Below are 128,672 nucleotides of genomic sequence, written 5' to 3' on the forward strand. Positions count from 1 at the left end.
TCCTGCTAATGCAACAGGGCTTTTCTTCTCCTCCTCCTGTCCACGCATTTCCCCAAATTCACTTGGGAGAGTCAGGAGAACCCTCAGCACAGCATGCAGGAGAGGAGAGAGGAAGTTGTTCCTCTTGGCAAACAGAAATGCTTGCGCCAAATGATTAGAAGATGGTGATGCTGAATTTCTCCCATTACCTTTAACTTTTATCTGCATTTTCCTGGGTCTTTCACCTATCAGCTGACTTACATCAAGCAATTATAGGCTTGCGTTGGGAGATAGGGTTATTGCTGCCCAGCCCCTGTAACCTTTGCTGGAAATGCTGTGTAATAGAGAAGGAATGGAACTCTCTGAACTAAAGATAACAAGATTTTTCTTTCTTTCTTTAAAGGCCAGGCCAGCAATTCTTTCTTTCCTCTGGCAAGAAACTGCTCTTGTTAATGAGTGGGTATGTAATGGTCTTCAGAATTCATGTTGTTTGTGTGCTTGCCAAGAGCAGAAGGAGAGATGAGGGTTCAAGCAGACAGAAGCTTTTGCTGCCTCACTTGTAAGGACGGCCAGGATTCCAGCAAGCGGAGAGGAGGTGCAAATGTTAACAGGAACCACACTTTGGAGATTGTAACATGTCAAGCAAGTTAACGCACTCTATACAATATCCTATAATTTCTACGGGTAGCATATACAAGAAGTTGAACACAACTTGTTTAAACACATAACAGTATATTTCTTGGAGAAAGGTCATAGTACACTAAGGTACCTGTGTAGACTCACTGGCCTTCCATTTTCACTTACAAAAAAGTGAATTTAAGCAAGGTTTTCCAGACCTTGCTTTAATTATGAAAATGGAGGCCAGTAGGTCTACATAAGTACCTTAGTGGGCTATGGCCTTTCTCCAAGAAATATACTGTAACGTGCATTTGCATGTAATATGCATTCTGCTGTTTCTGAACAGCTGGATTTGGCAGATGGTCTTAGATGAGTGACTTCACTTAAATACAAAGAGAGGACAAAATCCTCAGGACAACAGTCTGCTTACAAATGAAGACCAAAGATTTTAAGCTCTAATATACTGTATATATTTACAGTGGTACCTTGGGATGCGAACGGGATCCTTTCCAGAGCCTCGTTCGCATTCTGAAGCGAACACAACCCGTGTTTGTGCGAGTCGTGATTCACTGCTTCCTCGCATGCGCGTGACGTCATTTTGAGCGTCTGTGCATGCGCGAGTGGCGAAACCCAGAAGTAACGCATTCTGTTACTTCTGGGTCGCTGCGGAGCGCAACCCGAAAACGCTCAACCCGAAGCTACTTCAACCCGAGGTATGACTGTATTCAATGAAAGTAGAATGATTCTAGAGAGAGAGAGAGTATAAGATGTGTTATAGAAATTCTAAGGTCTCAGATATAGAATAAATGTTGATAATTGCACAAGGTAAATACACATACATAAGTATATAAACCACACATCTAAAATTGTACAGGAGAGCAATCCAAAAGCCATCTTGGATCTCCTGAAGACTCTAAATATTTCCTCTGCCTCCTAAATCCCCCTTGCCTGCGAACAGGTAGGCAGACAACAATCCTCTCCTATATCTATGAACCTCCATTGTATTAATTGTCATTATTTTCCCAGATGCTCTGCACTGAGGGATGTCTGATGGGCATCCTGATCATCTTATCAAATGCTAATGTTTTGTGTAAACTGTGTCTGGAACTATGTAAAACTTGCTAAATCCTCAGGAATATCACACCTTGGCCTGTCTGAGCCACAGTAACCTCACCTTGTGTGTGATATAATTTCTGAATGTTTGTAGAGGGGATGTGCTTCTTCTCCGTGGCAAAATGCAAACCCTTAAAAGAGATGTTTCTTCTTGGTTCTGGGTCTCTCTTGCCTCCTTGCAAGGAGTGGAGGGAACTCTGTTGCAACAGAAAAATAAAGATCTGTCTTGCTTTCACTTTATCCTGCCTCGATTCATCCATTCATCTCTCACTGATCATGGACTTCGGGGACTCAGTCCCTCGGGGAATTGGGCAGCAAAAGCCAACCACCCCTATTTTTTCTATATCAGTGCAGGTTTCAACAGCAGCACTCCACCCTTTTCAAAAGGAATCTCCCTTAATGTGAAGAAACTTATCCTAAGGGCACTTTACACATAAAAGATCTTAAGCGTACACTTAAAAACTGTAAAGGAGCTAATTGCATATTATGCACAAATATGTGTTAGCACTAATGTCTTTTTTTAAAAAGCAAATCTAGACATGTAGACATTCCCATTTCCAGGAAGGAGGGCTGGGTCAAACCTGGAAAAAAGTGTCCATGAAGAAGCAGACATAAACATGATCTATAGGGAGACCTCCCAAGTTATTTAGAGCAGGAACCAAAGCCTTTCATATTATGCTGCCTAATCACTATACCTTTAAAGCACAATAGAAGCACATTCTTTCCCCCAAGAGCCCTGCACTTTACTCCTCACGGAATTATAATTCCCAGCAACCCTTAACAAACTACAGCACCCAGAATTCACGTGTGTGTTTCAGATGTGTTTTAAAAGTGCAATGAGTACACAGCAACTGCATGACTTGTTTCCACAAGTTGACATAACCAAAGCAATGTTTATGTTGCTCTTGGTGCGACTAACAAATGTTAATTATGGTAGAAGTCTTGCCCAAACTGTTGGCAACAGAAAAATATGTACAGTGGTGCCCCGCAAGACGAATGCCTCGCAAGACGGAAAACTCGCTAGACGAAAGGGTTTTCCGTTTTATGAGCTGCTTCGCAAGACAAATTTCCCTATGGGCTTGCTTCGCAAGACGAAAACGTCTTGCAAGTTTGTTTCCTTTTTCTTAACACCGTTAATACAGTTGCGACTTGACTTCAAGGAGCAACTCATAGAACGCAGTGTACATAGTAGCCTTTTTTGAGGTTTTTAAAGACTTTGGTGATTTTTGAAGCTTTTCCAAAACTTCTTTTGCAGCCATTTGGTAAGTTAAGCTTTTAAAACTTTTTTTTGGGGGGGGGGTTGGATTTTGGGTTGGGGTGTTTTGAATTCAAGGACTTGGTGTTGGGGAGGGGTTTGCAAGAATCTGGAAGCTTGTGTTTTTTTCTGCATTTTTATGATTTTCTGTGACCATTGGGGCACTCTGCTGTTTTTTTAAAAAAATTCTGGATTTGAATTTCTGTGGGCTGGGTGGCTGGGGGAACAGTTGGGGAGGGGTTTGCAAGAATCTGGAAGCTTGTGGGTTTTTTCTGCATTTTTATGATTTTCTGTGACCATTGGGCCACTCTGCTTTTTTTAAAAAAATTCTGGATTTGAATTTCTGTGTGCTGGGTGGCTGGGGGAACAGTTGGGGAGGGGTTTGCAAGAATCTGGAAGCTTGTTTCCCCCCCCTGCATTTTTATGATTTTCTGTGACCATTGGGCCACTCTGCTGTTTTTTAAAAAAATTCTGGGTTTGAATTTTGAAATGCTCTTTACAGTATGTGTGACTTTAAAGAGCACTTAATAAACTCTTGTTGTACCAAATTTGGCTTTGTTTGGACTTTTTTTGACCATAGGAACGCATTAATTAATTTTCAATGCATTCCTATGGGATTTCATGCTTCGCAAGACGAAAAATTCGCTAGACGAAAAAATTCGCGGAACGAATTAATTTCGTCTTGCGAGGCACCACTGTACAAGTAGGATGCAGTTCCTAGCCTCAGCGCAGGCTGTGTCTCTTTCTAGTCAGCTAAACTGATTTTCTTTAATGTAAATCACTGTTGCCCTTTTTAAATAACCTGCAAACAACTTGTAAAGATAAAATACTTTGCTGTGAAAGAAAAATTGACAGCAGGTTGAATGTGGCTTGAGATAAATGGGATGGTATGGAGGAGGTGAAAAGATAATGGAAGGCCAGACTATGGGAGGAAAGGCTTTTCATTAGGGGAGGCAAAACCTCATTAGCCATGTATTTTTATTGATTTTTGGGGGGAAGCTGCCCTTCCCTGTCCCCCCTTGACTATGCCCATGGGCCAGACCCTCCTGGCTGCAACTCAAGAGGAGCAAAGAAAAGGCCAAGAGGCTGCGATGCCCCACACCTCAACAGGTCTAGAAAGGATTACATATTTTACACAGAGACAACAAATCAATGCCTGATATAATAGATTGTAAGACTTGATCAGTTGCTAACAGATCAACAATGGGAAAATTAAAGCAGTTTTAAATACAAAAACTATGGTACAAAATAATGGAGAATACCATCACCGGGACAGAGCAATGAGAAGGAGATTAACTTATAAGTTGACTGAGCCTGGCTTGCTCCTTGCCTGATCGTTTTGTGAGTGCGCAAAAATGATCTTTCTGATGTACAAAATGAAACAGGTAAGAACAAAACACCGCAAGAAGATCCTGCAGAAATAGGCCACTGGCTCATCTCGTCCACGTCCTCTTCTCACAGTGGCCAGCCATTTGCCTGTGGGAAACTAGCCAGCAGGACCCAAGCACACTAGCAATCTCCCCTCCTATGGCTTCCAGCAACTAGTATTGAGATGCATTACTGCCTCCAGCTGCAAAGGCAGAGCATAGTCATCATAGCTAGTAGCCATTGATAGCCTTATCCTCCATGGAGGTATAGAAAGGCCTTTTAAAATCAGCTTTGCCAGTTCTAGTAGTAGCCGTCAAAGATGTTATCTTTTCCCCCATGTAGTAGATCGGCCATATCACGAAGAGCTGAAAATGTAACTTTCCACTCCCTTGAGATAGCCAACAGCATGTCATGATCAAACTATACTTGAGAAGCCTCCAGGTCAGTGCTGCAAAAGCTTAAAATGTATGGGTTGTATTCAGCCAACTTTTACTCAGGGTAGACCCATTGAAATTGCCATAACTAACATAGGTCAATTAATTTCAATGTGACTATGGGTAAACATAAGGTGAATATAACTCTCATCCTCTCCAATGGCAGATGTTTTGTTTTTGGTCATGTGTTGGCACACATCTGAGGAAAAGTGATTTTTTTATTTCTTCGTGTCTTTGAAAGCATTTGGCTGGCCACTGCCAGAAACAGGATACTGCGCAGGTGAACCTAATCTCTAGATTAGGAATACCTGTATATTCCTGAAATCATTTATTACCCATGTTCCATTATTGCGAGCAGTGCATCAAAACAAAGTGCTTTAGAAGAACATTGACAATTATTGACTCTTAAATATTTAATGTCTTAAATTTTTAATATGAATATAATGAAATACTATAATACTTCTATATATGGCTTCCAATGGCTTTGTTCTTTCAATTAAGCCATTTTCAAAGAACAGGCAGAATACAGATTGATTTCATATCATTTGCTGACATTTCAAAGAGGAATGATCCTGTCATCAATGCTGATTAGTGCAAATCAGAATTTGTAGAATTTGTGGGCAAATCATTTAATCAGGATTTTCAGGAGAAAGCTAATTATGTATGTGGAATTAGGCATGTACTTTGGCATTAAAATATTCTGAGCCTATAAGCCGATTCAGGGGGGAGGAGGATTAGCTAAGCATTCCTAAGTCTGAGAGCTGTGGGTAAAAAAATTAAAGGCCTAAGTGCGTGAAAGAGTTCTGTCTTGGGTACTTTTTATTATAAAAATCTCACCCTTTTCTCCAAGGAGTTTAAGGTGGCATACATAGTTCTTCATCTCTCCATGTTTTGCCTTAAAATTAAACCTATTGGGTAAACTAGGCTGAAAGATGGTGACTCAAAATGGTCACCTACTGAGCATCATGGCTGAATGGGTCTCCCTGGCTCTAGGCAGGGTATAAATGTAACAAACAAGCAAAATAATTGTTATTCAGCAGCATATCACAATGAAGCTCATATCATGAAATGGGACCTGATTCGGTTTGTTGGTATGCCTGATAAACACTTCCCCGTGGAGACTTCTATTCAGGCTCCTACTTTGTGTTGAGGATGTGATGGGGGTGAAGAGCTGGGGGTTGCAAAACCTGCTGAGTTACCTGCCCTCACCTCCCTGCAGGTGAATACTTTAGCTGGCGTGGGACTGGGTTAAAGATGTGAGGTCTCTATGGTTGCCTGTAAGGGTGAACCATATGAAGGGATGCTTGTTGGAGAGACTAGCACCAATGGGACTAAACATTTCTAGTTACCTTGCCCCACAACGTGCCTGAAGCCTGCTGCTGGAGGGCACAACTGGGCATTTGATGGAGAGAGGCTGACTAAATATCAAAACTGTAAAGGAATATTAGAGTTGAAGAAAGAAGAACACTTTACCTCCCTGATGGGAATGAACTGAGAGAAGAAGAGATGGTGGTGAGAGCTGGGAGGAAGGCTACCCCTAGTGAGTGTAAAGCCCAACCTTAAACAAACTGCTAAAATGTTGTTGTTGTTGCATTTACATCCCACCTTTTTCACCAAGGAGGTCAAGGTGGCGTACGTGGTTCTCCCTCTCATCAGTTAATCCCCACAACAACCCTTTGTGGTAGTTACAGATAGGTAGCCGTGTTGGTCTGCCATAGTCAAAACAAAATAAAAAAAAACTCCTTCCAGTAGCACCTTAAAGACCAACTAAATTAGTTCTTGGTATGAGCTTTTGTGTGCATGCACACTTCTTCAGATATGGTATCTGAAGAAGTGTGCATGCACACGAAAGCTCATACCAAGAACTAACTTACTTGGTCTTTAAGGTCCTTTGTGGTAGGTTAGGCTTGTGAGGCAGTGACAGGCCCAAGGTCATCCAGTGAGCTTCATGGGGATTTGAACCCTGGTCTTTCCCAGGTACTAGTCTGATAATCTAACCACTATTCTGCCGCATTGCCTTTCTTCTGTGGAGGGGTGGGCTGGGAGTTCAGAACAGCATATTTATTGAATACAGTTCAGAAAATCAAAAGAGCTCTTATTCACACACTGCAGGGATATCAAGAATAGGTTCTCTAGCTGCGAGGAGTTCAGAATGAGGAGTAAGGAGCAGGGCTGTAGCGCCAGATGTGCCATACTCCAAGTGGATGCAAAATTCTTGCCCCAAAGATGCTGTTTTCTGCCTAGGCTTTGTACTATTTTCTCCCCATCCATCTTGCAATCAGTTGCTCAAGCCTTCTCCTTTCATATTCTTTCTTATCTTGACTGCCGGCTGTCAGCAGCACGTGGTCAGAGAGATGTTAGTCCTATAGCACCAGTGATTGGGTATGTGTTGATCTTGGGGTTTTCTTCTGGACTGAGGTCACATTCACAAGGCCCGGCTGGGTTTTGTTCCTTGTAGTTCTGAAGAGCTTAGGCATTCCAGGCTTTGACATGCATCCCTGACCCATTTTGTCTGGCAGTGTTGTCATACCAAGCTTTGTGATGAAGCTAACATTGCCTGTTGCTTATCTAAGCTAAAACCTTCATTGTCACTGGCATTAATCACAGTGGATTCATATTACACTGAGGAACAAGACTGTAGAAATGTAAAGGCAGTTTACGAAGAAAGGATACAGATTATATCATTAGAAGGTTGATTGGATGCATTAAAAGGTCCCTTATAAAGGAAGAACATACACAAGACCATTACCTGCCATATGAAAACATGCACGAGTGCCAGCTTGGCCTCGTGATTGTGGGTGCCCAGGGCTATGGGTGCCATGCAGCATGCAGGCCCTGGCACCAAAATTTGTGGGTGCCTGGCCACTTCAGGGGAATTTTATGGCCCCAGGGAGTTGGCACCTATGAATGCATGCATCTTAAAATGTACCAAGAAGCATAAATCAAGTTAATTGTGGCAAACCTTTGTGCCTGACTACATGATTCAATGCCTCAGAAAGCAGATAGGGCCTACTAAAGCTCAGAGCAAGGTTTATATCAACTCCCCTCTGGTTTTTTCCCCTTCCAGCAAACAGGATGATGTGCTTATGAAAAAGGGGGTGTAGTTCATCTAGTGGATTAGTCTTCCCCTTTCTGGATTACAGTCCTTTGTCACTCCTAAAACATGTGCTTAATTTGTTTGCAGAAGAAGAATCAGCTGTTGAAGAGGCCCAAACAGATGGCTTTTCTCCCCAATTAAGAACATGTTGCAATCTCATAATTCGCCACTCTCACACATACCTGTGCAATAAATACAGGGATCTTTTCTAAGTAGTAAAGCCTAGCATCTCAGAGTCCTTGCAAAGCTACATAAAGAATCCTGGAGGAGTTTAAGAAAGCCTATCCTCCTTGAATCAGTCCAGGTATAGAGAGACACAATCTGGGTAGCTGTCCCTTTGCTGTATTTAAAGGACGTGCAGTGTAGTAGCCGTTTCCCTCCAAGGCTTTTTCTCAAGGAAATATTCCAACTTTAGAGCCAAGTCCTAAGGCAGCTCTAGACATAATGGACACTTTCACAAGAGATGAATCATGGTGGAATCGCAGTTTTGTAACAGTAGACCACCTGCCTCCACCCAAGGCTTTACATCTCCTTTTGGGAATGTATTTATCGCTTGCAGCGCTGTGTGGGAAAAGCCGTAACCAAAAGAACAAGCAGCAGTTTTTTAATCTCCACTTGCAACATATGCTCACACTATGCAAATATGTTTTCTGCTGGAGGGAATAGCATGAAGGGACATGGTTTATTAAGGTGGTGCTATGGATTATTCTGGCGTGTTGTTTCTTTCTTACTCTCAGGATGTTAATTGGTAATGGAGCTGCCATACTAACAGTTTTCTACCATTGACCCTGGAAGGTTCTCCTTCAGAAAATGTTGAGCCCTGTTCACACTTCCCCATATACCATAGGATTTTAAGAGTTTAAAAAGCATATCAGAGGTCATCTACTTCAACGCCCTGTTCTATTCAAGATCTTGAATGCAAGATGCAACTATAGCATTCTTGGCAGATGGCCACAGAACCTTAGCTTGGCTGCTTGTACTTCTAAACGAGCTCTTGCAGTTTGTAGTTTTACCCAGGATTCAGCTTAGGGTATGTGTATATGGTGAGGGGAGGTAGAGGTGGTGTCTTGCCAAAGGAGTGTGAATGTGATTGCACATAGATGAGAATGAGAAAGGGGCATTGAGTGCTGGTTGGAATTCACCCTCCACAAATTTTACTCAATGTATTGCCATGCATGTATCATTTGAAATAACAGTGATTAAATACAAGGTAGACTGATAGATAGATAGATAGATAGATAGATAGATAGATGATAGATAGATAGATAGATAGATAGATAGATAGATAGATAGATGATAGATAGATAGATATAGATAGATAGATAGATAGATAGATAGATAGATAGATGATAGATAGATAGATAGATAGATAGATAGATAGATAGATAGATGATAGACAGACTGACTGATAGGGATGCAGGTGGTGCTGTGGGTTAAACCACAGAGCCTAGGACTTGCCGATCAGAAGGTCAGCGGTCCGAGTGAGCTCCCCTTGCTCAGTCCCTGCTCCTGCCAACCTAGCAGTTCGAAAGCACGTCAAAGTGCAAGTAGATAAACAGGTACTGCTCCGGCGGGAAGGTAAACGGCATTTCCGTGTGCTGCTCTGGTTCACTAGAAGTGGCTTAGTCATGCTGGCCACATGACCCGGAAGCTGTACGCCAGCTCCCTCGACCAATAAAGCGAGATGAGCACCGCAACCCCAGAGTCGGCCATGACTGGACCTAATGGTCAGGGGTCCCTTTACCCTTTACTAGACTGATAGATAGTAGAGAATATAACCTGATGTCAATGAAACAACACTACGTTGCCAAACATGTTCCAACCATATGGCCTTCAGTGGCAAATGTTAACAGGGAGATTAGCTGCTTCATAGTGGCTCCACACTATTTCACATGCTTGCATTTATATGTGCACTGCAAATGTGAGGCATCCAACCTCCAGGCAAAGTTTTAGGGACTCTGGGGAAAGGAGCTAAAGCCTCCAGGATGTCAGCACTAGGAATTCTCACCGAAAACAAAAATTAACTTGGCATCCCCAAAAGGCAATATGGACTGTTTCTGGTACAGAAGCTTCACAGACTTATAGATATGCATATGCTATCAATGAATGAAAATGTTTGCTGATTAACTATTCAGTCCTATGAACACCCTAGTAGAAGCCAGAACCATTGGATTCAGTGGGGCCTACATCAAGGAAAGTGTGAATAATGAAAGAGTTTAAGCATGGAATCATGCGTCCTCCACTTCCCTTCTCCAAACAGTTTCTCGTTGATTCGTTTTTCCTTTGTCAAGCCCAAGTCTGGGCAGGAATTACCTTAAGGCAAACCGACAGTAATACTCCTATTCCCAGAAAATCTATTTACTGACATCAATATTTAGATTCTACTTCCTGGAACAAATAGAGGTTATGTCTGAGTAGGCATATATGGGATTTTTTTTTACCTTTTACCTTATATAGGATTACATTGTCCTAAGAGACACCTGGGGCCCTTTATCTTTGGAGCAAGCTAGAGTGAGCTGTATACCCAGGAAAAACTGGAGGGAAGCCCAAATGCAAGTTTTCCTGTCAGCTTCACAAATGTCCAGGGGCCTTCCTTGCTTACAGTTTTTATTGACATTAAAAGGGAGGTCTACTCTTATAAATTCCTCATTCACTAGTGGAAAATCTGATCCTTGGATGAGTGGAAATTGCTAGTGTAATGTTTGCCTTTCTAAATATACTCTCACTCTAGGGAACGGAGTTGCCATTTGCCTATTTAAATAAATTAAGTCAGAAAAACTTGGATTGTTGAATCACAGATTGTTGGATCACAGATCCTGAATGCAGAGCTTCTGAGTGAAACTCAGAAATGGAGAGAGCTCATGAGGGCAAAGACAGTATCATTTGGGACAGATCCATTAGTTCCTCCACTCCCTCAACTCATTATTAGTTTCTAAAGATTAATATTTTATAAATGTTCCATTTATTTGTTTCTCAGTTCTGCTTATGGCTTCTTCAGTGAAGGTCAGGGAGTGGAGCAGTGGGGTTTAGGTATATTCATGGAGATATTCTATATTTGAATCAAAATTGTATCTGTAATTCAGAGGTGGGGAATGTTGCTAGACTGCAGCTCCTACTTTCCCAGGTTGTTGGGGCTGATTGGGGCACACCTGGAGGTTCCCCTCCACTGGTGTAAACCAAAAGCTGTGTTTAATGACAGATTTTTTTAACAGTGTGTGCCATTCATTTCAGCCAACATAAACTGATGTTTTAGTGTGCAATACTGATTGATGTAGGCAGAGATTATCCATATTAAATCTTGCAAAAGTGATTATCACTAGGGTCCTGTTGAATTATAGGAATGTCCTGGAATTCACAAATCTGTTGGTTTCATGCCAAGGAGCCCAGATGGAAAAGGAGGGCAGGGCACCTACACCTCGAATCGCTGTATAGGTGAAGACATTTCAGCAGATGCTGAAATTCCTTCTTTTGTATAACAGTTAAAGAGGCCGAGGCCCTGCCCTACTATTCTCCTGGCCACCCTATTTCATTCTGAGACCACAAGTTGGAGAAGCATAACAACTTGTTCAGAGAAGTCCAGCAACGTATATCAGATGGTACACCCAAGCAGAAAGTGGTGCTTCACATTGTACTCGTGCTAAGAATGTTACATGAAGGAGTTTATCCAGGAGTTGATTCACTCACAATATGTGTGTATGTCAGGAGTGTGCGGTCATTTGACTAAGGGGACTAGACTAGTCCCCTAAATGTTCCCCTGGTGCCCAGGAAGCTTCTGCCTGGCTTAGGGAGGGAGGTGCGAGGCTTAGATGGGTCCAAGATCTGTCCTGCCGTCTTCACAAAGCCCATCCGGCTTTTGAAGGAGGCAGGAGAGTTGCAGCATTCTGTCAGAGCCCTGGCACCTCCTTCACAAAGCCTGGGAAGCTTCTGCCCAGCTTAGGGAGGGAGGTGCGATGCTCAGGTGCACAACGTTAGGACGTCACATGGGTTATGTCAACAGCCCCCTGCACACCCCTCACCCTAACTGTTCCCCTATGAAAAAATTCACTGCACGCCACTGGTGTACGTGTTCATATGCCTATGCTGATATCCACCGTATACAACAGCAGATTGTGCAAACAGAACAGACCTCGCAACTCTGCATGACCTACTTTAGGAAGAAACAGAATGATAGAATCATAGAAGTTCCAGAGGTAGAACACTTACCCTGATTGAGTTTGCTATGGAAGGAGGTTATTGGAGGCTTATGGTGTGCTGTTATATTTTAGTTTATAAATCTACAGGTTGAGCATAGATATGCCTCTGACTATCATCTAGGCCTGGGGGCCTCTCTACTTGCAGCTTACCTAACAATTGATGTGTCTCCTAACTTGGCTTTCTAACCAATTAGAAATATTTGCATGCTCCCCCCTCCCCCCCCCTCACACATAGCAAACATTCATTTATTACAGTGATTCCTTTTTTGCACCAAGGGGGAAAGACGGCAATACAATTAACACAGAATATGCTTGTGTTGCAACTTGCTGATGAGTAAAAGCCATGTAGGTATCAAGCCATGGAGAGCCACCAGAGGGCGCCCAGTCCCCACTAGATCTACAGAAAAAAGCAGGCGTGTCAGCATAACAAATACACTCTCAAAGAGACCACCAAAAGGTTCTCGTGTAACAATATTTATCTGAGTTACTTTTTTAAAAAATTAACAGCTGACTGTTTCCCCTCCATTACAGAGTGAGCATAAAGTAGGAAAAAACAGCCCCAACAGAACAAGAAATCTGTTTGTCCTGCTAGATGCTTTAGAGCAGGCAAGTCCAACAGGTAGATTGTGAACTACCGGTAGATTACTGGACGTCTTTGGTAGATCACTGGTAGATCACTGGCTCCCCCCAAAGAAGCTCAACAAGTTTGGGTTCCCTAAAAAAAGCTCAACAACCACCCCTGCTCTAGAGAACAGGGATGGGGAACCTGTGGCCCCCATATATGTTATTAGACTACAACTTCCATAATCCCTGCTATGCTGCTTGGGGCTGATGGGAGGTGGAATTCAGCAACATCTGGAGGGCCACAGGCTCCTCACCCTGCTCTAGACCTCACTGCCTCATAGACGGTTGGGGCTCATATCTTTTTTCTGCTTGATACTGATGTATTGCCATCGTGGGAATCCCAATCCTTTCCTGGGTCTCGCCTGTTCCTGCTTTCTTCTAACTGAGCTGGTCCAGCTTATTTGAAGCAATTACTGTAACTGTACTATTGCTGATTATGTGAATTGGCAGGTTTTGCCAATGTGGTGCCCTTCAGATTTTGTTGGACTAAAACTCCCATCAGCCCTGGCCATCATAACAAATCTAGACCACTCTCCTTCTCCCCCTTTTCTTCCTCCATGGCCTGGATCTGCGGAGGGGAGGTGTTATATGCCGGTGTGGTTGCTCGAGAGCAAACATGCAAGACTCCAACCTGTCTTTTTCAGGCTTTATTAACTGTACAAAACTATTTACAGTGCAGAGCGTCGCAAGTCCATGTCTGCTCAGTCGCTAGCAGAATCTGGGAGTGGGCGGTCCTTATACCTTCCCCAGCATAACAGTCGTGTGACCCCCATCCTTCTCCCCTCTCTGCGTGCAAACCGACTGTGCAGAGTGGGCGTTGGCAAAGGGGGACTTGCCTCCCCTCTGCTTTGCTCAGGCTTGGTGTTGAGGCTCTCCCTAGCTACATTAGATCCCTGCGTCCCTTCTCACTGGAGGTGGGGCTTCCCTCCTTGCCGGAGGAAGAACTGCTTCGCAAGATCTTTGGAGGCTCCCTGTAACACAACTACCCTTCCACCTCTCGCCTCTGAGCTGACGGCAGTTCCCTGACAGGAGGCATTTTGACACAAGCAGCAAAAAGTCCTGGGCTAGCCCTGGGCTACAACTCCCATAAGCCACAACCAGCATAGTCAGTGGTGAGGGATGATGGGAACTGTAGTCCAGCAATATCTGGAGCATGGTAGTTCAGTACGTGGCCTGAGGGCCACATGTAGCCCTCAAGGACCTTTTTGGTGGCTGTTGGCACTGCCTTTCCAAGTGAGGCACTGGGCTTTGGGAGGAAGAGTGAAGGCTTTGACAGGGACCTAGAGTCCTCCACCCTCCTAGTTGGCACATTCCCAGCTTTAGGAAGGTGGTGGGAGAGCTTTAGGACCGTGCCAGAGTCTTGTGCCTCATTCCCAAAGCCCAGCACCTCACTTAGCTGGATTTCGGAAGGTAGTGTGAGGGCTGGTGTGTGTGTGTGTGAAATTTTGGCTTCACTCCCCCACCCCAATGTAATAACATAGTGTTCAGCCTGTGGGTTCCATGTTGAAAGACTCTTGCAGCCCACTTGGTATGAAAAGTTGGGCTGCTCTGATCTGGAGGTTTGCAAGTTTCCAGCCCTTCCTGTAGTCAAAGTGATATACTCCCATGACTGCTTCACATTTAAAACAAAAAATCAGGAGCCTGTTCAGCTTATCTCTCGTGTAACATCTAGTTTGGCCTGTAGACCTGAGGAAACCCAGGTTCAAATTCCTGCACAGCCATGAAACCCATTTGGTATGCCACTATCTCTTCATGCCACCCCTCAATCATAGCCTCTTCTTTAAAAAGTCTGTAGAAAATTACACACACAGGACTATAGAACACAGGACATAGTTTGTTCCTTGGATCATGACTAAAAAGTATACCTCCATAACTTTATTTGCCCCAGGCTAAGACTCTCTTAATTGAAATGTTCACTTGAGGCTGCAATCACAAACCCATGATCCTGGAAGTAAGCTCTATTGTGGGACTTACTTCGGAGCATGTATGCATAGGCTTTCACTGTTGGAGTAATTTGAAAACCGCAAACATCTGATTTCAGGAAACCTATTTCATGTGAGACTGAAAGTGAAACGCAGGACACTCCCACCACTTGGCCCAGCAACAAAAGTCCATTTATTGCACAGGATCAAAACATCGTCCATTCATGGCAGAATTTTTGTTCTAGGAATATCTCATTTCCCCAGCAAACAGCTATATATTTCTGCTGAGAAAATAGAATCCTTTGCTCAGCAAGCCGTTTGGAGTGTTGACTGGAGTATAGTTGCGCAAAAGGCATGACCTCCTGATATTTCTGAAGCCACAGTACTCCCATCACCCAATGCTTGCCCTGTGTTGTCACCCTAACACCAAGGCTGAGCCTGCAGGGAGGGGATCTGCATAGGGGAGATAGAACTGATTTGTATCCAGGCCAAAAAAAGTAAGGAAGCAAAGGCCTTTGTTGTTTATCAACCCTATCTCCTGCCAAGCACCCAGTTTTCAGTGAAGGGTGTAACTTCAGAATTGTGACATGTGATGCTGCTGGAGCAAGAACTAGTCATCATGCCCTGACTAGTAAGGGGATGGTGGGCCCATTATTATTTTTTTGAGTTTGTTGTTTGTTGTTGTTTAGTCGTGTCCGACTCTTCGTGACCCCATGGACCAGAGTATGCCAGGCACTCGTGTCTTCCACTGCCTCCCACAGTTTGGGACCTACAAATCATAAAACCACCCAAGCCCAAGTCTTTAGCTGCAGAAGAGACACCAAGGTTACAGTCCTATGACTAATTATTTGGGAGTAAGCCAGTGAATACAGCAGGGTTTACTTCTGAGTAAACATGATAGGATTGCTGCTAGTGCAGTCCTAGCCATGTTTACTGAGAAGTAAGTCCAGCTAGGTTCATCAGGGCTTACTCCCGAGGTAGTACATGTAGAATTCCAGCCTATGCATGTGATCACACTTCTTGGTAAATTTAACAATATGTTGTTGCAAAAGAGAGAGAGAGAGAGTGATTTTTAATGTTTGTTGGGCAGCTGCATTGAGGAGGCAATTATTTCTAATTGAATAGAACAGTCAAAGCCATGTTACCTTGGTACATTGTCTGCATAGCCCACCCCAAAGAATGGTTATGATGTAATATAAATGGAATGGGATGAACTAGTCTAGTTCAATAAAATCACAAAGGCTGTTAAGCATTTTCATTCCATCCTTATCAGAATGTCTTTCATCTCAGTTCCTATCAGGATAGAGGCACAGTGTGTGATCTGATCTCAGTGCCAAGTGACCTTGCAATTATTTTCAAAAGATCTCAGCTTTTGTAATGGAGGACTTACATTTTCAGAAGAGGTTAGAATCCCGCTTTTAATCCTGCCCGCTGACTTTGGGATGTCTGAATTATTGTGTGCCTATGAAAACATGACAAAAGCATACTGGGCTGGCTTCCAGAGGTGCTGAGCCTCCAGAGCTGAAGTTTATGTAAGTTAGCCAAATCCTGCTTCAATGGCAGATCCAGGAAAACCTGCCCTTGACTCCTGTGGAGTTACACTGCGTCATTGCTAGTATAGTAGGAAAACCATGCTTGGTGTACAGCTTATTATGAGATGTAAGATTGGACTTGGTACAGCAAAGCCTGATTTAAGATAGCTTTTGAAATCTATTATCTGGTATTGAACTTGGAGAATAGCCTAAAAGGCATGTCATGTTATTACTGCAGTTGAAGCTAAGTGGGTCTCATGCTCACCTTGTAAGTTGTTCAGATGGGAGAGTGTCTAGGAACAAATCGCTGCCGCCCTTAGCTTTTGAAAGGGAAAGGGGGGTTCCAACAAAACAAACTCAGAGTCATCCCAAGAAAAATCTCATCCCTCCCTGCTGCTTGCATTCTGAAGCTTTGGTGATGTCTGCACTACCTGACTGTTCCCCAAAGAGTGCTTTTCTTCCCAAGAAAAGATATTGCACCTGTTTCTGCTTATAGGCTGGGGAAACTCAGCCAGATGGGTGGGGTATAAAAAACTCATTATTTATATTTATTTATTTATCTATCATCTATCTATCTATCTATCTATCTATCTATCTATCTATCTATATCTATCTATATCTATCTATCTATCTATCTATCTATCTATCTATCTATCTAACAAGAGGAAGAATACTTTGAGATTCAGAGCATTCAGGAAATGCTCAGGTCATATCTAATTTTTTTGTGTGTCCCTGAACTTCTGTTACAGTCCTAGATTTGCAGACTAAACTAATGAGGCCCTGGAAAGGTTTGCACCCATTTAGAGAAACATTGTCTGTCTCACTGAAATTGCAGCACCATGAATTTCATCACAGTGAACGTATTTTCATGGCTTTTTGAATCTGATTTCAAGGCACAGCTCAGCAGTAACAAAATGGGGTTTTATGCTGCATCTTAGACACTCTGGAATACTACTTCCCTTGTTGATTCAAACGTGGCATAGTGTGATATGTAGGTTTCTGAGAGCCTTACCAACCCGCAGTTCTTACCTCAGTCTTCTCTGATAAATATCTTGAGTCAGGGATTATTATTATTATTTTTAAAAAGAAAACCTTATAGCTGAGATATGTTGGCTTAGAAAAGACCTATCAGCCAGAAACCCCCTATCATCATACTCTCTGGGCACACAGAGTGGAATTCAATGTCACACTATGTTGCATGTTCAGTATGCCCAACATTTTGGCTTGTCAGATGCATTGATCCTCCTCCCCTTGTTCTTTTTCTGGGAGTTTTCATGACACCCCCCCCCCCAAGTCATGTAGATACACCATAAAAAGGGATTTGACACAAGCCCTCTTCAGGCAATTGCTGAGAAAAGTGTAGAGGGCAGCAAGGCAGCATGTCAGAGTTTGTTGCTCAATGCCTAGGAAGGTCTGAAGATGGACTCTTACTTGTATTTGAACATACTTGGATTATTCTGCACAACTGCAAATCCTGAGAACACACAGTTCCTTCTCTCAGCTGAGAATCCCACTTCAAGTTCAGATCTGAACTGAACTGAAGGGTTCAGCCAGTCTGCTTATATAGAGCTCCACTAGAACGCAACAGTAACCACTTTCTGTAACTATGCAATCACTGAACATCACTTTCAATCCCTTATTTGCATATGTGGACCTGAGTGAAAACTATCTACAGTATCCCCCTGCTGGCCCAGGGTGAGAACTTCAGTACATAACAGTTCTCTAAGTGGTTATGAGCAAAGACAATCTTTGTTATGTCTACTGAAAAGATATGCAGGAAGGCTTTGTCAGTATTCCATAACAATTGTGTCCCTTTTTTATTTTTAGCCCTGATATTCTTTTAAAATAAAACAGCAAGAGGGATCATTTTGCATTATTTTAGCATAGAGCCATGCTCCCACTTACCGGTATCTTTCGTTATCATCTGTCAACTAAGGATAATAATAATAATAATAATAATAATAATAATAATAATAATAATAAAATAAATTTTATTTATATACCGCCCTCCCCAGCCGAAGCCGGGCTCAGGGCGGCTAACAACACTAAAAGGATGGCACCAGCAGTTTATTTGAATAGGAATGAAACAGTCTCAGTCTTGTTCGTGCCTCAATGTGGCAGGCATCCAACAAGAGAAAAAGTTAAAACAATTTTTTAAGAAAAGGAATCAGAAAGGGATGGACATTGAGCTCTGGGCTTTGTTATGTAGGAAACTTTTAATGATTAATGGAAAAATGTAAACAATTAAGAAGTGTTTACTCCGTCGATCCCCACTCCCCTGCCAGCTCAATTAGTACAATACATCAACATCTCGGTTTTGAAAGACTTCCTATACACAATATAGCTCTGAAATACAAAGCACTTGTACTACAAAGTTATAAAGCCTGTTCATATTCCAGGTGGGGAAATGGATTGCTGACTTTCTGCAACTGTGCTTCAGGCACACAGATCATGCAGATCCATGCAATACGTAATTTAAAAGTGGAAGTCCTTGAAATCCGTCCAGTCACATTATGTCATCTTGGTCTTGGGCTGATATACAAATGTTTACTCCTGGGAAAGAGATTTGGAAAGGGATATTTCAGGGTTTATAGATTCAGCATTAGAAAAGCCCTGGAGAGAGAACCTTCCACGATGGAACAGGTAATTTGCTGGCTTACAGAATTGACCAGGGAAAGCGTAGAGTCAGGATAGAAAACAAAATGTACTGTGTGCGCCTCTGTGCATCTTCGCACGATAGCAAATTGCAACCTACCCCCTTTTTTTAGAAAGCCTTTAATCTATTTATATTGCAGACCTGCCCCATTCAAGAAATCAGAATCAGGGAATCTAAACCTTTAAAAAGGAAGAATATATATGGTGAAAGGCAGAGGATCAGATTTCGGCTCTTGCTATAATTAGGTTTCGTCCAGAATTAAAACAGTTTACACAGCTGGAGTTTTAACTTAGGCCATTCTGTACCATGGTTACAGCCTTTACAGGGGAAGGGTGTTTTAGTACACATTTCTTCCATTTTGTTGTGTTTTGAAATGGTGACAATTGACTCCAGGTGAGCTGGGCTCAGCAGTGGTATAAACAGCCAGCTAAATTAAAACCACACTCCAATAGCCTCTACCAAAATTGGCTGGACAGTGTATTTTGGGATGGTGGACACACCCTTCCTGATGTTCCATGTCATCAGAAAGTAAAGAACTTTCCACAAAACTAATTATATTTTTTGTAATACATACATATGTGGAAAATGTCTTGAAGTTCTTTGATCGTATTATGAGTTTGGGGGAGGTTAAGGAATTGGCCAAGCAGGTTCCTTTGTAGATGAAGACCAGATGGTCACTTTTAGTGCTCTGCTTCACTCTAAAGGGGGTAGATTGGGTTTCAGTTTGTATCATCTAGGTGACAAAGAAGCAACAAGCAGGGCTGGAAAGTATTGCTGTGTAAATGGAGGAGGGGAGGAGACACTGTGAAGCTGAGGATGGAGAGATATGGTTAGCTCTGTGCTGCTCTGTGCTGGAATTTGGGGCTTGCTGGCAACAGAGTGAGGAAGCAAGATCTGGTGAGGTGTTAATGCTATGAGCCCCTCCATCCTATGCACAGTTTGTATATAAGTGTAAATAAAGCCATACAGTGGTACCTTGGGTTAAGTACTTAATTCGTTCCGGAGGTCCGTTCTTAACCTGAAACTGTTCTTAACCTGAAGCACCACTTTAGCTAATGGGGCCTCCTGCTGCCGCTGCTCCGCCAGAACCCGATTTCTGTTCTTATCCTGAAGCAAAGTTCTTAACCTGAGGCACTATTTCTGGGTTAGTGGAGTGTGTAACCTGAAGCGTCTGTAACCTGAAGTGTATGTAACCCGAGGTACCACTGTATATCCTAAGGACATCGCAGTCTCCATTGACCTCATTCCAAGGACACGGGAACCCCTGGATTCTCTCACTGCTCAGAGATGGGCAGTGGATTCCAACAATACAATAAGACTTGCTTGTTAATATTTTACTACTTTGGGTAAGGAGCTTAAATCAGTGTTGAACCTTACAATATTGAGGATGCTTCCAGATGGGTGTTTATTCTCATGCACAAAGGTTTCGCCTCCGCCGTGTCCGCATGATGTTATTGCAATCAAAATGCCAGCCTGTCTTCTCATTTAATCCAGATTTAATGCTGGTATGTGGAAACTGGGATTGGCCACCTCAAAGTGGCTGTGGCTCAGTTCAGCTGCATTGCCAAGCCAGGCTTCATTACTATGGCAGCCTTCACCAATCTAGCACCTTACAGATATTTTGAACCACAACTCCCATGCTGGCTGATGGAAGTTGGAGTACAAAACATCTGGAAGGCACCTGGAAGGCAAAGGCTGCATTATGGGAGCAAATGTTGTGCTCACACGTTCTCTCAGCCCCCTCCTTTGGCATACTTCTAGCTACTTCTGATTCAGTACAAAGCACAATTTTTCCATTCCCTCCATAGCAGCAACCTAGGCTTGTAATTTTCCTCCAAAGTACAATTGCAAGCCATGCAAAGCTAGTTAGCCATCCTGGTTTGTAGGACTGGCATAGCTTCAGACATAACAGCAGCAGAGGAAGTAACAAACTGAGTATACAAGGGGAAGAAGAAGAGAAATGAGGAGCACATGAGCAGAAGGCTATTTCTCACCCAGCTATCGGCTCTGAGCTGGCCACATGTGTTTTAATGTATGTTCCATATGAAATCCAGCACTTTCCCCATCATAATATACTGATGTGAGAGATATCCACATTTGGGGGGGGGGGGAATCACCCTCAATCTATAGTCCAACTAAGATGGCTACACAACGCTTCTGTTACAAGACTAGCCCAATATATTTGCTTTTGGTTCAAAGTATTTGTCCATTAAAGGTGGCAAGTTGCATTACTCATGAGATACACACACTGGCTTTGCAGCAGCTTTCTACTGTCATTGATTTCCCCATGCCACCCTCTTCAAAGTTGCTTCTATGGGTTGGCTCCTCCAGAACTGTATGGGACAAGGCACAAAGGTCTGCGGTAGGCAAGGGAGGATCCTTTTTTTATGAGAATCAGTGTTTTCTACTGCTTCAAAGCAGTATATATATAATCCATTTATTTTTGAAGTATAGGAATTGCTATGATTTCAAAGTACACTCAGCTTGGAGCTGCTCGGCATGATTTTCTGATAAGCGTCACTGTTTGATACTGTATAATGTCCCTGTTTGTTTGATCACATTCACATTTTACATTTTCACCTGCACCCAAAAACCCTTAGGTGGACATTAAGCAATGTTAGGTGCACAGCTGGCCCACAAGCTGTATTTACTGTCCTAAACATCCCAGCTGCAGGGCTACAAGTTTTTTTGACCTTGTGACAGGTAATTGATTCTTAAATCTATTGCAGTAACATGAAACTACACTGATGGCTGAACTCTAAAACTACTTTCCAAGTATTAGCTAATACAAAAATAGTGATTTATCAGTGTAAGAAAATGTTTCTTTATCACAACCAGGTTTCCCCAGGTCCCCAGCCCCGCCTTTCTAAGTAATACCCTCATTTATAACTAGGAACAACTTGGGATGGGCCTAACGTTTTGCAACATTAGTGTTTCAAAACAAAATGTGCCTTTCAGTTGCCCTGATACCCTTGGAAACATTTCATTTTAATGACTTGAAATATTGTAGTAGTCTCATAAAGACTTACTGCTGCAAATGCCTTGAGTATATAATTGGACACAGGGGAGAGTCCTATTCACTTCACTGAAATTTTACTACACAGCTTAATCCTATGCAGGTTTGCTTGGAAGTCCTACTGAGCTTAGTATGGCCAAAGTAAGTGCATGTAAGATTGCATCCTGGCTGATACATTATGTGACTGGTGTGTGTCCACATTGATTAGCTCATAATGCCTCAACATCAGGACTTTTTTTCAGCCAGAACTCACCAGAACTCAGTTCTGGCACCTCTCAGACAGGCGCCATTGCCATTCTAAGAAAACGAGAGAGGTCTCTATGGTGAGTTTTGGCATCTTTTTCTAGAAAAATAGCACAACATATTTCTCACTGCATGCTCAGTGGAACTGACAGCGCAGATCCAACTAACCTATGAGAAAAATTTGCAGCATATATTGGGTGGAATTAAATGATGTCCTCTTCCAGTCATTCCATTTGTACAATTATTTCAGTTTGTCCCCCCACTCTCCTCTCCTTGCATGCTGTTCTGGAGGTTCTCCTGACCCCTCCCCTCGCGACCCAATTTTGGGGTGTGTTGGGATGGGGGATGGGGGAAAGCATCGTTTCACAAGTGGAGGTCCTTGCACAGGGCTTCCACTGTTGGGGCTGGTTAGGTGAATACACCCCAAAGGCTTTTAAAATATTTCCTGAATCCAACAGCAGGCGCAGGTTTCAATTTTACTTATTTACAGGGCCATGAGTGTTCATTGCACTTACAAGTACAAAGAGGACGGGGCCCTGCTCTGAAAACTTTGCAAACTAAAATTTGGCATGTTAAGTTGTGGGTTGACATAGCAGACGACACAGCGATTTCTCCAAAGCAGCTCTTTATTTTGTAAGCTGGAACAGAACTAAACTGAGGAGCTCAGTCTGCCTGCTTATATAGAGCTACAGAACAATTGTAACTGTTGCAACGTTCTAAAACTATCCAATCACTGAACGTCACTTTTCGATCCTTCATTTGCATAACTATCTACAGTATCCCCCTGCTGGCCCAGGGTGAGAACTTCAGTACATAACATGGCATCTGGGAAACAAGAGAGGAAGGGAGCAGGGCTGTCTTAAGCATATCCAGCGCCGTGGTGCAAAGCTCCCTCCGGTGCGCCCCCACCCTATTTCCCAGAGTTGTCAACCTTTTTTAAGGCAGGACAGTGCTGCTGGCGGGGCTGGAGGAGGCAGGCAGTGGCTGGAGGGTGGCTCCTCTGGCAGGGAAGAGGAGAGGACTGGACTCCCAGCTCAGCTGGCCGCTTCATGCCGTGGTGGCCACGGCAGACAAAGGCTCTGGGTGTGGTGCTGAGCTGCTTCAGCGCAGCATGGTGGAGACGGGCAAGGGCGGCGAGCTGATGCTGGGAGGCGCCATGTCCAGCCTCTGCCTCTTCCCTGGCGCCCTCCAGAACCTGGTGCCCTGGTGCCCTGGTGCCCTGCGCCACTAGCCTCTATGGCTAAGACGCCCCTGGAAGGGAGGAATGGCTGGCTTGGGGGTGAGGGCAGAGACTGTTGCTCTCCTGCTTCTGAACACCTGCACCACTGCTGCTTACCACAAGAGGAGGCGTTGGAGAGAGCAGCCAGTGTGAGTGCAGCAGCAGTCAATCAAATCGGACGTTCCTGCTGCTGCACCTGCACTGTGATGACCTCCCTGCTGACGTCATAGTAAGAAGTAGTGAGCTGCAGTGTTCTGAAACCAGTTGAGCAATGCAGCACCCCCCATGCTGCTCCACAGGGAGCAATACAAAATTGTTTTAGCGTACTTGGGAAGGGGAGAGAATTATCATTGGGGATAATGGTGGCGGAGGCTGCACAGTTACCTAGCACACTGCAGATCTTCACAGCATCAGGTCATAAGAACATCACCCCCCTCAAAATAAAAAGCTGGTCCCTGGCATCTGCCTCACCCTGCCAGATATTGACACTGGCCCTGTCAGGCTGAGTTGCATCAGGGCATGGGAACTAGGGCGTTGTGCCAAAGGTTTTACAGAAAAGGTGGGTTTTCAGAAAACATGACTGCATAACACAGGAAACTGCACCAAGAAACATTTCACTGAAAAGGGGTTATTGGGTTGTTGTAGCTTTTCTTTTGATTATGTATTCTGTGGTTTTAGATTTTGATTTTATTCTGAGACCTGCAGGTATAGGGCGGTATAGAAATTCAATAAATAAATAAACAAATAAAATTAAGTCGAAAAGACATTTCTCACCATCATGAATGCAAATGTTGTGGTCCTAAGGACGTTGCATGGATGTAAGTGTGCTGGTGGTTGTGACCTTTACTATAAAATTTCCCTTTCATATTACAGCTAACTATAAATGAAGGAACTAATCCCAAGGAGAAGAATTTTGTGCTTATGTCCTGCTTATGGGCTTCTTATAGGTAACCGTGAGAGCAAAATGCTGAACGAGAAGGACCTCTGGAGTAATCCAGCAGGGTTCTCTAGATATCGTTCGCCTTCCTTTCCAGTTACAGAAAGGGGTAAGAAAAGGATATACTGTATACTACATTGTCTTTGTTAAAGAAAAGATGACCCTAGCTTCCTGCATAAGGGAAGCAACATTTTAAAATAATGTAAAATATTTGCAAATGGTCCTTATAGAAAAATGACAGCCCTGGCCTTATATATCTTATGAAAATAAACATGATAAGTGAAAATTATAAGGAGAGCAGAAAATGAAACACCCTTTAAAGAATGAAAGTGGTAGAGATGGGCAAGCAGACAATCAGCACACATGAATGGCTTCTCTTGCTTTCTTAATTCTTTCCATCCCTTGTCAGTTATGTTAAGGCATTGTTGGCAGAGGAAGAAACATGTCACGTGGAAGTCCACATAGCTGAAATTATTCTGAATCTGCTCGGAGCCAAGTTCATAGCATGTGGCATTACATGTGGAAAACTCTCCCTTTGGGCTAAAGGATGCCAGCTGTAATTAAGACCAATGGATGGTGCATCTTCTGATGACTTTTACAGTAACCTACCCAGAATAATTTAGAAAATATTTGAAAATACTACATAACCTCTTCAGGCACTTAGTCTGGTGATGAGATGGGCTGATGGGCTAAGTGTGCGTAGGGAGGGCTGGCTCCATCTCCTCCAACAAAATTTGAGAATTTAGCACAAAGGTCTAAAGAGGGCTGTTAACCACGTCCAGCTGGTTGTGGTTAGAAGGCTCTGTTTGATCTAGAAACAGCTGAACATGTCCAGAAGCCATCTTCAGATCTTAGTGCTACACACACAAAAATTGGTGTGTGTGGACATGTCCAGCATGCAGAAGGCATCGAGGGCAGGGCCATCATGCTCAGAGTTGCCCCCCTGCACACCTTGATCACTCCCATGACCAGACTGAATGCCTGAATAGGGCTGTTAGAGCACCCATGTTAACTCCTGACACCTGACAGGTGCTGCAGCTGTGAGTACAAACACCCTCTCACAGTACTGGCTACGAATTGACAAATCATTAGAGGACTGGGCCAGGCATAGGCAAACTCGGCCCTCCAGATGTTTTGGGACTACAACTCCTATCATCCCTGACCACTGGTCCTGTTAGGGATGGTGGGAGCTGTAGTCCCAAAACATCTGGAAGGTCCAGATATAGATCTGGACTAGGCTGTTGATGGCTACCAGCTATGAGGGCTGTGCTCTCTCTCGGAGGCAGTATGCCTCTGAAAACCAGTTGTTGGAAATTGTGACTGGGGAGAGCAGAGCACTGTGGCAGTCAGGTGCATCCCACAGACAACTGGTTGGCCATGTGAGAGCAGGATGCTAGACTAGGTGGGTCGTTGACCTGATCCATCAGCCAAGCTCTTTTTTGTTCTTCTGGGTGACACCCTTTGGTGGACAGAACATAATCCATAGAACATCAATAAACTTTTATATAGCTGGTCTAGCATTTCGTTGATGAAAGGGACTCTGCTGATCCTACAGCTCACTAAGTTGGAGATGGAGATCCTTGATTGCCTTTTCCAAAGCAGAAGTGTCCCCAGATGGAAATCATTACAAGCCCAAGTCCTTTATTAAAGTTGAAAGCAAAAGGGCCCTGCTCAACACAAAGCTGCTTAGTTTTCAAAGCCCCTTTCCTCTAGTGCATCTGCCTCTCCTATCTGCTCATATTTCTTTGTACATTTTCCTCAGTGGAACCCAGATTACACAGTATGAAGACCAATAATAAAAGCCTCTCCATTTAATTCCTGAGCTTCAGGTTTAAATTTAGAGCATGTTATCATAGAAGATTGGTTTGGGATATATGATGTGCTCCAGTGACTGAACGAGAAGGGTGACTTCATGCTTTTTGAGAAAGATTTTTACAGATGTGGTCAAAGGAAAATATTCTTCAGAAAAGCCAGCAACATCTGCAGATAGCATGCTGATTATGTCACTGCGGCTGCTCTATAATCTGAGCGAGAGTCTCTGTCCTACACAAAGCAACTGCAGGAGCTGATGGGGCAGGCAAAAGAAAGTACATGCATGTTTTCACTTTTCTGGTGCTTATTTTCAACTTATTCTTTGGTGTGCATCAGAAGAACAGAAGGCTGGAGGTCTGCTATCTCTTTGGGAGGAACCCGTTTTTCTAAGGCAGGGGAAGGGAGCCTCAGGCCCAGCGCTGAATGAGGCCCTCCAGGCCTCTCTGCCTGGCCCTCTGAACTCTTTCCAGGCCACACCTTTCACTGACACTACATTGTAGCCTCAGTAGAGGGATGCGGACGCGCTGTGGTCTAAACCACGGAGCCTCTTGGGCTTGCTGATCAGAAGGTTGGCAGTTTGAATCCATGTGACGGGGTGAGCTCCTGTTGCTCTGTCCCAGCTCCTGCCAGCCTAGAAGATGGAAAGCATGCCAGTGTGAGTAGATAAATAGATACCACTGCAGTGGGAAGGTAAACGGCATTTCCGTACACTCTGGTTTCTGTCACAGTGTTCCATTGCACCAGAAGCAGTTTAGGCATACTGGCCACATGAGCAGGAAAGCTGTGTGCGGGCAAACGCCAACTCCCTCAGCCTGAAAGTGAGATGAGTGCTGCACCCCATAGGCCCCTTTGACTCGACTTAACCGTCCAGGGGTCCTTTACTGTTACCTTTACCTTTACCTTACCCTGAGTGTTTTTGCCAGGATGGAATGTGTCCTTGAACCCTGTTACTGACTTGAGTGGAGAATAAAGAAAGGTGTGTGTGTGTGTAAGTGTAAACCTCTTCTTGGGAGATAACACAAACCTGTATTTCAGACATCTCATTGGTCAGTTACTGCTGGGAGCAAGGTATTGGAAATTTCTGGAAGCAGCATCCGTTGCCACATGGTGAAAGAAAGCATGGCAGTTAACTTGGGTAGAAAAATTACTAACCAATTAAATCTTGCAACGGGTTTGATACAAAAGGACACATTTACAATGGTTTGCTACACCTTTATTATGTATAAAGCTAAAGAAGATGCAGTGGAACTTTCCTCATGCTACAAAATTTTCTGGCTAGTGTAATTCTATAATTTGTTTATTCATTTGGATAAGTAACTGGAATTGTGTTTTTCTAATGGTTGCTGGCTTCACGGTAATCTAGTAATTTCATTTCCTGGGGAGGGCGAGGGAAGGATAGCTTTGTTTGTTTTACTGTTCTTTGATAATTTGTAACAGAAAAGAATCGTAATTTTTAAAAACCACAAACTGATTTTTTTAAAAAACAAAACAAAAACAAAACCCCACAATTCCAAATCTCTCAAATAGTTGAGTAAACCTTAGTCTCCCTCTGTGTGTGTGTGTATTTCACTGACTGCACATGAGTCCACTTGAACATTAAACCATGTATTTTACATTTCAGCCATTACTCTTTCACACTGGATGAACAGTTTTAAAAAAATCAATGGTAGGAGGAGAATAGATGTAGCATCCAGTAGTTGCAGTAACTGTTGTCTGTGGCATATAAATACCAGTTTATATCAAATATCAGATGGAAGACCAATATTAAGTATATATGCTGCAAATGGGTGGAACTGCTATGGACACCTCAGGATTTGCATTGTCACTATTCCTTGTGTTGTTACTGCTGTTTAGATGTTTTAAACTGTGTTAACTTCTTGTACATTACCAGCAGTAAAGTATGGAAGTGAGAGCTGGACCATAAAGAAGGCTGATCACCGAAGAATTGATGCTTTTGAATTATGGTGCTGGAGGAGACTCTTGAGAGTCCCATGGACTGCAAGAAGATCAAACCTATCCATTCTGAAGGAAATCAGCCCTGAGTGCTCACTGGAAGGACAGGTCCTGAAGCTGAGGGTCCAGTACTTTGGCCATCTCATGAGAAGACTCCCTGGAAAAGACCCTGATGTTGGGAAAGATTGAGGGCACAAGGAGAAGGGGACGACAGAGGATGAGATGGTTGGACAGTGTCCTCGAAGCTACCAGCATGATCTTGACCAAACTGCAGGAGGCAGTGGAAGACAGGAGTGCCTGGCGTGCTCTGGTCCATGGGGTCACGAAGAGTCAGACACGACTAAACAACAACAAAAACAACAACTTCTTGTTTTATTTTTGTTGTGCTGTGCCTCGGGTTGTTATGTAGAAGGTAGTATATAGGTACATAAATATATAAAGGGTTGAATCCAACAAAGTCATGGTGCAACATAACTTCCTCTCCATCTCCTCTCCCTGCACATCCCTCCTTTATACAAAACTTCTCCAGAGAGATGTGGGGAAGAAATGCAGAGCAGATTTGGGGGCATGGCAGGGAGAGCAGTTTCATTGCATAAGTTCTGTTCTGCTCCTGCAGTGACTTAGTTGGACATGGCCCATCATTTATTCCACAGCCATTCTCCCCAACCTCCAAATTCATTTTGACTCCTCTCTCTCTTTGTGAATTCAAGGGTAGGAGAGGAAGGGCTGCTGCCAAAACAGAAATCTATGAAAGCCCTTTAGCTGTGTACCTATAACAGGCTCTTGCTGGATCCCTCCCCACATGTTTCTCTCTCCCCCTGGAGCCTAGTGGTTTTCTGGTGAGAGATGAAACACAGGCTATTCTGTTCCTACTCACTGTTAGCAGTAATCAAAGTCCGGCCAAATGACTGGCAGGTGCGTGAGACTCTTTGGAGAAACTTGTCTAAAAATGTTAGGAAAGAGAAAGAGCTAACATTTCCAAGTTCCAGATGCTCTTCGCTATGCGTGACCTAGCATGATTTGTACTTGTTTATACTCTTTGGACCACCTATCTTGTTAATAGCTCCTCTGCACAATGTCCCGTCCTCTGCTCTTTGCAGACCGTGTTTGTGGTTTTCGGAATGCTTATTTCGGTTATGGCAACATGCGGAAGAAACAGAAGCTAGCAGGTCGCATCTGGCCTTCTTTTGTTCTTTATTGCCACGAAAAATGGAAACACATATTTTGAAGGCATGCACAAATAATGCTTATCTAATTCCAGCTAAAACAAATGCCCTCATCCAGCATCAGGCTATCGGCTCATGTAAGCAGGCCTCTACGGGGTTATCATCTGCTATGCATCAGATGCTGTAAATCTGATGTGTGCTCAAATATGCATCACACGGTACATCTGAGTCCAAGTGCCATCTATCCATTATCCCGGTGGTGTCCAAACTTTTTCCAAAGAGGGCCAGATTTGATGAAGTGGAGGGCTGTGAGGGCTGACCAAAGTTGTTGACCCTTTTAAAGGATTTTTGAGCTATTTTTAGGATTGAAGTTGTTGAGGTTTTTTTAAGGATTTTACCCTAGGAAATAAACTGCCACAGGGACCAGATTAAACCGACCAGCGGGCCAGATTAAGTCCCTGAAATGGACTTTGGACATGCCTGCACTATCCCATTAACATTACTACCATCTGGAATGCACAGTCTAATGCAACTAGTCATGGAAATACCTTTCTAAGCATGATTCAAACTGAATCACGGTTACTAGCATTAAATACAAAATCTGGCACCATATTTGACTAATATCATATTAGCTGTTACAATCCATTTGTGCTGTGTAAGGGACAATACAGTTGAGAAAAGAACTGGGTGAAATGGAAACCCCCAGGGTGGATATTCTCCACACAGTCTCTGCAGGATCACTTCTTCTCAGGATATTTGTTACTGGTTTATGACAACCAGTTTTTCTCTTTGATCACCCCCATCACGCTCCTTCTGTTCACTCTATATGGTTGCTTTGAATTTCCAGTCCCAAATACTGCCACCTCCAATTCACCCGAGGTCACAGCAAAGTTTAATTTCCCCAGGCCCAAATCCAGCATTTAACTGAAGGCAGAAGCCTCACGCTCGATTGAATGGCACGCAGATGCATTTCATTTTTTAATGAAAACTCATAAAGTGCATTTCCCATACAAAATCGGAATAAAAGTTTTGCATCAACGGCAAATGTTTTGCATGATATGCAGACCAGGCCACCCAGTTCTGAGGTCCTGGAATGTGGCAAAACTCTGCACTGGTTGCTCAAATCCATATCAGGCCCGGTCAGTTCAGTGAACTCAAACTCTTTTGCTGGAGCAATCTGGCTGTGAGGCCGAATGGAAACCCCCTTATCCCTTAGGCTTGAATTTTCTCCCAAGAGAAGCAGTGCGTAGTCTAACCTTTTAATACCCCCTCCCTTTCTTGGCATCCTGTGCTGGCTGGCCTCGGATGTTGTCCCACATTCCTCTTAGTCAGAAACAATTAAAGAAAGAAGTAAACTGGCAGGAATAGAGACCGAGGCAGCACAGTGTAGTCAAACATGAAGCGGTGGAAGGGCCTCTGAGAAACCCAGCCAGTTTTATGTAAGGCAAGCCTGGTCATCAAGGAGCTGCTGTGATCATTTACTCGGTGTGCGCAGAATGAGAGTGGGGTTAGGGTGGAAGAGAAAGCACAGAAGCATATCTGGTATGCCTTACCTTGAGGCCCTGGGAAAAAGATACTGCAAACAATCCCGAGCGGAAAATGCAACTATCGTGGCCCAGCAAGTAGCCATGAAGTGCCAAGTGTGACTGATCCCCTTTGAAAGCTTATTAGTTGCATCAGGAAATTGCTTTGAGGGAAACAATAGCTTGTCCTTTCCCAGCAAAATCAGGGGGGGAAGCAAGTCAGGACTGTTTCTGTGGGCTAAACTCACCAGTCTGTACCAGGCCTTGGCGCTCAGTCCTGGCATGGTAAAAAGTGGCAAAGAGCCAGTCTTGTGTCGCTGCTCCCAGCTGCCAGTTGCTATGTGGAGTTTATGAACTTGTTCCAGTGTCTGTAACAGGGGCTTATTATATAATAATAATAATAATAATAATAATAATAATAATAATAATAATTTATTATTTGTACCCTGCCCATCTGGCTGGGTTTCCCCAGCCACTCTGGGCGGCTTCCAACAAAGATGAAAAATACACTAAAATGTCACATATTAAAAACTTCCCTGAACAGGGCTGCCTTCAGGTGTCTTCTGAATGTCAGACCCTGTTACAGACACTGAATGTCAGGTAGCTGTTTATCGCTTTGACATCTGATGGGAGGGTGTTCCACAGGGCGGGCGCCACTACTGTGAAGGCCCTCTGCCTGGTTCCCTGTAACTTGGCCTCTCGCAGTGAGGGAACTGCCAGAAGGCCCTCAGAGCTGGACCTCAGTGTCCAGGCAGAATGACGGGGGAGGAGACGCTCCTTCAGATCTACTGGACCGAGGCCGTTTAGGGCTTTAAAGATCAGCACCGACACTTTGAATTGTGCTTGGAAACGTACTGGGAGCCAATGTAGGTCTTTCAAGACCGGTGTTATATGGTCTTGGCGGCCGCTCCCAGTCACCAGTCTAGCTGCCACGTTCTGGATTAGTTGTAGTTTCCGGGTCACCTTCAAAGGTAGCCCCACGTAGAGCGCATTGCAGTAGTCCAAGCGGGAGATAACCAGAGCATGTACCACTCTGGCGAGACAGTTTGCAGGCAGATAGGGTCTCAGCCTACGTACCAGATGGAGCTGGTAAACAGCTGCCCTGGACACAGATTTGACCTGTGCCTCCATGGACAGCTGTGAGTCCAAAATGACTCCCAGGCTGTGCACCTGGCCCTTCAGGGGCACAGTTACCCCATTCAGGACCAGGGAATCCTCCACACCTGCCCGCCTCCTGTCCCCCCAAAACAGTACTTCTGTCTTGTCAGGATTCAACCTCAATCTGTTAGCCGCCATCCATCCTCCAACCGCCTCCAGACACTCACACAGGACCTTCACCGCCTTCACTGGTTCTGATTTAAAAGAGAGGTAGAGCTGGGTATCATCCGCATGCTGATGAATATTAGGGAGACAGCTCATTAAATCAAAGGGCATTTTCACATGAGTGGCTGATGTGCTTTTGGGGCAGCCGCCTTCTGTAATGGAATTGGAAAAACCTATGTCGGTGGGAGTATACAACCATGCTATCTTCTGCCTTCGCTACCGTTGCACATGGCACAGATACCATGTGAAAAGCTCCAGTTCACACAGGCGAAAATGGCCCCCAATCTTCTTTAAAGTCCCTCAGCATGCTTAGCAATTTACTTTTTCCATTTTAATATGTATTTAGCTGTGGACCTAATGAGTTCTGTTTGGTTGCTATGCTACATGTGTGCATTATCTAGAAACAAACAAATAAATCTTCCCTTTAATAGAAAAAAGACATCTAAGTGAATCATTTATTAAAACTCATTAACATCTCTTTACTTGAGTGATAGCCCTGCTTAATTAGCACACAAATTCTTCTTGCATAGGGCATATGAGACGTCGTGTGGCAGGTACACCCACACTCGGAACATTATGTACAGCTCTTGCCTCACTGCATTTGTTAAATCGATTGGACACATCACACTTCTCCTATGCTATTTCTCAGTTGGCAGATAAATTGGCCCAGATTAGAGCATAGAGGACTTGTCTGAACCACATTTGGGGTTCCTACACCTGTAATCATAGAGTTGGAAGTCCATGTAGTTCAGTCACCTGCTGGTGAATGAAATCCACTGCTCTAGCATCACTGATATGCCCTGCAGCCTCTCCTTGAAAACTCCGAGGATAATCTTCTTTTGACAATATTCACAAAGAGAGACAGGAGGGGATAGGCTCTACTATTCTTAATTTTGAGAGCTCAGATTTTGGCGAGATGTACTGTTCTGAAATTTTCTCCACAACGGGCCAAAATTAGGCAAGGGCTACGTAGCAAATGCCGTGTATGGCTGAACATTTATCGCCACATCCAATATGAAGAGACTTTTTGGACAACAACAAGCCGCCCTCTTGAATGGGGATGTATTGTGCAGGAAGATAATCTGTACATGGGTGGCTGAGACCAAGGTAGCAATGCAGCACAAATGCTATCTGCCTCAAGCCCATTTGGAGGACTGTCTTGGTGGGGGGTTATATTGATTTCAAGTATAAAAGCTGCATTTGGTGGCAAATCCTCTTTACCCTGTGATTTCTGCTCCTCTGCAACATGCAAATATGTTGGAAGATGGTCACCCCTGACTTTCAAAATATATTTTGTCACAGTGTGGACATTTGTATGAGCAGTGAACGAGATACATAGCATAAAGAAGTTTGTGGAAGGGGCTGCAATGGAGATCATTATGTATGTTCACCTGGAAGCCTTATGTTGAACTCTGCTGTAGCTCCCACACTCCTGTAATCTGTGCAGTTTCAAAAGCTCAACCCATAACCCATTTTAGGAGTTTTTCCAGACCATCGGTTTATAGTACAATAAATCTACAACTATCATTCCAAAGATCCCGAAATCTTCCCTCAAGATAGCGGCTCTGCCAGTTACAGTGTTTCTTTCAGCCCAGAAGGAGCTCAGAAACTGACAATTTCTCCCAAACTAGAATGCCTTTTGCTGTCTGAAATAATGATTTGGTGAATTTTGTGGTTCCCCTAACACATCAGGTTTCTTTCCTCCTGCTAATGGTGGATGGGGGCATCTCAATATACTGCTGGTTACACACAAAAGCTGTGTACACATTCCCAGGATATTGCAGCCTAAATCAGCTTCTTCCTGTCCACACTTACCTGGCAGTAAATTCCATGGGTCCACAAACAGGAAACACACTGCAACTTAAAGGGAACCCTGCCCATTAGGTCCAGTCGTGACCAACTCTGGGGTTGCGTGCTTATCTCGCTCTATAGGGAGCCGGCATTTGTCCGGAGACAGCTTCCGGGTCATGTGGCCAGCATGACTAAGCCGCTTCTGGCGAACCAGAGCAGCACACGGAAACACCGTTTACCTTCCCGCCAGAGCAGAACCTATTTATCTACTTGCACATGACGTGCTTTCGAACTGCTAGGTTGGCAGGAGCAGGGACCGAGCAACGGGAGCTCACCCCGTCACGGGGATTCGAACCGCCAACCTTCTGATCGGCAAGTCCTAGGCTCTGTGGTTTAACCCACAGCGCCACCCGCATCCCACACTGCAACTTACTTTTAAGTAAATATGCATGGGATTGTCCTACACATCTTGAGTATGTTAGGTTAGCTGCACTTTGGTTGGTCTCGTTGAATATATGGTGACACTGTGATTCAGTATTAGTGTTCATTGGAGCTTCTGAACTCCTGTAGTCTGCATGTTCATAGGTGGAGTTTAGCCCAGACATGAAATGTAGCAATAAGAGAGAGTTGCATTTCAAAGACCTACTTAAGCCTTGCCCTTGCCTGTTTTCCTGCTACCCTAACACAACCGGGGATTCCAACCTCATGGTTTTTATTTTGCTAAGTCTGCTGCTTTCAGGAGCATATATAAACCATTGTCTTCGTTTCATGATGCCAAGTCTAGTTGTTCCTGTTTCTTCCACTCATAGACATGCTGCAGCAGCAGGTTTGTACAGTGCTACCTTGGTTCTCAAAGGCGTTGGTTCTCAAACTCTGAAAACCCAGAAGCAAGTGTTCCAGTTTTTGAACGATTTTTGGAAGCCGAACGTCCGATGTGGTTGTTGGCTCTTCTTTCTGGAGTGCCTGCACCAATCAGAAGCTGCAGCTTGGCTTTCAAACATTTCGGAAGTCAAACAGACTTCCAGAACGGATTACATTTGCCGTTTTTGTTTTTGAGGCTTTTTCAGTTAATATGTTAACTGAAACTTATTTCAGTTATGTGGAACCCAGTTCAGCTATTGATTGATTGATTGATTGTGTGACTGCGGAAATGGATACCCCCCCCCCCCAATCCAAACAATGACGATCATCAGTGCAGGGAAGAAGAAAAAAATTAATTTTCATTTTTATCATCTACAATACTGTCTTATTTATTTTATAGTACAGTACATTGATTATTGCTTTCATTTTGTGGATCAATGGTCTCGTTAGATAGTAAAATGCATGTTAATTTGATGTTTTAGGCATCGTTTTTAAAAGTCTGGAATGGATTAATTCGTTTTGCATTACTTTCTGTGGGAAAGTCTGGCTTGGTTTTGGAACAGACTTCCGGAACAGATTAAGTTTGAGAACCAAGGTACTACTGTATGTACTGCGCCATGGACATGGCCTTTATGCCCATTTCCTTCCTGATCTTTCCCCGTACATATGATTGAATGTAATATGGGCACTTGCCTGTTAACATCTGGATGAAGACCAGTGGCGCATTCAGTGCTTCAGAACAGCTGCCTGCTGCAAAACCCTAACAGTTATTAAGAATCAGTTAATTGTGTTAAAAAGGTATATATACATTAGATAGTAAGCTGAATTATATATTCAGAATGTTTTAGGTTTGTTTACATGTTTTTATTTGCTTTTCTATTATTCAAGAGGAATTCCTGTTATAGAAGTTAAATATATGTTCAGAATCAAAGAAAAATAGATTAATAGTCGTGGCAAGGCCCAGGTGGACTGGAATGTAAGTACCACATGCAGCATTCCTCAGTGTACAAATATAAAATTATATGATATACTGTTGAAAGATTGTTATGGCCTCTGCAGTTGTGATAAAGTTAATTGCCCATTCACAATTAATTTGATAGCCCAAAGGACTAGTAATACATTTAAAGCCTATTATGAACTGTCTCCCTAAAAATGATTTGCTGCATTACTAAGCAGCCACTTAACAATATTAAAAAAAGATTCTTTTTCAGTTGTGCTGGCAGAGGTTTGTAAAGCTGCATTCTCATTTTTGTAATTTGCGACAAGTTCAACACAGCACAAGAAAATACACCTAGAAAGAAGCCAGTTAGCTACAGGATGTTACTGGGCAAGGCGGCTCTCTTGATGTGCCTTGGGAATATCTGGTGAGTTGTCAACTCATTAAAAAAAACACAACACGTAGCCAGGAGAAAAATGTGTGGAAATTCTGATTCCTAAAAGAATGTGTGTTCAGATGGGAGCCCAGGAATGTTTTGTTTCTTTGCCAGTGTTGTTATTTGTAAGAAGTCTGAAAAAGATCGCCAAAGAATACCTACACGAACAGGTTTTTGTGATTTATAATCTCTGGATTCAGGGGTAATGGAACCACTTATGAATTTCTAAGATGGGTACATATTTTAGTACTATTGTAACACATGTGAGGTAGACGGTGGAACCTACTGGGTGAAAAATGGCCTTAGAAATGGAGTTGAATAGGAAACAAAAGGCACTGGTCTGACATGTCAAAAATGTAGGTCTCACATTATGTGAGAAAAAGCTGGTTGCATGAGGCTTGTGACACATTCTCTGACCGAGATGTAGGTGGATTCGTTTGTTTACAAACTTCTACTATTTCCTATTTTCTGTCAAGCAACCATATGATTATTATTACACATGCATTAGATGGGGGCCTTTTAGCGCTCATGTTCTCTTGCTGCAAATAGCTGAATAATGAGAAAATAAGTCCGATGAAAATGAGATATACGATTGGCGTTTGTAGCTTTTAAACAGATAATAAACATATGTAAGAAGGAGAAGGAGAAACAGGGTCTTCATAGTCCGAGCAAACATGGTGAAACATATGGTTGTGTCTTTTTATTGTATGGGACCATGCTGTGAATTCCTGAAAGAAAGAATTGTTTCAAGTGAGAGGAAGGGACTCGAGGTCTGGTGAAAGAGAAGCAGATTTGATTAAAAAGAAAACTGCATTTCTGTAAAAGATTATAGCAAGGCATATGGGTGGCAGGGCCTCCCATCAACTCCTGTAAAATCATGTTATTGCCATCATAGGGAGAATGCCACAAGTCGATGTTGCTAAAAGTTTGCCAGAGGCAGTCACTCAGTAGAATTCCAGGATTACAACTGAAGGCAAAGTCCTAGCTGTACGAATGAGAGCTTTGATATTATTGTCATGGGTTTGCAGGGGGCAAGGATCGCCTAAAGTTCCTGGGTGCCAGACCTTAGATTTAAAATGCACGCTAAACACGGAAATCACCTGGGGACAAGGGCCATCAATGGAAAATGGCCAGTCATTGACCCTCTGCCTGAGCTCTGGGTAAATAGCAAAGATGGGAGGGAGAGGTTACACAGGAAAAATGCATCCTTTTGAAATGTAGAGGTTGGGGAAGAAGGGAGAGGACTCCATGAGCTGCTGTGAAGGCAGAGCCATCTTGGCAGGCTGGGACAGAGGCATGGAGATGGAGGTCAGAACAAGCTCCTCTTGAGATGTAATGCTCTGAACTCTCTCCAAAGTAGACCCACGGGTAAATATGGGTACAATAAAGTCTCCGCTGTGCCTTGATTTCCCATTTGAAACACAACCCTGGGTTAGTGCCTAGAACATGGGTAGGCAACCTAAGGCCCGGGGGCTGGATCTGGTCCAATCACCTTCTAAATCCGGCCTGCGGACAGTCCGGGAATCAGCGTGTTTTTACATGAGTAGAATGTGCCCTTTTATTTAAAACGCATTTCTGGGTTAGTTGTGGGGCATAGGAATTCGTTCTTTTTCCCCCTTCAAAATATAGTCTGGCCTCCCACAAGATCTGAGGGACAGTGGAGCGGCCCCCTGCTGAAGGTTTGCTGACCTCTGGCCTAGAACCACCTGGAATCTTGCTACCACTCAGCAGAGATTGGGGGGTGGCACGCAACCTTTGTAACATTAATTTCAATGAATTTTCCCCAATATATTCTAGCTCCTACAATACAAGATTAATGAGCTTACTTTCTCATGGCAATGAGTGAAAGATGGAAGATAAACTTTAAGGACAGGTTTGTTTAGCCATATGAATGATCAGTTACCTCGTAAAGGGAATATACTGTGTATTTGTTATTGAAAAGAATAACAAGATTCATAAGATGCATTTTCCAGTGCTAGTTAATATAGAAACCCACAAAAAAATAGCCTGGGTCCTTGAGGACCAACAATGTTAATAAACAAAATTAAAACGAATGTTCATGACTATCTCAAAGAAACATGTTTCTGTTAGCAACCAGTAAATAAAACAGCAACGATATTTTTATGCTATTAATAAATGATAAACATTTATAATTTTTCAGTTCAGACAACCATATGTCAGGAGTGCTCTGATGGTGTTTCCTGCTTGGCAGGGGGTTGGACTCGATGGCCCTTGTGGTCTCTTCCAACTCTATGATTCTATGATTCTATGATTCTATGAGTTCATTTGTACTGATACGGATCCATCATCATCAACAACAAAAAACCCCTAGACCAGCAAACTTAAACTTCATTGGTGGCAAAGCTGCCTTCAATGTGTTTTCAAAAATTTCAAAGTAGAATTTCAAAGATCACCTGACGTTAGATTTGCTCAGACATAATGTGAAAATATTAATGGTTCCAATGCTTAGTAAATCAGTTAGATTAATCGACAAAAATGTTGACCGACTAAAAAGGAATCACCAATTAATGGGTCAAAAGAATTTTAAAAACTGAAATTATTTTTAATAGAAGCACTGTATAACAACTGCAGATGACAAGTTTCACCATAAGAGGAGTCCCTTTTGGGAGAAAGAATGACTTCTTCTTTGAAAATTATCCCTGTTGTGGCAGATGTATACACTATCCAAAGGCATTGATGGTATGCTTTTTTAAATCTAATATTTTGCATATACTGTACAACTTCGTGCATATTTAATCAATCAATTAATGAGTTGAATCTCATCTGTTTAATTAGCTAAGGTAACTGGGTAGAAAACACAGAACTGTATTCACTGTAAAGAGCAATATGGATTAACTAACAGCAAATTATTTTTTAGCTTGTTGCCACGTTTCTCTCTTAATTAAGTTATATTATACCTGTTCACACAGAGCAACGTGGATTCACACTTGTTCTACTAGCAATGGTGTTTGTGAAATGGATAAGCAATACTGTTTCTAGGCGAAGTACATGTGTTTCCCTTTGGTGTAGGAGTTTATAGTTCCTAAAACAAATGGAACCGTTCTGCACAAAACCTTAATTGCTTATTATTATTATTTTAAATTTATACTTGCAGGCCACATAGTGGAACCCTTGGATAATAATGCTGTAAGTGTTGCCTTTCTCTACCCTGAGTTCTGTTGATGTTCCACTGTCATAAATCTAGTATGGCAAACAGTGAACTCTTCCATCATTCCCATCTTGGGGCGGGGGAGGGGGATTTAAGCAGTCCTAGTTGAATTTCTTATATGTCTGTGTTTTGAGAAAAGCCTATGCCCCCTCAAAGAGCCAAACAACATCGCTGATACAAAGCTTGATGGATCATTCTTTATATTTTTGGGTATTGCATGTGCCTAGCACTTGACTAGGAATTGAGCTCATAGCATTACTTGTGCAGAGCCTTCCACTGAACAGAATATGCCAATGGTTTCATTAGAGATTTACATTTCTATGCCACCTTTCCTTCAAGGAGCTCAAGGTGTTCTGCACGGTTTACTCCATTCCCACTTTATCCTCATGACAACCCTGTAAGGTCGGTTAGGCTGAGAGACTGCGACTGTCTCATGGTCACAGAGCAAGCTGCATGGCTGAGTGGGGATTTTAATCCTGGCTTCCCAACTCTGAACCACTACATCATACTGGATCCGCTTCCATAAAGTGACCATATTGCCTAAGATGTAATGCATTCTGTCTTTTAAAAAAATGGTGTATAAGCTGTTGCCAAAATGCACTTGAGGCTTAAACATTTAGACATAGAAAGTCCCCCCCCCCTTTACACTTAGGATTAGCAGTTTGGCTGTCCAGGACAATCACTGTTTCGGAGAGCACAAGGGCCACTGAGCACTCCACCCTCATTTTCACATCTGGATTGTTTATACTTGAGTTCAGGAGTTGACTTCTGTAAGGTCTCAGTCATATCCTTCTATTCAAAAACTGCAGGGGTTCCCTCCCCCAACAGCTCTGTAATCAGGATTGGTGATGACATAATTCCTCTCAAGAAATGAACAATTTGTGTCTATCATGACAATTTCAAATGTAACAAATGAATAACAAATGTGCAATTGTTGTGCTACACAATGATTGTCTTGAAAGCTCCTAAATGTCTATGATATTTAGGTCTGATGCCTTGCCCTAAGAACAGAATCTGGAATGAATTATTTTTCTTTTCATCCTAGGCTGGATTTAGATGTTCTGCACATAGTGTTGACCAGGTCAACTTCATTGTATCTGAAAGCAGTTTTAAGTAAAGTGTTTATGGCTGGCGTGTAAAGCCCTTTGTTCAAAGTTTTATTTTAAAAAAGAAAAAGAAAGAATAAATGCAGGTGCCTAGATGATTCAGTAACCAAGAATATCTGCAAAAGAAGCCATGCTTTCTCAAAGATGAGAGAGAGAAAACCACATGTACAATATATATGTGAAATCTTTCTTAAACATTTTTATGCAGGGCACAACAGTGGTTTACACAGTTATAGTTTGGTGCCACAATGGAAATTATATTAGGGTCCCCTTGATCTGGAAAGACCTGAGGAAACTTAACAGGGTCTCCAGCCTGTTCATTACTACCAGTCAACGGGGGACCATTCCCAGGATATTTTCTCTGGTATAACAAGAAAGGCAGTATTGGAGCACAAGCCCCAGTGGATAGCGCTAGCTGCTGCTGACAGATATCACCAGAATGATAAATGTTAATGATTAGTCTTACATGTAATAAATAGTATTGTTTGGAAATGGCAACCAGGACATTACTTTATATATATATATATCTGTGTTCTTACGAGTCCTTTACCTGTTCATTCCCACAATTCTTGGTGAAACTCATGCAGCCAGCTTCATATTTAAAATTCTCATTACACGTGGCCTCAGTTTTCTATCACTCTGAAAGCCACAAAGCTATCTTTGTGGCATATCTCTATTACTGACAAAAGTAAATGTGATGCAACGCTTTAAAATGTAAAATGTCAATTCTTAAAGTGCCTTCTTTTCATGGAGCTTTCATGCAGTCTTCTTTATATTTTATAATGAGACAGAGGCTGGATTTAGACACATCAAAGAAGCGTTTCAGTTTAAAAACGTAAATTTAAACAGGGAAAACAGATAGAGAAAAACTAGACTCCACCTCGCCACCTGGTGACACAATGTTATATCGCACATACAACACATATAAATCGCTTTTTCTTTACCAGTTGAGCTGAGTCCAGAATAAAAGAAATACTGGTTTTATATGAAACAGTGTTTTAAAAAGCACCCATATTTACACAGGTTTTGGACTGGGGTATGATGGAAACTATGTGCAGTGAAAAATGAAACAAAACAGAACCCACCCAAACAGCAACACAGCAACCCAAAAGCAAGTGTCAAAAGGAGAGAGAAATCCTTTTCAGAGGCCTTTCAGCACTATCCCCTTGGGATTCCAAGTGCAAACCATTTTATCTCTGAAAAGACATTTTACTGAGACTTGAATAATCAGAGTTGATTACAGCCATGCTTTAAAACAGCGCCTGTGCCTGTGGGTGGGTGTGCCACCTCTTGACCTCTCCAGGAAATAAGAGTATCTATTTAGACAAGTTCAACTTTAGCATTGGGATAAACAGCAACCACATCATATCCTTCTGGCGGCTTAACCCTTTCCTTGGCATGCATTTCACAGTACAGCTGTTCCTCAATGAAGAAGTAGCCCCTTTGCTTCAAGTTGAGGCCGCAGTCATCACACATGAAACATTCTGGATGGTAGAGCTTGTCACGGGCTTTCACTATTGTGCCACTGTCGCAGGAAAGAAGATAAGATTAGAATGCAAACATTTCAAACGATTACTATTCATTTCAGGTTTTTATTAGTGGCTTGCCTTTTATGGTTCCCACAGAAGGGGCTGTTTACACAAATCTCTCCCCATTTGCAACACAGTATTGTTTCTCCTGTATTGTATAACCTGCCTTAAAGGAATCTGGTGCAGATTTTATATACAGTGTGTGTGTGTGTGTGTGTGTGTGTGTGTGTGTGTGTGTATGAGCTGTTCCATTCTGAATGCCGTAAAATGCTGTGTGTGAAGCACTGCCAGACATGTAAGCGAGCAGGACAGTTCTTTCTTGTATGTAGCTTCCATGTGCACTTTGGAGCAACCAAGTGGCTTTGGATCAAGAGGATAACATTTATTAATATTAAAAACTCTTTGTAACATGCAGCACAAATGCCATGTTACATGTGTATGTCTCTCCCCCACCCCCTTCAAGTAACATTGCCTTATGGAATTACATTATAACAAGATTTCACAGTTAAGCTGGTGATGTGTTCCTTATTTAGAGTTTACCAAAAAGTACCGTACTTTTCCATGTATAAGACGCCCCTATTTTGGGGGACTCAAAATATAGAAAATGCAGGGAGATTGCCCAGAGTTCTTGAGCTTTTTTGCGGGGGAGGATTGCCCAGAGTTGTTGAGCTTCTTATGGGGGGGGGGGGAATTGCTGAAAATCACTCACCTGCCTGAACAATGCTTCCTATCGCACACGACGCAAAAAAAAACAGCAAATGTTCGACCGCTTGCCTCCAGCAGCAGCCCATCAATGCAAGCCCATGTCGCAGCCATCAATCACTCGCACAGTCACCACTGACAATCTCCTGCTCGCGGCAGCAACCATTCCCCCGTCCCAACACCCATGTATAAGACAACCCCAATTTTTACTCATTAATTCAACTTTAACCCCCCCTTGTCTTATAGATGGAAAAGTATGGTATATTAAACGTCAAGGCTCTTGGGGAGATTCATGTACTTACACAATTCCATTGCCACATCTGGTGCACTCGGGGAGCATCTGTAAGCCAGGCATGGCTCCACCCAATTTGGATACTGGAGATTTAACATGTCTTGGACTCGTCAGCCTGTCATGTTTTTCACCTGCCAAGAATTTAAGACGGCGTTTTTGGAGTTATCTGTTTAAGGGATGTGGAATGTTGCTAACACACAAGCTTCTCAACTGAAGGGGTGATTTATGCTTAAACTCTGACAAAGGATGCACTCCACAGTATCATTACCTGGAAATAAATTTTCTTGGAATCAGTGAGATTTATTTCTGAGTGAGCATGGTTAGGCTGGGGCTGTAAGTGCTCTGATCCTAGTAGTGTTAGGTAAGCAGGCTCCATATGCTAACAACAGTACTTGAAAAAAATGAAATGATGGAATGACCATAAGAATAATAAAAAGCCATGCAAACATATGAGCTCTGATTTAAATGGATAAACCAGAGATTGACCTTTCAATGGGAAGTATGCCAAGGAAAAAGAATGAGAGCTGGTACAAAAGAGGCACATACATGAAACCATAGAAGAACAAAAGACATTGTCTAACTTAGTAAGATTTTGATATATGCTCAACCCCATGGAAAAAAGCTTAAAACCTTTTGCTGTGCAAGGGGGAAAAAGCCCAGCAATAACACTGCTAAAGTGCACTTTTACTACTTGAGAGATTTATTTGTTTTATTGAATGTCATGACTCAGGAAGACCTTTAAGAGTCTGTAACAAAAGTAAGGCAGCATTTAGACGCTGGCTCTTTTCTTGGCCTTCGGTTTTGCTTCATATGTGTTCAAAAACAACCAGAAAAAGGGAAGCAATGAAATCTTTATGTACAAAGGGGTATGTTGGCAAGCTATTAATGCATCCTGTAATGCTCATGTATATATTTACACAAGTGCGTATATTTGGAAACTCACTGCAGTGCTTTTTTAAAAAGGGAATTTTCACTGGTAGGGAATAAACTCAAAATAGGACACTTACATTAAACTTTCATTTAAAAAGAAATAATGATGCAGCACTATGATAGCTGCATTGTAACATTAAATATGGTTTAAAGAAATGTAGCCCTCCAGCTGTTGTTGAACCACAACTCCCTTCATGACTATTAGCCGTGCAGGCTAGGACTGATGGGACTCCAACATCTGCCACACGATCCCTGCTGCCTCCTTTTTTGAAGTAAATTCACTCAACTAATTTGCTTTAGGTGACTATAGCTTCTTGATACATTTACTGCAAAGATTCCCAGAAGCTCTAGTCAATGATAAACAGTGGCGTAGCATGGGTTGTCAGCACCCGGGGCAAGGCAAGTAATTTGCGCCCCCTAACCCGTGGATTTGCACCCCCCAAACAGGTGGATTTGTGCACCCTAACCCCCAGATGTTGCGCCCGGTGCGGCCAGCCCCCCCTGCACCCCCACGCTACGCCACTGATGATAAAGGCTTCAAAATGGCAGGCAATTTACAGAGCACTTAGAGAAAAGTCTCTTCACCAGCTTAGGGAGTGAGGAAAGAGTTTAAAAGTAATGCTGGCTGTTTTTCTCCTTTGTTTCTGCATGCCCACGCTTCTCGCCCCCAAATTTATGTCCCTCAACTTCTCAACTAGGCAGCTACAAAACTCTGTAAAAAGTGATCGAACAACCCCAAACATTATTTTCTCTGCTTTGTGGTTTGAGGGCTCATCTTTCACGGCTGAGGGGCACCTACCAAGGTAACTGTTATGTTGCCTTACAAATCCTGTCTGATTCCCTGCAGGAAACATTTCTTATTAGAGACACAGTGTGTTGCTGCTCATTAAAAAAAAGAAAAGAAAAGACCCTAGAGCTCCTGGGAGAGAAAAATAACATTCTAAGGAGTTTCTTAACTTCTTTGGGATTGCGCATAGGTACTTCATAAGTGGCTTTGCATCAGAGAGGTTAGACGAATGGAAGATTTAGTTTTAAAGCAACAGAAATGGAAATCCATGTAAGAAAATTGATAAATTAAAACTGAATAATTTAAGTACAAACAATGCATGGGGTGTCATCATTCCAGAAAGAGTCCCTTCCATCGTATTTATAAAGCAGATGGAACCCTCTCCCAAGGGAGACTTGGCTGTCCTGCACATTGGTTTCATTCAGGTGTCAGCTAAAAACTCATTTATTTATGCAGACCTTCAGAACATAGTGGCTCTATTTGCCTATTTTATCAATGACTGTTGCATTGCATTTTAATGTGTATTTGTGACTTTAACAGTGTTGCATTTGTTGAATTATTGATACTATTAGTTTCCCTGAGGTTTTTTGTGAGAGTAATTTTCTGTCTCTCTCATAAAAATTTAAAAATCTTCTTTTTAATCAGTTCAGCACAATTTGAAACTGCTTGTAGGACTTGTAAGACACATTCAAAAATACACTGGCAGTATAGAAAGGGCAACAGAAGAGCAAAGTCTAAATATGTGTCTGATCACATTCACCTTTTCTTTCCTTGTCTCTCTCCTCCATCCCATTTGCTTTTAGCTGTGCCCCAAACAAAGAGCAGCCATGGAATCTTATCCACTTAATAATAAGTAGTAGTAGTAGTAGTAGTAGTAGTAATAGTAAAATATTATTTGTACCCCACTCATCTGGCTGGGTTTCCCCAGCCACTCTGGGTGGCTTACAGCACATAAAAATTGTAAAATATTAGCCATTAAAAATTTCCTGATACAGGGTTGCCTTCATATGTCTTCTAAAAGTCAGATAGTTGTTTATTTCCTAGACATGTGATGCGAGGGTGTTCTACAGAGAGGGTGCCACCACCAAGAAGGTCCTCTGCCTGGTTCCCTGTAACCTTATTTCTCGCAGGGAGGGAACCGCCAGAAGGCCCTCAGAGCTGGACCTCAGTGTCTAGGCTGAATGATGGAGGTGCAGACACTCCTTCAGATATACTGGGCCGAGGTCAAATTTAGGGCTTTTTTAAAAAAAGATTTTTATTAAAGATTTTATTAATACAGTAAAAAAGATAACAGAAAAAACAGAAAACAAAACAAGAAAAAAAATAGAATTAACATCTTTTAGTAACCATACTTTCTTCGCTTTTTGGACTTCCTCACATCTCTCGCTCCTGCGTTCCAAATTTATACAATTTTAACCAGCAATTTATCACCTTGTTTCAATTCTTATTCTGTAAGTTTCCAGTATTATGTCCCTAGCTTTGAATACTTTTATCTAAGTCTTAAGTCCCTGATTTGGGCATAATATTTATTCAAAATTTATCTTTCTCTTAAAATTCACTCATTCTCATATTCTTATCAACTAGCTTAATGGTGCCATGATATTTTCAGTCTCGCATCCTTCTTAGCACTCATACAATTTGCAATGTTTTTGTAAATAGTCCTTAGGGCTTTAAAGGTCAGCACCAACACTTTGAATTGTGCTCGGAAACATACTGGGAGCCAGTGAAGATCATTTAGGACTGGTGTTATTTGGTCCCAGCAGTCGCTCCCAGTCACCAGTCTAGTTGCCGCATTCTGGATTAGTTGTAGTTTCCAGGTCACCTTCAAAGGTAGCCCCACGTAGACCGCATTGCAGTAGTCCAAGCGGGAGATAACTAGAGCATGTACCACTCTGGTGAGACAGCCTGCAGGCGGGTAGGGTCTCAGCCTGCATACCAGATGGAGCTGGTAAACAGCTGCCCTGGGCAGCTGCCCATGTGCCAGGCTGTGCACCTGGTCCTTCATGGGCACAGTTACTCCTTGTAAGCACCTTTGAAATTTAAAATAAAGTATGGGGGGGGGGATATTAAACATTTTTTTTTTTTAAATGAAGATGTTGTGTTCCTTACCATTTTCCCCTGCTTCCAACATGCCTTGCAGATATCGGAAAGATCCTGACTGCTTGGGTTCCGAAACTGGTCTTTCATAATCCTGCAGCATTTTGTACACATCTGAGTCCATGTCAATTCCATTTCTGCTTCTTGGTAGGGACCTCAAAGGGTCAGCACTATTTAAATACAAAATGAAGGTCAAAGGATTGTTGTACACTAGAGAAATAAAATCAGTTCTTTAGGGAAAAAAAGTTAATCCCTTGTGAACTGTGAGGGGTTATTTAAACAAAATTTTCTAGTGCTTCTTGCATCACAAGGCAACAGCACAAGGCAACAGGTCACCCATAAGCAAACCCTATGCTTATTTTAATGGGGATTTAGTTAACAATGCTTCCTTTTCCTGAACTAGCTTTTTATTAATGTAGAGATCATTGTAGAGACTATGAAGGACAAACTTTGTAGCCATACTCTACTTGCCCCTGTGCAGTGCGGTTTGAGTGACCTGTGAACATATGCACCACAGACAGGCCAGCTGCTGCTATTCATTGTGAATTACTATGCCACACATGGATCTTTTTTTTTTTAATGCATTAAATTAAATTACTGAAGAACCTGGAAGCCACCCAACCATTGAAAAATATCTGGCAGTTAGGGCATTATGTGTTTTTTTTTGCCAAACATGGTCTCAAGGGTACTTTTTAAAAAATCTTAGAATACTTCCTTGTAGCACATTTCCTCTTGGATTAGTCCACATTTTCTAAAGTACCCATAATATATATTTATTAAAAAGCCTCAAGATTTAAACAATGCTAAAATACCAGGGGTGGGATTTACGTAACCTCTCCTTCCCCTCCAGGCCCCCTGAAATTGGCTTGTGTGGGTCGGGAGAACTCCCAGAACTGTGTGCAGGGGAGGAGAGGGGGGTCATTCCAATGTATGTGTTCTGCCATCTCTGAACAGCTTCCTGTGCTCATTCTTAAAATGTACAAAGCAGCCTTAGGGCAAATTTGCTTTGAAGGCCCCTAAACATGAGATTTAGCACTTTTATTGGCAATCCTACTTTATGTTGATTCTTTAGTTAATGCATTTGTCTTTCCAGTGTGAATTTCATCTATTTGTCCCTACGCAGCCTTTTTTAAAAAAATGTTTTTAAATTCCATTTTTAACAGTATGTTCTAGCAAATTAAACAAGCTGTTTTCTTCCAATGAAATGGGTATGTTTTTGCATGAATGGGTCCCTTTTGTGGCAGTGTTTTGGTCCTAATAATCTGATATATTTATACTGTATAAGCATGTCAACCTCTTTGTTGCTCCACATGTTTTTCAGTTGAAGCAAATAGCAGCTTTGGGGTGGCTGCATGCAATTTTCACTGAAAGAATAGTTGAAGAAAAGGGATTAACCTCCCTCCTGCCACAGTGTAGCCCTCTCTCCACCCACAGCAACTATTCATAAAAATAATCTTCATCACAATGTCTTGTTTGACTCTCATACCTGTGGGGAGATGTGATATGCAGACTACTCATCTGTGATGGTAAACCTGAATCTGCATTGTTGTTTGTATATAGCCGTGTGGCGTTATTGTACTGCACATTTGATATCTGTTTGTTGTCTGTTGGACTTCCTCCAGGCGAAAATGTCGCTGGTCTTCTATTTGGAACAGGTCCATTATCCTAAACAGGGAAAGAAGCAGAGGTTTTGTAACACTAGTTGTCATTGCCAATATTAAGCAACCTCTTCTGCTAAATGCCACGCCTGTCTGCAACAGTAGTTTGTGCGTAGAGCCTCTCAACTGCTAACAATACTGCTTTAGTATTATGCAGCCTGCTATTGGTAGATAAAGAATATACAGTGAGAAAAGAGGGGGAAATAAATGTTTGTTGCATTTAGTAGCTCTTGTGGAATGACTGCTGCTGTTTTTGTTGAGGTATTGCATTTAGTTAGGCTTTGGCCCAATACTCAAGTTTTAACAGCAAGTTTGTATCTGAAGAAGTGTCTTGGTCCTTGATTAATGTGAGCAGACCCATGTGGGATTAGCTGAGCTTCATAAACACTGGGAAGCCAACACAAGCCATTGTTGATGTGGGACATTAAGTATGTATATGAGAGACAATTTTATCTTACTATATTTTGAGGAAACATTGTGTTCTTGAACAGTGCTAGCTAGTGCCTGTCAGATTTTATGGGTAGAGTGTAGAGAAATTCTTCAATTCATCACTCCCATCCTAACATACCTCCCCCTTGAATCTCCCAATTCCCTCTCTTCCTTCTACTCCACTCAGTTTCAGAGGCCAGTTCTCCACACCCATCCCTCTGCACCAACTTCTAAGGCCTGTTAATGCATCGAAGAAAAAATACCAGAAGCAAAAGATAAACAGCAAAAGGGATAACAGAGTGGGCATTGCTTATGGGTGTTTATGGTTGCAATCAGAACTTAGAACACAAGCTTTAAAAATACTTTGTTAACTATAGCTTATTAAACAGAGTGGCTGTGTTTTCAGCCATTCTTGAAAGTACCCAATCAGGACCAGTGCGAGGAGGTTGGATACTGAGGCACTTTTTCAAGGCCTGCACCCCAACAGGGAACCCACTGCAGACTCCCAGAGCCTCCTGACTCTCTTTCTCTTCCTTGCTGTTGCTACTTGTTGACCTGATCTCTCCCAGTGTAAGTGGTGAAAGGCAGGAGGAGGAGCCAGCATTAGGCTTCCCCTTTTCACCAGAGCAGTGCTGCTGACTGGGGTCAGAGGGAGAGGGAATGTAGGGCAATGGTGGTGACAGAGGCAAAGAGGTGGCTTTACTCATGTTAGGGGTGGTGGTGGTCACTGATAGCATCATGCCCAAAGGAGCCCAACACTGCACAATAATAGAACAGACATGGTTACAGAAAACTGCTGAATTATTATTATTTTTACAGCTGATGTACATACAGCATTTCCTCACATTAAAACTAATCTGACAAACCTCCATACCTTCTGGAGGAATAAAGAAACCCCACAATTGATCCTCATCCATTTTTACATTTTCATTTGCCTCCCAACCACACAGCTTTTTCTTTCAATGAGATTTTACTTTTTAAAAAACCTTGCAATGACATTAAACTAAAATAAATTGTGTTGTAAATAATCCAGAGAGTCACATTCTCTGTGGTTAACTTTAATTCTAGGCATTTTGTAAACCACCTAGTATTAAACAAAATGAGTTCTGAATCCACACTGAACAACTACAAAACTATAATTATTGCCTCTATTTTTTTCCAGATGGCATAAAACTTCACTGATATGCACAAGGATGCTAAGATCAGTGTTTTTTTTCTGGGGGGACGCAGGGGGTACACATACCCCTAAACATTTGTGAATCCTTTGTACTTTTGTCCATTTACTGTATTTATTTTCCCTGATTTGAACTATAAAATGGTGATTTTCTTGAGTCAAAATGAACATACCCCTAAACATTTTTTTTTAGAAAAAAAGCACTGGCTAAGATTATTTTGGAGTTTTGCTCAAATATGCTACACTGTGCAAATTAAAAAAAAATATCTGTAAAGAAATACCAGGTCTTTTTATACACCTTTACAAGGGATGACTTCACCAGTTGTAGGCTTTTTTTGTGGCCAGACAACAGCAAATCAGGATCATTTGAACATGAAAAACAACCTTTTAAACTTTGTGTCACTTCCAATCCCAGAGTCCTACTATAAATAGCAATGGAGCATTTCATCTCAGCAGGCATGGTTAGCAATTTCACATAATTCCCTATTTCAGGACTGGGGCGCCTGTGGTCTTACAGATGTTGTGGGACTCAAAATTCTATCAGCTCCACCCAGTGGTCATGGATGATGGGAGTGATCATTCAACATCTGGAAGGCCACTGGTTCCCCTGCCCTATTTGATGCCTCAAAATATCTATTCTCTCTTGTAAAAGTAGCACAGTGTGGTATCACACAATTCCTCTGTTTCTTGAAGCGTACCCTGCTCTTTGCGAAACTATGAAAAAGGAAGATTGGACCTTTCTTGTCCATTTGTTTGGGGCTCAGCTGAAAGAGCTTTGTCTGCCACAGAGACCTTCAGGACCAACAGCAGCAAGCAAAGGGAAGTATTATCATTGCCACCTCTTTAAATAAGTTATTTAAAGACAATGTGCAGTTTGTAAAGTCACAAACCACTGGATACATAAGTTTGTATGGTTTAATGATTTGTTATTATGTTTATTGATCTTATGTGAGCCTCTCTGGGAGCCTTGTTGGCTGAAGAGCAGGATTTATTATTTTCAGATTAATAAATTAATTTTGTTCCCACTACCAAATAGCCATCATAAGCAATCACATAAAAGATCTTAGTTTTACTACTACTGTTTGCTCAACGGTACTAACTTTGTAGAAAGGTGGTGGCAAAAGCAACTATGAGAACTGGTTTATGAGAAGTGATATGATTTCATATTTATCTGCCAGACTTGGAGCTATTGGTTTCAATATCAGCTTTTGTCCCTTCCATTGGAAGTGTCCAGTTTCTTCATGTTTTCTCCCCCATGTGTTCCAGCTTCCAAACCCATTGAGATTTTCCCACTCCCTGTGGCTCTCTTTCGACTTAACTTTGTCTGCATATATTTCCTGTTCTTTGCCCCTGTAATATAGCAGAGGAACAGGGAAGGCAAATGGAAAGAGGCAGAAAATATGGCTTTTGGCCATGCCTAAATACAAAGCTTTGTACAAGAAAGACCAACTAAGAAATCTATGTTTTTAAAATGTTTGGGATATCACGTTTGGTACATGGCAATTTGCCTAGGAGTCTAGACTGGTTAGCCCTTACCCCTCATTATATTGGTTACCAAAGTAGACTTCATGAGTCTCTTTTATGATTCATTTTGTCTTCACTGACCATTATAAACTAGATTTATTCCCCCAGAAGAAAACCTTTCTTATGTTTTATCGTATTTCCTGCTGAGTCATGTCAACTAGTACGCAGCACTTTTATAACTGTAATAGCTTTGCCAGATACTTGGCTTCTCAAGTGAAAGTTAACATTTCTTGACTACACAGCCAAAATTCAGCATCTTTGTTTCAAGTTTTTCTTTGCCATCATCATAAGCAAAAACCCTTTTGGTGAGAGTCCCTGATAATCCAAGGTTTGGGATTAATTTAACTTTAAAATAAATTTATTTAATTGTATTAGTATTAGTACGGTAAGCTGTTTTAAATTTTTTTTAATGCTGTCACCCACCCTGGGACCTTAATAGTGAAGGATGGGCAATAAATAAATGGCAGGCACCTGATAATAAGAAAACAATGGCTTTCGAAATATCCAGGGAACCATGTTTCAGAAATAGGATGCCCTGCAGGTTTTCTTATCCATGCCTTTTGCCTATTCTCCTTCCTGACTTCCTTCTTGGATTGTGGTCCCTTTGCCCCCTCCCATGAAGTAGCTGCAACATATTGAGATGTATTCTTCTCTTGCTTTCAAAGTTTAAAATTACAGACATTTCCTCAGTCTGGAGACTAACTGATCTGACTTGTATAAAATTTCTGGTGCATTTTCCTTTTCCCTTTCCTTTAAAAATGAAAAATATCTTTTTTAAAAAAGGAGTTTGTGCCTTGATTTATTTTGTTTTTATGCTTTTGAGAAGAAACTTAGCAATGACATTCTTCAAATTAAAATTAATCTTTTTGCACACAGAAAGGTCAACCCACCACACCCAGCTAGAGAAATGTGTGTGTTTGTCACACACAGGAGTGCTGAGGAGCTCAGGTAATACACTTTCCAGGAACAATAATACAGTGGTACCTCGGGTTAAGTACTTAATTCGTTCCGGAGGTCCATTCTTAACCTGAAGCACCACTTTAGCTAATGGGGCCTCCCACTGCTGCTGTGCCGCTGCCGCGTGCTTCTGTTCTCATCCTGAAACAAAGTTCTTAACCCAAGGTACTATTTCTGGGTTAGTTCTGGGTTAGAGGAGTCTGTAACCTGAAGCGTTTGTAACTTGAAGCCTATGTAACCCGAGGTACCACTGTACTTGAGCAGTACCTTACATATGTATTACTGCTGTGGTAAAAGCAAGCTATAGTCAGGAGATCTACTAAGGCCTTGTTCACATTTAACCTCAAAAGGGATGGACATCTTATAACACACACATATTTAATGAAGCTACTGAATGCTTCATTCACACATGGGAACCAATGCTCTTAAAAGTATTAATATGTCATGGTATTGGCTGTTTGCTTTCAGGATCCAAGTTGCCATGCTAGTCACCCTCTGACCTGGAGGAGCTGTTGCTGAATGCCAAGCCTGTCTGCAATAAATCAAAATTCATCGAAAAAAAATTAATGATAAAGAGGTGGACTTGGTGTTCCACATGGAGACCTGGGCTGGTGGAAAAGTTAATCTGACCTCCACTGTTGCCCTTTGGGGTATTCATTACAGCATCAGCATTGCCCAGAGGGCTGGGGCAGGGGAAGAGTTGCTGTTGTCCATAAGCATTCAATCACCCTTTCTAGAAGGCACGTTTGCCTTGGATATGGGTCAGAGGTTCTGTGCCTCTGGTTAATACCATCTTTGAATGACACCAGAGGACCTGTGACCTGCCAGAAGTTCTTCTCTGCAGTTGGGTCCCACCCAGTTGGGGAAAGGCTGGCACCCAATTTCTCCACCTGTCAGTGTCATCTGAAAATCTTCCTCTCCCGTCAGACATATGAAGTGGAAAGTCTGCACTGGGACAAAGGTGTGAGATTCTGGCAGTTTTATCTCTCTATGAATGAATGAAAATGAAATGGTAGTTATCTGTACTAAAAGGTAAACTTACTGCAGAATCAAGAGTTAGAAGTTGTGGTTTCAAATGCAATGTTCCTGAAGTAGTGAAGTTTCCCGTATGAATGCAACAAGCAATTGTTATTTCATAGTGTTTCAAATGAATTAAATGAACACTACTAGCTCTCATGTTTCACTAGACAGCTCTAGGCTAACCCTTTACATATCATTTTTGTCTCCCCATTGTTTGAGAAACAGTCACATACTTCTTTACCTCCAAAGGTATAAACTATTCTGTGTAGGAAGACAAACAAAGACACTGAGAATGTTTATAGGAAAACAGATTCCTCCACATCAGTTTATGGGTAGATTGTGCCAGTTTCCCAAACTAACTGTTCCAGAGCAACCAAAACATTTTTTTTTAAAGAAATCAATTTTACCACTGCTGTTTACAGCTCAAGTCCCACATAGTGTATAGTCATTGTTTTCTCCTTAAGCAACGTTTAAACTTGTTCACAGTTTTCTTTTTTAAGATGCATGCTGTGATTTATTACTCACTCACCATATAAGTTTGCATTCAGGTGATAAACCCTGTGTATCCTGGAGGTGTTTTGTTTTTTAAAAAAGTTTTGTTAAAAGTTATAGAAAGCAGGGACTACCAAAAATGTGCATCTGCTGTTTTTGGCTGTGCACGAAGTACAGTGATACCTTGGGTTACATACACTTCAGGTTACATACGCTTCAGGTTACAGACTCCACTAACCCAGAAATAGTACCTCGGGTTAAGAACTTTGCTTCAGGATGAGAACAGAAATCACGCGGCAGCGGCGTGACAGCAGCGGGAGGCCCCATTAGCTAAAGTGGTGCTTCAGGTTAGGAACAGTTTCAGGTTAAGAACGGACCTCTGGAATGAATTAAGTACGTAACCAGAGGTACCACTGTATATGCATTTTATAGTAATAGCAACACTAGCAGCAAGCAGGTACTGTACTTGTATCACAGGCTGACCTAAGTGGTGTCTCTGGAGTGGTACTGTATTGCCTGGTGCATTCAAAGCTACTGGATTTCCTTCCAATAAATCCATTCATTAAGGTCTATGTTCTGCACATTTTACACATGTTCAGCAGCCTCTTACTTGAAAGTGTGGTAGGCTTCCAAAAGGGGGGGGGGGCTCATGATTACTTGGCCTCATTTCTGTTTGAACTGAAAAAGGCTTTGGGTGTATACCTGCAATTTCCTTTCCTATTAGAGTTAGTGAGGTCATCCGACATCATATTACAAAAACCTTCAGGAAAGAAAGAAAACAATGAATCAATTGTTTTCACTCAATCAAATTTAATGCAGGGGATGTTTCAAAAGGTTCAAAAATATGGGTGAATGCAAGAAGCCTCTTCTTTGTGGCTTTGGGCAGCAATTCGATGCTCACTTACATTTAGTTGGACTTAGGCCATTTCCAGACAGTCACTATTTGTGGGTACGATTCAATTGCATACCAGCGAATTTAGGATGCACCACTAAAGTGAATTTGGTGCTTTTGCACAACGAACGAATTAAAAACAAACAAACCGAAAAGGGACAGGAAGCTGTACTGGAATGTATGGGATAGCAACAATGTCAAGCAATGTCCAGTAACCTCCCTGCAAACAAATCAGAATGAATGCTCAACAAACAGCAATGCTGTATAAACTATACACAAAGTTTTGTGTAAACGAGTCAGAATGAATGTTCAATTATTTGAAAAGGCTATTCATTCTGTGTCGACATGCATAGGATTGAGCTACACCAGTAAAACCTTTAATTCTGCAGAAGTAATTTGCGAGTGAAAGAGAATATACTAAATATATATGTGTATTTATATTGCATATAAACAAATAAATAGATCAAGACTACTTCTTAGTAGTCTTTCAGCAGCAGTTTCTGCAGGTGTATATAACATCAACTGAAATGCCATTCATTGTGTTGATTACTCGTTAAAAGGTCAGCTGAATCAAACCAGTTTAGCTAGTAAATGTAAGAGCAAACAAAGGCTTTGGAAGCTTCTTTCAGTAATCTAGCACATATGAGATGAGTTAACCACATATAAAAGGCAAATCAGATTATACAGGAGGTGGCTCGGAATTCTGCTCTGTTCAGTGTTTATAGTCATGGAATCTCCCTCCTCTCTCAACTCCCCACCCCAACAAGAAGAAACACACCCTCTGAAAAGCACACAGATCCAGCCCAGATGGCAATTCTGGAGAGTCAGTCTCTCATTCTGTGTGGTATCTCGTGTGCAGACATTCACAAAAAGAACAACTATAAGGGCAGCTGTGTCTCTCAGAATTTTTAGAATCTAAAGCTTGAATAATGTGTATTCAAAATGTGTTTTTGCAGATGATCAATGGAAAAATCAAATAACCAGAAAGGAACTTTGGCTCTAGTAGCAGCATTTAGTCTCAAGAATTTTATTTGTTAACATAAAGCTTTCTCAAATGGTGGCTCAACAAAAAAAAATACCTCATTTCTGAATCAAATGGAAAGTCTCAAATGAAGAGACAGTGTTGCTGTACAAGTGCTCAGAATGGTCTTATTTTACTTTTCAGAGAGTTTGACATATTTTTATGTTCTGAATTTTAAAATTAGCCACAGACACAGTTGAACTTTACTATTACTCTTGTACTATTTTGTAAGTATTCAACTTCAGCACTCTGCTTAGGTGCCAATGCTGTTCACTCATAGCATCTTCATAGTCATCCATTTTAGCAGAAGGGATAGGCCAAGTAATAGAGAAATATACCAGAATAATTAAGTGGGGCAGGAGAGGGTTAAAATGCCCAATGAGAGAATATAATCTGACTCTTATTACATTTTGAAACACACATCCAAGAGGAATGTGTGTTCAGCTTTTTATTAGACTATTTAAGGTTTTACAATGACCTCTGACCTAGCTGAATGAATGAAGCAAATATATATTTAATAATCCCTATGATTCCTAATTAACATATGAAATCCAATCTTTAAGCAAAGCATTTGCATCAAGCGGAACAGTTTTAATATCAATATCTGGGTCCCATAATTGGGGGGGGGGGTCATCAGCAAGGAATTTGGAAAAGGAGTAGAAAAGTATTCTCTCATACACATTTTGAGAATGGAGTACTTGTCATGTTTTATAGACTTATTTATGTGGAATGAACACAAATATAAAACATATTAAGGTTTAAAAATATCTGACATCGAGAGCCTGAGACCGAAAGACTGTCTGCCTAGGGGGAATCCTGCTGGATTCAAAATTTCAAAAGATCTTAAGTCAGGGATTTGCATTTGAAATCCTTTTCTTGGCAATCAGAGCTACTCTGTCTTCCTAGTTAAATTACTAACAATGAGATGTGGAGGGTGCCAGCATTGTATCTCACCATGTTCATGAACTATTTCGGTGCTATTTGGCATGTGTTCTCCTTGCTTGGAAGGCTTTTTAATCAGATAACTTTTTCTAAAATATTTGGAATAAGTAGCACTTTGCTTTTTTGCCCTCCTAAATCTCTATCAGTACACATATAGCTAGCAGATGGGATAGTCTTTTGAAGGCCTTGTCTGTTACTTCTTTCATAGAGCTTACACTTCCCTGCTACCCCCCCCCCCCGCCACCTTGTTTGGCAGGTCAAGCCATCCTCAATGGGACTAGGGGTCATTGCACTGGAAAAACTTAACCTGGGGCCCAGCTGGTTCCTGCCTGTCAGGGCAGAAGATGTGGGTTGGGGTTGGTTGTTGGCCATCCATTTTTGCTGCACTAGCTCATGTGTCACGTCCCTTAGGATCCTGCATGTCTAAAGCTTCCAGTGCCCTCCAAAGGCCCATTCTAGACTTTCTGCTATCTGCCCCTGGTGGGAGGACATTTGGCAGTCGCTTGCTTGGGTAGAGATGAGATCTGATGAGGATCCAAACTTAGCTACTGTACTTGGTGGTGTGACTATACCATTGTAGACCTTGCACAAATGGTGTGCACATTCCATTCTTTTTGCCCACTGACCCACCTGCATTCTTGCTTTAAGCATCGGCCTCCATTCTACCTTCCCTTGAGTTCCCTGTCAGATATAACTCATCCTGCGGCCATGTTGCTAACGTGTGTCTTAAGCAGACATTATACCAAGGCTGGAGAACCTCCAAACTTAGTCTGCTTGGCCGCCCCATTGTGCCAGCATGCAGGACCTCCTGATCATAAATTGAGCGCACAGTTGTTTCTTTGATGTAGCAAGACATGTTCCCACCACCCATCAGCCAATGGGCAGTGCTTAGAAACTGCTTCTCCCTCCCAGGGTTGCTCCTTGAACCTCTGGTTTTGAGCAGTTTTGAATAGCGGTACTTGAAATCAGCTCCAAAACCCTAGCTCATAAAGACTTAGTGCAATTTAATTCTCCTGCAGGGAATTAACTGTGTATATTCTGTTCAGGAAAAATAAATCCTTATAAGAGACAAAACTTGGGAAAGGAAACTACGATGATGTGAGCAGGGACTGAAATGATATACACTCCCCCATGCTTCTGCACTGATGAATTGAAACCTTACAAGCTTTCCCTCAGGCACAGACAAAACGAAAAATGCCCCCAAATTGCAGCAATGTTTGATTCCTAAAACAGAAAGGAAAAAGTAACCAAGAGAAAAGCAATTTCTATATGGTTTAGAGAACTTTTTCTTCTTGCCTTTTGAAATAAATGTGCTTCAGCTGTAGGATTTTTCAAAAGGAAATAAATCCAAAACAGCTGAAATGTAAATAGGTAAAAAGCAACTTTACCCAGAAGGCAAAGCTTAAACTGAGTTGTTCTAAAACTTAATCTTCTAATATGGAGGCTGTTCTGAAGTCTTGGCTTTCTCTCTATATCAGGGGTAGGGAACCTGTGGCCCTCCAAATATTGCTGGACTACCATCACCCCGACCTTTGCCCATGGCAGCTAGGGCTGGTGGGAGTTAGAATTCAGAATCTTATGTTTTATGTTCGAGCTGGATCAGTGTAATATCATTTTCCTTTACCCTATCATACTTCTTTACTATATGCTACTGTGCATATTCAAGTGCAATGTAACAAATCCAGTAATACAAAATGAAGCTTGGCTTCCTTTTCCCACCTATACTTCCTATCAGACTTCAATATTCTATTCTAAAGGTAATGATAGCCATAAACTTTAAAAGAGGATGAAATCATTTTATGGAGAATGAGGCTCATAGCTGTCAACGTTTCCATTTTTTAAAGGGAAATTCCCTTATTCCGAATAGGATTCCTCGCAAGAAAAGGGAAAAGTTGACAGCTATGATGAGGCTATCTATGGTTATTAGTCATGGTGGCGGTGTACTGTCACCAGTAGTAGAGGCAGTGTGCTTCTGAATACCAGCTGGTAGCAAACACAGGTCGGGAGAGAAACAAAATTTTAATGGCCTGGCCATCAGTGAACATTACTCCATCAGAATTGTTTAGCTGTTCCCAGCCTAATGAATTCTGAAAAGAAAAAGAAAATTGATGGCCTGAACATCAGAAAAGGTTCAGTTTTTCCATATGACAGGTTATAGGAGAAAAAAAATGTTCACAGACCATCTAAAAATATTATTGTTAAAATAAGCTGATGGGGTTAGGAAGGATGCTGTTATACCAGCCCTGCCATTAGGAAGAGTGAGGCAACTGATTTTTCATGAAAGGGCTACTTATTTTATTTATTATTATTGTGCTTCTGCTGCCAGGGAAAGGGGGGAAAAAACACTCCTGGGATGTTTAGCCTCCGATGTTAAAATAACTTGATTTGCCTTGGCAACTCTGCACCTTGAGTTTTGTGGGGGTGGGAAGCAATTTACCGATCTGCCTCAGGCAGCAAAATGTATTGGGCTATTGGAGGTGGGGGGACATGGAAAACTGAACTGCTCCAGATATATCCACATCAAACATTCATAGCTGAAAGAGCTTCAAAATACATTTATAGGACCTTGAACGGCAAAGCCAGATGCATCAGGCTTACATTTTGTAATAAGAATATATAAACAGAGTGAGTTAAGTCCTGGCTGAAGAATTTGGTCTGGGATGCTGGGATTTCCCTGTTTAGGCTGGTGTGAAAGTTATGAAATACATTTTTCAGTGATCTGTGGTTTCACCCATGAAACTGAAATCTGCAATGCAATCCTTATGTGTGTTGTTCAGCAGCTTGATTATAACAAAAGTGGTTTCTGCATACTTGCATGTTAGCAGAATATTAGCAGGTCAAGTAAAAGTTTGAGAGGAAGCTGTGTCAGGAGATCAGTCTTCATATACATTATGAAAGTGGAAGCATAATGAAACTAGCTAATCTCAATTCCCCCCACCCCCCAAAAAGATGCTGTGCTTTACATAAATAAGGACTGTCTTCACTTTTGCTTAAGTTGAGATACTGCCTGTTCTGATAATTACATTCACTATGTGATTTTCTTCCTTGTTCAGATTGTGGCAAGGTAGCCCACATGCACACTGCTGCCCTGCATGGAACGGAGCATGAGTTGGCCCTCGGCCTGCCAGCACAAGCGTAATGAAATGTGTGTGGTGGCATGACAAAAGCTGGTCTGGATTGAATTCAGCATCTTGCAAACACATGTATGCAATTGTCTTGTCATGGGTAGGTGAAACTGGAATTCCACTGGTGCTGAACTCCCCCTCCCCATAATTTCCATATGTTGAAATGGTCGTGGCAACACAGTATGCCCATATATTTTCAATAACTTTGAAGCTGCTACAATGTATGAAACATCTGGGTGTGAATTGTATGTGATAAATCAGTCTTATTTTGAATGCACTTTCTGGTAGAAAAATAATTATTCACAAGAGTTGCCTGCACCTTTCATGCAACTTTTGTAAACATTTTTGGCTGCCATACTTGATAGGAACATCGACAAAACCTTTGAAAGATGACCAAGGAAACTAATACTTTGGAAACAAAGAACCAGATAGTGATGTTTACAGTCTGAATCCCTGTAACAACTGGAATAATCTTTCATCTTTAACAAAAGCTGAAAATACTTATATTAATGTTGTTGTAAATTGAAATAACAATAATAATAATTTTATTATTTATATGCCGCCCATCTGACCAAGTTGCCCAGCCACTCTGGGCAGCTCCCACGAAAATAGTAAAAACACAATAAATCAGGAACCATTAAAAACCTCCCTGTACAGGGCTTCAGATGTCTTCTAAAAGTCATATAGTTATTTATCTGTTTGACATCTGATGGGAGTTCCACAGGGCAGGCACCACTACCGAGAAGGCCCCTACAACTTCTTCATGTTGTCTACAGGAAAATTCTGTGGCTGAAAAATTGTAAGATGCTAACAGTAGAAAACATTGGTCATTATTTCCCATTGTTACCAAGTTTCCCACTGTTATCCACTGTGTGTAGTACTGGGAATAATCTCAGCTGAACTATTTGGAAGACCATTCCAGAACTCACTTGGCAGAGCTACCTCTATACTGACATAATGCAAATGATTGTCCATTTGGATTCTTCAATGTATATATGAACTAGGCTCTTATACAGCAAAGAGAAAAGGAATTACAGTAACACCTTTTCTCAAACAACTTCATTGCACCAACTCATTTCTGGAAGCATTCAAAGTTTTTGAACTGAATAAGCACTTATTCAGATGCAAGCATTCACAGTAAAACAAAATGGACCAAATTATGACATGTTAGGCTGTTGGCACCTTGGGTGCTAGAAGAATATGCCTGGCATGTTTTCAAATAACTGTAACACAGTACACAGTGTTTTATTTAGGCTAACTTTTTTGCCCTGTATGCTTGCAATGCTTTCAAACACATATTTGATCCAGCACAAGAAAAAATTTTAGTGGTGTCTCTCTACACCCTTGAAAAGCATAATTAACAAAGAATTTTTCCATTCCATTCCAATAGATGTATGGAATGGAACAACCAAAGTCAGCTCATAGGCTTTTCAATGAATATATATAATCCTTTTCTTCCTAAAACATGTTTGAAGATACTAGTATATACAGTTCATTCCCCACCCCCCATGAAGTTGAAAAGCAACCAATAATTTCTCCTATTTGCTGTGCTCTCCTTTTGTTTCTGACAGAAAGCCAACCTTTGCCTTGCACCACTAATAACAAAAGTCTTTTTTATTCTGTTATTTGCCTAGTACTTTATTTTTTTTTTTTTACAAATCTGTGCCGCATCTCTAGTGAAAGAATGGCCTCGAAAGAAAAGTCATTCTTCTTTGCTTAAACAATCGTGCTCTGTAACTGTGCCTCATATATCTTCAGTACTCAAATTCCTGCTGAGAAAACTCCAGTACTATCGTAACATGGGATACAAATCTACCAAATGCTGCCTAACCATCCTTAACTTCAGTAGGGCTTGTGTGGTTGTAATGCTTAATGAACTGTGATTTAAAAAGGCAAAATAGGTTTCACAAGTTTTGAAGTGGGATGGTGGATGATTGGAAGATTTAGACTGATAGCCTTTTTATTAAAAAATATTTATTAAAATAAACTGCATTAAAATATTTCACAAACAAGTTGTAGTAACATTCATATTATATTTTTCTATTTTGTACATCCCAGTGATTAAAATTATTTTTGATATGCAATATTTCTTTTTCAAGGAATAAAACAGTTGGAAAATAAGTTTAGAATGATTTTAGAATAAACCTAGATGGTAATTGTAAAGGGTATCTTTCTATGGATAAAATTATGGTACTATTCACCCCAAATCTACAATCTTTACAGAACAATACATCTTATGTCCAAAGATAACTATTAATTATCTTTGAATTAATAAATACCGCAAATAATGTAAACGTTTGCTCTAAATAGTTTTGCAGAACATGTTCTATGGAAGAGAATGAAGGCTGTCCCATCCCTTTAATCACTGACTGGAATCCAAAAATGGTAAGAATCATGATAGTAATTCAAGATTGCTTAGGTTCTGCAACCATGCTGAATAAGAGAATATCCCTCCTACTCAACTCCAGGTACTCAGTGATATCAGGAATACAAAACACCATGCATAAGGTTCTCACTTCATTTGGCTCTTAAATCTAGCATATATCACTTCTAAAGCAAAATGCTGCCATTTGGATCAATGTTACAGAATCCAAGCAAGCAGGCCTGCACTCATATGTAAGTTTCCAAATGCACAGAGTTGTGCCAAATACTGCATTCCTTGCAAGCATTGCTCTGGATGTGGTCTGGTTATCCTCTGCAAGATGGGACATGACATGCCAAGTCACACCGAAGACACCAAACAAACAAAACAGTAACTTTTCCAATGCTGTACTTTCAACATTTATTTACTAACAGAACATTTAATCTTGGGTGCAACTTTCATGTCACCGGGATGCTTCAGAGGTTTGTTCCTGCATTGAAATGGTTCTAACAACAATCAGCCCATAGACGGCAAGAGCTACTTATATAAGAGTTTTAGGAGGAGATGAAGGCAGTGGTGATCTAGGCCTAACCTCCACTCCCATTGAAGACTTGCAGAACATTCTGCTGCCACCTACAGTCACTGCCTTCCCCACGTACATGTAATGCATTTATATTGACCAACTGCCTCTGTATTGTCAGGTGATCAAAGCCAGCCCACCAATGAGGCAGGGCAAAGCACCCACCTCAGACAGGGGAAGTGCAAGCGGTAGTAGCCAGCAGCAGCACCTTTCCGACCACTGCCAGAGCACCGCTCTCACTGGTGAGAGGAAGGTGTTCTGGTATGCTGTGTTGCCTCTCGTCTTCCCCTTCCCAGGGTGGGGAAGAGAAGCAGCAACACCTTGCAGGTTCAGTGAAAAGGGGTGGCATTACAGTGGGGGCAGAAGTGGTGGGGTGAGGCAGTGTGGGGGACAAGAGAACATATTTCCATTACATCTCAGGTGGTGAAGCACCCTGTAGGTGGGATTCCTCTGAGGTTCAAATTAGGCCATTAAGCCTTTAGTTACTGGTTCCTATATATGGCATCACATCACCAATGTCAGTGCCTGGTTCTAGATATTTAATTTTCAGTTTTATAAGGACTTTTCTATTCCATTTCTGTTCAACTGTTTTCATTCTACTTGTACTTCACTGAGTATATATCATTGAGTATATATTTAAACACAAGCACTTTCTATTGTCCATCTGGATCTACCAGTTTACTAACATAAAAAAATTCTGATAACTGCTAGACTGAAATGGCTGAGTTACAAAGATCATTTGTGGCCCTGTTTGTTTGAGGGCCCGATGGTCAGTTCCTAAGAGATAATAAATCCTGTAGTCATATTAAATGAAACTGAATATAGCATTAATTTCTTAAAATCTGCATGTTCATCTTTTGCTGAAAAAGTTGTTTTGATTATATTTTTTCTTCCTTTATCAAGATTGCATGGAATACCATAGCCAACAAGCAGTTTTTATTCAGAATTCAACTATGAATCTGGAATAATGAAATATCTCTATATTCATATTGATAAAGTTTTAAAATTATGGTGTGAGGAACCTAAAGTTCTAAACTAGATTGTGTCAAACAGTCAGAGAAGATAATATAGTGGCCTAAATGTTAGCTTTCAAGTTTGTATATGATCCTGTTTTAAAAATAAACCACCTCTGTTTTTACTAGACATTTATTTGCATTTTCCTAGGTCCATGACATATATTATACTAATGTTTTATTTCAAGTGACTCTGACTCCAGGTGGTGGTAGTTGTTGTTTTTTTAAAGTCTTAAAATACATTAATTAAAATGTAGCCCATGAACATATGGTAACCTTAATGATTGGATATTTGAAATAATAATTTAAAATGCATATCTAGTAAATAATCATATGATTTGTACGTAGAGTCTACTGTGAGAAACAACTTTTCTTATCTGGGACACAGGACAAATTACCCTTTTATATTATTATGAAAAACAGAATTTTCCAAATGATTCAGCGCCACATTAAAAAGGGGAAGGGGAAAAAAATCGCAGATTTCCCCCCCCCCCCCCTGAAGAACAACCAAAGTATTGCACTGTGATCAGAATTATTTACCTACAATATTGGTTGCTTGGTTACAAATGGAGCTGTATGAAAATGGTAACAAATGACTACACAGTGCTTAATTCACAGGAAGTGACTATGTGGAAAACAGAGAAACATTATTAACCAAGGCCTTCATTATGTCTCCCATGGGCTTTGGCCACATACCGGTAGGTAAAGCACAGCAAAACTAAGGAGCTGAACTTTACACAACTGTAGCAATTTTAGCAACAGAAAGCATACGAAACTCTTCTCCCCAAATCTATTTGCAAGCAGCACGTTTGCCTACAATTCTAGGCCAGTAATACTTGATGAAGTGGCACAGCCAGGACCACATCCACAGCCCTGCCTACTAATTGCAGCCAGGGCAGGAGGTATGGAAGCCAGGAAAAAGAACTGACTATGAAGACATTTCAGCTGGAAACAAGTCTTTCCTGATCTAAATGCTGCATTTTTAACATATACTGTAATTATTTGGCATTAAGATGGTTGATTTGAGAGAAACTGTTGTATAGATATCAGTTGTAGCAGATTAAAAATGGCTTAAGTGACAGCTTATACAAATTCACTGTAATGTAACTGAAAATCTAACGTTCATGAGATTCAGCCACTCCAGATTTTGCTTATCTGGGGATAGTTATGGTTAAATAAGATGGAAAAACTTGTGATGGTCAACCCCACTGGACCGGGTCTGAAAATAATATAGCGTTGCTATATGAAGAATATCCTATATATTATGAAGCGTTGCTGTATGAAGAATATGCTATATATTATGAAGAATATCCATGGGTGTAGCCAGGATTTTTGTTAAGAGGAACAGGCCTTTTGTTAGGGGGGCAGAACCTCAGTTAGCTATATTTTTTATTGATTTTTACTGATTTAGGGGAGCAACTGTCCCCCCCCCTTGGCTACGCTCATGAGAATATCTGCTGAAACTCTGGAAATCCTCTAGGAGATATGTATTATTCTAGGACTAGACACCTGAGGTGCCAACCATGTTAATAATGACAATGACAAACATCAGTTTGCGAGGGCCAGCAAACCATTGCTATTGATGCTACTGCTGTAACCCACGGAGTAGTTCAGTGCTCACTCAACCCCTCTTATTTGTGATCATGGTGGCAGCAGCTGCATTTTAACCCAAGAAATGTAAACCCAAGAACTCCCCCAAATTTTCACGTTGAACCCAACAATCTGCTTTTGGGTTTTCCCCCCATTTATTTTAGCAACATTCCTACTTATGGTATGTGCTGGTAACAATAGCCATGTGCAGGCATTAAATCAGGGGGAAGGGCAGGGGTGGGCACACAAACCCCATTCCCCACAACCCGCAGCAGACCAGCTGCTCTTGGGATCTTTGAGTGATTAGCAAAAAGGTCTGAAGATAGCTTTCAAGCACATTTACTTGAATGCACTTAGAAATGCTCCCTTCGATGGCTGTGCTCTTGTAGGAGGTGCCCTACTGACTTTCATTCAACAGAGAGCATGCCTTAAGGCCCCAAAGAACCAGGTTCCTCAGGAGTAAGAGTCATCCTTGGGAGAAAAGGACTCATTGGAAGCAAGGAACCTGGAAGTCTGAGATAACCAGTTGCAGCTGGGCCTGAGTAGGGTCTGGGTGACCACAGCTGCAGACTTGTTAGCTGCTGGATCAGTGCAGGACCTTAGCTCTGTGCACCCCAGCTTCTTGCTTCTGATGCCTGTCCTAACTGATCCTGTGCTACTGACCTCTGCTAACACCTTGCTCTTGGAATCTTTACTGCACCTCGGGCTGCTGTGCTATGTTTGGCATTGTCTCACAACCCTGCTGTTACATCGTGCCCACTTTTAAACTGTTTCACTCTACTTGGCTTTGGCTTCTTCTTAAGGCCCTCTGTTTCTGGGTTGCCCTGATACTGGACTGCTTCCTCAATCCTCTGGAGTTGGCTATCCACCTGTACAGTATGTGGATATCTAGCTTCCCCCTGGATATCTAGCTTCCCCCTTGACTCCTGCCAGAGACCAAAACAAGACTAAACCAAGGAATTCAGCTCAACTCACTTAAAAACTCTCTTGCAGCTTGAGGAAGTTGGGGGGATTACATACCCCTGTCCATTTCCCTATTTAACCCTTCATGACTCATATGATGCTCAAATATAGCAAAACAATGGGATGCGGGTCATGATGCAAAAGCTGAATAGCCTAGTTGGTTAGACTAGTGTAGTGGGGATAATGCCACGATTGCAGATTTGATCCCCATTTGGGACACCTGCATATTCCTATATTGTAGGGAGTTGGGCTAGACTAGATGATCCTCGGGGTCTCTTCTAACACTATAGTTCTATGATTTTATTGAAATTACACAAATAAAACTTTCCTAATAGTGTTGACAGGCTAAACTATATAACAGATTAATTTAGTGGTCTTGCCAGTACTAGCAAGAACATCATGATATTATACTATTTATCCTGCTTTGATGCAATATTTAATATGCTTTGCCACCTTTATGAAGAAGCAAAAATCTGTTAATCTTTTTTGTTGCCATTTTTTCACTCTAGCAATTTGATCTGAAGGAATTAGTTGTCTCCAAAAGAGTAATGCCATTGAATGGTTGTGGTATTGGGGTGGGGGGTGGGGGAGAGAACTCTGTACAAATTCCTTCCATTCATGGTTGATTTGAATAACAGTAGCTGTAATGCTTCTGCATGTTTCTACCATTAAATCAGCCCTCAGTCAAGCCTGCAGTTCCCGTGTGATTGGGAATCTAGGACTGTGCCAGGGTATTATCTCATATTTTGTTTTCTCAAAAGTATGAAAACTATTTTTTTCTCTTTGGTGATGCATTTAACTGAATTCATTTGGAGATTTTATGCAGTATATGCTGTTTTTGTTTGATACTGTATGATTCCCCAAAAGATTCATATAAAATACTACACCCCCCCACCCCAGCTTGTATCTTATAGGAAGGTCACTATAACTAAGAAAACTATATTTGCCCAGAGGATGGTACAATTAATATCTCAATTCATGCTGGCAATAATATTGTTTCCTAATTCCTGAAGTGCTGAAGAGACTTGGGGCCAGTGCTTCAGGGCACAGTTTCCTTGGAATGGGACAGCACTTAAGACTTACATTATCTTCATTATTGTATTTACAATTATATAGGTAGAATGTAGTAGAAATGAATGGACACTTATAACACGTAGCACATCCACGGATCCTGCCTTTGATTTCCAGAGAGGTAACTCCAACTAAAAATTATTATTTATTAGAGCTATATACCACCCTTTACCAAAATATCCCAGGGAGGTGTACAACATTAAGAACACATTTTACAGAGCATAAATAATGAAAACAAATAAAAACCATTCTTCTGTGTTTAGCCAGTCCATGTCACCAAGCCATTCCAAGGTGGCTCTGTTGAAATCTCTTTAAATATAAATTCCTTTTCCTTACTGTCTCCCACTGTCATATCTAGTTGTTGAGTGAGTTTTCACAGGGTCCCGAAGCACCCTAAAATCCCCTAAAGTTGTTAGAAGTGGTAGCAGCAGCAGCATATTCAGTAAGTTGCCTGTCACTTCCTTATTGACAAGGGCTTCTGCAGCACTTGGAAACCTCAGTATGTTGTTTTTCCTGCTGCTTCATGCATTGGCTCCCCTTAGGAACAATCAGGAGAGATCATATCTCTCCATCAGCAACTGGAGACAGCTGATGCCAACCAAAGGAGAGAACAAGCATTCAGAGGCACCCAAAGGGACACTGAACAGCAACTTTTAAATAGCACAATTTAAGGTCACTGCTTTGTAAAGTGAAATGAGTAAACAGGCCAGTGCTTTGTGAAATGAATTTAATTATGTGGGTGGGGGAGGTACAGGGTGCTTATAGCTCAGAAGTAAATTGAAATGAAATTAATTGTGTGAGTGAGTAAGAGGGAAGGCAGCTTCCAGCTATGAAGTGGAATTAAAATAATTATTTGTTTGGGGACGCTCTTAGTTTAGTGGTTAGTGCTTTCTTAATAAATTGTTGAATTTAATATTTAATGTTAGTAATGAATAATGAACAAAGTGTATCCTGTGAAGCCTTATGGTTGCAAAGAAATTATGGATGGTATTCAGTGCCACGCCTAGTCAGAGTAGACCCATTGAAGTTAGTGGGCACAAATGACTTACGGTAGGTTTATTGACCTAACGTCAACATTCTCCAACTGTTAGTGCAAAAGTTGTTGCGCTAGCCTAGCATAAGGACAAAAAGAAAGGTTGCACAATATGAAATGCAATGCACTGGTTGTGCTAGTGGAGGTTTGTTGTGTGACGTTTTGCTCAACAGAAAGTATCGGTTGTTCAGTCAGACACAAGGACCATGCTGACTTCTTGTGCCTTTTCTTCCACAAGCCATTCTGCTGGTGCAAGCCATTCCAGCGTAAATAGTACACTGCTAAGTGACTTTAATTAGTGTGCTGTTGAATTCCTCCAATTAAGTTTAATGGGTCTACTCCGAGTAGGACTTAGTTGAATACAACCTATATAGTGCAGGGCTGGAATTATAAACAACCACCATCTACTACTCAGTGGACTGAAAATTTCATAGTCCTTTCTATGTTTATAGTCACCAATCCTGTTTAGATATCTTTCTGGACATATGGACTGTTTATACATTTAAGTTACCACTGGTGGAATATTCTTATTGTCAATGTCAGCTGGCAATGATTTTTTTAAATCTCCCCTCTCTCCTATTATAGTTGCAAAATAGGTGAGGAATAAGAAGAATGCGTCAGTGGTTGAAATTAAGTCCATTTTTTTTAAAAAAAATGGCTATGGCCATGCATACTTATATATGGGCCCTAGAGAGCTGGCCTGAGGTCTACATAGCTCTTGGGTTGAAAAAGGTTAGCTGCTCCTAGTGTACACACTAGTTAGGCAGTCCTGTCACCTATGATGGCCCACATATTATGTAGTGCAGTTGCGAGGTTGGCGTAACCCACCCAGGGGGACCATTCACATAACAAAAACTACATAGAGATATCAACATTTTCAAAAGTAGGGGTAGGCTTAGCTTTTGAAAAACAAGGGTACTTAGCTGATTGGGAGCCACTGATGTAGTGTTATGAGCTTAGGCAGGGGAAAATAGGCTGTATACCAAGACCCTTCTAAGCCCTGGATCCAGCAGGAGTTAAAATACATGCTACACTAGCTTCCTGGTAAGGCAATCACCTGGGTGATGGGCTATTAAGAGGAACAAAGGGGCTCTGTGTGAGATGGCAATTGAGTGGAGCCCCTCTCCCAACTTGCAAATAGGTAGAAAGACAAAGGCAGAGTTGAGACCAGAGTCTGGATAGGAACTAGAGGAAAAGCAAGCTGGAGAAAGTGTAGGAAAAATGTTTGATTTGTGTTTGAATCCAAGACTATGGGAGAAACAAGACTCTTTGGACTGTTAATGCTGTGAACTCCTCCATTGTAGGGTCAGGTTGTATATATGTATAAATACGGTAAATAAAGCATATATCATAAAGATGCCACAGTCTCTACTATTCCTCATTCCAAAGGAAACACAAACCCCTGGAACTCCTGGAATCTCACACCACTCGGAGATTGGGGTGGCCGGCACACTATGTTACTTGAATTTGACTCTGTGGGATCTTCTCTATACCACCACTATAAAGTATATCCCCAAAGGGACCACCACCACTTCCATATCATGGGATCATTTCCACATCAGCTAATACTGGAAGGTTGCCAGAACAGAACACTCCATACAGATGGGACATTCTCATTCCAATTGTCAGCTAATAAGGGAAATCTGTTCCAAAGCTCCTTAGTCAAGACATGTGGATGACAATCACAATTAACCTCTATGCCTTACTCCAAATTAACTGCAATGAAAATTATGAAAAGTCTGCTATCACTGGGAAGTAAGAGAACAGAAAGAATAACCAAGGAAGCAATCCTAAGTAAAAGTCCATTCACATAATCATATGGGCACATGGTGACCACTTGGAATTGCTGTGCCCACTGATTCTGTGCAGTAACCATCAAGGACAGGAACCCAGTTTTAGCACACAGCTACTCGTACCCCAGGATGGAATTTTAACTCAAGACAAAGGCAGGCCCCAAATAAGTGGGGGGACCATGGTTCCCCACCCTGAATTCCATCCCATCTAAATATGGATTTAGGGTGGTTTTTCCAATGTCATGCAGAAAATCTGGTCCCACGTGTGTGGCACCTGCAAAGAACTGGGGCATTAGTGTGAACTGAAATAAACCAAATATGCATTGCAGCTTCAAGTGGTAAAGGAAATCATCCCTAAGGTTCTATGATAAATTCTTTAAAACCAGCTATGTTTTAAAGCCTTGCTTTCAAAATACATCTACTACATATGCAACCAATTACAGTTAGCACAGCAGAATGAAACATACGTTAGATGTAGTATTGTAAGTGCTTGTTTTCATATGAAATGCAGGGATAATTAGGCTTGCTCAATTTTCATGAGTGAAGCAGGAATTTGTTTTCAAAATGGTTTAGTGGCGTCTTCCAACCTGCCATTTATTTCAGAAACGTCATGGCTCATTTATAGCTCTCTCTTTTTTACTCTATGTTAAGAATAACAACTGAAAACATGCTTTAAGTATTATCTCTAAATGAAACATTATCTTCTTTGTCTGTCCAGGAGGAGAAACTGGAGCTACATCTATTAAAAAATAATTAATATTTAACTCATTGTTTCATGGTGCTTCCATTAAGAGAATTCTGTTCCATAGGAAATAAACACAGCCAAGTGGCATGTTAGACTAGTAGAATGACACTAATGCTATAACTATTGTCCTGTAGGACTTCAAAAGGTCAAATGAAAAGACACTTATGTGGGTGGTATGACTGGCCCAACAAAAAGTAGCTGTTTATTTCACCGGAAGCCAAGAGTGATGTGTACTTTAAGCAAACAAATCTGGGCTCTGTGTACTGCTTTTGAGACCCCAAGGCCTTTCTGATAAAGCTGTAATCAAGAGGAACGGATAGTTAAATACCAGGTTCCATTGGCTGGCTAACTTTTTTATTATTACTATCAGGGATCTTTGACCACAGGCACCCAAGACTAAATTCACCAAAACCTTTTGATCACTTTTATTTTGGACTGGAAACGAACCAGTGTCTGTGCAGTGAAAGGCTCTGCAATGTATTGCCAAACCCTTTGTTTCCTTGTTCCCCTTTCAGCCTTGTGAATTTCCACAAAGCTAATGCCCATTTTTCAGCAATCTCCCCCCTCCCCACTTCTCCCTAATGACCAGGAATCAGCAACTACTGTCAATTAACAAGAACAGAGTCTGACCTCACAGTTTGAAACATGAGTTTTCAATCTCTGTTATGCCAGCAAGCTGTCAAATCCGGCACTATGCAAGTGGTCAAGAAAGCAAACAACCCATTCTTTTATTAGCACCATGTGGGTGTATTTTGACTAAAAAAAATCTATAAGAGACAAAGCACAGAAGAGTTTATACTAATGATTTCCTTTCCTCAGTGGCACAGGCATTCTTTCTATTTTAGAGGAGAAAAATGGTTGTGTTCGGGTACAGAGATAGGTGTTGTAGTTTTTAAAGGATAGTTGTTATGGTTACATTCGTATTCCACATTTCCTCCCTATTTTATCCACACACCACCCTAGAAGGTAGGTAATGGCTGAGAGACAGCAACGGACTCAGGGTCACCCAGTAAGCTTCAGGGCAGAGCAAAATGGGGATTTGAATCCTGGTCTCTCAGGACCTAGCCCAACACTCTAGCCACTACACCACACTAGGAGCATTTATATACAGTGGTACCTCTGGTTAAGAACTTAATTCGTTCTGGAGGTCCATTCTTAACCTGAAACTGTTCTTAACCTGAAGCACCACTTTAGCTAATGGGGCCTCTTGCTGCCGCCGCACCTCCGGAACACGATTTCTGTTCTCACCCTGAAGCAAAGTTCTTAACCCGAGGTACTATTTCTGGGTTAGCAGAGCCTGTAACCTGAAGCGTATGTAACCTGAAGCGTATGTAACCCAAGGTACCACTGTATAGTGCTTTAGAATTCTGAAAGCACTTTATACACATGATTACAACAACCCTGCAGGATAGGTCAGTATGATCATCTCGGTATTGCAGAATATGGAGGTTGGGAATAGTGGCTGACAGTATAGTGGCTCAGTGGCATAGCGTGGGGGGTGCAGGGGGGCCGGCCGCACCGGGCGCAACATCTGGGGGTTAGGGTTAGGGGGCGCAAATCCACGGGTTAGGGGGTGCAAATTACTTGCCTTGCCCCGGGTGCTGACAACCCACGCTACGCCACTGTAGTGGCTTTCCTAAATCCATAGCAGAAGCAACAAACTCCCTGGTTTACAACTGAGTCTGTTATGGCACAATCCTGTGCATGTCTGTTCAGAACAAAGTGTCGCTGAGTTCAGGCAGATCACCTAATATTCTTCAGTAGGAATTCTTGAGGGATTTGATGCTTACAAGTTTCTATCTGGAAAGACCTGATCCGCACCTCTTGTATCCTGGGAACTTTTTTTTTTAGATTGTTAAAAATAATGCAGAAATTGAATGCAGTTATGGGTAAAAATGCGATAAGGACCAGAAGTGGACAGACTTTCATGTTCCTGCTTTATAACCAGCCTTTCTTCCCCCCACCCTAGGGTGTTACTCCAATCTGTCTGATGGATTAACTCCCATAAATCCAGAGATTTACAGTCCTCACCATCTCTGCTGTTCCCCTCCCCCTTCCTCATTTCAGATTGTGCTGGCTCCACATACGAAGTCACTGTACATATCACCAAAAATACTAAGAGGAAAATGTAAACTGAAAAGCAAGGAATGTAATGACTTAAAGCACCCCCCCCAATGTACGCAACATCATTCAACACCTTGTACATAATGGCCATCTGATTGAGTGACTAACCCTCTCTCTCTGTTGAGTCCCTTGCGCATTTGGTCAGCAGGAGCTCATTTAACTGAGTGGCAAAATATTATGTTAAAAGGTTGTTTGTGCACTTGGGCTTTTGGTATTCTACTGAAGCTCTGTTCAGGCAGAAGTGTTGAGCTGCTTTGGCTGAAGTGTCACTGAAACTGAACTTCCTACTCAGTCTAATTTGCTATCAGACATTCATAGCAATTAGCACAAGATGCACTCAGAACCCCATTTTGGCACTAGCAGTCAAATTCTCCAGTAATCCAGGAACTACAGTGAAAAAGTGAAAACTGTTAAAGAACAAAGCATTTCTTATCACCACCATTTCCTGTGCAGGTAGTAGGTGGATTAATTTCAGCTGTTACTCTAGCTACCACAACATCTTTAAATGCCACTTTGCTTCTCATGTTAAATCACCAGAGAAGCAAACCTGATGAAGAACAAAAGATTTGACTTTGTATGTGTGTGCGTGCACCCCAGTGGTGCTGAAAAAGTGAACTGATAGTATGCCAGACAAGTTTGTCTTGGGCAGAACTACAAAGACAAGGTGCCACAATGGAAAAGCCCCTGCCTCCCCTTGCTGCCCACCTCACTTCAGCCAGAGGCTTGGAGGAGAGCCTCATAGAACAATGTACCATTAGTCACTGAACTGATTGTGTGTTGTGACATGTGCTTGAGAGAACCACAAATTGATTCCAGTCACACATCCTGAGAAAAGCAAGATTTTTAGCTCAGTGTGGCATGGTAGCTAAGCCAAGGCTTGTAGTAAACATGAATGAAATACAGTAAATGTTTTCAACTCCCTTGCCCTGTTAGGGCAAGGATTTCTGCTTGTGCAAGAGGACTCCCCCCTCCTACTGCACACTCCCCAATTTGCTCCAGAGGGTTGGAGGAATCCAGAACAGAACCCAGAGCGGGGGGGGGGGGGGAAGAGTCCTGTTGCATAAGTAGAAACCCTTGTGCTGATGAACAGTCACTTGGCACTACAGTGGTACCTCAGGTTACAGACACTTCAGATTACAGACGCTTCAGGTTACAGACTCTGTTAACCCAGAAATAGTACCTCAGGTTAAGAACTTTGCTTCAGGATGAGAACAGAAATCGTGCAGTGGCAATGAGAGGCCCCATTAGCTAAAGTGGTACCTCAGGTTAAGAACAATTTCAGGTTAAGAACGTGCCTCCGGAACGAATTAAGTTCTTAACCCGAGGTACCACTATATATGGGATACGAGTGAAAGCACTTTGTACATTAAAAATGTTATCTTTTAAAATTTCATCTCATTTGTTGATCAGCTAATTGGTGAAAGGAAGTAGTCTCCTGCTTTATCTTATAAAATGGCACAGATAGTATAGTGTCAAAGGGTCACATACCTGTGGCTCTGGTTCTACATTGACTCGATAAGCTTGTGCTTTTCCATCTTCTAAAATATTAGGGGGCCAAGCCTTGCTTTCAGCTCTGCAATAAGAAATACAAAGTCATATATTTATATCACTTATATATTTATATAACATTATAGCTTGTTACTTTGCAGTAAACTTGAACTTGAGCAGAGTTAAGATATTGGTGTTCTTCTAATGAAAATATATACACATTCAAGAGTCAAATCAATAGCCTGGAGGAGACTGGCCCAGTTTACATGCTGTGGTAAGCCACAGAATGGTTTACTGTGAATGTGAGGATACCTCCTGCTTCATTTCCCCCCTAGTGTGAGCAGGAATTGAAATACCCAGAACAGAACCATAATACAACATACACCAATCACATAGATGTATGATCATGGGCAGCAGCCCTTTTCCCCCATCCAGGCTGCTACCTACGGAACTCTAGCTTTTGCTGAGAAACTGATACAAAGGGTTGGTGAACCCCTGAAAAGAACATGGGAAGGGGTCTGTGGCAGGGGATGGAGAGAGGGATTAACAGAAATTGCCTGGATTTTGAGATCTTTGGGGGAGGCCCTTCTCGGTCCTGCCATCCTCACAGGCAAGCTTGGTAGGGATGCAGGAGAAGGCCTTCTTGGTGGCAGCTCCCAGACTTTGGAATTCCCTGTAATGAAAGGGCTGGTGCCATGCTGTTTGTATTGTAAATACTTGTATGGTTTTACTGGGCTTTTATATGTATATGGTTTTAATTCTATCAGTGTTTAATTTTTAGCGGTTCTTGTCTTTATCTGTAAGCCATCTTGACTCCTGGGGGGGGAGGAAAGCAGGGTATAAATATATATGTAATATTATTATTAATAATAATACTGTAATAATTGTCTCCTTTCCCATTCTGCTGATGGAAGTCACCGCTGGATCAAAGAGCTTTATCTCAGACTTCTGCCAACATACCCCCCCCAAGACTTTCCTGAATTCAGGGTAGGCTAAGGAGAAAGGGGGATGAGTAGGAAATGGGGAACATTGAAAACTGGGTTGAGGCACCTCCTGTGAGTAGCTCCCACCCACCTCCTTCCATTGGCACTTGTCTGGATCCAAGCCTCTGTATTTCTCATTTTGGCCATGAAAGTGAATCTAGGGAAAAACTGGAATCTTTCTGTGTATAACGTGTAACTTTCCATTCAGCCTTAGGAGACCTATGCATGTCACTTTGGAAAATATGGATCTTCTTGTTCCTGGTAGGTACAGCTTTACTGTTGTAGCCCATAATCTTTTATTTAGATTTCAGTCCCAATCTGCCCAACACTACAGTTGTATTTAGCATGAATTGATGGCATTTATTAAGCAGAAAGGTTGTAGGACACATGTGCAACTTAAGCAAGGAAATTTTCCCGAGGGGCTTCTATTTCAAAACTAATGTGATTTTTGCTTTAACTTCAGAACTCTGAAAAATGCTGAGTCTAATAGAAGAGCCACTGAAACCCATGCGAAGGGTTCTGATGCTTTAAGCTCCTCTTGAGTGAAGCCTAACACAGTTGAATTTTCATTTATGTATCTTATTGAACAGAAACCGCCCAAGTGCATTATCATTGTTGGCATCTAAAACTGAAATAATCAGTTGCAAGTTGCTGTTTTGGTTTTAGCCAGCATTTGCAAAAAGAAAGTATCCTTGTAGGTGTACGTAAGCAATTGTGTCTGTGTAACTTTCTCATTTTAGACTGGCAGTGTGTATATATTTCCATCCATCCATTTGATCTGGCTCAAATGTAATGCTAAACTATGGTTCAGTGTCATATGTACAACCCTTGGTCTAGTGCCCTCCTCCCTCTCTGGTGCGGCCATGAGGAGGTAAGAAGCTTTCACTTCCATTTTCAATTATTTGTGATTTATAGTTAGGCATGAACCTGAAGACATGATTAACCTTAACTATGGTGTGCTCTGGTCCATGGGGTCACAAAGAGTCGGACACGACTAAACGACAACAACAAATGGTTTAGAAATGCAAACCAGGATCATAAACCATGATTTGAAGTCGGCTTGTTTCCCTAAACCATAGCTAAAACTAACCAGTTTGTCTAGAATGTGGAACACAGAAACTCAAAGCTTGTTTACCCCCAAATAAAGTTCATGGTTTCAGGCTACATCAGAATGAGCCCAATTAGTTTAATTTGCTTGTGGCAAGAATCAGTGTTTGTGTTCTGATTGCAATCAAACGGCAAGTAAGTGGTTTTTTAAATAATCAAAATCCTTAAATAAATCTTGCTAGTAAGCAGAACAGGAAATAGACACAATGAAAGATACAATGAAACACACAAATAAACTCTTCCACAGCTGCATGAAGAATTTATGCCCACAACTGAGTTCTAAACAGACATACAGTATTTGGAAGCAAGTTCTACTGTGATCAAGGAGAACTTCAAATAAATGTAGTCAGTAAATGTATTCAGAATTAGGTTTAAAGCCAGAACAGCAGAGACATTACGGGTATTATAGAAATTTAGATTTTGGGCTTGCAAAGAATCTGTATAGCTGTGAATGTTGCTGCCAGGGCCAAAGCTGACACATTTTCTCCCCATCAAAATTTCTACTTAGAAGCACTGGAAAACAATCTGATTCAGTGGTATACAAAAATGCTCAAGGAAAGCAAGGACAATGCTTCTGAGTTTCATTACAGCTGTCTGAAACAAACTACAGTGAGACAATTCTTCATCTCAGTTTGATTGTAAAGTTCTTGGTAAAAATATTACTGATTTACAACACTGTGAAAAAAGCACTGGAGAACAACCATGAAAGTTCTTCCAACCAGACACTTCTGAATCACCAGACAAATGCATTACTTCAGCTTAATTCTATTCCACCATGAGATCTGGCTATTGGCAACTGCACATCATTGGGGCTGGACATGGAGATCCTTTCTGCCCACTTTAGCAGCCCTGGAAAAATTGGGGGGGGGGGCATACATCTGCAACGCTGTACCTTCACATATGGGGTTTCCAACTCACAAACCCTAAGTCTTGGTCTAGTATAAAATGGGATGCAAATTGGTCACATCATAACTTAGTCCTCATCAGAGAAGAACCACATGTATATGGGAGAGTTCCTTCATGCTAAAAAGAATACACAGAACTATTGAGATTGCTTGTCCAAATCTGCTTACTATTGGAAATGCCCACCAACTTTTTAGAAGGTAGTATCTCTTTTTCTCCTAATAATAGGTTTTAATTAAAATGGTTGATTGATAGCTGCCTATATTGCCCTTGGACCATTAGTTGCATACTTTTAACACACACACACACACACACACACACACACACACACACATTTATTTGAGGAGTTACAAGAAGAAAATTGTGTGATTCACTTTTTCAGTGGCACCTTCTTTGGAAACTTGAGACTGTCATGCATAGTAACACTTTCCATACTTGGCACAGAACGAACATATATAGGGCATCCCTGTCAAAGGAGCCTTGCTTTATACCCAAATGTGCTGCAAACACACTGCCTAAATTAATGGATTGGGCCTGTGGTTTTCAGCTGCCATGAAGTAGAATTGGCTCCTGCCTCCTGTGCTCCTTCTGCCAGGAAGTGGGCTGGCAAGGGCACACAGCACAGAGTGCGGCATTCCCTCTACTCATCCCAATGACAAATCACTGCCCTCACATACTGCACCCCTTCTGTGCACTACACATCATTATTATGTGACCACTGTGCTCAGTAGTACCCTTCAGAGTTTCAGCCTAAGGAAACTTGGAAGGTCAATTCCTAAACCCATATTGTTTCAATTCTCTGCATTATATCATGCATTCTTTACTGGTTTGGAATGCTTTTCTTTACTTACTGAAGAAAACAGCTTCAGTTGTCCATAAAGCTGACATGCAAGAAGAATTATTAAAGAAAATGTTTTCTTAAAGTCCCCTGAATGCATCATTAACAGCTAAACAGCAAATACCTTTACATCACATTTCTGTGAACCAGAATTCATAGAGAATCGTGTTAGAAAACTTTCCTTAAACATCTGCTATAAACTTGATATTTTAGTCTCTTTTGGCCACATCAGAGTAATAAATGAAACCATGATCTACGCTGGCTCAAAGAAGACACAGAAGCAAATAAGTTGATTTATAGTCTAAATTGCTCTGCTAAAACTTCAACTACCCCCATCACTTACTTTCTCCCACATAAAATGGTTGATGTGTGCTATTCCTAGCTCACCTTACTACTGTATTGCCTTGACGTTTTGCCCCTGCGTCTAAAAGGACTTTAGACCTACCATCTGCTAGCTTTCATGGTGATGTCTAGGTAATTCCTCATCTATGTCAGTTACCACAAATGAATCACTTCCATAAGCTGGGTGTGTTTGGAACTGGTCAGAATTTTCTACTGCCTCATATCTGAACAAATGGGCTACTGTCTTACCCTTATTCAGTCAACACAGTAGTCTCACATATCTATGGCTTAATCCTTATGCTTTGAAGTCAGTGGGTGTTCTACCTGTGGCCGCTTCACACATTCAGATGTACACCAAGGATGCTTTTAAGTGTACACCTTTAAATATAATGTATGAATACAGCAGGTCTCTGAGATTTGTCAGTCTGACGTCTGTTTAATGCTTGCATTGTCCCTGCAGTGCTGTTCTCATTATTCCTAACTTTAATGTTTATAGTTTCATTGTTTATAGTTTCATTTACACATAAATGAATGTGTGTTTGGGTGGAGAGAGAGAGAGAGAGAGAGCTTCTCTGAGAATCCTTGAAGAGCAGAATATATGAATAAATACAACTGAATTTTATTATATGAAAATATATCAAAATGATAACTAAGGCACACTTCTGAAATTAGAACAATGATTCTGGTGTCTAACTCAGCCACTGTTCAAAACTAAAATCCTTATTTTACTGGTAACATGGAAATATTCTGTCACTTTGCTATTTTCCTACTGAACTTTCCAATGGGAGTGAAAGGGCATTGGCTGAACATAGTATGAAGAGGGGCTGCTGGAGGGGCGATTCTTACATATCACAATGGGAATAATTCATTTAATGAAGGATAGTGGATGGAAAAACAATTGCCAGAGGATGAAAGATGTTCATTGAGACATGTCCTTTCTCTTGACACAACCATTAATCACATGGCCATAGCTGGGTATCCATGGAACCTTATTTGGCAAAGAGTGAGCAGCAACAAATTCCATGAGGATTCACTCAGCATATATAAAGAGAAACAAAATCATAAACAACTAGGCTATTTGAATTGGTCTACAGAAGTCCCCCCAGCGCTTTTTCTTAACTCTCACTAAATGGAAAATAAGTAAAGTGGGTTTTATTATTATTATTTCACTTCTTTTCTCCCTTCCTCCCTCCCTTCTGTCTGGTAGAAAATAAATTAAGAAAATAAAGTAGAACATGTCAAGGACACAAACAGGAAAGCAGAAACATAATTCATTGATAGGAATGCATGTGTGTGAAAACACAGTGTCTCAAAACTACAGGAACTACTTATCCAAACTATTAAGAACAGCCAGCCTCCCTGTCTGTGTTTTCTTAGAAGTTTAGCTTGAATCCAAACCTAAAGGGTACATATGCAATCAGTGAAAATCTTAGTACCAACTAAGCTATCCTAATACATGCCAGCTGAGAATTTGGCCTACAGGACTGGCCTTTTTAAAAAATATAAAAATATAATCATCCTTCCAACCTGAAGGAAAACCAAAGCATCATACTTCCAATTGGCATGGGAACTTAATATCTCAAATCTCATTGAAGTCCCTGAAGTCTGTCAAGGTAAGAAATAACAGAATTTAAAAAATATAAAATGAGAAGCTATGATATCTGTTTTGTGAAGTACTAAGAAGAACAATGTGCTTCATTAAGAGGCATCCACTAGGTTCCAGAAGGCTATTATATTAAAACATAAACAGGAATCCTTCAAAAATCATTTTTTGAATCACAGAATATAAATGACAGCTAACTGTTAATGCTCTTAAAACAGTAGCCCCCAGTTTATAAGCTGTGGAATGTGTATCACTGAACTCTTAAGTACTTGCAAGTTTTATTCCTTTCAGTGAGGTCCAAACTGAATAGAGTTTCTGAAGACTGGGCCTTAAATTATTTTTTTACAATGATGCAGCCAAGGCTGAAGTCCAATTGAACTCAACAGGACTTACTTTGGAGGGAAATGCAAGGTATTTGTAGGTTACGTCAGTTCCTAACAATAAGCTGAACATTTCTCCTAATTATCTAACAAGTGAAAGTCAGCTCAGTGTAAATGCTAAATCAGTTTTATGTAATAGAATGCAATATTTTTTCTGAAAGTAGGAAAATGAAAGCAAATGCATTCTGTGCTTCTGATGTCTGAACATCACAATGCAGGAATTTTGTGGACATAAAACACATATGTATATATTTTTTTTGTAAGGAATGGATGTTAAACATGCTGATTTTATAGAAGTATTTGGATATGGGAGGTCTAGATTAATTATCAGAAGGGTAGCTTCCCATTTCTTTTGAGAAGCGTTGCTATGCAAGGATGACTCATTCTCAGTGACAAAATAGACCTGGATGTGGCTTGAATAGTGACTAACTTTTATTGGCCAGACAGAATGGTTAGGAATTCAACAAATTGCTAAATGCTGAGTGGAGAAATAAAAAAACCCACGTTACCCCTATGTTTAATTTGGTCCAGTCTAAAAACAGAATCAATAAAAATGTTACTGTAGTGCTTTAGCTGAAGCACAAAATAAACAAATTGAGTTTCCCCATTAGGAAAGACTTTGCTTTTTACAAAGAGGCAGTTGTTCAGTTTTGGAGGCCAATATATTTTAGATTTAAATTCTTTATAAAGCATTCATAAATGCAGCAATGATCTGACATGGAGAAGTGAAAGGAACAAAAGAAACCCCAACTGCTGTATCATCCAGCAATGTTAGTAGGTCCTGGACAGTAATCAAATCCTTACAAGAAAGAGCAGAGTACAATGGTGAGGAACTGCGGAAAAGTAACAGCTCTATTCTCCAACAGATTGGAGCATTACAGAACAAAAGATTTGTAATCAAAATTAGAGCTATATTGAATTTTCATTCTCACACATTTTTGAGAATGTGTGCATTCCCCCAAATTCTATTTTCCAGTTTTAATTATGTTTACAGTCATTGTTCTTTGGTTGCTTTGGCACTTTAAAAAAAATACTTTAACTGGGCTTTGTCTTCCTAAATACGTAAGAATCTGCTGGATCAGGCCAGTGGCCCATGAAGTACAGCATGCTGTTCTCACAGTGGCCAACTAGATGCCTATGAAAAGCTCCAAAGGAGGACCTGAGCACAACAGCACTCTCCCCACTCATGATTCCTAGCAACTGGCTTTCAGAGGCATACCGCCTCCAAGAGTGGAGGCAGAACATAGCCATCTTGGCTAGTAGCCATTGATAGGCTTGTCCTCCATGAATTTCTCCTTCAATAATTTATAAAATTTTCAGAGACCATGCAATTATTGTGATGACTTCTTGGGGCCATAGAGCCAACCTGATTTAGCTACTCAGTGGCATCTGGTCAGTGCAAATGCAGGAGGCACTGGGTAGCAAAAATGTCAGATGTTCTGGTTACCAATCGGCTGGAGGTCTCCTAGAAAACGTGGCTGCGTAAACAGCTAGATTTTAATTCCTCACAGGCCAAGACTTTCTCACTGGTTCTGAAGGCAGATGGAGCAAAGATGTTAGAAGCTGCCCTCCCAGTTCTCAGATATTGCAAGGCTTATTCCTCCCCCAGGGCAAATGCTTTGATATCCTTTCTAGGGTGGTGGTGTTGGGATGAAGCCAAAATGGGAGGCAGTTTCTGAGGGGTGCACAAATGTTTACAAAACTCATTTCCCTGGTTCAGCTAAGCTTTTATCAAAAGGGCAGAAATCTACTTTAGCCACAATAGAGTTTATTTCGGTGCAGAAATATGCTAGTTAGTTATGTGAAAACACATGTGGTGTTGAAAGCATTACATCATGTTGTCTCTGAACAATGTGGTCTCATTCAATCACAGTTATTGGAGACCTGCTGCACTAGAGATAAACACCCCCACATAGCTCATTGTCTTACAATATGAGAATGATAGCAAGAAACAGGGCCCCAGATATCATCTGGCGTATCTGTAGACTTGCAGTACTCAAATTCACTGAAACGGATGATAATTCAGTTTGCATTTTAAAGCTTCTCTACTGAGTATGTTCTATTGCTAAGCTATCATTAGAGTTGAGACACTTCCCTATAATATCCTCTGTCTACTACCGCTCTGATCTTTTCTACATTTCTACAGAGCCAGACCTACCAAGAGGCAGAGTGAGGTAGATGCCTCAGGTGGCAAATATTTAAGGGCAGCAAGTGGAGATCTGTGTGTGTGTGTGTGTGTGTGTGTGTGTGTGTACACACACACACACACACACACACGCTATGCAACCCATCCTGCACCCATTAAACTAAGCCACTGCCTCTGGGGTGCAGCGGAGGATGGTTTCCCTTGAACTTGACGAATTGAGTGCTATACACACCACCATGGAATATATCAGGTAGGATGACATGGAGCTCAGGAGAAGTACCTATCTTCAGGAGGGTTGTTGCTTTAAAAGACTTGGAGCAGATCCACACTGTACATTTAAAGCACATTCAACATACATTTAAAACACATGGCATCCCCCAAAGAATTCTGGCAAGTGTAGTTTCCCCCTCACAGAGCTACAGTTCATATCATCCTTAAAAGACTACATTTTCCAGGGCTTTTTTTCAGCTGGAACTCAACAGAACTGAGTTCCAGCACCTCTTAGGTGCGTTCCAGCAGCCCTTTAGGGTTGTGGCTGTGCAGTGTGACAATTGGGTTGCTGCGGTGATCGTGTTGGCACAGTGATTGTAATTGTGGCTGCATGCTGGAGGCGGAAGTCAGCAGCAGGGTTGCCAAAAGTGGCTGTTCCCCCTAAAAAAAAAAAAAAAAGCCCAGCAGCTTTGTGTGGGTGCTCAGCAAGTTCCAACACCTCTTTCTAGGAAAAAAAAGCCCTGACAGTTCCCATGATTCTTTGCTAGAATTCATGCACTTTAAAATGTGAATTGAATGTGCTTTAAATGTGTGGTGTGGATCTGCTCTAGTTCTCCAAAGGTGGGAAGAGTCTAGGAGGCAGAGGCTCAAAAGGCCTCAGCTTCACTTCCAACCCTTGTTGGGGCAGGTTGCTCACTTGCCCTGAGGGCTACTCCTCGGGGTGAGAGGACAGGTTGCACTTGAAAATGTAGTGTGATAAAAATCCATTTTACAACCCACAAGTGTGTATCGTGAACATTAGGTAGGAAATGACCGACTGATTGTGCTTTGTCAGTTGCTTCATACATTCTGATATGTCTATGCACACATCCCTATGCATGCTGACTTTTTAAAAAGGGTCATCTTTACTCCTAGAAAGTAAAAAGTTGAACATTTTGAGAGAATGGGCAATATTCAACTAAGTCTTACTCAGAGTGGACCTATTAAAATTAATGGGCCTATCATGTTCATTTATTTTAATGGGTCTACTCTTGAGTAAAACCTGCTTGAATACCATTCAATGGATATAGGAATGTACCCTCCAACATTTAGGATACTACACATGGCACATTTGTGAGTGAGGTGCAAACAGATGCATAATTCCACTGTCCAGCCACAGGTTCAGTACATACATTTTGGTGAATGTGCACAGGCATAGCGCGTCAGCATGAAGAGGCAAGCAGAGATAGTTTACCTGTTCACAGATAGGGTCAGCTGATCCAGGCAAGCTTTGATCTTGTTTTGTGCTTCTAGATGTGTCATGTTTTCTGTGCTCTCGCCATTAATTGACAAGATGACATCACCTGGGCAAAGGCTGGCAAGGGCGGCTTTACTTCCAGGATTAATCTGCATGAGAGAAAGAAAAGTTTAATTACTATGAAGTTTTAATAGCGAGCAACTCAGATTTGTTCCTCAACATAAACTGCATGTGGAGAAAAAGCAGATGCAGGAAATTTATTGACTTTTATTCTTGTTGGGGTTGTGAGAGTGAAGAAAGCAGTGTAGAAACTGGTAGCACACTGTTTTCCCTGAGCAAGCAGCTTTGAACTGAGAGAGCCAGCAGAAAAGAACAGAGAAACCCACAGGAAAACTGCTGATCCATTACAAACAGCCAAAGTCTCTCTGCAATGATTTCCAGCTCATAAGGATTGTAACTAAGGTTAAAATGTATGGGATTATTTCTTTCTCTTTAGAGTGGCATATGTTATGTGGCCAGCATCATGCCTATTTCGAGTTAAACAGCTCGGTGAACTTAGTCTCCATTGACAATATTTCAGGTTAGATGCTTGAAACCCAGGCCATGATTGTATGGCCAAGTATCACTGGAGAATCACTGGAGTCAATAAAGAGTGTTAAGGATGCTTATGGAATCTGCATCTGCTGGATTTTTGAGATTTTACTCTACTGAATTAGGTTTCATCCAACAATGTTCTCATGCTCTTTGATCCTGTAGAGACTTCCAGCACCATGTATTCATGCTCCTTGTTTGCGAGCACATCCGGTGGTTGCCATACAAGAGTCCACCAGTGCAGCATTTCTACTCCCACACAGTTCCATGGCCTGGTGAATAAGGACCATAGAATAGTGGGAAGTCAATGCTGCATTATGGGGGAGGTGTGTACTAGCAGAGGGGTGATAAAGCATATTTTCTGTCCAATATGTAGCTGAAGACAGAGTATGTAGATGTTCAAGTTGGGCATTCCAGCACCAGAATGGGATAACTTGCACCTTGCTAACTTATTAGTGATATTCTGGGGGGAAATGTTACAATTGAGACTCATTCAGAAGCTAGATAAATCCAAGCTGAATCTTATACTGTGAGCAGACTTCAAATGCATTTGGCCCTTGGAAACCCCCGTTTTTATTACCAAGGTTCACTGTTTTGTCACATGCTTTGGATCAGCTCATTCAGTTCAAGGGACAAATGAGAAATTGTTTCTGTAATTGAAAGAAACAGTCAACATGGTGGCAACTATTCTAATAGCCTTCTGCCAGGGTGTTATCTTCCACAACAACTTTCCCTGACTGCTGTTCAGATTACCTGTCACTTTCCAGTCATGCATGAAATATCATGCTGTTTATTAAATCTTTATCGCTTCCCCTCCTGCTGTTTTTGTATTAATGCCAAAATCTTGCAAAGCTTGTAACTCCCTTTGAGGGAGGCTAATGACACATCCTGTAGTTTGAATTTGTAGTTTGAATTTGAAAGAAAAATGGGGAGTGGATTCTATACTCCAAAATGAAACAAAGTTTTCCTTGAACCACTGGGTATCAGAACAAATAGTCTTCATGCACAAGATTAATCTATTATGATATAATGGAAGTAGATCAGTGGCCAATGAATTTGTGAATAATTTAACTCCATGTTTACCCTCTAGCTTTCTCCACAGTCATTCACAGCATCTGTTATTGCTTCCAAGCACAATTGCCATGAAAAGCTAGACTCCTATGGTAATAATAATAATAATAATAATAATAATAATAATAATAATTTTATTATTTCTACCCTACCCATCTGGCTGGGTTTCCCCAGTGTTAGCTAATGACACATTTCTCTGGAGTTTTGGTTAATTATATCTTGCTGCGTTAACAGATCATTCTTATTGCAATGACCATAATTCTGTTTCCTCAAGAGATGTGTAACTTCTTTTAAATAAGCTGAGAATGATTTTCTTACAAATAAATAAGCACTTGCTGCTTAATATGGATCATGGATCAAACCTTTCACTACAGTCGTTTTTAGTTAATAGCTTACTGTAACTATATACGACTTTTCTGTTCATTCACAGAAAGCCAGTAATAATTTAAAGTAACAGAACAAATAAACAACAAACAACAATAAAAGAGCAGAATTCTCTGAAGCAGGCTTTTCAGAAACAAATTGCATAGCACATGAATGATGAAAGATGGGAAACCTGTTTTCTTTAGGTTAGATGAGTGTTTTTTATATACAAATGATTGAGGGTGCCATCACAAAACAAAATTAAGTATAAAACAGAGGTAGGGTCCGAGCCACAAAACAAAAACCCAGCGTTTTCTGTTTGAATTTAGCAAACCCCTCAATCCACAGAAGGCAAGCATCTTCCTTGTCTTTCAGGCCATTCCCCTCATCTCTCTTTCTTCCCCTCCCCCATTAACATCAGCACCCAAACATTGGCACTGCAGAATTGTCAATTGGAACTGTGTCAGGTTAGGACTATAATCCTGCCCAAGATTAAAAAGCCTTTCTATCCATACCTTCAGGTACTCCTAAGGTGACAATACTCTACAGGTCCTTTTCTGTGATGGCCCACCACCTCTGGAACTTTCCCCTCTTGAATAGCTCCCTCACTCCTTACATTTAAAAGGTAAAGGGACCCCTGACCATTAGGTCCAGTCGTGGCCGACTCTGGGGTTGTGGCGCTCATCTCGCTTTATTGTCCAAGGGATCCGGCGTACAGCTTCCAGGTCATGTGGCCAGCATGACTAAGCCGCTTCTGGCGAACCAGAGCAGCACACGGAAACACCGTTTACCTTCCCGCCGGAGCAGTACCTATTTATCTACTTGCACTTTGACATGCTTTTGAACTGCTAGGTTGGCAGGAGCAGGGACCAAGCAACGGGAGCTCACCCTGTTGCGGGGATTCAAACCGCCAACCTTCTGATCGGCAAGTCCTAACCTCTGTGGTTTAACCCACAGCGCCACCTGTGTCCCATTCCTTATATTTAGGAAGGCACTTAAAGCTTTTTTTTTTTTTTAATCAGGCTTTGGAACTCCCCTAGCTACAGTATTTTGGCTGCTATCTAATCTGCTATGGTTTGGGGTTGTCTGTTATATTCCTACTTTATATACACCTCAGCAGCTGTATAAGAAGCATTTTATTCAGCTTCTCAAGCTTTCTATTTCATAAAAAACACTCTCATGCAGCAACCCTGGAAGTATGTACTGACAGAGTCACTTTTCTATTCAGATGATGTACTACATAACTTAACAATATTGCATAGATGCTGTGTCATGAAATCTAAACATTGTCTGACCCTTCTAGCCATTGCCTTTTATTAAACCCCTTATAGGCCCATTTCTTTCAGAACTGAGATGATGGCAACAGGAAGTTGAATAAATAGCTTATTGCTGACTTTTAAAGGACTAGATTTTTTAAAAGCATAAAAAGAACACCTGCATAGCAACATATTTTTATTAACCAAAGCACAAACACTAAAATGTTCCATAAAAAGGTTTAAGTTTAGAATTGTCCCTAACTAGCAGTTCCTTAAGATGGAGACCAGACAAAGACTGTATTAAAATAAGCATATGCTTTTAACAAGATTCATTAACTGGGTTCCATTAAAACAACACAGAAGAGTTTGTTTTAGTGGATTGCAAATATCACTGACTGTTATTGATTACAATTGCCTATCAACACCACAGGCAGTTTTGGCAAGAAGCAGATGAGTTGCAACTGACAGTCATGCAAGTTTAACCCTCTTGGTATGGGGGTGGAAAACGTATGCAAGCCAAAGGAAGACTTAAGATGAACTTACATAATTCTGAATGAAGTGAGTCAGTGCACGACAGACACCTTCCTTTAGATGTTTCAGTTTGTTATTTGTTTTGTCTAGACTAGAAAAGTTTCTGAACTTGAAAGTTCTCTATTGTATTTTGTAGAGAGCCAAGCAAAGCAGGGCTATTTAACAGACAAAGGTACCTTCATTTCTGCTTTCATTGCAGGACTGAAAGGGATGCCAGGCATCCTCCAGCCTAGTTCCTTGCTTTTCATCTGTTTGCGTGATTACTACGGTTGGGTTGACACATGAGGGAAATGAAGTCATGACCTCCGAAGGTAAGATATATTGTTTGCATTTTCTCTGGTTTAGCATAGTGTTAGAGACTGAACTATGAATCAGAAAGAGTTTACTGCCTGGCAGTTAGCAGACCCAGGGTACCCAATCTGGATTGTAACCACAATGAGGGGCAAAAGGTTAGAGCCACCTACTATCCCTTTAGGGTCCCAGCATAGATCAAACCCTCCTACACATGCTATTTACTGTTAAAAAGCCCTTCAACAATTGCTAGTTTTGAGAATGGTACTGCATCTAGTTTGGCTGTCAATGATAATACAATTTTCTGTGCTAATTATTGCTGTAATTTTTCTCCTTGCTTTTTTTTTTGCAAAATATAGAAAAGAGTCCTGAGTAAATCATATTTCAGTACAATGCATGGCTGGTATTTTATACTGGTTTGTTAGCAAACACCCTATGCTGTTCCAAAGGGTCCCTCAACTCCCAAGAATGTCTTTTTTGCAGGGTGCATGAGGGTACAATGGTGGAAGGAGCTAGGAAAGCCTTACTGCATGAGTGGAGTTCTGCTTGCTCTTCTTTGAATCCAACCCAATGAGTGGCAAAGGAACACTAAATATTTCCAGTTAATTGTGCGAGCTTAGTAAAGGAAAGGCAAGAGTTAGGGTTGTGTTTTTGATTTTTTTAATAAGGTCTTGTAATCCCATTATCCCTCCAACCTTGTGAACGCTACTACCCACACTTCTCTTCTAGCCATGAATGTGGGAGAAAAGGATCAATGACTGCCTTTGTGAGGGCTGCTTCCATCTGCTGATGTGTGGAGTGCTCAGCTCTGTCCCCTGGAGACTGACACATTTCCTTCACATTCACAGTATAAAGCTATCCCTCTCCAGAGATTGCAAGAGCCTGCTGCTAAAATGTATGGTTTTAGTTATGAATCTTGTTGCCAGCCAAGAAGAGCTGAGTTATCTCACGAGTGAGGAAAAGGGAAGCAGAGCACCACAGTGCTTGGCTTCCCCCATCCATGTCAACTTCTAATGGTAGAATTATATGTTTCGGTTACAGGAATCATATGGCTGTTGCCAAAAGCAGCAACCTTACAGCTCTTTCTCCCTCCTCCCCCGCAAACATTTAACAGTACAAAGCATATAATGTGCCAATCCCAACCCTCGAAAGCCAAGGGAATCAACTGGAGAATGGATAAAGAGACTCTCAGCTCAGTGACATCATGTCACACATTTTGTACCAAAGGTTATGGGAAAGATAGGAAGTGGAGACATAGGGCTGGTGTTTTTGAGGGCTAGTGGCAAGTATGAGGGCTGTAACCAGGGCTGGCCCAAGACATTTCAGCACCTCAGGCAACCCCAGAATAGAGCTACCCCTCTCCCTGCCAGTGAAGAAGGAGTGAGTGAAGGTCAACATTAGGAACGGATTGGGGGAAAAAGAGGAAGATCAACATTGGGATCTACTGGCCCTGGGTACCTTGCCACCTGAGACAATCGCATCCGCATTGGCCACCCCTGACTGTTAGGGAATGCACAAATGTGGAGCATTTTCCTTTCTCAGTGGGCCTTCTCCTATTCAAGGATGAGACCTAGTGGGCCTATCTGGTGACTGTGACAACAGACAACAACGGCACCAGGAGTGCTTTATCTGTTCTAATCAGCACAAAGTGTCCTGGCTCCCCCCCCCAACTCAACCACAGATGCTCACACTTTCAAGTAAGGAGGTGACCTTTAGTAAAGCAGAGTAACAGTACAGACTCAGCAGAAGCAAAGTTGCTAATGCAGCCCAAGAGCTCCCACAAGACAAAGGGTACAAATGAGCCTAGCAGGAATGAGTCTGTTCTAGGAGCAAAAAGATCATGAACCAAGGGGACCAGGAGTTCAATGTAGCTGAGAACTTGTTACAAGAACTTTTCAAACCCATCTGCCATGCTCAAAAGCCAAAGCAGGGGACCCTTACTTACAGGAATCTCTATTCCTATTGGAGTGTCTACCCTTTGTCAAGGTGGGTGCATGACGTAGCCACCCAGTGCTGAAAAAATATTTTTTAAAGAGAGCCCAAGAGGTACCACATGCACCCAGCCCAATAAAGCCATTGTGCTTATCTAATTAAAATAAACAAATCTCTCTCATTTGTGAATCATAAAATTAGGACCTCTTGATGCACTCACTCAGATATCTCTAACAATATAAATATATTTATATTCTTTGTGTATCAATTTATCACTGGCAATAATATATATATATTTTATCTCTTAGTGCAATTTCTGTAATTCAGTTCACTGCCCTCTGTTTATTCCCTTTTAGAGCTTTTGCACAACAAATGGTTGAGTATGAAAACAATCCTTTTAAAACTGGATGTTGTCGTTTTTGCTTCTTTTGAATAAATATAAGCACAATAGCTGGACTGATCTGATTACTATACCAAGCTATAAAATTTACATATTGTAAATATACTTATATGTTAGCATATAACATATGCTATAAACTGTTATAACCTGGGAACCTGATCCTATTCCCATTTTATTTCAGGTACAAGGTTTGGACTCAGTGACACTTTCTATTTTAAAATGTTTTTGGTTGTTTTTCTGTTGAAAATGTCAAATCATGACAGTCTACTTGAGAAATGGATGAAATGGTTTCAGGCCTTGGTTCAAAGTGGGAACCTTGATGTTTGCATATTATTTCCACAGAAACTTGGAGCACCTGCGTCAGGAGAACAATAGTTTAAACTTTGTTTTTAAAATACTGATGTCATTACACTAACATTGTCAAAGTTCTGTAAATCCCCTCCATTAGGCTGAATGTGTTTTGTTTTGTCCAGCTTGGCAAAGGCTGAAAATGTTTAGGGTGTGTGAGGTTTATTTTGTTAAGCTTCCACCAAGGTCAGACCTTGAAGGAATGGAACAACATGAATCATTCCTTCCGTCTGATTTCCTATCCCAGATTATCAGTGGGGCTGATTAATTAAAGTAATTCATTTTATGCACAAAGTCAAGATTATCTGTGGGGGGGAAGCACTATTAAGTGCATACGGTAAGGGTAGTTCATAATGATGTTCAAAAGCAGGGAAATTTAAAACTGAGCCATAAAGACCCGCACATTGCTACTTAAGAAATAGAACTGAATTTTCGACAGTAAATCCCAAACCTAGTAATTTATCAGGAGCCAACCACTGTTAAATAGAGGAAATAATAACCATTAATGCAGCTACACCGTTTTTGTTGAGAAACACCACCCATGCTGTATTGCATGATTAAATTATACACATGGATTACATGATAGTGCACAAGTAGATCTATAAGCATATTCCAGCTATAAGACACAAAGGCTTCTTTTGTAGTCTCTACAACCATAGCAGGCGCTGTAACTCTCCAACAGTTTGACTTCACCCCTGAAAGGGCACTTTTCCATTGTCTCTCAAGACAGATGGATGTCAGCCAACCAATATTTTCCTTGCTTCAAATTAACACTCAAAAGCTAGATTTACTCTAATGTATATATCTGTAACGTTTTATGACATTGATAGTTGTTGGCACATGTTCCCAACCTAAACACAAATGACTGTGATATTCATGAGCTGAAAACATCTCCCTTTAGCACAGGGGTTGCCACTGTGGTGCTCATGGGCATCAGTGTGCCCACCAATACCTCCTATGATACCCATGAAAGGTTTCAATAAATATTCCATCAAAAATCCACATGAGAGACTGCTTGGAGTTCCTGCTCAGCTACTGTTTGCATTAGTTCAGCTCCCTTAAACATGATCACATTTCATGGATGCCAGGATTGGACATTCATCCTACCATCTCCTCTGGCAGTGGCTGATGTCCACGCATTTCCCCCATTGATGGCAAAGGGACAAACCTGCATTATTTTATGGTTCTATCTCTTTTTGTGCTTTCTTTGATGAAGCAGCCATTACACTATGCTGCCATGAGAGCCATGTTTGTGCAATGTCATGTAGTGGGGGGTGGGGCCAAGGAGACCATGGCTCCAGGCGCAAATTTATGAGGGGGCGCAACCAGGCACCTCCACAACAGGCTCTCATCTTGAGCCCAGAGCTGTAGGGAGGCAAGCCACACCTGGGCCAGGCCTTTGGTGCTGGGCAGTGGCAGTGCCTCCTCATGGCTGGCAGAGGGACAGCTGAACTTGTGCCACCACCACCCACAGAAGAGGCAAGGAGGAAGAGGAAGGCGGGAAAGCAATGCCAGAGCCACCTGTGTTGCCCAGAGCGCCTAGCTGCAAGGGCAGGAGGTCAAGGCGACACAGCAGTGTTATTGGCTTCACGTTTCTCTGCCTTATTTCGGCTCCCAGGTTGGGGCTAGTTTGTAAGGAGAGACTCCCTTGTTTAGATGCTGGCCAGCGAATGGGCTGATTGCTGCCCAGTCCACCAGGGTGTCAGGGAGCCGACAGGGAGAGCAGGTTGTTTGTAAATCAGAGAAAGAGAGAGAAACACTTGAGCAATGAGCACACAGAGGGCAATCCTGTCTTAATGAAGCAGTTGTTCAGTGGGGCACAGCAAGCTGTCAGTGGAGAAACTGCCAGAGTGGCCTTGAGGGAGAACTGCAGGTTCTATCTTCCCTCTGTCATCACTATCAGCACCTACATCGAAACTGGGAACCTCCTCACCCTGTCCTGTCTCTTTGCTATCCCTCAAGCACCCTGCTTCTAGCAGATCCCTGCCTGTCCTCTCCTCTGAGGTGAGACCAGAGTCCCACCACTAGTCCGCAGGCTCAAAATCCTCTTCCTCTGTGCCTTCCCTGAGGGGCTCTTGGTTGAGTGGATTCCACCACTCTTCCTCATCCAGCCAGTTCCTAACACAGGGGGATGTAACACTTGCCCCATCCCAGGCTCCAGCTACCCGTTCTACACCCCTGACACCATGCCCCGATGGCAGCTACTTTGTGACTAGCCCTTTGTCCAAATTCCAGATGTGCCCACTGGCCCAAAATTTTCACAGTGCCTGGTTAGTGGGGCTTAATTCTGAGCAAACATTTATAGGATTGCTCTGTAAGGCTGTGGTCCAATGCACATTTGTTGGGGAATAAACCTCACAACACAGTGAGACTAATTTCTGAGTGAACCTGAACAGGATCACACTTAAAACCGCTTAAGAATAGGTTATCTGGTGGTTCTCTGGATATGATAAATTCCATTAAGACCAAAGGGTGGCAAGGAGAATGGCAGAGAGCTAGCAAACATTTTTTAAATAAACAAAAAGTGTTGATGCCTAGAGACCAATTGCTTTCCCTCTGGGCATATCTATTATGTGCTGGTTTAACAGATGTCTGTATTATTTTACTCACTCCTCATCAGTACCTTGTCACATGTTCCTTGCCTGCTACTACTCAAGGTCTGTGTTATTAAAATCCCCCCATTAAAATAATGGGATTTGGGGAAAACCTATCTAAATTAAGAATATATAGAGTTTTGCAGCCAAATATATTCAAATTGACTCTAACAATTACAAATAGAATAGTTTTGAAAAGTTATTCATTTGCCTGTCTTTGACATTTTGTTTTAGGATTGCTGGATGTGATTCCCATTTACTGCAGCGACTTCTTCCAGACTGAATGCAGCTAAAGGGAATGAATTTTGCAGGCTGCATGGGGGGAAACACCTTTTAGCAGCTGTTTCTCCTTGCAATGTATGTGACAGCTTTATGAGCCATTATGTATACCTATCCCAAACACAAAATGGCTACAAAAGTGATATGAAAAAGGCAAGTTATCTATTTGGTTTCAAAGAGAAATGTTCAGTCCTTTAAGACACTCCCAAGATTCAAAGTTCACAAACTTTTGCAATGAAAAGACAAAGGAGGTCAGTATTTTTGACACAACAAATACTCAAAATGGAATGGTCTAAATAGTATGTCTAAGTACCATGTTTGCTAACTCATTTACCAAGTTCTGTATTTTTGTGATAAAATACTGTTTTAGTACTAAAAAAAAATTCCTCGCTGCTTTGTAATATACATAAGACTTTTACGTATCCATTTTTCAAGGCAGCCTGAAGAAGAAATGGGTAACAACTTATTGTAGGATTACTTTATATTTCAATTTGAGATTAAATGTTCCCTATGTCTCTGGGACACTAGCTGATTCAAAGTTGATTTTTATTAACTACTAAAATGGTCATAATCCCAGATGAAGTTGCTTCAAAAGGCCTCTCTGAAAGGCAAAATGCAGCCCTACTCTTTAATTACTAACCATTGGGTTAAATCATAGCAAGGTTAACTTTGTATTAACAAGCCTGTACCACACAATGTGCCAAATTCTGCACTGTCTCCTCTCCCTGAAACTCAGTTTATGAAAACAAGATTTCAAAAGTGTTGCTGCAGGCGGAATCTAGTGCGACACTGGAAAGCTGCTGGCCAGGTGGTCACATGTCATGTGCTTTGTGTTTCCAGGTGAATAAGAAATAGTACCTCAATTGTTTTCTTATCACATGAGATTATTGTACTGATTCCCTTTCTCAAGCTGAGGTGGGGAAGAGACTTTAAAATATAAAGCTCGGTTATTTTAAACAGATGATTTGTTTTGTATTCCAAAGCACTGTTGTTTTTCTCCTTAGGGAAAAAAAAAGAGTGCTAGGATTTGAAAAAGATGGCATGACTCCAGCCATGACTATAGCCACCACAATGTAAAGTCTGCCCAGGTTCCTTGCATAGCTTGCAGTAGGCCTCCAAGAAAAATCTTTACAACTACCCAACCATTTGGCACCCTCCTAAATAGTAAGGGAGCATCCCTCCATGCTTAACAGAAGTTGAACAAGCTTTGATCTGATTAACAGGACTGGCAGGTTCTGTTGATCACTGACTGGCAAGATGGCTCATGATAGATAGCTCGGTCAGTAGAGCAGGAGACTCTTTATCTCTGGGTCATGGGTTTGAGCTCCATGTTGGACAAAAGATTCTGGCATTGCAGGGGGTTGGACTAGATGACCCTCATGATATCTTCCATCTCTACAATTCTATTACAGTCATAAAAGGTAAAGGTAAAGGTACCCCTGCCCGTACGGGCCAGTCTTGACAGACTCTGGGGTTGTGCGCCCATCTCACTTAAGAGGCCAGGGGCCAGCGCTGTCCGGAGACACTTCCGGGTCACGTGGCCAGCGTGACATTGCTGCTCTGGCGAGCCAGAGCCACACACGGAAACGCTGTTTACCTTCCCGCTAGTAAGCGGTCCCTATTTATCTACTTGCATCCGGAGGTGCTTTCGAACTGCTAGGTTGGCAGGCGCTGGGACCGAGCAGCGGGAGCGCACCCCGCCGCAGGGATTCGAACCGCCAACCTTTCGATCGGCAAGTCCTAGGCGCTGAGGCTTTAACCCACAGCGCCACCTACACTACAGTCATACTTCAGGTTAAAGTTGCTTCGGGTTGAGCGTTTTCAGGTTATGCTCCGCAGAGACCCAGAAGTAATGGAATGCATTACTTCCAGGTTTTGCCGCTCGCGCATGCACAGATGCTCAAAATGATGTCAGGCGCATGTGTAGAAGCGGTGAATCGCGACCTGCAGACGCAGGTTGCGTTCCGCTCTGGATGCGAATGGGGCTCCGGAACAGATCCCATTTGCATCCATAGGTACCACTGTATTCTATGGCTCATTCCGTTTCAAAGTGCTCCAAGCTGCCCTTTTGTTCTCATTAGCCCCAGCTCTGTTGACATCACCTGCTGCTGGTCTTATCACATGAATTTCTATCCTCCAGTACAGTGAAATCACCTTTGAGATAAGTTCAGGTGTCTAAAAGTTTCTTGCTTTGAAGGCCTCCCTTGAGCTTTTCTTCTCATTAGATCTGGCTGAGAGCCAGCTTCAGTCTCCTCCGACCTGAAATTTTCAGCTCACAGAAATTTCATTCGTATTCTGTTCCTCTCTCATCTCATCTTCAGGCCAATATGCCTAGGAACATCTGGTTGGCCTCTGTGACACTAGGATGCTAGACTCACATGTGGCCTCAACAATAAAACTAAGGAATATTTCTAGCACCTATGACCCCCATACTTCTGTAACATCACAACAGTTCAGTTCAGGGGGCAAAAGTTGGTCAGTGGCTGGCAACTACAGTAGCTCAATAGAAACTTCATATTTAGAAGTACGGAATGCTGGATCCTGGGCAGAAATGATAGATATCCCACATCAGCTTGCAAATTTTCATATCACAGATTTATATGAACCCTGGTCTGATCTAGCAATTCATATCTTACTTTTTAGCTTCCTTAATATCTGTGGAAAACTCAGTCTGACAGGTATTGCTTAGCCTGGCTGTACCTTTTCTTTCTTCTCCCAGCAAGCCCTGTTACATTTTTCCATTGAAAACTGACAACAAATACATATTCACTGCTTTTAAAATACCATTATAGTAGGCACCAGGAATGGTTTGCAGAAAGAGTCAAACAGGGAATTACTGGTAATTAGCTGGAGTGGGTGGGAGGAGTGCCTGAAGGATGATGGTTGAAGGGGGGGTTACTCTTTGCATTTTTATGTAGGAACATAAGTAGAGCCTGATGGATCAGGCCCACCCAGTCCAGCATCCTAGTGTCACAGAGGCCAACCAGATGGCTATAAGAAAACATGCAAGCAGGCCATTTGGTTTGTGAGTGGTATATATGTGAAAAGGACAGATGTAAGAGCAAAAGAGAAAACTACCGGTACATCCACAAATTTGCATGGGTCTCTATTTATGTATTTCAAATTTGAACCACTGAAAATATTTACAGCATTTTGAATTGACATTTGCATCCAGAGCCTATGCATTGTTTACTCGGAAATGTATTTAACTCTGTTTAAAGGGGTTTACTTCCAAGAAAGTGTGTATAGGATTGCAGTCATTGTGTGGGGGACGGGGGAGAGGGAAAGAATCAGATGCTCTCTAGTATCTAAATATATGGTTTCTGTTAGAGGCATGTTTTGAAGTAGGCACTCCAAAAATTCCAAGAGAGTAGGACACCTTGCCAGTTACTGGACTCCTGTTGGAAACAGTTTCCTCATTTCTTAAAACCACTGTTTCCCTGTGGTACATTCTCTTGCTTCATGAAGATCAAAAAGTGTACATATATCCATATGTGGAAGAGGGATTTTTGATTTACTGAACTGTGGGCCAAACACAGGACATTTTTCATTATAATAAAGCAAAAAAATTAAAATAAATGCCATTTTCACAAGGAAATCCAGAGATCTTGTATGGAGCAAAAGAACCAGGAATACTTCAGGACAGGATCTCCAATACAGTATATAACGCCACAGTCCTAAAGGTAAGTATTACATTGATAGCTCAGGAGCAGCTGTGCCAGAACGGAACATAGTAGGAATAGGGCCATGCTATCTACAGTACCCAGATGTGGATGTTTTCACAGTGGCCAAACTGACTGAAGTGTAATGCTGCCTTGGGATAAATAAAATTAAATGGTGAAATAACTATCCGTACCCGTTTTTACATTATACAATGTCAGACCTGTGTTTTTCTGAAACACTTCTAGAAATCAAGCATTCTGATCAGTAGGCGCTTTATTGGCATTTCAAGCCACCCTTCAATCATATTCTTTGGGTGGTTAATAGTTAGTAATGGTTATTATACATATGAGTCCAGAATAATCCTAAACTTGTTTCTCAGACATTTTAGGACGCTGCCCTGTTGTATGCTGTTGTAAGCTGAGGTGAACAGCCCAACTCAAAACAAGTTAACTTCATAGCTAAGACCCACGACTGTCAGGAAAACTTACTTCCCAGTCAACATGAATGGGATCAGCTTGTCTAAACCAGATATTAAAGTCATGCACCCCAGGTATAATTTCAGGAGAGCCATTCTTGATAAATGATTGGTCTAAGGATTGCCTTGCCTACACAGCGCTCGAAAATGCTGAGACCCAAGCAGAAAAGAATTAAACAGCAGATAAACCCAATCGCTTCAAAGGCTGGAGGTTCCCTGCTCTGCGCTGACGCGCTGCATTCATTGGTGGGCCAAACACAACACCCAGTCAGACCACTTGGTGCAAACTCTTTCACTTGCTTCACATCTCAGGCGACCCAGCCCGGTAGTCAGAAGCAGCAACCCATCGCTGTTAAAGGAGAACATCTTTTTCTGGCCCTCTCAGCAGCCCGCTCTTGTTTTTAAAGATCCACGATTCCAGGTTCTCCTTCTCCTTTAATCTAAGTCGCTACCCAGCTTTGCTTTGCACACACTCCGATCCCAAATAATAGCCCTCTTCTCCACTTACAGCACCGGAGAGGAAACTCCTGAGTTCTGAAACCAAAGCAGCTGGGCAAAACCAGCCTCCTGCCTCAGCACCCCTGAAGGCGGGCCTTGATCCTGCCTCCTCCGTCGCCTTAAGTTTTCACAAGCCATGCCACCCTCCCGCATCCAGCAGCGACGAGCGGAACTCGAGGCGCGCAACAAGTGCCTCTGCGGGGAGCGATGCTCCACGGAGCGCTTGGCGTCCCAGGAATGCCGCCTTTGTTGCTGCTGCTGCTGCTCCCCGTCGCGACCCAGTTGCCTCAGAGGCTGCGGCGCCCGGGAGGCAAGAAGACGGGGGCACCGTCGTCTCCCCACCCCCCGTCGGTTGAGTGTCCTTGTTGGAAATGGCGCAAAAGGCTTGCTGGTTTCCCTCGCCTCACGCGCTGCCCAAACTGACCGAGTTCCCCTCCTTCGCCTCGCGGCGCGCAGGTCGTCGTCCCCTCAGAAGGCAGCCCAGCCGAGCCCAACGCGGGTCAGGGCATGGTGACAGCCTCGCGCCGGCCGGTGCCCGAGAGGCTTCTCAAGGCAGCAGCCAGCCCGTTTCCCCCCACACTGAAGAAAACGAAAGGGACGCGGTTTCTCCCTCGGGAGACTTACCCTGGAAATGGTCAGCGGGGTGCTGAAGTCCTTGCCCCCGACCAGCCGAAAGCCCCACGGCGAAGGGCCGCTCAGAGCCACTGTCTGGGGCATGGCGGGGCGCCTCAGTTCGAGAGAGAAAGCGAGCGAGCGAGAGAGAGAGGCTGAAGCCTGAGGAGGGGGAAGCGGCGCCTGCTCCGCTCACTCTCCGCTCGCTTCTCCCAAACTCAGCTGCTTTCTAATCCACTTAAAGCGACTGCTAATCTCCGGTCCGGCCTGACGTCTCTCTGTTTCTCCACCTCGGGGAGAAGAGGAGGAGGAGGAGGCGGGAGAGGAGAGGCGGGGAGAGGCGGGTCGCTTGGCGCGCAGGGCGGTCGGGGCTTCGGAGTCCGACGGGTCGCTCTCAGGTGTCCTCAGGATGACCCTCCCGCTCCAAAGAGCCCTGTTGGAGAAGCTGGAGAACTTCTCTCTCTCAGGCTTTCTACTCAGGGCCCTTCTCTTAGCTATAGGAGTTGGATAGCAACACACACAAGCCCTTCCTACCTGTTGTTTTCTCACCAAGGACTAGTGGGTTGCTCACCAGTTCTCGAATTACACAGATGAAGAAATGAGCAACCTGGGCTATGGATATAGAACATTTCTTACCTTCACCTTTCATGGAAAGCATTCCCCAGGGGCCTACAAAAGTGTGATTAAAACTGTCTGCAGGACAGATATATGCTGGATAAAGCCACCCGAAAGCATAGAGTGAGGGAATGTCGGACTAAAAACAAAAACGAAAGAGCAGAGCCAGGGAAAATTCTAACGATAATGGCTTCTAAAATAACTTGGCAAACAGTAGCTCAACTTCTGTCAAAAAAGAGAGATTACTGTATAATAGGGGCTGGTTCCTAAAGCCAAGGTCTAAACCCCACAGGTGTCCCCATCTGCTTTGCGAATAAGTAAAGCACCTCAGCTAAAGGAGATACTTGGATAAGGTAATAAAATCCACAAGCCCCATCCCCTAACCAGCACCCCCAAATTAGCCATATCATAGACTTCTAAAAACAACAGCATCACTTCCCCCACCCACGTGCACAGACCTATTTCTGATTAGTTGTCTACTTGCAAAATAAGGAATTTTGTGTGACATGCCTTTTCGCCTGCCTCTTGGAATGTTGGAATAATTGAAGGAGGTCATGAAAAGTCTATGCCAGGTTTTTTGGCAGGTTGGGAATCACCATGTCTAGGGCACAGATCCAAAAGCCAAAGACATGAAAGGAGATTCCTTAGATGCCCTTTTGTTTCAAGCACATGCTGACATTTCATGTGTGGACAGGAGAATTTGCATGCAAACCTGCTCCCTGCAAGCACATAGACTTGTAGGCTTGTCTTCACTGGTGGCTGTTGTGCAAATAATTGATAAGGTGCCAAATGCTCCTGCAACCCAACTCTGTGACCTTCACTTGACCTGGTCTCTGTGCATTCTCAGAGGTAGCATGGCATAGAGTCTATCTGGGTTGCGGTTGTGAGAGGCAAGGGAATCAAGTGCTCTAACATTTCTTTATCTGATCCTTTTTGCAGTCTCAGAGTGTGGAGGAAAGGACTTGCTCCCATGAATTTCTCCTTTGCAATACAATGAGTTAATAGAGAAAGCAAAGGCAGAGAGAGACAGAGACAGAGAGAGAGAATAAAATAGAATACATGATCACCTTATTCTGAACATTGTCTTGGTGAGTTAAATAATTCCTGGCACCTGTAACTACAATTAGCAGGAATCATGGAAGTAACCTGCATGGAAATTATGGAAAGGAAATACATCAGCATGCCAGTGAAGTGGAAAACCCCTCATTTTCCAGTAAAGGCAGGAACAGGAAAGTCATTCTTGCAAGGAAGTCTAAACAAAATTGCCTTTGTTTGAAACATGATTCTATGAAAATGGACTTGGAGAGAGACACAGACACACACAGAGAACCCAATATACCAAGAAATCTACCACTGACAACTTGTTCAGGCACAGGTGTCAAAACTGGACTTTCTTCATATCTGCTCATTTGATTTTTATCAGATTTTGAACACTTTCAGCTTGTTTGTATCAAATGTTTTAATGCAATTTCCAAACATATATTATATAGTCATGCATTGAGGAACCTCATAATTAGTTTAGGAATTCACATAATTTGGGAATTTCATCTGAACTCCCTCACATTTTCACCCCTCTGATAATGCCCATTGAAATCAGTAGAACTTAAGTTTCCATTAAAATCAACAGAACCTGCCATGACTAAACTTGATTTCATTTATTTCAGTGGTTTGATATTCAACCCAATTTCAACTAGTGCTGTTAGCAGACATTTACATCAAATTGCCTTTTCCAAGACAATGATGTAAAAAAAAAAAAGCTACTTCCTCATATGTTGTACTACTTAAGTAAAACAGTGCTTTAAATTGATGCCATTTCATTTTCCAGTTCTGTCACTTTCCCCCCTATCTAGAGAGAGGTGCAAGTTTTGTAAAGAAGTGGCTGTGCTTTTGTGGCTAGTGGAATGCCGTAACATAAAATTCCCAGCCTCTGCAGCTGTTGTGAGCCACAGTGCCCCACTGGCAATCACATTTCCTTTCATTACTGAAGTTTTAAAGGCAACTCTGTCATTGACGTGAGATAGGGCACAGCATACTATTAGAATAAAACAAAATAACACAACACTTTTAAAAAGTCCTTACACATAAAATTAACACCATGGATATTTAAAGGCAGCTGCCTAGTAATAAACCTTTCCCAAGTGAGATTGCAATCTGATTGATTGACTGAATTTATAATCTACCCTGTTGTAAAGGCCCATATTGGGAAACAGTATACTAACTATTCTAGCCTACCTTAGGCAAACCTAAGATATTATTGCTGATGCAATCACAATAGTACGCCTAGTGTTGTCAATACACATTTCAACATTTTACATGCTGATTGCCCAAGGGAATATATTGATTCCATACATCACTGCCACTTGCATGACAGTTCCTATAACCACTGGTTTAGCAATACTGGGACACATGCAGAAATGCAATACTATGCACTGCTTCTCAGTGTATTGAATGAAACCAGCATGAAATGTGTCAATGGATTTGGGATGACAGGATGTGTAGGAATTGTAATTATGTGGCAGAAGATATAAGAATGTGGGGAAATATTTGTAGTTATACTGCAAGCATTGTGCGTATCCTGAACAGCGAATGCTAAGCAAAATGGACAAGACTATGGGTGGTGGTGGGGAGACCCATAGCCATTTACCTCGCAGTAGAATAGTAAGAAACCTTATACTGAGTCACACCATTTGTTCATCTAGCCCGGTATTGTCTGCAGCAGGCTTTGCCAATCTCTGGGGGCTCAGGGGCACATTTGCAAACTGAAGAAACTCATGGGCAACCACACCCACACTGCAAACAAGCACACACCACATCCTATATTATTGGCCTCAATAAATTCTTTATTCAATCCTAGTTTCAGCTGGAAACAAGATAGGACCCTTTGGGCACCTCGGAAGGTCTCTAAGAGTGCTTGTGCATCCACAGGCACCAAATTAGCAACCCCTAATTTACACTGATTAGTAGCAGCTTTCCAGAACTGCAGCCAAGATCTTCAGCCTCCCAGGAGATGCTGGGGATTGAACATACCGTACATCCTGCATACACTGAGAAGCAGCCTCCTCCAATGATTTCTTTTATGGTAGTAGTTCCTGGTCTATGTCACCCTTTGTATGGGAGTGCAAGTCATTAAAATAAGTAACTGAAGTGTGAGTCCCCTTTGAAAAGTAACACTTGTCTTACTTGAGAAGCATCAACAGCGTGTGAAATGATAGGCTGTTAAAGACTTTACTGAAATATAATTCTCCTTTATTACTAGTTTAGCCCTATTGTGTGCTGCCTCGATGTAGAAACTGCAGGCAAAGCTTACACATTTGCTCATTCATTTTTATATTTGCCATTAAAACAAAATATAGAATTTATTTACAATTCTGACAGCAGATGGGTTCCCCCACACACACCTCTTGCCTCCCCAGAATTTTGATAAACGCTTGTTTCCCATTCCCCTTTCTACTGCAAGGCTTTCATCTCTTTATCTGAATGCTCCATTCTGGTCTTCTTTTAAAGCAAATTATCTCCCTTCATCTGTCCACAAAAGGCATGTGTTTAATACAAAGTCCAACTTCATTTACTATTTTTAAGGCGAACTATTTCCATTTGCCACCCACATGTTGAAGTAAAGGTTTTCTTTTTCTCAGGCAAATGACTGAAGACCAGTCTTAAGCTAGCATTTCCCTCCATTTCCTCTGTTGGTGTTGATTTAGTATGGAAGCTCAAACTGACAGCTATCATCCTGACAACAAGAATATGTTACCCCATTGGTGGCACTTCCATATATTAAAAACGTTCCTTCAACAGCATCAGGATTGGAAGTCAGCTCTGAAGTCTGAGGCAACACCCTGAGTTCTGAGATTAATCAAGATTAACTGATTTCATAATGTTATGAAAATCACAGCTATATCATTTGGTACATATAATTATAAGTACAGACAGAAAGTCGTTGGCCTTTGTATTGCAATTCCACTCCATCTCCTTAAACCAACTGTATCATAGTGGGTTGGAGGTAAGTACGGGAACCTATTTTCCCATTTGGCACACCATTCTGGTAGGGTTGCCATACGTCCGGAATTTCCCGGACATATCTGGAATGCTGCAGTCAGCAGCAGTGTCCAGGTGGAAATGGGGGAATGTCAGGGAAAATCCAGACATATGGCAGCCCATGTCGGCAGTGATGTTTTTGCAGGTTATCCATAAAAATACATTTTCTGTCCAGATTTTCACTGTTTGGAATATGGCAACCCTACATTATGGGAATTGTTGGTATTGTTGGTTCTCTCAACAGTGGTGCCTAGCAAAGTTAAAGTTTGCTTACATACACACCATACACTTAAATACACATTTAAAAACCATGGGTTCCAGCTAAGAATATCAGAAACTAGTTTACCTCTCACATAATTATAATTCTCAGTATTTCCGGCCTGCCCAGGCCTCCCCCAGGAAATCCACACTGCTCACTCCCAACAGGCACTTTGTTTTACCTTAAGTCCTGCCACCTGGAAGCGTTGGAGCACCATCCGTAATCTGCCGGCAAAGTCCTCTCTTGATGATGCGGCAATCAGCACATCATCGAAAAACAGCATGACCCCAGGGATGCCTTTAAGGAGACGGTCCATTAGGCTCTGAAATAACCCTGGGGCCACGCTAACTCCCAACTGTAGGCGTTTGACCCTGAAAGCACCCCATGAGTCACAATTGTCTGGGCGTCTGCAGTGGCCTCGTCAATGGTTAGCTGCTGATAAGCTTGCACTAAATCCAGCTTCCCAAAGATCTTGGCTCCAGCCAGGGTTGCTAACACGTGGCTCACCACCGGAACTGGGTACGTGTGGTCCTGTAAGCCCCGGTTCAGGGTGCATTTGTAATCGCTACAGATACAGACTGAGCTGTCTGGCTTAACCGGTGTGACGATTGGGGTTTCCCAGGTTCCCAAAGCTACCGGTTCTAAGACCCCTTGGGCGACTAAGCGATCAAGCTCCTCATCTTGGGTTTAAGCGCAAACAGGACTCTACAGGCCCAAATGGGTTGCACCGTGGGGTTGAGCCGTAGGGAAATCAGGGGTCTGTTGTACAGGCCCAGGGTTCCATCGAAGACTGATGGAAACTCCTGGCAATTTGATTTGAAATCTGCCCCTGGGGAAATCTGATTAAGCCCTGAAATACCTAAGCCTAACAGCCCGAACCATGCTAGGCCTAGAAGGCTAGTGAATGGGCCTTCAGTTATGATGAGGTTCAAATTCTTGGTGTACTTCTTAAACTGGACCTTGAAGGTGCCCATCCCCTTTAGCTGGATTCTTTTTCTCTGGAAGTCCTGCAGCACTATGGGGGCTGGGCAGAGAGGAGGACCACTGTTAGGGCAAAGCTCTTTCAGAGTCTTAGCAGATATTATGGAGTAGGATGAGCTGGTATCCAACTCCATAGTGCATGGGGTTCCCTCTATCTTGAGTTGTACCCTAAGCTTATTGGGTCCCGGGGACAAAAGTTGAAGTTCCCTGACTGGAGAGATGGACTGTAACTCCTCCTCTATGTAGGCCTCGTGGACATGTTGCTTGGGTTGTGCTCTGGAGGTCTTGGAGCGGCAGACTCGACCAATGTGCCCAGTCTTCCCACAGCGGCGACATGTGGCATCCCAAAACCTGCATGTTCGATGCTCATGGTTTTCTCCGCAGCTGGTGCAGTTCCCTCGAGGTGCATCAGATGATCACTGGTTTGACGATGCACTTGTGGCATGGGAGTGGTGGTGCTGGTCAGATGGGTCCAAAGCTCGGTGGACTTCCTCATTGTGGGAATCTACGGAAGATGACTGGTCTTGCTGGATGCGGTGAATTCTCCTTTTGGTACGTGGGCTGTGGGCCACCTCATGGGCGTTATCCTTCTCAAAGGCCGTGGCCATATTCATTGCTTTCATCATCGTGATGTCGCCTTTTGCCAGCAGCTTGTGGCAGAGATGGCTGTCTCACACGCCACTGATGAACCTTTCGAGGAGTCATTCCTTGATGTCAGAGAACTGGCAATACATCGTAATCGCCTGGAGCACTGTGATGTATTCACTCGCTGACTCTTGCGCTTGTTGTTCTCTGTGTGCAAAGTCGTAGCAGCGGTGGTTCTTAGTTGGCTGAGGCGCAAGGTCTCTTGTCATAGCCCGTGTCATCTCATTGAAAGTGCATGCCTCTATGTCCCTGGGTGCCACCAGACCTTCCAGTAGAGTGATGGCGGAACTTCCCAGCACTGTCAGTAGCATTTCCACTTCCAAAGCATGGCAAGGCACTCGGCTGTCTGGAGACCCCTCAGCCTTTTGCAGGAGATCTAGAATGGTCAGAATTGCTCTTGGTCCCATTTCCATGACTGCAACATTGCTAGTATCATCACCAGCTCCTGCCATGAACTCTGCCCCACCCTGTCGACAAGGTGTTCCTCATTCTTGCAGTCCTGGGTTTCTTTTTAGCCCCAGCCATGCTGTTATGAAGGTGCATGGCTATCATTGTCCCTATACTGTAGTATCAGGAAAAATAATAAACTTGAAAAAGAAAAGATTCTGAGCACTGTAAAACAATCCTGTTTCTTCCATATGGATGAAATGATTGCAGCTTTCCAACTGGATCTGTCATATATCCCTTTTATGTTTTCTTTCGCAAGTAGATAGCAACCTCCAAAATTTCAGAGAACTGTGCTTTCCTATTTAATAAGAAAAATAACAGGCTCTGAAAAGTCACTTTTAAAATGACATCCATCAAGTTCAGCAACATTTGTTATAGTTACTTCACTCAAAAGTTCCAGCTGAATGAGTTTTCTGAAAGAGCTCTTATTGCACTCAGATGTAATGTGGCAGACATGAAACACCAAACTATATTTAATTTTATCTCTTGAGAGTTCAAACAGTCTGCTTGCAGGCCAAAGGGGAAAGGAGAATAGGAGGGGGATATTTTTACAGCCCCGCTGCATTATGCCTTACCTTTGGGTACAAGAGTGTGATTTTTCTTCTTCCATCGCAATAACAATTTTGTATACTTGTGGTTATTATGTAAGCATCATTAAGGATGATGGAGCATATTTTAATAAGAACACAATTTTCATATTTGAAAAGTTGGAAATATCTTTGAAGGAAGCAGCTGACTACACAAAAAAATTAAGCATACACATTTATCAGCTACTTTTATGCTGTTAGTGGTGTTAATATTGCTTTGCTCCATTTATCACTGACACATTTCCCATCAGTGGGAAGCAAGCTGCTATTTCAGATCATTCAGTAGGCAGAAGTAGGTAAAAAGGGGAAGGGAACCCTGACTATTAGGTCCAGTCATGACCAACTCTGGGGTTGCGGCGCTCATCTTGCTTTATTGGCCAAGGGAGCCGGCGTACAGCCTCCGGGTCATGTGGCCAGCATGACCAAGCCGCTTCTGGCGAACCAGAGCAGCGCACGGAAACGCCGTTTACCTTCCCGCCGGAGCGGTACCTATTTATCTACTTGCCCTTTGACGTGCTTTCGAACTGCTAGGTTGGCAGGAGCAGGGACCGAGCAATGGGAGCTCACGCTGTCGTGGGGATTTGAACCGCCGACCTTCTGATTGGCAAGTCCTAGGCTCTGTGGTTTAACCCACAGTGCCACCTGCATCCCAGGCAGAACTGGGACTGGAAAATAAAGACAAGGTTTGCAGGTCCTTTCAAAGCCAGTGGTGTGGAGGCCTAGAGGGCAGGCCACACAGCTCTGGGACATTTTCAGAGCAGGAGTGATGACATGACCACTTGGTCCACCAGGGTAATTAATGGACCCTCCTTGCTCTGATAAGTGAATGAGGTGATAACAAAGCTTTTCATGTTTTTACTGTTGTTTGTAACAGCTTAGTAGAGGATATGGGAGAATGAGGAAAATAATCAAGCAGAGGCTGGATACTTTTTCCTGGTTCATGGGAGCAGTTTAAATGGTAATATTTATTTGCAGTTTGCATTTATAATTAAAAGCTAATGGCTGCATTTCAGATGGCAGAAGAACTCTCATGAAAACCACAGTGTGTTTTATACAAGTTGAACCTATGCAGTCAGAAGTAGGGGTCGCGGAGTTCAATGGAATGTATTCCCAGGTAACCATGCACAGGATTTCAGTTTTGCCACACGCGGGATGTGAAGGTAAGTATCTTCAGCGAAATTCTAACATGCCAACCACTACACTAACTAGCTCACTATTATAACAGAGTTCATTATATATTTTAAAAAATTATATCCTTCCCTTCCAAGGGAGCTCAGGAAGGCAAAATAACAAGCAATAAAACAATACAAACCACTTTAAAACAATTCCAATACAGATGGGGGCTAGGAAAGACCTTTGCTGAAAGCCTTGTTGAAAGAGGAAAGTCTTTGGGAGACACTGAAAGGAAATGGAGATGGTGCCTGCCTGATATTCAACAGAAGGTGCCACAACATAAAAGGCCCAATTCTTACATTGTGTAGAAGGCCCATTGGCACTCCAACTCTGCATTACAAAGATGTCTGGAAACTTGACGGCTGTCACACATCAGGCCTGCCATGTGGGAATCCCTTGCAGACGACCAAAGTGCCTGGAGACATTCAGGTCATGTATCCACAGCAGTGACCAGAGGAGGAATGACCACTGGGAGGAGTTCAGAAAGAAGTAACACCATGGTACACCTGCATGAAATCACCAATATTATTATTATTATTATTATTATTATTATTATTATTATTAATACCCCGCCCATCTGGCTGGGCCTCCCGAACACAACCAGCCTCTCCCATATTGATCTCTACAGCCACAACAGGCACTGTAACTTGCCAATGGTTTGACATCATCCCTGAAGGCACACTCTTCCATTATCTCTCGAGACAGACAGATGCCAACCAACAACAGCAGGAAGCCCTCACCTCTTGCAGCGACGGATTTGGTATATAAGGGGTCACAGAATCTTTCAGGTATCCTGGTCTCAAGCTGCAGGGCTTTTTTCAGCTGGAACTCACCGGAACTGAGTTTCAGCATCTATTTTATGTATTCCAGCACCTCTGCAATGTTGTGTAGCCATTCCCTGGCATTGCGCTTGGGGCTATGTGGAGCAGGAGGTAAGCTCAACGGCTTTGGTTCTAGCACCTCTTTTTCTAGAAAAAAAAGCCGTGCCAGTGGTACGAAATTAGTCTGTTAGCCAATACATAATATTGATTTGATTGACATCCTATGCCCTTTTAAAATGTGAGGGGTTTTTTTGGGGGGGGGGTTATTGGGTTGTTGTTTTCATTTTGATTATATATTTTGTAGTTTTATATTTTGATTTGGTTCTGTGAACTGCCCTGAGAGCTCCACGTATAGGGCGGTATATAAAATCAATAAAATAAAATAAAATAGGAAGCCAGTGCAATTCTTTCAACAGTGGGGTAAATGGGCAATATTGTGTTCCAGTGAGCAGTCAAGCCATCACATTTTACACCAACTTAAGCTTCCGGTTCAACAATCCTTCTTCCTTTCGTACAGTATTTTTAATTCTTTGTTAGTTGGTGGTCTTTTCTTTTTAGATTATGTCCACTGTCTGACCAACAATAATGCTTTTATTACTTAGTATAATTCAGTTCATCCCCATATACTTCAGTGACCCAGTCCCAAACTCAGCTGTTTGACAATAATTCAACCTAAATGAACAGCCTGATTATAACTCTTTCAAATTATGGCATCTTTGCAAGAGAGTTTATAGACAAATCTTTGAATCTCATTGTTTGGACTATGTCCCAGCAAACCTGAACCCTAAGGCAGAATTTACGTGAGATTTGAAAAGGATTACTTAATTTATAGGCTTGGCTCTGCAGAAACTTTCAGCTTAGAGTTATTTTGCCTTTTGAAAGATTTTTGGAACATCCTCATGTGCCGAGAGCTGTGGCTGCACATGTGTGTTTAAAACATTTATAAAATGTTTATAATAATTTACATAAGACTGATATATAGCAAAAAAGCCAAGTGGTAATGTAAAAGATTAAATAACTTTAAACACTTATATACCACATTAGAATTTCTTACGCTATAAACTAGGAGTGGAGAACTTCTGGCCCACAGACAAGATGTGACGCTAGAGTGAAAAGCAAGGTATAATTTCCTTAAATCAATTAATAAGAAACGTAGCAGGTTACTAAGGACCTCAAGGAGGGGGAGGGTCTTAGGCCTGCATATCTAACAACAAATACAAAATTTGTTCCTCTCCCCATTTGGGGTGGAGCCAAGGAAAGTCCCTTGAGAATATAGGTTGGAATATATCTTGTCACATCCTTGATGGGCTTCAGTGAATTATGCTGTTGATTCAGTACTCCGGGTGGTATTCAGGTACCGTATTTTTTGCTCTATAAGACTCACTTTTTCCCTCCTAAAAAGTAAGGGGAAATGTGTGTGCGTCTTATGGAGCAAATGCAGGCTGCTCAGCTATTCCAGAAGCCAAAACAGCAAGAGGGATCGCTGCTTTCGCTGCACAGTGATCCCTCTTGTTGTTCTGGCTTCTGAGATTCAGAATATTTTTTTTCTTGTTTTCGTCCTCCAAAAACTAGGTGCGTCTTATGGTTTGGTGCATCTTATAGAACGAAAAATACGGTAAGTTTGACTCAGAGTAGACATGTTGAAATTAATGAACCTAACTTAGTCATGCTAATTAATGTCAATACATCTACCCTAAATAAAACATAGTTGAATACTTGTTGGGTCAAATGTGCCCTTTGACCTAGGGTCTTACAGGCCCAGTTATATACAGAGGCTCCTGCCCATGCATCTGCTGAAGTTCAGTTTTGAAGGGCTCAGGCTTGTTATATTGACAAATCCATGCTGATGTGCTGTTTCACCAGCCTTTAAATGCTTTAGTGTGTTTTTGGAATGGTGCCCAAGGATGAAAACAGGCAATTAGGCAGGTACATGTTACTTGGACATTTTCTTACTTGTAGGGCAAAAGGGAACGGGTGTCTGTGCAAACATGTTGGAGGCATGCCATCAATCAGCAGAGGAGTCAAGCGTTCTTGTAACCCATGAAAATATGGAGCAGCTGTAACCAGGCTTACTTCCCGCCAGTGGAGCTGGAACATGTAGGGAATTCATGATTGACATGTGACAAGCTGCAGGTTTTGAGGGACTTGATCAAAACGTTGGAGGAAAACATCCTTGGGGAATGTCTAGGCCTTCTCAGGACACCAGAACTTTGCTTGTTGGTTAGTCATGCCCTGTCCCAGAATAGGATATGCTTCTAATTATGTGGCTTACATTTGAGCTACAGTTAACAGAAATGAGATATATCCAGGGCAGGCCCAGCAATAGGTTTGGGGCTGAGCAGGTAGGTCAACATATTTGTCCATGTGGTTATTCATATTGTACATATGGAAGCAACAGGATGAATAAAAACAGACTCCTCTTGAGATAAAAATTATCCAGACCAAAAATATGGTACCAAAGCTTTATGAACAGAACTTATTCCAAAACAGACTTTCAACAGTATTGATACATCCAAATAGTCCAAGCACAGTCTGAACATCGTAGAAATATAAAATTATTTCAAACAGAACTGAAATCAAATTTCTTTCTCTTCACATAGACTCCATTACAGCCCGAGGCTGTTTTCTCTCCAGGAGAGACATCATTAGCACACCCTTTCTCTTTGGTGGCTTGAGAACAAAGACAACGAGCTGACACAAAACGGAGATTTGCTACTGAATACCTCTCCCATGTGATCTAAGTTAAACACAACGTGAGGGAGCAGCAGAAATACATTCTCAGTTAATTATCAATCCATTAGGCACTTAGCTCCACTGAAATTTTCCATGTTCCCTTTAGCAATACACATACAGAGTTATTCTCCATTTCAATGTACAATTATATTCAACAATCTCCACCCCTCCCCCATTAGTTCTAAACACAACTGCTCTTATATACAGGTAATCACCAAAAGGATCAGTATCAGCTCCAGTGGTGCTCTTTAAGCCTTTCAAAGCTTCAGACAAGAAACTTATTGGCCACACATCTGGCGGTGTACAAAATGAACAACTGTGGTTCTTCTAAATTGCCATCAGACCCAGCTGAAGAACTTGAGAAAATAAATGGTTGGGAAATGAATTAGCTTCTGGCTGGCGGTGGGGGTGGAAAGGGACATGAGGTCCTATCTAGCCTCAATTTGATGAATAGCAATGTTTCATATTATTTAGTTTCCAAAGTGCTCTGGCCCCTGAGGCATTTTAAACAGTACACATATAAGTCAAATGAAAATGAACACAAATATAATGAACACAAATCTAAAACAGGTGACCAAATACATTTTCATGTACCTATCTGCCTACAGAACCATATTTTCAAAAACAAGTCAAAGCAATGAGAAGCAGGCATTTGTTAGGAAAATTTATGTGTTTACGCAAAATGGAAAAAAGAGGTATGTTATTAAACATGCTTAACTTGACAGTTACTTTGAAGATATTCTTTGTATAGTTGCTCAAGCATTTTTTTCTACCTGTCAGTCAATGTTTTGCATTGTGTAGTATTTAGAACTAAAGCTGAAGGGCTTTTACTTTTTTATTTTTTACAAATTCCTCTGAATGTCATTAGAAAAAGGCAAATCCTTCACAAAATGCTTCCTTAATCATTGATTGTAACCCAAAACTGGGCTACCAGAGTGTATGTAGGGGTCAAAATGGTTGCAGATTTCATTTTGTGTGTATGTCCACACCAGCAGTACCAGGCAAGGTGTGATAAGTCAACAAGGCTGGTAAAAGAAGGCATACAGAACAATCTTATGCATGTTTACTCACACCACTTCACTTGGGTCAATGGTGCGTATAGCTCTCTTGAGTCTCTCAAAGGAGAAACTCCATTTACAGTGTAGCAGGTTTATTTTACTGTACATAATTGTAATTTCCATTCTAATTTCCCAGACAATGATGCCCAAGGTTCCTAGCTGATACGGCACTACTACCTATTTAGGATGTAGAATGAATTGTCTGGTCAGTTTTTGCTCTTTTTTGGCTAAAAGGTCACTGAACTGAATAAAGATGTGGGTAGGGAGTTACTGTTTACAGGTTTCCACCTTGTCCTGCCTCTTCTCACATTCCTGAGATATTGAAATGAGAGGGTAAATGATTATTTAAAACATTGGTGCTGTTTAATTATATCTATTATCTACTGTCTGTGGTCAGATATTAAGGAAAGGTCCATTAGTGTCGCCACCTGACAAAATTCTCACTTCTACCCATTTATTATTTTCTAGTTTTGCAGCACATTACAAATCAGATGATCTGTGTTCTTATCCTGAGCCCAGAATGGGGAATCTATAGCTCTACAACTCCCAGCATATCTGACTACTGGGAATGCTGGTTAGGTCTTTGGGGAGTTGGAGTCCAATAAGGTTTGGAGGGCCACAGACTCCCCACTCTGGTCTAAGCTCCTATTGACTTTGCTTGTTGACATCCAGGATGGGCATAATTTATAAGCTGGTCGTGGATGCCTGGAAAAGTAGTAACAATGCTGGCACATTCTGAACAAGTCCGAGAAACAGACACAGGAGGTAATTACAGGGAACTCGGCTTTGGGGTCACCAGGTCATGAGTTACCATAGGAAGGTCAGTTTGACAAATAAGGGCACAGCTTCCATAAATTATGCAGCTAACCAAATGATTGCACACATGCAAAACAGGCCAAGAAAATGCTATTGTAATTTTCAAAGTTGACAATATAATTATGCCAGTGGCGGGTTTTTCTGGAAACATTAATTACTCTTATTATGGGATTAAACTGATCCATTTCCTGTAAGAAACAGTAGTTGGGTGAGGAAAGTCAAAACTTCTGATGTGATATAAGTTGCAGCATAGTACTGTGCTGAACAATGGTTCTCTGTCCTGTTTTGTTCTATTTCTGTTTCAGACACATGCATTACTGTTGTATTTTGTAAGCAAGAAATTTTCTAAACCTCAGGAAGCATTTTGTTTCTCTGCTGTGTTAGCCACACTTCATACATGTCTGAGGATCCCAGCCTTGGGGATTTGAGTGCTCCAGGACTGGAGAAATAAAGATAAACACAAGTGTGTTTGGACATGTGTGGGCATGCATGTGAATGTTCACACAGATATAGAGTGACCTAAGTACAAATCTAGAGCTACCAGGTCAAATAGTCCTTCTGTAATCAGTCTTGTGTGTCTTCTGGTTTAGGGCTAACCTAAATAGGGCTAAACCCACGTGGGTGGCATTGTGGGTTAAACCACAGAGTCTAGGGCTTGCTGATCAGAAGGTCGGCGGTTCGAATCCCCGCAACAGGGTGAGCTCCCATTGCTTGGTCCCTGCTTCTGCCAACCTAGCAGTTCGAAAGCACATCAAACTGCAAGTAGATAAATAGGTACCACTCTGGTGGGAAGGTAAACGGTGTTTCCGTGCGCTGCTCTGGTTTGCCAGAAGCAGCTTAGTCATGCTGGCCACATGACCCGGAAGCTGTACACTGGCTCCCTCGGCCAATAAAGCAAGATGAGCTCCGCAACCCCAGAGTCATCCTTGACTGGACCTAATGGTCAGGGGTCCCTTTACTTTTACCCTTTAAATGTTACCTCAAAATGTTTGATACCTTGATAGCTCTTTAGAAGAGGAAATTCTGCTTCCAGAGGCTGTGATTGGGAGTGAGCGAGTAGGAGCTTTTACTCTTTCCCATGTTATTTTCTTCCCTGCTCCAAATACTTCCAGACTGTTTTTGCTTTGATCAGCTTTCAGAAACATTTTGCAACCTTAGCTGGCCATCCCACGGAAATCACCACCTTACCACTCCCATACCTCTCACTAGGCAAACCTTTTCCAACCTGGCTTGGGCTGATGGGAGCGTTCATCCAAAAACAGATAGACTGAGGGAAGCAAGTTCGCAAAGGCTGCTCTAGATCTTTAGTTTCACAGCTTTTATTAGTTGATTTAGACTTTTCCATCAAATTGGAGATAAAAGAGAAATCTAAATCAACAGTGAGTCATTCTTGGAGGGGGGGGGAACACCACAGATGCGTCCAGTCTAAAGATAAGCAATTCTGAGTTAACTTTGTGTTGAACATGCTTGGAATCAAATAGTCACAAATCAGTTTTCAATATGACTGCTTTTCATAGCCATGAAATCGAGGAAAAATTGTAATTAAGTGTTGCTTTCCATTTTGGCAGGGATTCAAAGAAATCTAGTTCGTAATATATTAATTTCCTTGCACGTATTCCATGTTACTCTTCCTTGTTTCTAGTTTAAAGTTGGATTAAGGGCTTTTGAGGCACATGCTGATCCTGAAAATGACAACATGTTTAATGCATTAAAGGTGAGAATTGCTAATAAATTAGGAGAGATGTTAGAACATAAAGAATTCTGTCTCTTATTAAATGAGCAACTTATGCTTTGGAGAATTGTCTAAATGTTTATATTATTTCTCACTTGAGGCAACAGAGGAAAGACTTAGGTTTATCCAGCTGTAACTCCAGTCCCTCATGCCTCATATAAATCCTAATATTTTAAGCATTTTATATTTGGCTTTTGTGTATATAGATTTTCTAAAAATTGAACTGTGAAAATGAAATATTTTAACATTGCACTGTATATCCAGGGACTGTAGAATATAAGCAGTATTTTTAAAGAGTTTACATAAAATAACTTATACTCGGGCATAGGTCTCACGTAGCACACTAAGTTGGCAATCCTGAGTCCCACAGGTACCACTTCAGTCTTCAGAAATTACATCAGGCTGGGGGTCCTTTAGATGTTGCTGGACTACAAACCCCCATCCTCCCTGTCTCTTGGCCATGCTGGCTGGGGCTCCAGTGCTGGAGTCCGTTGACCTCTGAAAGGTTGCAGGTGCCCCACCCCCGGTTTCCAAAACTGAATGCTGCTGCTGCTGCTGCTCTTCCTCCTCCATAGTCCTATACATAGAAAGCGAGCACTTCATGGAAGCCCTTTTCCATTGTACCTGCACATTTTGTTTCTTAACTGTTTTCGTGGAAGGGATAGAGATTTACCTTGTTTTTAAATTGTGAATATGGGCCGTGCTGACTACGGAGCCTGGTAATTAATACCCCATGCCAGTGGCCTGAAGCAAAAAGTAAGTAAAGCAGCAACAGAGGAGACTTGGTCAGTAGAGTAAAAGACTCTTTTCTTTCTTTCTTTCTTTCTTTCTTTCTTTCTTTCTTTCTTTCTTTCTTTCTTTCATATTTAATATTTTATTTTTTACCAACCATCAAAACACAAACAGTGAAACCCCCCAGGTGACTGATACATCAGGTATACAATATTCAATAATATACATATTCAATAACATACGTATTCAATAATATTCAATAATAACATATTCAAATCAACCATATGTACACTTCTCTATACCTTTACACTCCTCCTTCCACAAGGTTTATTTAACTTTTAACATTTTAATTACCCCAGATTGTTCAAACCTACTCAAATAATTCAGTATCTTCTCAAACCAATCCTCCTCTTTCTCACTGACCTTAAACCCTTTCATTATATGTATCTTCACAGTTAGGTATTCCAAAATTATAATATTATTCAGTTTTTTCCTCCACTGGTTCACCCCTAGCTCCTCTTCTTCATTTTTCCAGTTACTCGCTATAATCTGTTACAGACAGGAGTACAAGACTCTTAATCTCAAGGTTGTTGTTTCAAGTCCCATCACACACACACACACACACACACACACACACACACTCTCTTCTCCTTCTTTTATCCAGGCAAGCAAGGTTTTGCACATATGATAAAGGTAAAGGTAAAAGTACCCCTGCCCGTACGGGCCAGTCTTGACAGACTCTGGGGTTGTGCGCCCATCTCACTTAAGAGGCCAGGGGCCAGCGCTGTCCAGAGACACTTCCGGGTCACGTGGCCAGCGTGACAAAGCTGCATCTGGCGAGCCAGAGCCGCACACGGAAACGCCGTTTACCTTCCCGCTGGTAAGCGGTCCCTATTTATCTACTTGCACCCGGAGGTGCTTTCGAACTGCTAGGTTGGCAGGCGCTGGGACCGAGCAGCGGGAGCGCACCCCGCCGCAGGGATTCGAACCGCCGACCTTTCGATCGGCAAGTCCTAGGTGCTGAGGCTTTAACCCACAGCGCCACCTGCGTCCGCACACATGATACAGGGGCTTAAATGAACATATGAGGAGAGGAGTGTGGATGAGTGTGCTAGCTCTTCCCTGGTCACCCTGTGTAAGTTCCAGGAGGAATATTTTCAGCAGAGAAGAGAACTGGGACCAGATATGGTCAAGGGCCAGACAGTTACCTCCACAGTGTTTCACTTCTCTGGGAATTAATCAAAACATGCCCCACAAAACGAATTAATCCAAACTCACTTTAAAGGTCTTTAAAAGAACTCCAGTGTTGTACAAAACTAAGTAAAAGCTTTCTTTATAAGTTCTAAGGCTAAGGAACACATCTCTATTAGCTTTCATCTTTCGTTGAAGCAGAGTGTAATGCACATCAAAGGTTATATGCCAAGTGTTTTCCCCCTGACATGACCTACACAGAAAGCCACTAATTTGCAGTACTTGAAGGGATCTTAATTCATCAAAATAAATATTGTATTATATCATTAAGATATGGAACATAGGAGTTGATTGCTAAGGAATATTGCTTTTTATGGTGCTTATGAATGGTAAGGCGAGGGGGGTGTTACAAAGATCAAGCAAAAGCTAGTAATTTTGTGTCTCATAAAATGGCAAGCTCGAATAAGTTAGGTATTTAATTCATCTCGGAAGCTTTGAAGATTAAAGTTTCAGCATGGCTTTAATGTTCTTTTAACGATCAGGTTACCTCCCTCCCCCCCACTTTCCAGAAGGTTTATGTCAGTGTACCACTGGCTTGAATGTTTCTTGTAAACTACCATATTTTGTCATTGCATGTGCTATGAATGCTGCAACATCAAAGAACTTGGCAATTTCCCATTTTACCAGTGGCCTGGTATTCTATCTGGAATTCTAAAGAGACACCCCAAATAATGAGCATCATATTTCTCAATGAGGCTTCATTTCACAACTACTTTGATAGGTATCAATTTTGCTACACATTGACAGAGAGAGAGAGCGAGAGAGATGGGCAGATTATGTTGTCATTTGCTTTTGTTATGAGAGTATGCATGCTCTGAACATCTCAGGAAAAAGAGTAAGCCTTTGAAACATATGTAGGAGGATGTTTTCCAGCTTATTGATCCATATATATATTTATTTGCCTTTAAAAACAAATAAATTACTGCTTACTCTGCATCCATTGTGTTCCAATTGCTAGTTTTTGAAGCCACGTTCACACAATGTTGGCCACAATCCATAGTGATCTTGTAGCTTCTTGGCAAATACTGCTATTTGTTGCACCCCTCTCAAACCAGCTTCAGCCCAGCTAGAAAACTGAAGCCACATTCACTTCATACTTTGGAAGAGAGTGAACATTTGAGACGGCCGTCATACATGCTTAAACAAGTGCAGACTTAACACAACATTTCACAGCTTCATGAAGAACAACAATTAGTGGGTGGTAATGTTTAGCTCCTCCTGTTAAGTGAGACTTGTTGGTTGTGTTAAATCAAATGGCAAAGTGCAGGAACAGGCCAGGCGATAATCATGTGTACTTCCAATGACAATATTTGATTTTGGCCAGTTTTGCAAATAAGATGTAACTTTTTATTAGGCACACAAAGGAAACACCAAACACATCAGCACTCTTTAAATATTACCTGGTGTGAAAGTTTCTAGTCAATACTTACCCTTCAAGGTCAACTTTTCAACTGTTTCTGGGATCCGACTACTCTAAATTTAGGAAATGCCTCATCTTCTGAACTTCTTCAAAAGCTCCTTATTTCTCTGACCTGTCCTTTATCACCCTATTCCCTCGTGTTCTACAACTCATATAGTCCTTCTCTGTTGTTTCTTCATTGCCTGCACTTTTCTCTTGTATTAGAACCAGAAAAAAGATGCTTTGCTTTCGTCAGTTTGAATAAAATGCCCTCCGGCCTTATGGGATAGACAGATGTCTATGTGGCTCAGTACTTCAACCAAACTTTTGCTTTGGTGCAGTCCATGTCCAGTCTTAAATATAGGTTTGGTTCTGGCTTGGCTTAAAATCATCCTCTGTGCTGGATATTTTGGATAGTTGGCTCTTGTAAAAGTTCACTGGATGCTGCAAGTCATTTTTTTCCATGAGTTTTCTTGGATATAAGCATTTTTTGGGGATGCAAAGCCCTGCTTCCTAAAGGAAGGGTGGGCAGGAAGTAAATCAGATCTCTGGGTGATATGAAATCATCAAGGATTTATCATTACCAGTGTTTAACAATGGTAGCAGCAGAGTGATTCTCCTCCCCTAAATTATATACCTTCCTGAAATAAAGAAAGCTGGAAGATGGTAACAATAATTTGATTTATGTGTGGAAGGCCTGTTGACTCTTGTTTAGTTCTGGCACTTGAATAATAATAAAAAATCTTTGGCTCAGAATTCTTTAATTCTAAGTCTATGTCTTTTGCATTGGGCTCCAGCTGGTGGATCTTCAGATTCTAGTGAAAAACAAAGCAGATCTTGCAAACCTGAAATTTTCCCACTCCTTAACTGTTCCATAAGGTACCCCTGCCAGTACGGGCCAGTTGTGTCCGACTCTAGGGTTGCGTGCTCATCTCGCTCTAGAGGCCATGAGCTGGTGCCGTCTGAAGACACTTCTGGGTCACGTGGCAAGCGTGACAAAGCTGCAGCTGGCGAGCCAGCACCTGCGCAGCACACGGAAACGCTGTTTACCTTCCCTATTTATCTACTTGCACTTAAGAGTGCTTTTGAACTGCTAGGTGGGCAGGAGCTGGGACCGAACGACGGGAGCTCACCCCGCCGCGGGGATTTGAACTGCCGACCATACGATCGGCAAGTCCTAGGCACTGAGGTTTTACCCACAGCACCACCCGCGTCCCTGAGGCACTGTTCCATACATTAGCCTAATTCAATGCTTCCATAAGTGTACTGTTTCAGGCTTCACAGATATCTTGAAACAACATGCACTTATGTAGTAGCTGCAAGTAGTTAAAATAAAGGTAGGAATTTCCTACTAGGAAACATTACTTTCTAAGATATACCAAGGTGGATCAAAGTGATATTTCTTTTACTTGGTGACTGCCTATTTGCCAGTCTGTCATAAGCTATTTCCTTTTTGTTTATGCTGCTACTCTGTTAATTATTTTCTATAAATGTGTATGAAAGACACAGAACATAATATCTCAGCAAGAATTCTGAGGGTTAGAACTTTCTGGAGCAAGAGAGCTGCTCTCTGGTACTTAATCACGGTATGAAATATTCAGGGCACAAAGCCTATGCAAAACCACAGAGCTGATTTTGGTCTGAATTTGAACTCTTGCTAATATTTCCATTTATGGAGTTCGTTTACTTCAGCACAGATATTGCATTACTTTGTGGCTGTTAGAGATGAGAGAAAATTTTTATGATAATCCAATCAAGTTAGGAGGCTCATTTTGTACCCCCCAAATAACTCCTTAAGTGCTAGGTTTATATGCAGTTTTCCAGCTGGGAGACTACTTAAAAATATCAGATTCTCAGTAGTGACTTTGTTAGATTCACTGAAGCTGCATTTGGTACTGCTTGACCTTCTATCCTTATACACTGTTATTTCAAAAGGGCTAATCTCTAACTTCTCCACTATTAGCTGCTAAAAACCCTTAAAAAAAGTTGAATGAACATGAATCTGCCTCATATGCTATCCTACTCATTGAACAGTGTGATGCAATCAAATCACTTTCTAATTGAAGATTAGTGATGATTTCTGGGTGCAAAGACCTGGTTTTGCTGGAACTTTGTGGTTGCCACCAAAAGCCACAGTCTTATGTCTCTTCTTCTTATCTCCTCATAATATGCATTCAAACAAAGGATGTAATATGACATCAGATCTGACGTATTTTGTTCTACCACATCTTTCCAACGAAAGAGGAGGATGGGAGGTGTAGGGTGAAGCTTTTGGACACAGCCATGAATCTTTATAGTCTCACAGAGTTGGAGAAGGCCTTGTAGCTCATCTAAATCCAGTCCCCTGCTTGAAAAAGTATGATATCCATAGCTAGAATACCCATTTTGCATGCCCTTGTAATAAATATCACTGCATGAAATTACCTTCAACTTATCCGATATGCAAAAGCTATCCGCATTGAGATTAGCTTGGCACAGTTCATTAAGAAAGCTGGGAGTTTGGAGGTAGTACTGTCTCAGCTCTTCATTCCCACTGAGAGCTGAATGTTGAATAAGAAATGTCAGGCTTTGACCCCTTGCCCTCTCAATCCCCATTCCCAGTCTCCTTCGACCCCTTCAATTATGCTTTCTGTTGCTCTCCAACTAATGGAGGGAAACCATCGCAGAAGTGGAAGCACTCTTAACTAATGAAGGTACCCCACACCTTTTAGTTGAACCCTGCTTTCCGAAGGTCTAGGAGACTCCTGGCTTCAGAAAGTTGCCCTCGCTGTGAGGGAGGGTGAATGAAATGATGATGAGTGGGAGGGAGGGAGCACATCCATTCCCACTTCTTGCCCCTCACTTGTTTGCTGAACACTGAAAGGTAATCCTGAACACAGCTATTATCTATAACCATTTTGGATTTTTCTCAGTTTCATATTAGACTGTGCATGGTTTGCTTCATGAACTTCTTTACTGGAAACAAAGTAAACAAACATAGTGGTGTTTTAGATCATAATTAGATCATAATCTTCCGCCCCCTTTGTGCTTTTAAGCATGCCGAGTCATGCCTTTGTTTTCCTAGTTGCGCAGACTGTCAAAGATAGCCATGAAATGACCTGTAAAAGTCTAGGTCTTGCCTCTTATTTCTTTGTTTTTATAGGAAATAGTCTTCCTGGACCACCAATGGGCAGATGTTATCAAGGAATTCAGCTATACAGATCCCAGACACAAATGAATATCCGCCGGAGGTTCTTCTGGACATCTGGAATGGTTTATGCTATAGCAATGTGTTAGTCCAGTGGGATCTATGTGCGCTCTCACGCGTGTTGACCTTTGACCTTTCAACTCCATGTAAATGCTGCTCGGGCTTCCTAAATATTTTGCAGCAATTACAACAGAGTATCATGTCTCTCTGTCATTACCACTTCATGGATGTGTCATCAGCTTCTTGGGGTCTGTGTTTTGTAGTTCTCCCCCTACAGAGCTTGCTGTCTTGGCTAGACTTCATCAGATTTCATGCTCTAATCTGAGGTGCCGTTTCAGGCCGGGGGGGGGGGGAATTTTGGTTGAGGCTGCAGGCAAAATCTAAAAAAATACCAAAAAAACCTGATGACATAAAACAGTTTAAGACCATGTTTTGTGATTCTTTCATCATAACTAGCATTGTGTGTTCCTGAAGAAATGACTAATTAGATGCTGCTTGAATACACAGAAGATGGCTGTCCTCTGCCTTTGCTGAAGGGTGTGTTCCAGACCATCATAGGTGTGTGTAAAACAATAAGGAATTTGTGAAGTATGCAGTCAGAATGCTATTAAGTTTCCAGTTGAGGTGACACTGATCAATAATTCTGGTCTCCAAGTTCATACTCTATCTACTTGTGCAATTAAGGAAAGCAAGAAGTTGATCGCGTGTTGTGCCATAATTTTTCCATCCCGGAGGGAGGAAATAATAACATGCATGTAGCAGTAAAGAATGGTTCCACTTGTTTTGCCAAATATTATTTACAAGATACCAACAGAAAAACTGTAGTGCTGCCATAGCAAATGGCTTCCGGGGTTCTGTTTCTTGAAAGAAAAGAAGCCAAATTATCCAGATGTAGCCTGCAGTTTCCTAACCATTGCCTCTGCCCACTTGGTAGAAAAACCCATTTCAGATCTTGGACAGCAACTTTTTATGAGTCAGTGCTTGTTGTTGGAGCAAAATACTGCACCAGTTTGCCCAGGTAGGGATGGTGTGAGTTACGAATGGGGTTAGCTGATGAAGACAGCTATAACACAACTCCATTGCTATTGGGCTACATTCAGACAGCTGAAATGGCATTTTATTTTCAGCTGCTAGCATGATGTGTCTTTCCAGCTGTTCTTTTTTTCAGGCCTGCTGACGCTGCACCCTAGAATTAAAGAAAACATGCCCATACATCTCTCAGATGGAAGACCATGAGTTCTGGCCTGTCTTCTCACAGTTACTGCAGCTGGGAGGTTTGGCTTTGGATCTTCTCAACTCTTTCCCAAAAAATGAGTAGACATGGATTAGGAGACACAGCATTTTTTATTAGGTTTTTCTTAAGGCATTTGGAAGCTGTCCTCTAAATCAGTTTCTGCCTCATTGACTATAAACTGTCAAGTGGTCTTTTTCTGTGGCATAAATTCTCATCTGGTGTAAGTCAGCACACCATGTGGAGTGTGTTAATTTAGCTTGGATGAGTTGCTGGACGTGTTGAATGAGTGCACTGAGTCCCCACTCAAGTCATGAGGTTCACTGGGTGACCAGCCCAACCTACCTCACAGGGTTGTTGTGATGATAAAATGGGGGTGGGGAGAGAACCATGTATGCCAGCTTGACCTCTCTGGAGGAAAGATGCCATTATCATGTGTGCACAGCCTATGACTTCTTTGGGACTGCAATGGTGGTCCAGAATTTCAGCCATTTGTTCGAACACTCCATTGCTTCCTGACCACTCAGTCCTAGGCATGCATATTCCAAAGTGAGGCCCATTGTGTTCAACAAGGCTTACTCCTCATTGCAGTCTAAACCTGCTTACTCTCCCTGCACCCAACTTCTTTATCTGTTTGAAGATGACCTCCTTGGAACTTGCACATTCTTGCTCCAGGAAAAGGTACCGCCTCGCCTGCTTTGCCTCTCCCATCACAGGCAGCTGTGCTATCTTTGCTGTATCAGTGTTGTAATAAGGTGAAAAGCTTCCCATGTCAATTCTGGAGGTGCAAAGCACAGAAACATCCCGTGGCATTAAGAGGAATATGGCCCTCCCAACATAAATCAGGCAGAAGAATCTTACGGACTTCTGGATAACATAGTGCACTGTCATTTTGAATTACCTCGGGGAAACCCCCTTTTAAAGAAAATTAAAATATGTTGATTCTGATGAAAATTTTGTTTCTCCCAGCAGAGAGGAATATTCACATGAAAAATGTTGTGCTGTCAATACGAAAGCATATTGCTTCTACAAGAAGCATCTAGGAGCAGACATTGAGTCTAGTGTCAGGCTGACAGCTCTTTCTTAGAAGTTCTCTGCAAATTTGTCCCTGAAATAAAAACCTGCATGTGAGATATAGAAAGGTGGTTGCATAATGCTCTGATTTAATAAACCTTATTGGTGAAATACTTATGAATGTGCCTTGAGATGATTCTATACCAGAGCCTGCAATTTGCTGCCCTCCAGATGTTGTGGACCCTGCTTGCTGGGGTTGTAGTTCACAACATCTGGAAGGCACTACTTTACCTCTTTACCTATCTAGTAAAGATGGATCTTCCCTACCAGTGTTTCTTATACCGTTTGGATTGTGCGCCCTAATTCAAGCTGCCAAGGCTGGCGATTTCTTGATGGAAAGGCCACCGGACTTTGTTCCATCAAACAAATGAAAGTCATGCAGAATTTGGGTTTTGACGTTCCTTGAAGCACAATTGTGGCAAATGGCAGCTGTCAAATATCTGTATAGCCAACAATAAGTTGAGATCTGCTGCGCTTCACATGCATATTTGACTACTTTAGCTCTGAGTATCTGCTCAAAGAGGTCTGGTCCAACCCTGGCGGGCTGACAAGGAAAGCCTGATGTTCAGCATAAACAAAGAGTGTCATGGTGGTAGGGAGATCGATTGCACACGTGCTCCAGCTGTTTTAAAGGATTATGCCGCACTCTCTAAGCAACACTATTTTCAAGTGCAAACAGCACTGTTTATTCCATTTTTTCCTGGTGCATTGGCAAAGTTCCCAGGAATGCTAATGGGAGTTACGTGCACTCAGAGGACAAGGATTTAGCTTGGGATGGATCATTAGAACTCTCTTCCATAGTAAATCTCTTGTAACACCTTCTTAGGCTTCTCTCCCAACGTATTATTTATATGAGCTCTCTTTTTAATTATAAGGAGGAGTGCTGCCTTTGTACCACATATCTATAACCAAGCAACTAAACAGGAAACTAAACACAAGTATCTGGACCTGAAACAAAGGCTAGAGTCCGTTGGTTTCCCTCCCCAGTTTAAACTGGGGCTTTCCATGCTATTCCATTGCTAAGTGCCAAGTTACAGATATTAGCACCTGGGCCTAGCAATTATAGGTATCTCTAAAGACGCGGGTGATGCTGTGGGGATGCAGGGTGGTGCTGTGAGTTAAATCACTGAGCCTAGGGCTTGCTGATCAGAAGGTCAGCTGCTCGAATCCCTGTGACGGGGTGAGCTCCCGTTGCTTGGTCCCTGCTCCTGCCAACCTATCAGTTCGAAAGCACATCAAAGTGCAAGTAGATAAATAGGTACTGCTCCAGCGGGAAGGTAAATGGTGTTTCTGTGCGCTGCTCTGGTTCACCAGAAGCGGCTTAGTCATGCTGGCCACATGACCCGAAAGCTGTACGCTGGCTTCCTCGGCCAATAAAGCGAGATGAGTGCTGCAACCCCAGAGTCGTCTGCAACTGGACCTAACGGTCAGGGGTCCCTTTACCTTACAGCTAAAGAAACAGATGTAATACAATTCTAAAATTCTCTAACAATTAAGGTGCTTGCAAATTCACTCCTGCACCAAAAGGTGCTACTGGAAGGAATTTTTTTTGTTTTGACTATGGCAGACCAACACGGCTACCTATCTGTAACCAAAAAACATAGAAATAGCAAGTTAAAATGCCGGATTTAATTTCCTTCCTGCAGTATAAGTAGGATACTTCTTCTCACGTCATATTGTGATTGCTTAATTACAACTTAACCTCCATATAGCCACACTTTCCTTTGGTTTCCCAGCCTCTTCAGCCTATGCTATTTCCCCAATAGAAATCACCTTTGATACTTATTTGGTGCTTATTTACCTATACTGTTTTTTTTTTGTTAAGGAATTCATATAGTGTTGTTCAAAGCAAAGGTTTTTTCGTCTCCTATACTACTTGGAACCTTTCCCTTATGGAGAAAATAGCTTCTGGTGGGGTTTTTTTTTACTGCAAAAATAACAGCAGGGAAAGGGTTATAAAACCCTGCCCAGTACCTTAGTTCAAATCCAATGGATTCCTCTTCTAACTTTTTAAAGAAATAATGCAAGGAGCCTTCAGAAGTAGATAAGGCTCCCCACTTTAGGAGACTTCCTTTCAATTTGTAACAAGTTGTGTGGAAAAGTGTGATGATCCAGTGATCTGATTATCTCAATGTCTTGGCTCACACATATTGGATTAGTAGGGTACAGCCATCATGAGTAGTAGCCAGGAAGGCATGCAACTGGACAGATACTGGACAACAGCAGAGCGGGGGGGGGGGGACTTTGATACTATGGCTCCTTGAGCTAGGCCAATATTTGCCTCCCACCCTGCCTAGCCGTCTTGAGGGGCTGGGAGCTGGGGGCACTGTCATACAGTGGTTCCGCTCCTTCCTCCTGGGCCATGTTCAGAAAGTGGTGGTGGGGGATGAGTGTTCAGACCCCTGGCCGCTCACTTGTGGGGTGCCTCAGGGTTCTGTCCTCTCCCCCATGCTTTTCAACATTTACATGCAGCCACTGGGAGAGATCATCAGGAGGTTTGGGCTGGGTGTTCATCAGTATGCAGATGATACCCAGCTCTACCTCTCTTTTAAATCAGAACCAGTGAAGGCGGTGAAGGTCCTGTGTGAGTGTCTGGAAGCGGTTGGAAGATGGATGGCGGCTAACAGATTGAGGTTGAATCCTGACAAGACAGAAGTACTGTTTTTGGGGGACAGGAGGCGGGCAGGTGTGGAGGATTCCCTGGTCCTGAATGGGGTAACTGTGCCCCTGAAGGACCAGGTGCGCAGCCTGGGAGTCATTTTGGACTCACAGCTGTCCATGGAGGCACAGGTCAAATCTGTATCCAGGGCAGCTGTGTACCAGCTCCATCTGGTACGTAGGCTGAGACCCTATCTGCCTGCAGACTGTCTCGCCAGAGTGGTACATGCTCTGGTTATCTCCCGCTTGGACTACTGCAATGCGCTCTATGTGGGGCTACCTTTGAAGGTGACCCGGAAACTACAACTAATCCAGAATGCGGCAGCTAGACTGGTGACTGGGAGCGGCCGCCGAGACCATATAACACCAGTCTTGAAAGACCTACAATGGCTCCCAGTATGTTTCCGAGCACAATTCAAAGTGTTGGTGCTGACCTTTAAAGCCCTAAACGGCCTCGGTCCAGTATATCTGAAGGAGCGTCTCCTCCCCCATCGTTCTGCCCAGACACTGAGGTCCAGCTCTGAGGGCCTTCTGGCAGTTCCCTCACTGCGAGAGGCCAAGTTACAGGGAACCAGGCAGAGGGCCTTCTCGGTAGTGGCGCCCGCCCTGTGGAATGCCCTCCCATCATTTGTCAAAGCGATAAACATCTACCTGACATTCAGAAGACATCTGAAGGCAGCCCTGTTCAGGGAAGTTTTTAATATGTGACATTTTAGTGTATCTTTTATCTTTGTTGGAAGCCGCCCAGAGTGGCTGGGGAAACCCAACCAGATGGGCGGGGTACAAATAAATTATTATTATTATTATTATTATTATTATTATTATTATTATTATTATTATTACTAGCCCCTTGCACCATGTCAGGCTTTGGGAAGGAGGTCTGACAGCTCTGGCAGGGTCCTAGAGCCTTCACATCTCCTTCCCAAAGTTGGGCAAGCATTAACTAGGCTAGGCTACCTCAACCTTGGCTCTCCAGATGTTTTGAGACTACAATTCCCATCATCCCTGACCACTCGTCCAGCTAGCTAGGGAACATGGGAGTTGTAGGCCAAAAACATCTGGAAGGGTGAGGTTGAGGAAGCCTGAGGAAGGCTTTGGGAAGGGTGAAGATGGACTCTAGGACCCTGTCAGAGCCCTCACGCCTCCTTCCCCATAGCCAGGTAGGAAAGTGCTTACCGACACGACTCAGTGCCTAGTGTGAGGGAATTGCACTACTGCAATGCACTCTGCGTGGGGCTACCTTTGAAGGTGACCTGGAAACTACAATTAATCCAGAATGTGGCAGCTAGACTGGTGACTGGGAGTAGCTACTGAGACCATATAACACTGGTCCTGATTGATTCCCAGTACGTTTCCGAGCACAATTCAAAGTGTTGGTGCTGACCTTTAAAGCCCTAAACAGCCTCAGCCCAGTACACCTGAAGGAGTGTGTCCACCACCATCATTCAGCCACTGAGCTCCAGCACCAAGGGCCTTCTGGTGGTTCCCTCACTGCAAGAAGCAGAACTAGGCAGAGGGCCGTCTCAGTAGTGGCATCCGCTACTGAGTGACATCTGAAGGCAGCTCTGTTTAGGGATGTTTTTAATGTTCAGTGTTTTATCAAGTTTTTAATATTATGTTGGGAGCTGCCCAGAGTGGCTGGGGAAACCCAGCCAAATAGGCAGGATACAAATAATAATTTATTATTATTATTTATTATAATCGGTCGCACTACCATAAAACCGCCTCTGAGCAGAGAAAATAAAAAAATGTGCATCTCTTCCAAGCAAAGCTGCTTTCTAAACTACAAGAACTTCAGGCTTGTTGGGAAGAAGAAGTCTTTCCAACTTCACACATTAGATAGGCCTGAAACAATATAGGCATACATTCTGAAATAAACACTTGAATCCATTTCTGCATACTGAGAGGGTTGAGAGGCAAGCTTTTAGGTGGGTATAAAAATCTGTTGCCTGGATTTGTTTAAGATTAG

The 128,672-nt window shown here is 42.0% G+C and overlaps 1 protein-coding gene and 2 long non-coding RNA genes across 3 annotated transcripts in view; 2 read left to right on the plus strand and 1 right to left on the minus strand.

Moving 5' to 3' along the window:
* LOC310839761 overlaps positions 1-1,950 on the plus strand; it is a 3,573-nt gene extending 1,623 nt beyond the window's left edge. Inside the window, exon 2 of the long non-coding RNA XR_014561645.1 lies at positions 383-1,950. This is a non-coding gene — a long non-coding RNA (uncharacterized lncRNA). The remainder of the gene's footprint in view (positions 1-382) is intronic.
* A 33,068-nt stretch (positions 1,951-35,018) lies between these two features.
* Positions 35,019-40,338, plus strand: LOC310839748. The gene is made up of 2 exons (XR_014561630.1): positions 35,019-38,168; positions 38,290-40,338. It is a non-coding gene; the product is annotated as an uncharacterized lncRNA (long non-coding RNA).
* PDLIM4 (PDZ and LIM domain 4) lies at positions 38,551-99,749 on the minus strand. Its single transcript, XM_083728615.1, has 7 exons — positions 99,282-99,749; positions 84,363-84,514; positions 74,617-74,701; positions 48,107-48,285; positions 46,633-46,790; positions 42,817-42,937; positions 38,551-41,808 (listed from the first exon to the last, which is right to left on the minus strand). Exons 1-7 carry the CDS (start codon positions 99,372-99,374, stop codon positions 41,604-41,606), a joined length of 993 nt encoding a protein of 330 aa, XP_083584741.1. The 5' UTR covers positions 99,375-99,749; the 3' UTR covers positions 38,551-41,603.
* Positions 99,750-128,672: the final 28,923 nt, after the last annotated feature.

The sequence above is a fragment of the Podarcis gaigeae genome, assembly GCF_964106915.1.
Source record: "Podarcis gaigeae genome assembly, chromosome: 2".
NCBI classification, from domain to species: Eukaryota; Metazoa; Chordata; class Lepidosauria; order Squamata; family Lacertidae; genus Podarcis; species Podarcis gaigeae.

Coding starts and splice junctions, on each gene's coding strand:
- PDLIM4 (XM_083728615.1), bottom strand. CDS start 99,374: ATGCCCCAGACAGTGGCTCTGAGCGGCCCTTCGCCGTGGGGCTTTCGG. Junction 48,286..74,616: donor ATGTAGAACCAGAGCCACAG/GTATGTGACCCT, acceptor TTCCCTGTTTAG/GATAATGGACCTGTTCCAAA. Junction 41,809..42,816: donor AGATGTGGCAATGGAATTGT/GTAAGTACATGA, acceptor TTCCTGCGACAG/TGGCACAATAGTGAAAGCCC.